The 144,179-nt window shown below is 42.9% G+C and overlaps 2 protein-coding genes and 2 long non-coding RNA genes across 5 annotated transcripts; 3 read left to right on the forward strand and 1 right to left on the reverse strand.

Moving 5' to 3' along the window:
• The first annotated feature begins 10,449 nt into the window (after positions 1-10,449).
• LOC100563017 (ammonium transporter Rh type A-like) lies at positions 10,450-20,928 on the forward strand. The gene is made up of 2 exons (XM_062979070.1): positions 10,450-11,703; positions 16,526-20,928. The coding sequence occupies exon 2, from the start codon at positions 16,552-16,554 to the stop codon at positions 18,013-18,015; it is 1,464 nt and encodes a 487-aa protein (XP_062835140.1). The 5' UTR covers positions 10,450-11,703; positions 16,526-16,551; the 3' UTR covers positions 18,016-20,928.
• Positions 20,929-37,481: 16,553 nt separating this feature from the next.
• prpf6 (pre-mRNA processing factor 6) lies at positions 37,482-79,602 on the reverse strand. 2 transcript variants are annotated; one of them, XM_008110219.3, is made up of 21 exons: positions 79,361-79,602; positions 74,649-74,817; positions 74,070-74,188; positions 67,445-67,523; positions 66,373-66,549; positions 60,751-60,903; positions 60,389-60,483; positions 59,893-60,049; positions 58,144-58,306; positions 52,450-52,568; positions 51,693-51,911; positions 50,279-50,401; positions 49,584-49,705; positions 48,370-48,508; positions 47,433-47,552; positions 46,434-46,610; positions 45,761-45,894; positions 45,070-45,161; positions 43,832-43,946; positions 42,061-42,187; positions 37,482-40,909 (listed from the first exon to the last, which is right to left on the reverse strand). In XM_008110219.3, the coding sequence occupies exons 1-21, from the start codon at positions 79,570-79,572 to the stop codon at positions 40,757-40,759; spliced, it is 2,964 nt and encodes a 987-aa protein (XP_008108426.1). In that variant the 5' UTR covers positions 79,573-79,602; the 3' UTR covers positions 37,482-40,756. The 2 variants fall into 2 exon arrangements, with proteins under 2 accessions (XP_008108426.1, XP_003220735.1); XM_003220687.4 differs by having other exon boundaries at positions 60,751-60,906.
• LOC107982822 (uncharacterized) lies at positions 79,602-88,174 on the forward strand. Its single transcript, XR_001730268.2, has 2 exons — positions 79,602-79,857; positions 86,591-88,174. It is a non-coding gene; the product is annotated as an uncharacterized LOC107982822 (long non-coding RNA).
• A 39,534-nt stretch (positions 88,175-127,708) lies between these two features.
• Positions 127,709-137,164, forward strand: LOC134298544 (uncharacterized). The gene is made up of 2 exons (XR_010005661.1): positions 127,709-128,821; positions 133,983-137,164. It is a non-coding gene; the product is annotated as an uncharacterized LOC134298544 (long non-coding RNA).
• Positions 137,165-144,179: the final 7,015 nt, after the last annotated feature.

The following is a 144,179-nucleotide window of genomic DNA, read 5'->3' on the forward strand; positions in this document are numbered from 1 at the left end:
AATGTTACAATTCGCTCCCATGCCGAACCTAACCTCACATGGAGGAGCTCCTTTTCATCTATTAGATGGGCTAGCATCTTGGCTGAAGGGTGCTTTATCCTTTGGGGCCTTTCATTCCTACTTTCAGCCTCAGAAGGAGGTATACCATCTGCATCATCTTGAAATTGCATAGACATTATGTATTCTTAATAGCAAGTAAATTTACAACAAAGGCAAATGCAATATACCTGCAAGTAAATTTACAATAAAGGCAAATTCAATATATAATACAATTCACAGCACTTAACCATAGCAATATATATCACTAAGTAACTATACTTTACAAAGATTGTGACCTTTGGCGCCAGACTTTGGTGGGCAAGCTGCAAAATGCCAACTGACAGCAACTTGCCACTTGATACCTCCCTTGCCCGAGTGACGTAAACTGCCAAAATGGCGACTTCGCCAAATTTTCAAGCACCTCGTGCTCTGCGGCTCGAGGCCTGCCGCCGAAGGAGCACCGAGGCTGGCTTTGGAAAGGAGGAGAGAAAAGACGCCTCCTCCCCGCTGTGAAGGGAGGTCACCACCGCAGGTCGATGAGGCAGGTCACCACCGCAGGACGATGAGGCAGGTCACCACCGCAGGACGATGATGCAGGTCACCACCGCAGGACGATTAGGCAGGTCACCACCGCAGGACAATGAGGCAGGTCACCACCGCCAGGCGACCGTCCCGGCCAAGCGCTTCTGGACTCACCACCTCCGTGTAAGCCCAGGACCTACTGCTGGAGCTCCGCGGCTCGATGCCTGCCACCGAAGGAGCTCGGGGTAGATTGCTGGGTTTTGCACAGCCGTGCAATTGCAGAAACAGCCGCAGGGCTACGCGCACACACGCAAGCTGAAGAGCAGGATACTGCAGAGGCTGAAGAAATGGAGCCCCACTCTCTCACTTGCCTTTCGGCCTGGCAGCAAGCTTTCACTGCAACAGACCACAAAATCAAAGTCTCTATGGCCGTGCAAGCTAGCTGAAGCGGAAAAACCGCTGATCGTCCTCAAAACTGTGCCGTCCGCCGGACAATAAAAAACTATAAAACTGAAACGTGCTGTCCTTTATCCGGGCGAACTGCAAATCCCTATAAGCTGTCCTATAGATATTGAACGACTGAGTCTGGATAACTTCAAAAAAGGATGTTTATTCATACAAGGTTGTAAACCTGGCACAGATCTTAAAGTTGCAGAAAATGAAACAAATTTCTATAGGTTTTAGGTACAGAATTATCCCTGGTTCCAGAAAGCAAAGGTGATTATAAAACCACTATACCCTAATCACGCTGCCTATATTAGAAGGAGAAACTCTTTCCTTCCCTATCTTTACAGCAAAGATTAGTTCTAGAAGCGACAGAATAACCCTGCTCCTCTAACTAGATTTCCTATTCCAGATCAATATAATTCAATACTTATCTAATTTGGATAGGCTTAGATTGGCCTGGTTTTGAGGATGATTTGTCCCAGTTAGCCTTGCACAGCTCCAGCACGTTGGAAGACTATAGCCAGAATGAAACTCTAAAATGGAGACTAGACCCTGGTAAAAAGGGCGGTCCTAAGATGTTGTACTCTTTGACCAATCATTGCAAAGAAAACTGCAGCCAGCTCTTGCAGACTCCAAGCCACATTTCCTAGGCTTTTGCAGCCAGAGGCTGAAACAAAATGCAAAGGAGGGAAAACAAACAAACGACCAATAGGTAAGGCAAACCATCGTCCTGGGGGACGGAACAATCCCAGGCTAAGATACGTTTGTCCACAGCACATTTATTCATCCCAGACCAGCAACTTGAATGGGGACCAGGCAGCATGAATGCTGTACAACTAGCTAAGCAGGTTCTTGCTTCCTGCTGTTCATCTGCTGTGGTATTCTGCATCAGCTACAGCTTCTGAACTATCTTCAAGGGTAGTCTTATGAATAGCTTATTGAGATAGTCAAGTTTTCAGGCGATAAGAGCATGGAAAGGTATGCTCTTCTTACTCTGCATTGAAAAGATGAAACACTTCTCCAACAAGATGGAGGTACAGCTATGCTGCAATTTGACAACCATTATATACAATAATAATAATAATAATAATAATAATAATAATAATAATAATAATAATTCAGAAAAATTCTTCAAAGCAAGCTCAATGGAGGTAAAACTATCAAGGCCATAAATACCTGGGCCATACCTGTCATAAGATATACTGCTGGCATTATAAATTAGACACAGGTGGAACTGGACAATTTGGACAGAAAAACAAGAAAACTCATGACCATTCATCATTCACTGCACCCTCGCAGTGATGTTGACCGGCTGTATCTGCCTAGAAGATCAGGTGGCAGAGGACTCTTGCAAGTAAAACAAGCAGTCAAAGAAGAAGAACATGCCCTGGCAGAATATGTAAAGCAAAGTGAAGAACCTGCTTTGATTGAAATCAAAAATCAGAAACTCCTCAAAGCACAGCAGACAAAAAACCAGTACAAGAAAACCGCACTACAAACTAGAGCTGACAGCTGGCACAACAAAACATTGCATGGAAAGTTCCTTGACAAAATTGAAGGAAAAGCTGACAAGGAGAAGACCTGGCTCTGGCTCACGAATGGGACCCTGAAGAAGGAGACAGAAGGCCTGATCCTTGCAGCCCAGGAGCAAGCCATCAGAACAAATGCAATTAAGGCCAAGATCGAAAAATCAGCTGATGACCCAAAATGCAGACTGTGCAAGGAAACCGACGAAACCATTGATCATATCCTCAGCTGCTGTAAGAAAATTGCACAGACAGACTACAAACAGAGGCACAACTATGTGGCCCAAATGATTCATTGGAACTTATGCCTCAAGTACCACCTCCCAGCAGCAAAGAACTGGTGGGATCACAAACCTGCAAAGGTCATGGAAAATGAACACGCAAAGATACTGTGGGACTTCCGAATCCAGACTGACAAAGTTCTGGAACACAACACACCAGACATCACAGTTGTGGAAAAGAACAAGGTTTGGATCATTGATGTTGCCATCCCAGGTGACAGTCGCATTGATGAAAAACAACAGGAAAAACTCAGCCGCTACCAGGACCTCAAGATTGAATTTCAAAGACTCTGGCAGAAACCAGTGCAGGTGGTCCCGGTGGTGATGGGCACACTGGATGCCGCGCCAAAAGATCTCAGCCGGCTTTTGGAAACAATAGACATTGACAAAATTACGATCTGCCAACTGCAAAAGGCCACCCTACTGGGATCTGCACGCATCATCCGAAAATACATCACACAGTCCTAGACACTTGGGAAGTGTTCGACTTGTGATTTTGTGAAACAAAATCCAGCATAACTATCTTGTTTGCTGTGTCATACAACGTCATTGTGTCAATAATAATAATAATAATAATAATAATAATAATAATAATAATAATAATGTGCAGACCTTGGCCTGCACTTAAAAACAATCAGTGTGGACAAAATTACCATCTGCCAGCTGCAGAAGACCACCTTACCGGGATCTGCACACATTATTCGCTGATACATCACAAAGTCCTAGACACTTGGGAAGTGTCCGACGTGTGATCCAGTACAACAGCCAGCAGAGTGTCTGCTGTGGACTCAACTTGTTGTGTTTCATATAATAACAATAACAACAACAACAATAATACTTTATTTATATTCCACCCTCTCTTCCCAAGAGGACTCAGAGCGGATTACAGTATATAAACAGACACAGGCAAATATTCAGTGCCTTGATTACAATGACATTCAGTGAGGCACAAATACACAGATAAAGGCAAAGGCTTCTCCTTTCATTTCTGGCTCTGGAGGCAATGCTCATCTCTGGCTCTAGGGGAGGTGCTCTTTCTCCATTTCCAAGCCAAGAAATCTGCATCCGTAGACACCTCCTGGTCGTGTGGCCAGCATGACTAATTGGAGTGTCTTTTGCCTTTTCCTGCCAAAGCAGTACCTATTGATCTACTCATATTTGCATATTTTCGAACTGCTAGGTTGACAGGGCCCCTAATGGCACAGTGTGTTAAAGCGCTGAGCTGCTGAACTTGCAGTTCAAATCCTGGGAGTGGAATGAGCGCCCGCTGTTAGCCCCAGCTCCTGCCAACCTAGCACTTCGAAAACATGCGAATGTGAGTAGATCAATAGGTGCTGCTCCGGCGGGAAGGTAACAGCGCTCCATGGAGTCATGCCGGCCACATTACCTTGGAAGTGTCTATGGACAACGCCGGCTTTTCGGCTTAGAAATGGAGATGAGCACCAACCCCCAGAGTCGGTCACAACTGGACTTAACGTCAGGGGAAAACCTTTACCTTTACCTTAGGTTGACAGGAGCTAGGGCTAACAGTGAGAATTCACCCCATTCCCTGGATTCCAACTGCCAACCTTCAGGTCAGCAGTTCAACAGCACAAGGGTTTAATCGGTTGTGCCACTGCAGCCCCAACAATGGCATAACAAAGGGGTGTCCTTTATATAAAACAGCAACACCAAGGTTTGCTTTTGGATATACTGTATATATATGTATATATATTCAAGACATGGATGTAGAATCTGTGAGCACAGGATACTTGTTAAGCTCTCTCATGTGGGTCAATGATAATGTACCTTCCCAATGTGGCGGTGCCCTATTTGCACCTATTGAATGTAATTGTTTCTTTCGTGGAAATCATCTCCAAAGTGATAGAAGCCACTTTGGTTAGTGTTGACCTAGAGAAGGCATGGGCAAACTTTGGCCCTCCAGGTGTTTTGGACTTCAGCTCCCACAATTCCTAATAGCCGGTAGGCTGTTAGGAATTGTGGGAGTTGAAGTCCAAGACACCTGGAGGGCTGAAGTTTGCCCATGCCTGACCTAGAGAGAAGCATTTTGTGATGTCTCTATCTCCCTTTCCATAAGGCTTGTTTGACTCCTGCTACTTAGTCTGTTTATTATTAAGGAAATCTTAAATGTTTCTTTGCTAGCCTGTCTCTTTTCTCTCTCTTTCCTTCAGGAAGGGGAAGGATTCTGTTCAACTGAGGATGGAAAACATGGAAATTCATGCTCATGCTTCCGAAAGAGAGCAGAACAAGGCTGGGGACCATAGCAGGTGTTCCTCAGGAGGCACCATTTCGTTAATTTTATTTTTATGTTTATGTTTTGCACATCAAGGAGAAAAAAGCGGCAGAGGGGAGAATCAAAATATAAATCATTCCTGTATTATTGTGCCAGCGTTATTGTCCGATACCTCAGGAGATGGCTGGGTTTCACATCCTGTTGTTTTTCCCACCATCGGCACCAGGAAAAAGCTGGATTTTTGTAAATACAAAACAACAAAAAAATCACCAAAGTCAACCCCCTTCCCCCGCCGCCTTCTCTTTTCAATTTAATGCTCTTTCCTGACCTCCCCTTCCATCCATCCGTCTAAACCACCTGCTCTAAAGGAAGCAATTTTTCACAGAAAAAGGAAACGGGGGTGTCGATTTCCATCCCAGGTCCAGACTATAAAGGGAAGAAAAAGAAACTTCCCCCTTTTTCCCACCCCCTCCTCCCAAAAAGGAAAAAAAGTTGTATACTTCCAGGGGGGTTTCTTAGAGATCGGTTGCATCTGGGATGCAAGAACTGCTTGTCTGTCCTTGCGTGTTTTGTGTACGTGTTTGTGTTTATATTTGGTACATCCTGCAGTGAAGATAAGAACAGGTGGCATCCAGAGAAGACAAGGCCAAGGAGAGGAAGCCATAGTGTCGATTGTGTTGTTGTTTGCTTTTGTCTCCTGAGACAAAAACATAGCACGAGGGATCCCGTGATGTCCAACTCTCATGATGCTTCATCTCCTCTTGGGTTATGTGTTCTTCCTCATCCATAACATCTGCCATCTTGATCACACTTTAATAATGGCTCCGATGTTCAAGTCTCCAGGACCAGATGAACGACATCCAAGAGTATTAAAACAACTGGCAGAAGTAATTTCACAACTACTGGAAATCATCTTTGAGAATTCCTGGAGAATAGAAGATGTTCCAGCAGACTGAAAGAAAGCAATTGTTGTCCCTATCTTCAAAAATGGGGAGGGACCCAAACAATTAGCATCCAGTCAGCCTGACATTGAGCCCCCCAGTGGCACAATGGGTTAAACCGTTGTGCCGGCAAGACTGTTGACCTGAAGGTTGGGTTATTCGAATCTGGGGAGAGCACTGATGAGCTCCCTCTGTGAGCTCCAGTTCCCCATGCAAGGACATGAGAGAAGCCTCTCACGAGAATGGTAAAACATCAAAACATCCGGACGTCCCCTGGGTAATGTCCTTGCAGACAGCCAATTCTCTTACACCAGAAGTTATTTGCAGTTTCTCAAGTCGCTCCTAACACACACACACACACACACACACACACACACACACACACAGCCTGAGATGAATACCGGGATAGATTCTGGTGCAGATAATTAAGGAGGTAGTCTGCAATGACTTAGAAAAGAATGCTGTGATCATTAAAGGTCAACAGGGATTCTCAAAAATGAGTCATGCCAAACTAATCTTAGCTCTCTTTTTGATAGAGTTGCAAGCTTGGAAGATGCAGGGAATGCTATAGATGTAGCATATCTTAATTTCAGTAAGGACTTTGACAAAGTCCCCCATGACCTTCTTGCAAACAAACTAGTCCAATGTGGGCTAGACAATGCTACTATTAAGTGGCTCTGTAATTAGTTAAGTGACCGAACCCAAAGGATGCTCAACAATGGTTCCTCTTCATTCTCGAAAGGAGCCATGGTGGCGCAATGGGTTAAACCCTTGCGCTGGCTGAACTGCTGACCTGAAGGTTGGGTTGCTGACCTGAAGGTTGTTGGTTTGAACCTGCAAGATGGTTTGAGCTCCCGTCTGACATCTCTAGCTTGCAGGGACATGAGAGAAGCCTCCCAGCTAACGCATCCAGGCATCCCCTGGGCAACGTCTCTGTAGATGGCCAATTCTCACACCAGAAGCAACTTGCAGTATGCTTTCAAGTTGCTTCTGACATGGAAAAAAGAATCCTGGAAAAAAGTGACTAGTGGAGTGCCCTAAAGAGGGTCCAGTCCTGGGCCCAGTTCTGTTTAACATCTTTATTAATGACTTGGATAAAGGTTTATAGACTGTGCTTATCAAGTTTGCAGGTGATACCAAATGAGAAGACAGGATCAGAATTCAAAATGACCTTAACACACTAGAGAGCTGGGGAAAAACTAACAAAATGAACTGCAACATGGAAAAAAATGCACGTTTTGGCAATAAAAATGAAATTTGCAAATATAGAATGGTTGACACCTGGCTTGGAAGGGATTTAGGAGTGTGATGCGGCAGTTTAAAAAGCCAATGCAATTCTAGGCTGCATCAATAGTGTCGAGATCAAGGAAAGTCATAGTCCACTCTCTTCTGCTTTGGTCAGACCTCATCTGGAATAATGCTGTGTCCAGTTCTGGCCTCCACAATTCAGGAAGGATATGGACAAGCTAGAAAGTGTCCAAAGAAGGGCAACCGAAATGATCAAAGTTTTGGAAACCATGCCCTATGAGGAATGACTTAAAGAACTGGGTATATTGAAGAAGAGAGCCATGTTTAAAGATTTGAAAGAATATCACATTGAGGAGGGGAGAGCTTCTTTTCTGCTGCTCTGGAGATTAGGAAGCAATGGAGCAACAGGTTCAAATTGCAGGAAAAAAAGATTCCAACTAAACATTAAGAGGAACTTTCTGACAGAAAGAGCTGTTCAGCAGTGGAACTTGCTGCTTGAGAATGTGGTGGAGTCTCCTAGTCTGGAAGTTTTTAAGCAGAGGCTGGATGGCCATCTCTTAGGAATGCTTTGATTCTATGTTCTTGCATGGCACAATGGGGTTAGACTGGATGGCCCTTGTGGTCTTTTCCAACTCTATGATTCTACAGTTGTCACCTGCAAAATATTGAAAATATAGAATTAGGAATACAGTCTGTTGCTAATCTAAATCATGGCCTTGAAAACGATGCACCGAGAGAAGCAAAGCAGGGAAAACCCATCAAGGGACAAATTAATGAACTCAGCGCTGCAAAGGCGAGCAGGCCTGGGGAACACACAAATCGCAAGTCAGATCCATCTCCGGGATTATGTTTTCATTAATCCAATTTTTTCCAGATGTCCCCTTCTTTCTCCCCTGAGCTTCAAAGGCCCCGTGGCTCCGGGTTCTGATGAAGCCGTGTCGTCATGTGACGAAAGCAGGAAGGTTTCAAGCGTTTGAAATGGCTTTTTCTTCCTCTCCAATCACTCCCTGGCCCTGACCCCTTCGACGCATGGGATCCCCCCCTCTCTGCACACATGTGCCTCCTTGTAAGCGATGTTCATCCAAATGTGCTAACAACATGGAACGCAGGGGCTTGAAAAATCAAACGTTTTATTAAGAAGTTGTGGAGTGGGTGCGTGGCTTTTTGTGTTGAGAGAGGAACATGGTTTGGGATGGTTTTGCAAGGTTTTGGCTACCTGCCTGTTGTTTCTGACGCCAGCTGGTGACTCTTGTTCTCACATCTCAGCAAAGCCATTTGGATTCAAGATGCCCGATTGTCTCAAATGGGATGGATGGTTTCCAAGGAGGCTTGGTCGGTCACGGAATCATAGAATCATAAAATTCTAGAGCTGGAAGAGACCACCAGGGCCATCTAGGCCAAGCCACTGCCATGAAAAACTCGGGGCTATGTCTGTTTTTATTGTTGTTTATATTGTTGTTTTTATTGTTGTTTTTATTGTTTTTATTGTTATTTTAAAGCTAAGTGTATTGTTTAAATCTATTTCTGTAAACCGCTCCAAGCCAACCTGAGAGTAGCGGTATACAAGTCTAATAAATAAAAAATAAAAAATAAATGTAGGAACACACAATCAAAGCAGTCCTGACAGACGACCATCCAGCCTCTGTTCAAAAACCTCAAGAGAAGGAGACCCCACCATACTCCAAGGCAGTATATTCAATTGCCAAACAGCTCTTACCCTTTCCCCCAAAAAATAAGACATCCTCTGAAAATAAAACCTAGTAGAGGTTTTGCTGAATTGCTAAATATAAGGCCTCCCCCAAAAGTAAGACTAGTAAAGTTTTTATATGGAAGCATGCTCACCAAACTGAACACCAGAGCATGCTGGATTGGTAAATATACATACCATAGATTGTTGTACATGGAAATAATGGTAATAACAAGAAATTCTTGATAGGATTCACAGTTTGTCTGGTTATGCTGGTTTGTGATGACAACTACTGTATAGTATATAATACATGTTGTTTTTTGTTCAACAATAAATGTGAATTCTTCTTCATGAAAAAATAAGATATCCCCTGAAAATAAGACCTAGCGCATCTTTGGGAGCAAAAATTAATACAAGACACTTTCTTATTTTCGGTGAAACACGGTACTACCAAGAAGTTCTTCATAAGATGTATGCCTTCGGGAATTAGAGGAGGGCAACTAAAATGACCAAAGGTCTGGAGAACAAACCCTATGAGGAGAGGCTTAAAGAGCTGGGCATGTTTAGCCTGCAGAAGAGAAGGCTGAGAGGAGACATGATAGCCATGTACAAATATGTGAGGGGAAGTCATAGGGAGGAGGGAGCAAGCTTGTTTTCTGCTGCCCTGCAGACTAGGACACGGAACAATGGCTTCAAACTACAGGAAAGGAGATTCCACCTGAAATCAGGAAGAACTTCCTGACTGTGAGGGCTGTTCGGCAGTGGAACTCTCTCCCCCAGGCCGTGGTGGAGGCTCCTTCTTTGGAGGCTTTTAAGCAGAGGCTGGATGGCCATCTGTCAGGGGTGCTTTGAATGCAATTTCCTGCTTCTTGCAGGGGGTTGGACTGGATGGCCCATGAGGTCTCTTCCAACTCTATTCTTCTATGATTCTATGATTCTATGAACTGGACAATTCCATAATGTCCATATCCAGTAAGAGGCTGCTGGTACATTACTATGTAAAGGTGCAGAAAATAACCAATGTGCATTGGGACACCAACTAAGGAATGCATCGATAAAGCCCAATGTACATGGGGACACTTTTGCTGGTATTCTGTTATAAAGCTTTGTCATTTACTAGCAGGGTTTCTTAGTGCTTCTGCTATGTAATTAAACTTTTTGTGTGTGTCAGGAGCGACTTGAGAAGCTGCAACTCGCTTCTAGTGTGAGAAAATTGGCCGTCTGCATGGATGTTGCCCAGGGGATGTTTTGATGTTTTTTACCATCCTTGTGGGAGGCTTTTCTCATGTCTCCGCATGGAGCTGGAGCTGATAGAGGGAGCTCATCCACGCTCTCCCCGGGTTGGATTCAAACCCGGCAGCCTTCAGGTCAGCAACCCAACCTTCAAGTCACAAAGCTTTAACCCACTACGCCACCGGGGGTCCTTTGTAGTTAAACGTAGAAAGAAGCTTTGGGTGCTTCTACACTGTAGAATGAATGCAGCTTGATGCCATGTATCAGGCTGTGGTGCAGCTGGTTAGTAGCCATCTGCAAGAAATCACTACTGATCAAGAAGTCATGAGTTCAAAGCCAGCCTGGGTCAGAGTACGCTCCCAACCACTAATAATCTAGCTTGCTGTTGACCTATGCAGCCCAAAAGACAGTTGCAGCTTTTGAGTAGGAAGTTTATTATTTATTTATTTACAGTATTTATATTCCGCCCTTCTCACCCCGAAGGGGACTCAGGGCGGATCACATTACACATATAAGGCAAACATTCAATGCCTTAACATAGAACAAAGACAAGACAAACACGGGGCTCCGAGCTGGCCTCGAACTCATGACCTCCTGGTCAGAGTGATTCATTGCAGCTGGCTGCAGCTGGTTGCTCAACAGCCTGCACCACAGCCCGGCCCACATCAGTTTAGGTACTGCTTTATGCGGAAAGGCGAATTTGACTAACATCATAAAAAAACTTCCAGCAGAGTGCGGAAGAATGAGAAAGTACTCCATCAAGGACTAGGTGTCATAAATGGACGGTGAAGTGGCAGCTCCCCCTGTGGCTGGAACTGAGCATATACTCATGAAATCAGAAGTTGGAATGTTAAAATTGTCTAAATATGTCGTATGTCTAATAGCACTGAATGTTTGCCATGTATATGTACATTGTGATCCGCCCTGAGTCCCCTTTGGGGTGAGAAAGGCGGAATATAAATACTGTAAATAAAAAAGTAAATAAATTTTAACTGCTGTGGCTTAATGTCCTGAAATTATGGGAGCTCTAAATTGTTGAGGCACCAACACTTTTGGCAGAGAAGGCTAAAAAGCTTGTAAAATGAATCTCCTGTAATTCGATTGCATTAAGCCATGACAGTTAAAGTGGTGTCAAAACTGCATTAATTTACAGTGTAGATGTACTCTCAAGGACTGATCTTGTGTTTGTTTTCCTGATTATTAGTGGGAGAGGCAGTATGTTGACTGGCTTCTTGACATACTGGAGATTTAGCCTAGGGAATTATATCTCTTTATGCTGGAGAGCCCTCCATCTCAATTAGGGCCTGAAATGACATTCATTCCTTCAAAATACTGATGTTTAAGTGGAACCGATGTTCTTGAAGTGCATTCCGGAGACAATCTGGCTCTGGAGGATTCTCCAAGGATGGGCACTGGGCCAGCCAAAACCTGTTATACCTGATGGGAAGTTTATAAAAGGCCCTAAAGTGAGCAACAGGCATTCAACCGAAGTCTGAATCTGTTGACGTTCCAAGTTCAATCCATGCTTCCCCTTTGCTGGAAAAAGGTAAGGGCGTTGTAAGGACAACCGTTGGTGGGAGATTTGTGGATCTATTTTAGGACAAGCATACCTTCCAACTCATTTGGGAGAAACAGTCCTCTTTGTCTGTAATCCTACTTTTAAAATGTTCCAGTTTCTCTCACACACTTCTCCTTTGTGCTCAGCTTACCTCCATTGCTGCAAACTGAGCTCAAAGTGCAAAAACAGGCATTGTGGAATTAATGCAGGTAAACAATTTAACTTCCATGGCTCAATACTATGAAATTCTAGGAGTTGTTATTTGATAAAGCACCAGCAGTTTTTGACAGAGAAAGAGAAAGACCTTGCAAAACTACAAGTCCCTTGATTCCAATAGCATATCTAGATTTCAGTAAGGCCTTCGACAAAGTCCCCCACGACCTTCTGGCAAACAAACTAATAAAATGTGGGCTAGACAAAACTACGGTTAGGTGGATCTGTAATTGGCTAAGCGAACGAACCCAAAGGGTGCTCACCAATGCGTCGTCTTCATCATGGAAAGAAGTGACAAGTGGAGTGCCGCAGGGCTCCGTCCTGGGCCCGGTTCTGTTCAACATCTTTATTAACGACTTAGACGAAGGGTTAGAAGGCACGATCATCAAGTTTGCAGATGACACCAAACTCGGAGGGATAGCTAACACTCCAGAAGACAGGAGCAGAATTCAAAACGATCTTGACAGACTAGAGAGATGGGCCGAAACTAACAAAATGAAGTTCAACAGGGACAAATGCAAAATACTTCACTTCGGCAGAAAAAATGGAAATCAAAGATACAGAATGGGGGACGCCTGGCTTGACAGCAGTGTGTGCGAAAAAGATCTTGGTGTCCTCGTGGACAACAAGTTAAACATGAGCCTACAATGTGATGCGGCAGCTAAAAAAGCCAATGGGATTTTGGCCTGCATCAATAGGGGAATAACGTCTAGATCCAGGGAAGTCATGCTCCCCCTCTATTCTGCCTTGGTCAGACCACACCTGGAATACTGTGTCCAGTTTTGGGCACCGCAGATGAAGGGAGATGCTGACAAGCTGGAAAGCGTCCAGAGGAGGGCAACTAAAATGATTAAGGGTCTGGAGAACAAGCCCTATGAGGAGAGGCTTAAAGAGCTGGGCATGTTTAGCCTGCAGAAGAGAAGGCTGAGAGGAGACATGATAGCCATGTACAAATATGTGAGGGGAAGTCATAGGGAGGAGGGAGCAAGCTTATTTTCTGCTGCCCTGCAGACTAGGACACGGAACAATGGCTTCAAACTACAGGAAAGGAGATTCCACCTGAACATCAGGAAGAACTTCCTCACTGTGAGGGCTGTTCGGCAGTGGAACTCTCTCCCCCGGAATGTGGTGGAGGCACCTTCTTTGGAAGCTTTTAAGCAGAGGCTGGATGGCCATCTGTCGGGGGTGCTTTGAATGCGATTTCCTGCTTCTTAGCGGGGGGTTGGACTAGATGGCCCTTGAGGTCTCTTCCAACTCTACTATTCTATGATTCTATGATTCTAATAGCTCCGAACTGCATTAAATTCCACAGTGGTGGTCATGCAACAAAGTAAACAACTACTGGAAACAGATTCATGTACATCTAGAAAAGATATTAAATACAATTTTTAAAATGACACCATAAATGTACCTTTTGAACATACCTGAAGAAGAATTGGAAAGGAAATACGGAAGAATTTTGTTTTACGTAACACTGGCAGCTCGGATAGTATATGCTAGATCAGTGATGACCAACCTATGACACGCGTGTCAGCACTGACACGCCTAGCCATTTTTGCTGACACGCTACCGCATGCAGATTGATTGGATGACTATGTCTTTTGTGGCCAAATTTGGTGTGATTTGGTCCAGTGGTTTTGTTGTTTACTCCATGGGAATTATGCACATTACACACACACACACACAAATATATAAAATCATTCTATTATTATTCTATTATTATTGTAGTATATTATTATATTATTACTATTTTATTATTATTATATTATTCATTATTCTTGACTACATTAAAACTACAATAGAGAGAAATCAGCATGGAAATGGCAAGAGGTACCCTAGATTGTTGTACATGGAAATAATGGTAGTAAATAGTTTTTGATTTATTAAATACAGTTATATATTACAATTATATATTTTTGTTATTTAAACTATATATATTGTGAAATTATGGGTTTTTTTCTCGAAGTGACACACCATCCAAGTCATGCTAGGTTTTTTGGTGAATTTTGACACACCAAGTGCAAAAGGTTGCCCATCATTGTGCTAGATATTGGAAAACCTCAGAGGTACCTCCCTTAGCAGAACTGAAACAATATATTACAGAGTTGCTGCTAATGGACAAAATAACAGTACACTTAAGAGGAGAACCTTTAGAGAACTTTGTTAATGAATGGCAACCAATGATCCAATATCTCAATGTAAAATTAATTTTAAAATGTACATAGAGGAAGCTAATAGATTGAAGGCAAGGAGGAAATGGATATTAATTGGGAACTTATAATATCTTTATATGTACTATTCAAATAGAAGACTGTGACCCCTTATTGAAAATATATTGTCTGAGAAATGGTTATGAAAGATTAATAGATGAAAGTATTGCACTGTATGCAAACAAACACTTGCAATGTATGTATATTTGAATGAATTAAAATAAATAAATATCAAGCAAAAAAAAAAAACCTTTAAAAATTCCACAGTGGTGATGCAACCTAAGAGAGACTGAAAAAACTGTGAATACGAGCTAAGTCTAGTACAGTGATGGTCAACCTATGACATGCGTGTCAGCACTGACATGCCAAGCCATTTTTGCTGACACGCTGCCGCATGCAGATTGATTGGATGACTATGTCTTTTGTGGCCAAATTTGGTATGATTTGGTCCAATGGTTTTGTTGTTTACTCCATGGGAATTATGCACATTACATTTATATATATATATATATATATATATATATATATATATATAGAGAGAGAGAGAGAGAGAGAGAGAGAGAGAGAGAGAGAGATTATTATATCATTCTGTTATTATTCTATTATTGTAGTATATTATTATATTATTACTATTATATTATTATATTATTATTATTCATTATTCATGACTACATTGAAACTAGAATAGAGAGAAATCAGCGTGGAAACTGCAAGAGGTACCATCGATTGTTGTACATGGAAATAATGGTATTAAATAGTTTTTGATTTATTAAATACAGTTATATATTACAATTATACATTTTTGTTATTTAAACTATACATATTGCGAAATTATGGTTTTTTTTCTCAAAGTGACACACCACCCAAGTCATGCTAGGTTTTTTGGTGAATTTTGACACACCAAGCACAAAAGCTTGCCCATCATTGGTCTAGTAAGTCCCAGTGTTTGTATTTTTCCCCCTGCAATTGTTTTAACCTCAAGTCCCATTCCTCCTGAATAGGAAGAATTTTGCAAATGTTGTATATTCCTACCAAAGAGGAATTACAAGTAAATGCTCGGCCTTTCCCTTGGCAAACCTTTGGAAAAGCTTGGGACTCCACCCAGTTCTTGAGCAAGAAACGCTTCAGCAGCCCATTGCCAACTTCTATTCAACAACTCCCTTCCAAGAGAGCGGAGAATGGCACACTCCCTGCCCTCTCTCTGTAAAGACTTTTTTGTTTCGACAGCCCTTCGAGGATTCATTGTTTTGACAGGATGGACCTTGTCTATTGTGCTGGATTTTCTCTGCATTATTTGTTGTGCTACTGTTTTGTGTGTGTGAATGAATGTGTTTGTGTTTGTGTTTGAATGCTTTCAACTTTTTAACTTCTGCATTTTGGATTTATGACTACTTCCAGCCCTTCACATTTGGGATCTGGTTTTTGTAGATGTGAATATTCAGATTGGTTTAAAACGTTCTCTCTAGGAATCCCTGGATGAGTTTATGTTAATTTCCACCAGATGTCAATCATAACAGTCATGCCAGGGGACTTGGGTCCCATCTACACTGCCATATAATGCAGTTTCTGAATGCGGTTAAACTATATTGAAGTGTATTGCATTGCATTGTAGAAAGAACTCTAGAGCAGGCATGAGCAAACTTGGGCCCTCCAGGTGTTTTGGACTTCAACTCCCACAATTCCTAACAGCCGGTAGGCTGTTAGGAATTGTGGGAGTTGGAGTCCAAAACACCTGGAGGGCCCAAGTTTGCCCATGCCTGCTCTGGAGTGATTCTGTGGTCAGCTTCAAATGGGAGTCAACCATAAATGTGCTAGAGAACATCGATATTTCTAAAGAGATTATTTATTTATTTATTATTTACAGTATTTATATTCTGCCCTTCGCACCCCGAAGGAGACTCAGGGAAGATCACATTGCACACATATAAGGCAAATATTCAATGCCTTAACATAGACCAAAGACAGAAACAAACGCAGGCTCCGAGCTGGCCTCGAACTCATGACCTCTTGGTCAGAGTGATTTGTTGCAGCTGGCTGCAGCTGGCTGCTCACCAGCCTGCGCCACAGCCCGGGCCCATGTTTTCTCAGATTAAAACCAATAGCATTTTTAATTAATGGTTTTTTCCATTTTCAGAGGTCCTATGCCCATAACCCTAACGCATGGGGAGGCTGACAATACTTTTTAAAAATCTGTTGTATGCCTCCTTGAGTCCTGAATGAAGAAAACAGCAGAGTATTGTCATGCTAACGACAACAACAAGAGCAGGAAAGACACTAAGCCCAATAGATGTCAGAAGGAAGTGTTCGACTTGTCCCTAGGTTGAGTTTTATTAGCCTACTAATTTGCTTTGTTGATTTCCTTCTCCTTGGTTGTCTTCTTGATGCAGATCCTCTTTGTGGACCTTGGTGGAAAATGTCCAGGGTGTTCTCCACCAGTCTTCGCTGCCGGTTGCCCTTCTTGCTCTTCCTCTTCCAGACTTCTCTGCTCTTGGTCTTCCTCCTGTTTGTGACCTATGATGAGCACACCGATGCTGCTGCCCAGCCTTCCCATGTTGACCATGCTGCCAACCAGCTCTACGCCATCTTCTCGCTCTTCCAGGACATCCAGTTGATGCTGCTGGTTGGTCTGGGCTTGCTGCTGGCTTTCATGAAGGGCTACGGATTCAGTGCTGTGGCCAACAACTTCCTCTTGGCCAACTTCTCCACCCAGTGGGCCCTGGTCATACAAGGATTTGTACATCACTCCCAGAATGGGAAGATTCGCCTCGGCCTTTACAATATCCTCACGGCTGAATTTGCAGCTGTGACTGTCCTCATCTCTGCCGGAGCCATTTTGGGCCGAACGAGCTCCATCCAGCTTCTTCTCATGAGCCTTTGTGAAATCCCGCTTTACGTAGCCTGTGAATGGGTGACAGTGAGCTACTTGCAAGCTGTGGATGTAGGAGGAACCATCACACTTCATGTCTTTGCTTGCTATTTTGGGTTGGGTGCCTCCATTGCTCTCTACCGCCCAGGGCTGAGATTGGGGCACCCAAAAGAGACCCCTTCTTACATCTCAGATCTTCTGTCCTTGGTAGGAACTGTGTTTCTTTGGGTGTTCTGGCCCAGTTTTGTTGCTGTCCTTGTCCAACCAGGCGATGCCCAGCATAGGGCTGTGCTGCATACATGGATTACTCTCAGCGCCAGTGCTGTGATTTCTTTTGCAACGTCCAGTCTGCTGGAAAAGGAAGGCAAGCTGAATGTGGCTCATTTGCAGAATGCCACCTTGGCCGGAGGAGTGGCCATAGGGGCAGTGGCCAATATGGCTATTACTCCAGCTGGAGCATTCATCCTAGGTATCATTTCCTCCTTGGTCTGCATCCTTGGTTTCAAATACATGACACCGTTCTTGGCCACCAAAGTTCGGATACAGGACCAGTGTGGCATTCACAACCTCCATGGCTTACCGGGGCTCATTGGTGCCGTGGGTGGAATCATAGCCATCTTGTTAGTGCCGGATGAAGCCTACGGGCATCAGCTTTACCAAGTCTTCCCTCCACGTGCCCCACCATTAAGGAACATCACCATGGAGGCAACCTCGGTTGGAGAGAACCTGGCCAGGAGTGCCTCTCAGCAAGCACTCTTCCAGGCCGCAGGCCTCGGGGTCTCCTTCCTCATGTCACTTTTGGGAGGCTTTCTTACCGGGCTGCTTCTGAAATTGCCATTTCTCGCCCAGCCGCCTGACCATCTCTGCTTTGACGATTCCCTTTATTTTCAGATCCAAGAGCCAATGAAGGCCTTGAGTCTTGATCAGGAGAGTGGGGACTTCCGCTTACCATTGAAACTTCACATTTCTTCTCCTTGTGATGGCAAAGCAGAAATGAAACAAGAAAATTGAACATTTGGTTCTAGCAATTCAAAGTGTAAGGACTGCAACATTTCAAGCAGGTCTATGCCTAGAGTTTGCAAAACACTGCCTTTTCTTTTTCAGTAAGCAATAAATGATGAAAGTGGTGTTGAACTGCATTAAATCTACAATGTAGATTTAATGACTACTCTCAATTCAGTACACTGAGCCCTTGGGATCCACTGGGGTTTGATTCCAGGATATCAAAATTCATAATTCTCAAGTCTAAATACAGTAGAGTTTCACTTATCCAAGCTAAACGGGCCAGCAGAACCTTGGATAAGCAAATATAATAATAATAATAATAATAATAATAATAATAATAATAATAATAATAACAACAACAACAACAACAACAACAACAACAACAACTTTATTTTTATACCCCACCTCTATCTCCCCAAAGGGGACTCAGGGCGGCTTATATGGGGCCAAGCCCGAATAAAAACAATAGCAATATAAAACACAACAAAAGACAAAAGACAAAAGAATATCTTGGATAATAAGGAGGGATCAAGGAAAAGCCTATTAAACATCAAATTATGTTATGATTTCGACAAATTAAGCACCAAAACATCACGTTAGACAACAAATTTGACAGAAGAAGTAATTCAATACGCAGTAATGTTATGTTGTAATTACTGTATTTATGAATTTAGCACCAAAATATCATGATATATTGAAAACATTGACTACAAAAATGCCTTAGATAATCCAGAACCTTGGATAAGTGAGTCTAGGATAAGTGAGACTCTACTGTATATACAATAGTGTAGTCAAATGGTGTCCCTTATATAATCAAGGTTTGCTTTTGAATTTTATTTATTTTTTTTGAGGTGGGAGGTATTTTCAAGTCATGAATGGTGGAACCCATGGATTTTGCATATGTGGATTTTTTTACCATATCAGAAGCGACTTGAGAACATGCGGCAAGTCACTTCTGTTGTGAGAGAATTGGCCAATTACAGAGACATTGCCCAGGGGATGCTGGGATGTGTTAGCTGGGAGACTTCTCTCATGTCCCCGCAAACTAGAGCTGAAAGATGGGAGCTCACCCCATCTCGTGGATTCGAACCAGCAACCTTCAGGTCAGTATCCCAATCTTAAGGTCAGCAGTTCAGCCGACACAAGGTTTTAACCCATTGTGCCACTGCGGCGTAATATATGTGGATAAAAAGGGTTAATTGTATTACTTATGTAGCTGATGTAGAGTAGTGGCTAATATTTCTACCAGGAAATTTCTAAAGGTATTGAATAGGAAAATCGGGCTGGAGAAGAGGGGGAAATGACCCTTGGCTCCTAGGGAAGACAGATAGTAGCCTTATGCTTGTCCCTACCAACACATTGGTAATCATATTCTTCCCTGCCATAGACCACCAACAGGAATATTTTATTAGACCCCAACAAGTCTGAAGGTCTTCCTTTCCTTAAGAAAGCCCTAAAAAATTAATGTGGTCTCTGTAAGTCAGCAAGAGACTTGAAGGCAGAGACACACAATAATATTTTATATTCCAATTTTTTCTTAGGTGATTTTTAGTCCCATAAAGTCCTCTTTTTCAAGACTTTGGCTAGTTCTGAAGATTTCCTGCAGTTTGTTTGATTTATGGCAAAATTACTATTTAATAATTCAATAAATCCACCCTACACTTTTTGGCATTTTTACAAATTGTTCCTGGAAGTTCCCAGAGGCAGAACAGTGGTCTGCAATGGACTCAATGCTATTGCCTACCCTGCTTTAAATCATCCGCACTGGCTAGCTACCATTACAACCTTGGCCTCTTCATTTGGTCTGCTAAAGTTAGGATGGTACATGGCATCATATTTCTAATTTCTATATCTGGTTGTGAACGCTGGACAGTGAAGAAAACAGATAGGAAGAAAATCAATTCATTTGAGATGTGATACTGGAGAAAAATTGTACAGATAACATGAACTGCTAGAACTACCCAACATGATGTAGTGTTTCGATGGCTAGACTACAACTCTGGAGACCAGGGTCTGAATCCCTTCTCAACCTGAAACCAACTCACACTCTTCCTAGCCTCACAGGAAGGCAATGAAAACACTCTTCTGTGAACAAATATTGCCAAGACAATTCTGTGATAAGCTTGCTGAAAGGTCACTATAGTTTGGAAATGACTTAAAGGTACACAAAAAGAACAAGAGCAAATCAAAGATGAACTCTCCCTAGAAGCCAAGATGACTCAACTGAGGCTGACATACTTTGGACATATCATGAGAAGACAGGACTTACTAGAAAATACATTAATGCTTGATAAAGTAGAATAGAAATTCCTGATGGATAGACTCAAGAAAGCTATGGATCTGCTTCTTGGCAGAGAGTTGGACTGGATGGCCCATGAGGTCTCTTCCAACTCTATGATTCTATGATCTGAGTTTTCACAACCTGAACAAGGTTGTTGAAGATAGAGTGGTTTTAAGGTCTCTCATTAATAGAGATGCCATAAGTCAAAGGCATTTAACAACAACTGTTGTGTGATTTCAGCTCTGCTAAAATCGCAGGTTCGGGACCCGGAATGCCTAGCTCCCAAAGACACAGGCGGATTGAAGGCAAAATCAGAGGTTTTTGTTCTCCTCGGCCAAAGAGAATGTCAGCAGAGTCTGTGCTCCCAAACACTGACATAATTCAATGCAAATAAACAGAAATATTTATAGTACTTTGATGGCTATGCAAGACTACCGTGCTGGCTTCTGATAGGTCCAAAACTGCCCTGAGTCCCTTCGGGGAGAGAGGACAGTATATAAATAAAGTTTTACTTACTTACTTACTTACTTACGTACTAGTTAGGATCTGCTCTCTGGTTGGTCTGGGGCTCCATCCATCATCATTGCTTGTTGACTCCAGTCATGGTGAAAAATTTAATAAACTATTATTGGAATATTTTGAAGACTTATATCAATTTATTGTTCTGCCAAGGAGAGGGGCACGAGCAGGAGGAAAAATGCAGTAGAGCAAGAGATAATGGGCTGAAATGGGTTTCGATAGCTCTAGTTAATACAATGGGTGTCCATCCAGTAAACACAAGGTGCTCAGGGTGTTGGCATATGCAATGGAGCCCACATGGGAGGGGGTCTGGTACAACACTATAAAGGAGGAAACATTCCCAGGACAAAATCAGATATTGTGATAACCTTTGTAGCTCTTCCAAGAGACCCATTATGACTTGTGACTTTTCCAGAGTATTGTCAAGAGATTATGCTAAACGTATGGCTATTCCCTAACGAACAACATTGCAAGGAGAAGTTCATTGAAGGTTAGTTTAAAATTAAGGGGAAAGTCAGTGAGTGCTCACTGCATGTCCCAACTGAGCCATGGGGTACATATTTTTGGGGTACAATTTTCGATAACACAACTATGACTACTTCTACAGGAAACAAAACTAGAAACATAGTATCTCAGCTAAAGCTTTTTTGCGGGTGGAAAGCATATAGTTTTGTGGGCAGTTCTCTAGGGCCGTCCTACCCCCTGAGGGAAGTGAAGACAGATGTTGTGGCTCCTGAAGATTTGAGGCAGAGGCTCTTTGGTCAACCTTCTTTCAACTTTGTGACCGTTCCTTTACAGCGGAGATGACACCGACGCTGCGGGTGGGATGGAAGCTTTCCACACAAGGGAGGTTCTCCAGGGCCGGATTCCTGACACATTGGCGCCCTGGATGGCCAGCGGGAGATTCTCTAAAGTTCTCCTTCTTGGCTCCCTGCATGGAGCCAGAAGCTACCACTGAAAGGAGCCTCTGGAAGGCATTTTGAGCCACCGTGTCCCTTCCACTCGGCAGGAGGGAAGTTAGCCAAGAGCCAATACGCAGAGCAAAGGAGTGAGAAATGTCAAAGCACATAATCACAAACAGACTAAAGCAGGGCTTGTGTTTATTTTGTTAATTGTCAGAATAAAATAACACTTGGGTCTGGAAAAGGAAGGCCAGTGCTAGTTCTTAAAAGAAAATAGGACAATGAGGCGGGCTCTGCTTAAAAAACAAATCTGTTGAGTTCAGGGGTGTAGCTACTGTTTTGGAGGCATCAAAACAAGAATACTGCATACTGTCCAACTGTGTTGATTTGGCGTGAACAGTTGCAATGAATCCTATTTCAGTTGCTTTTAAAATGTCCCAGTTTTTCCATCCCCTTCTAATCCTTCCTTTGTTCTCAGCACACTTCTCTTCCTGCAAACTGACAAAACTGCAAAGCTATTTGATTGCAACAAACTCAGCACAAAGGGCTTTATCTTTTCCTGACTTGTTATCATCTTTCTCGCTAATAACCTTTGCCATCTTAACCACACATTTCAGGTTTTCATCTGTTGGAAAATATGAAATGAGAAGTACTGCATAACTTCCAACCATCCCAATTGGGCAAGGAGGGTCATGATTAATCCTCTGCTTTCCATTTTTTCAGCTGCTTTTAAAACATCCTAGTTTTTCTCTCCTGCTCTCACTTCCTCTTCTGTCCTCAGCCTACTTCAGTTGGAGCAAACAAAGTACAAAAGTAGTTTGGACCCAATTAATCTACCCCCTGCAATGTACACTGCCATATAATGTGGTTTCACAATGCGATTTAACATGCATTGTATGAGCCTACACTGCCATATAATCCAGTTTAATGTAGTTAAACTGCATTATGGAACTGCATTATATACACCCTTGTGCCAGTAGGACTGCTGACAGACAGGTCAGCGGTTCAAATCTAGAGAGAGCAGGGTGAGCTCCCTCTGTCAGCTCCAGCTTCCCATGCGGGGACATGAGAGAAGCCTCCCACAAAGATGGTAAAACATCAAAACATCCAGGCAAAGTCCCCTGGGCAACGTCCTTGCAGACAGCCAATTCTCTCACACCAGAAGCGACTTGCAGTTTCTCAAGTCTCTCCTGACACACAAAAAATATATGCCAGTGCAAACGGGGCCTTAGAAAGGGAAAGACAGGAGAACAGAAGCAAAAAAACTTGTCATTTCTAATAAACAGGCAAAAGCAAAATGCTGGAGCCTCTTCTCACTTGTGTATTCTTCCATTAGCCACATATGTTCCCATTTTCACCCATGAAATCTTGGAGAATATGGTGTTATTTATTATCCTTGAATGTATATCCCTTCCCCTGTATGGCTCTGGAGAAAGCACAATCCCTGGCAAAATGCACAACCAGGCGCCATCCCAAAAGTGTGACCGGAGGATTTCCTTCTGTGTCTCACAGACATTTTGATAGAAAAAAACATATACATATTTCAATTAATAAAATGATCATGGCTGAAATCCCATTGCAAATCTTGATCAATGTAGACCCATTTAATTGCTGGGATTTACATAAGTGTTGGATCATTAGTCAAGACTTGATTGCAATGATTAGCTTGACTCTTTACATTTATCAACAGGATTCACTATACTATGTCCCAAGCTTGCTGTGTAATGTCTTTTTGTCAAATTGTTATCCAAAGCAAATTTCAAAACAAAGACCATAACATAAACACATACACGAAGCCTATTGCGTTTCTTTTTATCATGTTACCTCTTTCACTCCTGATGTTGTTTTTCCGTAAGGAGAGAGAAGTAATAAAAATATTATTATTATAATCATCATCTGCATCAAGCAAAGGCCTTTTTCACTCTGTCTCCACTTGGGGGCATAAACATATCAGATTATCTATATAAACAAGATACATCCAGCCCTCCATATCCACGGATTCAGCCATCCATGGCTTTAAAATATATCCCACTCAAAAGAAAAATCCAGAAAAGCAAATGTTGATTTTGACATTTTACCAAGTAATTGTATATAATGGAATCTGAACCCCCATGGATTTTGGTGTCCATCCACAGATCCAAGTAAGGTAAAAGGTAAAGGGTTGTTGTATGTCTTTCGGGCTGTGTGGCCATGTTCCAGAAGCATTCTCTCCTGACGTTTCGCCCACATCTATGGCAGGCATCCTCAGAGGTTGTGAGGTATGGAGAAAACTAAGCAAAGAGGTTAATATATATCTGTGGAAAGTCTAGGGTGAGAGAGGTCAGTGTGAATGTGTGTAGTTAATCACTTTAATTAGCATTGAAAAGCTTATCTGCTGTCTTCTTCCTGCCTCTGGGGCATCCTTTGTTTAGAGTCGTTAACTGCCCTTGGTTGATTCATGTCTGGAAATCCTCTGTTTTCAGAGTATTGCTTTTTTATTTACTGTTCTGATTTTTGAGGTTTTTAATACTGGTAGCCAGATTTTGTTCATTTTCATGGTTTCTTCCTTTCTGTTGAAGTTGTCCACATGCTTGTGGATTTCAATGGCTTCTCTGTGTAGTCTGACATGATAGTTGTTAGAATGGTCCAGCATTTTTGTGGTTTTCCCCTGATGTTAAGTCCAGTCGTGACCGACTCTGGGGGTTGGTGCTCATCTCCATTTCTAAGCCGAAGAGCCGGCGTTGTCCATAGACACCTCCAAGGTCATGTGGCCGGCATGACTGCATGGCGTGCCGTATCCGAGTATTCGTATTTAGCACAATCCTGTATAATCATTACGGACTTTGTTGTTAACGACTATTTAAGTTGTCTTTGGCTTAAGGTGAATCTATCTACAAATGCAAGACCTCCAAGTGACCTTGTCCTCAACAGCCCTGGTCAGGTCTTGCAGACTCAAGGCATTTCTGCCTTGCTTGACTGAGTTTGTCCATCTCAAGATGTGAGAAAGATCTTAGGGTCTTTGTGGACAACAAGTTGAACATGAGACAACAGTGTGATGCAGCAGCTTAAAAGCCAATGGGATTTTGGGCTGCATCAAAAGGAGTCTAGTGTATAAATCAAGGAAAGTCATGGTGCCTCTATATTCTGCTTTGGAAGCACCTGGAATACTGTGTCCCGTTCTGGGCACCACAATTCAAAAGAGATCCTGACAAACTGGAAGGTGTTCAGAGGAAGAGGGCGACTAAAATGATCAAAGATCTGAAGACCATGAATCCCTATGAGGAGCATCCTAAAGAGCTGGGCATGTTTAGCCTGTAGAAGAGAAGGTTGAGAGGAGACATGACAGTCATTTATAAATATGTGAAAGGGTGTCATAAGGAAGAGGGAACCGGCTTGTTCTCTGCTGCCCTGGAAACTAGAACTTGGAGCAATGGGTTCAAATGACAGGAAAGGAGATTCCATCTGAACATTAGGAAGAACTTCCTGATTCTATGAGTTGTTCAACAGTGGAACTCTCTGCCTTGGAAACTTTTAAACAGAGGTTGGATGGCCATCTATCAGGGATACTTTGGTTGTGCTTTTCCTGCATGACAGGGAGTTGTGCTGGGGGTTGTAGATATAAATAAATAGAAGCTTTACCACAGTTTCTGAATCAACATAAACCCTGCAGTATAATAAAGTGTCATTCAGGCTTGTATAACAAGTAACAGTATCTTTACTTTAGTTTAGACATAGTATAACACAAGAAATGAGATCTATATGCTGGATTTCGAATCACAAAATCACAAGTCGAATGCTTCCCAAGCGTTTAGGACTCTGTGATTTATTATTATTATTATTATTATTATTATTATTATTATTATTATTATCATCAACACATTGAGGCTAAGTGGCCATCTGTCAGGGGTGCTTTGTTTGTGCTTTTGGTGCACAAAGGCAGAAGGGGTTGAACTAAATGGCCCAAGGGGTCTCTTCCAACCCCCTTTATTATTTTGATGATGATGATGATGATGATGATGATGATGATTAACATTGAGGCTGTGTTTGTTCCCATTTTGTTTTTTTACTTCAAAATAAGATATGTGCAGTGTGCATATGAATTTGTTCATAGTTTTTTAAAAAACTATAGTCCGGCCCTCCAACAGTTTGAGAGACCATGAACTGGCCCCCTGTTTAAAAAGTTTGGGGACCCCTGCTTTAAACAGTCTTTAAATATGCCTCATTTGGCTTATAAATAATAATGCTTTGGAGAATATGGCAGCCATTTCCTTCCTGACCATTTTCAGTCAGCGCTTTCTTCACTCTCCGAGGTGAAAGTGGCAGTTAAAACCATTTGTCTCAGCATCAGAGACAGCAGCCAATCGGAATTCTGGCTCCTGGCTGACTCAGCCAATCAGCTGTCGACACATGCCCTTTCCAGTGAACTCACCACATCATGGTGCCTCTTTTACAAACCTTCACAAGGTGGACTAAATGGCCCTTATGGTCTCTTCCAACTCTATTATTCTATGATTCTATGAATAGGGTTTTGCTCTTTTCCTACTGCCTAGAGGCAATGTAGGGATTTTGAATAAGCAGTTACAAATGTATGCATATTAAATCTTCGTAACTACCACAAAGGATTTTACCCATTATAAAAACATAGTATAAATACAGTATGATATAGTGGCTTGAGCATAGGATTCTGGTTCTGAAAACCAGAGTTCCAATCCCTGTTCAGCCATGGAAACCCACTGGGTGGCCTTGGGCACATAACGTTCTGTTTCAGACAAAGGGAAGCAAATCTCTTCTGAACAGATCTGGCCAAGAAAGCACTGTGATAGGTTCACCTCTGAGGCTGAGAGTGTGTGATTTCTTGAAAGTCACTCATTGAATGGATGTCTCTGTTGATATCACAATGAGGCATCCATGATGGTAAGGAGCACTTATGGATGGCTACCTGAGAGTGGCAACAGCAGCACAGAAGGTGAGGAGGTGGTCCAATAGGACCAGTATGGCCTTGGCCAAGCTGGATCATGTGGATGCCAATGTGGCACCGCAGTAGGTTTGACAAGGTGCATATGCGTCCAGTACAGATCATGTCTGCTCTGGACCAGTGTTACTTACTTTACTTACTTAGGCGATCCCTCGTAGCTTGAGGACGATTGTCTTCCATCCTTGGTGTGTTGGGGGTGGGTTCTTAGGTAGCTGAAGAGACCTATTCTTGACCCGCATATTCTCCCGCAGTGAGGACATCGGTTTCCAGGTGGAAGGTGGTCCCGGTCGGGGTTAGCTTGACACTCCTTCCTCTTGGCACGTTTCTCCCTTAAGCCCTCCGTTCATGCCTCTTCGAACTCCGCAGCACTGCTGGTCACAGCTGACCTCCAAATAGGGTGCTCAAGGACCAGGGCTTCCCAGTTCTCAGTGTCTATGCCACAGTTTTTAAGGTTGGCTTTGAGCCCATCGTTGAATCTCTTTGGACCAATGTAGACTCACGTAGCACAGAATTGCCAATGGCATTCCATTGAATGTATGTAGGCAATTATCTGTTGGGAGTGCTTTGAATGGGGTTGGACTGGATGACCCTTGGGGTCCCTGTCGGAGCACGCGGTTTGGATAAAACACACATGCAGCGGAAGATCAACGAAGAATCACTGGCACCAATAAAGAGGCTGAAGCCTGTTTGGCTATCTACAAAAGATTTACTAACAAACGGATAACTCTCAAGACGATATATACAGACAGAGTGCAGAGAGGCAGAGAGCAGAGGGCAGAGGGAAGAAAACAGATAACACAGGGAGCTATTTATAACCACCTCTGCTGTCTGATGCAATACACAGTTAACTCTTTACACACTCGCATAGTGGACAGCAGACAGCATGATGCAATCTCCAGCTCACATTGCATCACTATAAATCAATTACATTTAAACAACTCTATATACAATCATTCCCACTTCAACAGTCCCTTCCAACTATGATTCTATTATCCCTAACGTAAAGTGTGTCTTTCCCACTTTTTCCCAGTCATTACTCATGGGATTCTCTCTCTCTCTCTGCCTTTCCTCCCTTCTGTTGTCCGCACACCTGCCTCCCTGGCCTCTCTCGGCCCCTTTTGTGTCCTGGCCCATCCTGAACGGAATTCCTTTTGTCTGTCTGGAGCCAGGAGAGGGGCGCCAGATGGGCCCTTTTTTGTTGCCACCCGCACCAAAAACAGCAGTTTCCTCCTCTGGGCTCAGCCATGGAGACAAAACTTCCACCACTTTGGCATGTATTTGTAAACTTACGATAACCATGTTTCAATATTTTAAAGGGTGTCACATTGAGGATGGTGTAAGCTTGTTTTCTGATGCTCTAGAGACACAACAGAGCAGTGGATTCAAACTCCATGGAAAGATATTCCACTTTAACTTTAGGATGAACTTCCTGATGGTAAGAGCTGTTCGGCAATGGAATATGCACTTCTGAAAGTGATGTTTCCACAGGAGGTTTTTAAGCAGAGACCAAATGGCCATCTGTCAGGAGTGCTTTGATGGTGAATTCCTGGACTGGGTGGACTTTGGGATTCCCTTCAATCTCTGTGATTCTATGAAGTTACTAAAGAGTCAAGTGGGGGTAAAATCAGTCGCTCAATGTAACATTTTATTTATTTTTATTATTTATTTATTTATTTACAGCATTTATATTCCACCCTTCTCACCCCGAAGGGGATTCAGGGCGAATCACATTACACATATAGGCAAACATTCAATGCCTTTTAACATAGAACAAAGACAAACAAACATAGGCTCCGAGCGGCCTCGAACTCATGACCTCCTGGTCAGAGTGATTCATTGCAGTGATTCATTGCAGCTGCTCTCCAGCCTGCGTCACAGCCTGAGCCCTTTTATTACATCATTTCTACCCCGCCCTTCTCACCCCTCAGGGGACTCAGGGCAGCTTACAACATAAACATATACATCAAAACAATTTATATCACGTTTTAAAATTAAAAACTTACATTAAAATTGAGAGCTTACATTAAAAAACCTACATAGTTATACATACAGTAGAGTCTCACTTATCCAAGCCTCGCTTATCCAAACCTCTGGATAATCCAAGCCATTTTTGTAGTCAATGTTTTTAATATATCATGATATTTTGGTGCTAAATTCGTAATTACTACATAACATTACTGTGTATTGAACTACTTTTTCTGTCAAATTTGTTATATAACATGAAGTTTTAGTGCTTAATTTGTAAAATCATAACCTAATTTGATGTTTAATAGGCTTTTCCTTAATCCCTCCTTATTATCCAAGATATTCGTTTATCCAAGCTTCTGCCGGCCCGTTTAGCTTGGATAAGTGAAACTCTATTGTATAAATATTTTACTTCAAGGGTGCCTTTATAGTTAATAGAAATATACATCTTGTACTGTAGGTGCTGGGATTTTATTTTTTCCCAATTAACAACTCCTGGAGTGGCCAACAACTTGCCTTTAAAACTTACCTCTGAACTGTTTCTGGACGATGGGATATGAATCCTTCTAATAAAAAGAAAGAGTGGAATTACAAACAACAGCAGAACAATAAACTAACATGAAAGCCATTGCAGCAGAATCAAATCAGTTCAGCCAGAGTTTTAAGAGGTTTGAGAAATTGGGAAGGGCTTTATTTTTATTTGTGTTTGGTGCCACAATTATTATGCACAACTTTGGTTGTGCGAGCATTTTTCGAAGGCATTTTATGCCATTGGCTTTCGTAGGTTGATCTTTGTGCGCATGTGGTCTTTTGGAGGAGATAAAATAAAATGAAAGGGAAACTGAGATGAGGATAGTAACTTGTAAAGAGCACCACTTGCAGAAGAAAACTGAATGAGAATTTTGCAGAGATGGAGGGTTCCGTCTCCTTAGGAAATGTAAATATGAGTGGGATACACATGTGCAAGGAATACATGGAGTAGAAGTTTGAGTGTTGGACGTGGATCCTGGAAGACTCAGGGTGACATCTCCACTCAGCCATGTAAATATATTGTGAGACTTTGGGCAAGTGGCACTCTCTCAGCCTCAGAGGAAAGCTAGAGAGATCATTTGTCCCTAGACCTAGGTAAGTGAATCCTGGACATTTCCACCTACCACTACAACTCATGTATCTTTTTCCTTCTTTCAAATTAGGAAGCCTTAAAATGCTTCAGTCCTTCCTTTGAGCCCCAATCTCACCCCTCTTAGCTATGAAACATGCTGCCCTTAGATCCCAGTTGGCACCAACTCCGATTTCATTCTGATCCCAAGGAAAAATACGACTTTTCATTAAAGCTTTTGGAGCCTACTTGATTCTACCCAAATGTGCACATGTGTTATGGTTTTACATAGTTGTAAAAGGCTTTAGCTAATGCTAACTGTCTTGCGTTGACTTGCCAAACTGTCTGAAATGGTTTCTAGCCAGTGTCAATTATTTTTTATTGTCTTCCATCAATCAAATTAGCCAAAACTGATTTTATGATATGTTGCTCTGAGATACTATCTTATTGCCAGGTCAGGAACCTCACAGGCCTGTATTGGTCTGTGTATGCAGTAAGCAGCACACAGTTAGATGTATGTATGCATATATATATAGATACATACATACAGTAGAGTCTCACTTATCCAACATAAACGGGCGGGCAGAATGTTGGATAAGTGAATATGTTGGATAATAAGGAGATATTAAGAAAAAGCCTATTAAACATCAAAATAGGTTATGATTTTACAAATTAAGCACCAAAACATCATGTTATACAACAAATTTGACAGAAAAAGTAGTTCATTACACATTAATGCTATGTAGTAATGACTGTATTTACGAATTTAGCACCAAAATATCATGATATATTGAAAACATTGACTACAAAAATGCGTTGGATAATCCAGAACGTTGGATAAGTGAGTGTTGGATAAGTGAGACTCTACTGTACAATGAAATGTGCATGTATGTGCCTTCAAGTTGCTCCTAGATTTATAGGAATCCCATGAATTGCAAAGGTTTTTCTTAGGCAAAGAGTGCGCAGAGTTGCATTTGCCAGTTCCTGCTTCTGAAATAAAGTATGCAGCACCTGGGATTTGCTGGCAGTCTCCCATCCAAATACTTACCAGGGCTGAGCCTGCTTAGCTTCAAAATGTGACAGGATTTCAGGCTTTAAGATATTTCAAGACTTTTCAAGACTGTACTCACGGTCTCAGATTTTCCCCCTATGTTCTTGCCCAAATCTAAGATCTGGAATACCTAGAAATGTGTGTTTTTTAAAAAAAAATAAAGAATAATTTTGTTTGCTCTCTTCTCCATTTCCCCCAGTAATACACCTTTATTTTTGAGACAGGGCTATGCAGAGAAATTTGATCAACAGGTTCTGGGGAAAGTACAGCTCTCTGGCTTTTTGGTGGACTGCAAATCCCAGCAGTCTACATGAAAAGGAAAATCTGGACTCACCTCAAATCAAGTGCTGGCAGTCTACATGACGCAAGGTGACTCCCAGTAAGTATTCTGAATTTTTCACCCTTAGCTTTGCTCCACTTAAAGCAAATTTGGAAGATATGGCAGTCTGCAAAGAACCCTGGGGTATCCTGAGACTTTGCAGCCACGTGGACAGCTGGATCACGTCCATTTTCTCTTGGCCCACTATCCGCTCTATGTCATTATGATTTGAGCAGATTCAACAGGTAATGGCCAGGCCTTGCAGCAAACTATAAAGAAGCAGAAGCAATAACATGCAGACAAGTTGATGGAGCAACAAGGAGACAAGCTGGGCCACTTAGAAACTTGACCCCGGATTCAGCAGGAACCCCTGCGTAGCCTGCCCTATATAGATGTGGCATTTTTATCTGCATCTGAGGAACCTGATACAGATGTGTTGGGCTGCAAAAAGTTTCTGGCTCCAGATGGTTTTCTCTTTGAATCTAAGGAGCTGCATAGTGGAGCTTTCTGGCATCAGGAGAAGTGGGATCATGGCTGTCTGGAAAGTGTAGGGAAAGAGATGGGTCACTGCCATGTCACTGCCACTGCTCCTTAGCGGTCATGGAGCTCCATGCAAGTGCTTCACCGTTGCCTATTGTGTCTGCTGAGCCTAGAATGAAGTGCAAGAAAAAGGGTGTTCCTGGGACTTGACACATGGACAAGGCAACAGGCTGGACATCTAGACACATGGCCCTAGGGTTCAGGAAGTACACACTGTATCCTACACAGTTACAGCATGGAATAATAACCCTGGATTAACCTGCCCCACATCTGGAGGGCCACATTTTCATACCCTCCAGCATTTTACAGGTGAAAGCCAGATCATGTGGTCAAGTGTGTGATGGAAATGGCAAAAGTTATTAGAAACTAAGGTTAGAACTAAATATTAGGAAAAACATCCAGATCAGTGGTTCTCGACCTGTGGGTCCCCAGGTGATTTGGCCTATAGCTCCCAGAAATCCCAGCCTGTTTACCAGCTGTTAGGATGTCTGGGAGTTGTAGGCCAAAACATCTGGGAACCCACAGGCTGAGAACCACTGATCCAGATAGTAAGAGCTGTGAACAGTGGAATATTCTACCTTGGAGTATGGCAGAGTCTTCTTGTCTAGAAGAGGTTTTTACGCAGAGGCTGGGTGGCCATCTGTCAGGAGGGCTTGGGTTGTGCATGGCAGAATGGAGTTAAACTGGATGGCACCTGGGTCATAGAATCATAGAGTTGGAAGAGACCTCATGGGCCATCCAGTCCAACCCCCTGCCAAGAAGCAGGAAATCGCATTCAAAGCACCCCTGACAGATGGCCATCCAGCTTCTGCTTAAAAGCCTCCACCACACTCCAGGGCAGAGAGTTCCACTGCTGAACAGCTCGCACAGTTAGGAAGTTCTTCCTAATGTTCAGGTGGAATCTCCTTTCCTGTAGTTTGAAGCCATTGTTTCATTGCATCCTAGTCTCCAGGGCAGCAGAAAACAAGCTTGCTCCCTCCTCCCTATGACTTCCCCTTACATCTTGATCCATGGCCCTCATCATGTCTCCTCTCAGCCTTCTCTTCTGCAGGCTAAACATGCCCAGCTCTTTCAGCCGCTCCTCGTAGGGCTTGTTCTTGTAGGATCCTCTTCCAAGTCTATTATTCTATGTTAACGAGAAAGAATAGACAAGTGAGGAGAGGCTGAAGCAGTTTGCTCTTGCCTTAATTTACAGCAAAAGGCAATGTTCATACCCCACTCCTTTCCTGCTGTTCTGTGTTGGCAGAGTACAAACCACTTTTGCATTTTGAACTCAGTTTGCAGCAATTGAAGTATGCTGAGGATCAAAGGAGAATGTGGGAACTGGCAAAAGAAACTGAAATATTTTCGAAACACATAGCTTTTTTTTCATGTCAGGAGCGACTTGAGAAACTGCATGTCACTTCTGGTGAAAAAGGAGGAGGATGAGAGTATTAATTGGAACTGGTTCTGCTAAACTGGGACTGTCTGAAAGCTATAATGTATTAGATTACAGAAACATTTCCAGCACTGGATCAAATGGCCTTAGAGACTTTCCTGAGCCTTTCTCATGAAACCCACTCTGCCGGCACCTCAAACTCCCAAATGGCTGCTCAGGGAGGAAATGTCTTCTTTGCTGCAGCCACTATTTTTGTGTGACTCTCCCATCCAATTTCCTTCTTCCGGTTGTTTTGCTCCCATTTCCTCTTCCTCCCTTTTTCCTCCACTCTTTCTTTCCTTCTGCTCCAGCTTTCCATGCCATCACGTTTCCACAGGCAGCTGGTGACATGGATTCTCCCACGATGGGGCCAACCTTCTTGTGGCCAAAAACCATTTAGTATTTTATTAATCCTTTTATTAAAACATTGAGACGTATATCCAACCTTACAACAGCGTATCTCAGGGCGGAATAGAAGAAAACCAATGTGAGTGTAGTGAGTTCAATGCTGGGTTATGACTCTGGAGAGCTCGGCCATGGAAATCCACTGGGAAATCCTGGGAAAGTCACACCCCTCAGCTCCCCACCCCCCCAAAGTTTGTGATGAGTTCACTGTAAGGTTAGAATAAGTTGGAAACATGAACAATAGATTGGAAGACTGTATGGAATAGTGTTTTGAGCATTGGACTATGACTCTGAGGAGCTGAGTTTGAATTCATTCTCAGCCTTGAACACCCACTGGATCAGCTAGAACAAGTTACTCTCTCTCAGCCTCACATGAAACAAAGGCAAACCATATTTGGACAAATATTTCCAAGAAATCCCTGTGATGGGTTCACCTTAGGATTGCCAAAAGTCAGAAATGACTGGAAGGTACACAACCATCCTGGATTAAGACATTAATCAGTGAAAACCTGACTCGTTGATAACTTTAAAACAAGGGGAGAAACCATTTGAAATAATACCAACCAATAGAACATGTACAAAATGATTATAATCAATTAGACCTCAAAGGCTTTACTGAAAAGCCATGTTTTGACTTGGTGCCAATTGGGACACTAAGGCAAGGGTATTCCTTAAACAAGGGTCCAGAGCAGAGGTCTTCTTCCATGATTTCACACAGTATGTTGACCACAGAATATTTTAATTATTGGGTAGGATTTTATAAGAATCACACCTCAGGTACTGACTGCAGGTAGAGAATTGCATGATATGCAAAAAAAGGGGGACTCTTCCACCCATTTCCTCCGACCAATCCCATTTCTCAGGGAAAGTTCTGATCAATTTAAGCATCCCACTTTTGCAGTTGCTTTTTAAATGTTCCAGTTTCTTTCCTTCTTTCAGTTCACCCTTTTCCTCAGCTTACTTCAGCTGATACAAACTGCAATTGAAGTGCAATTGTGGAGACAGCAGAAGGAAAGGAGAAGTCTTGCCCTTCCCAAGAGGCTCAGGTAAAGGCAAGCTGCTATTGCAGCTTCTCCTTGTTTCCATGTTCTTCCTCATTAGTTATATGTTGCCATTTTGACCATACTCTGAAATTGCTTGGCCACAACTGTCTGTTTTATTTACGAAACATTGGAGGATATAGACTGGACTCAAACAGTCCTTTCCATATTCATTGGAAGGAAGGCATTCTAAAAATTGTTTGTAAACATCATTGCACAAAACCCTGGCATGGAGATTCAGCAATTGAGAATATTGTCAGCTTACTTACTTAGCTAGAACTTGCAAGGTGTTAAAGGCACCTGATGGGGAGGGAAGGTGACAGCTCCAACCAGCTCATTGGAAAAAAATGAAAGGTAGGGTCTCTCATCACTGTTACTTTAACAAAATCAAACCAGAACAAGTCTAAGAGCGAGCCAACAGATTTTACCAGAGGAAGTTTTTTCTGGCATGGAGAGACGCTTTGGCCCAAGTTTCCCCTGCTAATTTTTAAAAGCTGGCTGGAACGCTGCTACATTTTTGTCTGTTCAGCAGCTGTTGAAAAGACAGTTGGCAAACAAAAATCAATATACTTGGGAGAACTAGCAGGGGGTGGGGAAGATATTGTGAACTAGAACTCCTAGAATGGATATGTTGCAGAGGATACTGGAACATGTAGTGCAAAAGGTATCTGTGCCACACCCTTTGTAGGTCTAAAAGATCTTTAAATGTATATGGAAAAATGCTTCTATTTCCCCATTAATCCGCCATTTCCTTGACTGCATGATACGAAGCATCAGATTTTTGAAAGAAGCCATAGCAAAAAAAGGGACCTGCAGGTCTTGCCTTGAGCAGAGGCATGCTTGCCATAGATGTGGGCAAAACGTCAGGAGAGAATACTTCTGGAACATGGCCATACAGCCCGGAAACACACAAAACAACCCTGTGATCCTGGCCATGAAAGCCTTTGACAACACAAACTGGAGCTTGTTTTGCATCTGGGAAAGTCTGGGAGGATTCATGGCAGCCGGTTTAGAAGAAAATCTACACTGGCATTTTGAATAGAGTGGATCTAACTGATCTGGTTCTAAATGCTGCTATTTTCCCCTCCAACCTCTCTCAAAATGACAGTAACTGGCAGGGTGTCACTTTCTGTAGCTGTGTTGAAAAATACTGTGGAGACGGTTGATATAGGTTGGTAAGGGTTCTAGGGTACATATAGGGCTGAAATGTTGGGAAAAAATGGAGTAGGAGTTGTAGGATTGCTTGATATTTGCCAGGAGTAGCACTTCAGTTCGGAAGCGAAGATACATGGCAAGTGATGAGGTTAATTCTCAACTTTGCCAAGATGGATGGCTCTCCTGTTGAACTGCAGCTTCTTGCCATGAGTTGGTTGAGGCTGCTGGGGTTTGCAGTTCAACAACATCTGGAAGACTGCATTATTCCCATCTCTCCTCCATGACTAAGCGATCAGAGAAGTCCAGTCCTGAGGACCAAAGAACATCATAGGAAGAAGACAAATGAACCAATGCCTGGTCTCTGTAGCTCTATCCAGTGCTCCAGGTGACCGCTTCATGACATCAAGACTGTGGTTACAGTGTTGACAAGCTGGAACATGTCTAAAGGAGGGCGACCAAAGGGTAAAATGTCTGGAACCCAAGTCCTATGAAGAGTGGCTTAGGGAGCTGGCCATGTTTAACCTGGGAGAAGAGAAGGCATTGAAACCATTTATGTGTACATAGAAACGGCTGAAAATGATACATTGGGGAAAGTGGGAGGAGAAACTAGGACATTTAAAAAGAAGCTAAAAATTGGGAATCATAAGTCTCTGCCAAATCAGGGCAGATGAGGGGATGCAGGTAATTATTCCTTATAACCAATGTTTCTGATTGATAAGGTGGATTTAACAGGGAGTCTTTTTGGCGAGATTTGTGTAGACAGAATTTTGCCTTTGTCCTCCTGGTCTGTAGACATGCCCAAGATGGCCCAGTAGATTTCATGGCTGTGCAGTCTCTGATCCCAAGTCATATCCAACATTCAAATCATTACACAATTTTGGCTATCTATAATAATAATAATAATAATAATAATAATAATAATAATAATAATAATAATAATACATATCTGTTTTCTGAACATGACAGATTATTTCTGAATCTGTGCATTCAAATTACAGAAAAAGAATGTCCGCCTGAACACAAGGAGAGAGGGAGGGAGAGAGAGAGAGAGAGAGAGAGAGAGAGAGATATTACAATAAAAACTATAAAACAACGAAATACTGCCTTGCGGGTGGCAGGCTTTCCTTCTTTGCAGATTTTGAAACAGAAGCTGGGTGGCCATCTCTCAGGAGTGCTTTGATTGTGTCCTCCTGCATGGTGGAGGGCTGGCCTTTGGGTTCCTTCCAGTTTTAATGATTACACCACTAACTTCCTCCCACACTCATACATACCCACACTCCCTTTGTTGTAGCTAAGTCACCACATTTAAGATCACCAACTACTTCCAGAGAACAGCTCAGAATTCAATATATTTGCGTCAATGCAGCAAGGCACTGCTTTTGCTCTTGGTTTGATCTGGCTAAAAGGAATTCCAAAACCACTAAAAGCAGAGGTCACGAGAAGATGGTGGTCTGTTTTATAAGCTGCCATGAGGTTTTGTGGGTTTTTTCCATAGCACTTTTATATGCAAAATTCAAAATGGAGCACAGAAGTCTGCATGTACAGATTTTTGGGATAAAGGATGCCTTGAAAACGTGCTGGACGGCTCACTGCTTCCCCCTTGTGTTCAAGATGCAAGAAACAATGCATGACTTTGTGGAATATGCTGAATTAATAAAACTCTAGTCCTAGAGAAGTTGCAATGGATAATACAGAACAGAAGACCCATTAAGTGCTTGATAATGTGTATGAACTGGGAAAACCCTTTAAACAAAGACAGCTGTGAATTTATTGCAAGCGCCTGTCCTTCAGGCCATCAAAATGTGATAGCACCTCAGCTTTGGGGTTGTTTTGAATTAAACGTTTATTTATTTCAAAGACAGACTTCATCTCTCAGTCAAATTACTCCCAAGGTAGTTTACAAGCAACAGGTAGTAACACCACGTCCCTATTCCTCCCCTCCCAAAACAGGCTGTTATAATATAAGGACAGAGTAGATTTCTACTAAATTCTGGAATCTGCGGGGAGCAAGCAACCAGAGCCAAAAAAATTTCTGATGGGGAGGAAAAAGCAAATTCCCTGCAGCTCTTCTTCTCAGGGGATAGGATGGATGGGGTTAGAACAGACTTCCTGTTGCTGTTTTGTTCTTCCTGAGTAATATGGTAAAATCATCACTTATAAGATGCAATTTTAATTTGCATTTGCTGAGAGTAGCTGGCCAATCCAAGACTAGAGCACCTATTTGCATGAAGACAGGCCCCAGATGCAAAACCTGGCTAACTTATTTTCTTCACAACTCCCCAGAATCTCTCAGCCACTACAAGCTGGGCAATTGTGCATTGTAGACCAAAACACTCTGCTTAGGATACCTATCATTATATGGAGCCAGACACACACTCTTCTCAGGGCTGATCATTCCCCAAAGCGGTTCTGTTGCCAACCACCTCCACACAGGTTGCTCCAAACACCTCCTCAAAAGAGCAGCAGTAATACACCAAAGTAACTGAGGTCCAGAAGGCAAGTGTATCTCCTGCTTTCAACCAGCAAAGGCTGAAAGTAAATAAAAATCTCCAAAAATCAGAAAGGAAGGTTATATGCAAAAGAAAGCTATGCAAAAAGATGGGCGTGGTTTGATATGTGCAAATCAAAACTCAAAACTCGCCCCAACCTTTTTGAATGGGATTCAAAAAGGTAAATATCAGGTGGGTAAGAACTATAGGTAACACTCAAAATTTCATCTCCTTGCTCCTGTAAATCTGCAATCCTGAGAGTTTGACAAACATTCCCTGCACATTGGCACACATTTGTTTATAGCCATAACATTGAGAAGCATTTCTTCCTGATTTGGCATATACTTCTTGCCTGGATTATTTCAAAAACAATATTAATGACTATTTTTGACAGAAGTTGGGGTTCTACTTTGATTATGCTGTTAAAATTGAATAGTTTAAATTACAGTGCTTTCCTAAGAACACTAAGAATATTAAGGAAAGTGAAGGGATAAGAAGAGTGAAATAGTCTTGACCTATAAGGAGAAAATTCAAGAGAATCTTCTTGGTATTACTATCAGGGTGCTCAAACAAGAAGTGAGAAGGGATGGAGTCTGCTCTTGTAGTTAAACGTAATAATTCAAAATTCCATGTTTCTAACACTAGAATGCTTCAAATATTAAACTCATGTGCCCAAGAGCTTGAAGGAAAATTACGTGCTGAAGGGCAGGTATTATTCATGTCCCTGATCACCTTTTCCACTTTACTGCCCACAAGATGTTTTAAATTAAAACTTCCATTATGAGGATGATGGAACTATCACCAGCTTAGAAGGCAGCCCAATAACCTTGAATTTCGAGCAGGCATGGGCAAACTTCAGCCCTCTGGTGTTTTGGACTTCCACAAATTTGCCAATGACTGATTTAGAGAGCTGTAGTGGTTTGAGTACTGAACTAGGGCTCTAGGAGACCAAGGTTCGACCAAGCTAGGTCATGGAAACAATCTCTTAGCCTCAGAGGAAGGCAATGGCAAACCCTCCCTAAGGAAAAATGCCAAGAAAAACCTGTGATAGGTTCACCTGAGAGTCGCCATCAGTCTGTTACTTGAAGATACACAACATACAAGTATTAATCTCCCAATGATCCATCTGGACTTGACACGCTAACCCCCAAACCAAAAATACATGCAGAAGACAACATAGTAAAAAATAAAAGTATCACAAAGAACAAAAAAGGTTGTATTTTACAGCTTCGTATTATGTACAATGGTCACTGACTACTAAAAAACCATAAAATGCCATGCAGAAACACTGGACATATCCTAATACATGAAGGTATTTTCACTGCCACTAAGATGGAAATAGGTTGTTTTATCCAAAACTAGGAATGTTTTGGTGCATTGGGGTAGGAGAGCGTGAGCAATAGCCAAACTATGAATGCCTATTTGCTTGGTTTTGAGTCCAACTATAGTGAGAGAATTTACAGTAACCATTATCAAGGACACACAATGGATGGTGTGACAACCCATCAATTCCAGTACAACTTCAATAGAGCTGTTCCTCTTAGACTGTATTGAAACTGAGAGATCTTGTCTACATTATTCCAACCATAAGACTCCTCTGATGATGAGGGAACTGTCTGCTTGGTTGTTAGTGGAGGCTTACACCAAATACTCTTACAGCGATCTCTCTCCAAAGTGTGTTCTGGATTATATTAAGTGATGTGACATTCCTCCTCCCCTACAAGAACGACACATTCATTCTCAAAATCAACTGTCACAAAAGTATCTTATTTTCATTTCCACTGAAAACCAATGGAGCTATGCCTCATTAAGGCATTTTGCCCTGTCCTGACTCAATGAGAAGCAAGCTCCTAATTGAGTTACTTGTGAAGTCAACATTTGTAGCTCCTGCGATTTTCCTAGCAGCTGTTGGTTTACGAAATGTTGCAATTGTTCTGACGCCATACCATCAGGCTTATATGGCTAACACAAAACAGTTCAAATTCTTTACATGTTATCTTGTGACAAGACTGACCCCTAGTCACCCTCCCTACAAATAACACATACTCCTACAAAATTCCAAGTTCTCAGGGCTCTCTACTGAGCCCCACCAGAAAATTGTTTTCCATCTCTTTGTATTTTACTGTACAAAAATAGACTGCTCTGTCTCCTTTATTGGTCACTAGAAATGACTTGTGTTGACATCAACAAGACAAATTGAACTTTAGGAAGCAGAAAGGCCCAGAGGGACAGCTCATCTGCCAGGTGCTTTTCAGAGACTCCGAGACACAAAGAACACCAGGGCTGCTCTGGTATCTGAATAAAACTGTCTTCCCTATCAGCACTCGGAAGCTTCTCCTGTTATTTAACAACCCTGAGGCATGGGGTTACACAAAGCACTCTCCCACAAAAGTGCTGGTTTTCTCACAGCTGCTACCTGCTCACTACAAAAAAAAAGTGCCAGGATAAAAATTTGGCTTCCCTTTAAACCAGGAAACCTCATTCCATTTCCCCCTGTTGATTTCTCCTCCAAACACCTTCCACGTAGAGACAGAAGTCCCAACATGTGTGTGGAAGGAAGAAGCTGGGCCCCCTCACCCTGCTTGAGACACAAGTCCATACGGCCTCTGGCCTAAAAGGTATTCTTGATCTTTGCTGCCACCAGCACCAGGATTTCACCAATCTTGCTCTGCCAGTTGTTGATGTCCTTGGAGACCTCGCACCACAGCTCTCCGTGCCGGGGCTCTGCGTTTTCACAACGCTTCCTCACCTCTTCTTGCTGCTCCTAAGGAGAGAAGAGAATACAGGACAGGACTTGTTACTTTCATCCCTCTTTAGTCAGAAAAATACAATAAAAATGGCAAAAATTCTACTATTAATTTCAACTTAAATAGAGTCACTAAAGCAGGCATGGGCAAACTTTGGCCCTACCGGCTATTATGAATGGTGGGAGTTAAAGTCCAAAACACCTGGAGGGCCAAAGTTTACCCTTGCCTGGTCTACATGCATGAAAACAATGAAACTGATCTGTTTTGATTTGCCATTCAATGAGTATATTCTAATTGAAACTAACCAACAGAATCCAGGTGATGGATGTACATTTACTCAAAAATCAAACTACTCTGTTCTATGGAGCTGGCTCCCTAAGGGCAGCAACCTAAAATAAACATCAGTTTTTCACCAATCTCTTCCCTTTGCTTTTCCTCCACTTGTGGGTGCATATTTAATGGGCCAGGCGGCATGACATCCTCTGTCCTAATAACCTGACAACTCTCCATCCACTTGCTGCTACAATTTGCCATGCTGGGGTTGATGGAATAATGTATATTGTTCTTTAAAGAACATGCAGAAAACCCACAGTAACAGTCACAGGTGGCAAAACTGCTAATAGACTGAGTGGAATCTTATTTTGGTGTATTCCTGAGAAGAGAGAAAACTACCACCCCAAGAAGTTCATCAGCATGTATGCAGAGAAATGATTCTTTTTGTTGAAAATATCAAATGGGTTCTAGGGAGGAAAGGAAGACTGAAGCAGGAAAAGAATTTCCTGATGTTAAGAGCTGTTCAGCAGTAGAATATGCTGCCTGGGAGTCCAGTAGAGTCTCCTTCTTTGGAGGTTTTTAAACAGAGGCTGGGTGGCCATGTTGGGAGTGTTGTGATGGTGTGTTCCTGCAGAATGGGATTGGACTGGATGGCCCTTGGGGTCTCTTTCAACTCTATGATTCTATAATTTAAGTTGGCATAATACAATCCTAGTCAACTCTCCCAGGAAGCTCACTGGAGCTCCTGTCCAAAAAACATGGAATACATCTAAACTCCCAGTTTTTGTATACTTGGAAATGGAAAGAACCTGGCCAAGTTCCTTAAAGTTTCCCAAACCAGTAAGGAATCTTGATGGATCCAATTCAAGTCACAATCTCTCAGCCCCCACATTACCTCTGTGCCGTGCTGAAGTTCAAACTTGTAGAAGAAAGCCCAAGCATCCCCCAGGTCAGAGTCGATCTTCACAGTCCGATGGAACCATTCACGGGCCTTGGTTATTTTACGCTCGCTCCAGAACAATCTGAGTTTTTAAAAAGTGACAAAGAGGACAACTTGAAGGAGGCTCCTCGGCAGCTTATTTTGCCCTCAGTATAGAGATTAAGCGTAGAAGCCAAAAGGCGTTCCATCTGTTCAAAGATAAGATTCTCCAGGGAAAGAAGCAAATCTTTTTAAGCAAGACAGGCTCTTCTTGGTACATTTGTTCAATGTCTTACCTGACAGATTCAATCTTGGAACAGAAATTTCATGAACACATAACCAAATCTGCAGCCTAAGGCTAACAGCACAATGATTAGGAACTGGAGGGCGGCTTTGTTCATTTATTTAACCACCCATGGGCACAGATCCATAGGAACAGCTCCTGTACGAGCCCAAAATGAATGAGAACAGAAGAGGCACACTTGGCATGCAAGGAGTAACGCTGAACTTTGGCAACCACATGAGATCCCATCTTCCAGCGGAGCACAGCTGGCAAATATGGGGATCCATGTGAAAAGCAGCCAACCAAGGCTTCCTGCCCACAGCTGTGGTGGGAAATCACAGAGCTCAGTCAAAGCCTACAAGCCCAATTTTAAGCTTTCAAGCTTGTCTTGCTCTCCACAGACTCTAACATACTCATCTCTCAATGGTACAGCTGCATCACTGCCTTAGAGGAGCCAATTTCTGCCTAGCAATAGACCTGCTCAGTCACAACCCAATAATTTTCATTTGTTATTCAATGGAAAGGTTGTCTTGGCAAATGTAGTTGTGCTAGAGTAAGTTTTATGGACTGGTGAACGTATTCGCTTTCAAAGCTTTGAACTGTGGCTGTTAAAGAGAAAGATGGAACACTATCTGTACATTTTGCAGAGTACAACTTGATGCCAGTGAAAACCAATAAAAAGGTCTGTGGATCATAAAAGTGTACCAAGACCAGTGAGTTGAGCAGTGAGGCAGTTTCAATGATCACTAAAAAGAATGCAGTTCTCCATGCCAAGACATTCTTGTCAGTGCTTCCAAGCAAGCTAGTTACTTCTAAGTTAGATTACCACAATGCACTATACAAGGTGCTGCTCTTGAAGACTGTTTGGAAAATGCTGCTAGGGCAGAATACAGTAGCCACACAGATTATGCAAATCAAAATATCTATTCACATAACTCCTATTCTGCCCCAGATGCAGTGGCTGTCAAAATGTTGCCTAGAACCAATTCAAATGCCCAGTTTTAAGTGAACAGGTCTCATACAGCTTGGGACCTATTAAACAAACACTTTCCATTACAAAACTTCCCACACCCTGTGATCATCAAATGCATTTCTATGAATATTTCATCACATGCCAACAAGGGCCTTGCTTACTTTTGCTCATAACATTTTTAGTGTAGGTTAAGTTATTTCTCTTTCCACATACCCAAGAGGATGAGACTGACTAAATGTTTTGATGTTGGTCCTGATGTTGGTCCTGATTTCACTGTATTTGCTCCTTTTGAGTGGTGCTTCTTTACATTATATAAATTTTTAATTATTTTAGATGCTTGGGGTTTAAAAAAAGGAATTCAAGAAATAGCATAAGCAAATACAGTCAGTCTGCAATAACTTCTCTTTACAATCAAACCTTTACGTTGCTGTTGTCATTTAATTATCTTACTCAACCTCTAAAGGACAAAGCAAACAGACATCTTTACTCACTTGGCCACAGCCAGAAGGACATGTGGGTCATGCTCACATTTCTTCAATGCATCCACACTCTTGGTCTTCCTTTGGGGCCTGGCTTCTAAGAAGATGGCTTCTGACCACAGGATTCCTGAAAGCCAAAAGAAATAAGATAGCGCTGATCCCCAAATAGTTATCACTACTTATAACAAAATTATGAACAAAAACAAAGCTAATCCAGAAAGTTCCCACAAAAAGATGTCTGTTTATATTTCTTCTAGAAATCTTTCAGGCAATTTCTAAAAGGAATAAAAAGTATGTCATATGTGAAATTATCTACCAGACTGATAGGTGGTCTCTTAAACTGCGTTCATTCTAACATTATACAGCCAGCTCTCCATATCCAAATACTGAATCCATGAATTCAACCATCAATGGCTTGGAGTTATTATTTTTTCAATCTAAAAAGCAAACCTCATTTTTGTGATTTTATACAAGGGAATAATTTTACTACAAACTTTGCATATAATACCGTATGTTGCTGGGGAACACCCTCCCCAGCAACATACGGCAGATACCAACTCTCCTAGGCTTCAGGAAAGCCTTAAAGAAAAGGTTGTGCACGCAAGCTTTTAATGAATGAGAACATGGACTTTACATGACCTGTACGAAGACTTATTGAGGATTCTGAATGAATGGATTCTAATCTTGGACATTCTTAAAATTTTATATAATGTGATTTTATTTTGTAATGGTATCTGTTTTATATGAATTGTTGTTTTGTAGATTGTTTTATATGAATTGTTTTACATTGTTTTTAGGCATTGGATTTTTGCCTATTTATTGTAAGCCACTTTGAGTCCACTCGGGGAGAAAGGCAGGGCAAAAGGCCATACATCATGCTTTTGGTAAATGCTTATTATTTCTGCTTACATTGGCTCAACCTTTTAATGTTCAAGTACTTGGCGCCACTCTATGTTTTCTAGTAAAACAGAGATCCCCTGAAAGGATCATCTTTTTTTTCATATGATCCTGGTCATCTCCTTAGAAAGGAGATGTCTCAACACTCTTTGAAGCATGGGGCCATAGGAACTGAAAGAAATACTGTTGATGCACAAGTTTCAGGCAGATATAATGGTGAAATTTGACACAGCAGGACTAGGAAACAAAACTATCCTTCTTAATGGTTTGTCATCATGTTTTCTTCATAAATAAATTAAAACACAGACTAAACAGCAGGCAACATGCAAAAGAAAAATAAATTCCTCTATTACCAGAATTGGGACACTCTTGGAGAGCCTTTGCCATCAGTGTATTAGCAATGTTTTTCAGGCCAGCTCTGTATTCTAATCGCACAGATTCCAACCTATGAGAGAAAACAGATTACAGATGCAATTTGTCACTAATTTATTTCAAGAAGGAAGCAATAAGTAATTTTAGCAATTTTCTTCTCATTACTAGAAAGGTTTTTAAAACCACAAAGTTTTTGAGGCCTATTCACAATTTGGGATTTATCGTATGCAAAATTTGCACATGGTTGTTCTGTATAGGAAATAGCATTTTCTAAGCAAAACACAACATTTTCCACACATAAATATCTATGCAGAAATATTATTTCCTATACAGAAAAAAACAATTCGCAATACAATCATGAGTGAATTTTACATGGAATGCCCCCACAACTGCAGTATTTTCTGGGTAGGAAAAATAGAATTGTTTTCATACACAGGAAAACCTAATTCCTGGGAAAAATACAGTTTTATTGTGCAAAACAACCAAATAAGTCCTGAACTAAAAGGACTCTTGAAGATTTTTCTTGTCAGGTGTTCCTGATATTCAGAGGAAATGGTTTAGCACATTTGATAAATATTGTCAAAACTTAAGTCTATCCCTAGTTGAGATGATGTGAATATTACCATAGAAAAAAGCCATTGAATGATTCAGGCTCCCCGTGTGATTTCTTACCACAGATCTTGGTTCTTTGGGTTCTTTAAGCGAGACTTTTCCAAGATGGCTCTGGCACGGGTGAGCTGGCCAACCTTCTCTTCCAACCTGGACAGCAAGAGCCAAAGGGGTATGGAGCCAGGACACTTCTTCAGCTGTTGGAAGCAAAAGGAGAAAATCTTAGTAGAAAGAAAGCAGATGCACATACAGGCAGAGACTCTTCCACTGGGATAACTTTCCGCTCACCATCCTGGCAGGAAAGGTCAAAGAGAAACATGTTTGTCTGTTGATAAATTTCCCCCACTCATCTACAAGTTGGGCACCTTTCCAGAAGCCCTAGTTTAATCAATCACATACTTAAAAATAGCTGTGCAAGTTAGTCACCTTCCCAGAACAAGCCATTAATCCTTGTAAGGGGAGAATAGCTAAAAGTTGGACCATCCCAGCAAGTGTGCATGAAAGATAGAAAAAAAACTGTTGACACATCTGGTAAATTCTTGGACCTTCTCCAAAAACTTGATGGGAATGGATGAGAATGGCCTGAGCCCAGATGCTGACCTTCATAGCTCTTGTTTTGCTCCATGCAGGGAAGCTGGACTGCAGAGACGCTTGCCAGCTCTTGCAGGAGTATTTAGACAGCCCATCTTCTCAAGATACTAGGTGAGGAGGAAAAAGAAACATTGCCCTTACATACCCCTTGGTTGTAGGCATCTCGGGCTTTTTCTATCAGTTCTTCCTGCTCTTCAATCTGCCCCTTCATCATCCACAGCTTGGGGAAATCCTCATAGTGCCTTAGGGCTTCCTCACAAAGCTCCTGAGCTGCAGCAATGTTCCCAAGCACCCATTCCAGTTTGACAGACTTCATGAAGACCTGAAAAGGCAAACAAAGAAAGCATGTTGAAATGTACCTTTTAATTCCCTATCTGGTTGCAAAGAGTAAGATATTGCTATAAAGCGTAGGACATGGATACAATTGATATTATACTAGGTTTTGACTGATTAAGTAATTTGCAAGGCATTTTCAACTAACAGCAAGGTAGGATTTTTATAAATAGGGGATCAGATACGAGTTCTCCTGCAAAAATTCCACCAAGAAAGAGGACTGCAGAAAGGGATGGAATAACCATCTAAAAGAAAAGATGCAAACAAGTCATGAATGCCTTGAAATTTAAATGCAAGGATAAAATTCAACAAATGTGCTGCGTTAAAGTCCATGACAGCTTCTGCCTTGCCTTCCTCACAACCTCTGAGGATGCCTGCCACAGATCTGGGTGAAACATCAAAAGAGAAAGCTTCTGGAACATGGCCATACAGCCCGAAAGACTCACAACAACCCAAGTTATCACGATCTGTTAATGGGGATTATGTGACACTTGGGCATCAGGCTCCTTTCGGAATCTGACTTCTCCCTTCCAACTAAAACACAAGGGGGATAGGTGAGGCTATTCATAAGCATAAGGGATGATAGTTTTCTTGAAATATTTTGAAACAGAAGCTGGATAGTCTCTTCCAACTCTATGACTCTGTGAGAAGACCCCCCAAGTTCAGTCTCTGCCATCTGCTGCATTATAGTGCAGTGGCTGAGGTCTTCATGGTTTACGGCTACCAAGCTAAACAGACACATGGTCCTGATCCAATCAAGGTTATCTTCAGATGTGGCATCATTTCTCATGAGAAAGCACCCACAGCTTACCCGGGCTGTTGGGGCACTGCTTCGAGCCTTTGCCAACAACCTCCTTGCTCTCTCATATTCATTGTTTTCAGATTCCAGCTTCACAGCGGCCAACCAAATCTCTTCACTGTTGGGGTTGGCCTGAAAGACAGATCAATATGGCATCAGAAGATTTAAGTCCTGGTTCCTTTTCAACTGCTTCATATACCTTCCAAATTGATACATCACACTGAGACATGGTCTTGCTCTTCTCTATGTTTCTTAAATAAGACCTTGAAGTATCCTATGACACAGTGCTATAGCTAATCTAGGAATTAGTGATTAATTTCTAATTTCTCTGATGCCAATATGGCATATCCCAACAGGAGGAATTGAAGGAACTGGACAACCTATGTGCTATTACCATTTGTCTTAGCTGACAGTGTAAGGCAGACACATAAACACTCCTTTCAAGTTCCTTGCTTGGGAATTTTAAAGCAATGTGCTGTTAAAACAGTCTTACTGGAGGTATGCACCTTTCCAAGGATGTGGACCATTTTTAAAAGGAGAATAACAAAGCTGAAATATTCATTCACCTATCAGTCCTGTCTTCTTAGAATTTACATCTTATCAGTCTAATTTTTTTAATATTAGATATATTTCCAAGTGTTCCTTCATCCACTGGCTGTTAGGAATTGTGGGAGTTGAAGTCCAAAACACCTGGAGAGAGGGCTGAAGTTTGCCCATGCCTGGTCTACACTAACCACATAATGCAGTTATACATATATACAGGGGTTGTATTGTATATAAATAGCACATTACAAATTATGATTAGGATGTTCGAGTGATGCCACACCATCAGCATTTTGCTACGATGGAAAAAATATAAAAACCTCCTAAAGCAGACAATTCTCTTTGTGGCTTGCTGTCTGTATGTTGGTGGGTTTGGTGAAAGATGTACAAAGAAAGAGAAACTCACCTGGAAAGCCAAAGCCAGAATACTCCGAGCAGCAGGGACGTCTCCAGCAAGCCATTTCGATTTGGCCCCCATCAGCCAGAGAACCTCCGCTTTGGGGCAGTGAGCTACCGCCCTCTGCAAGAGGGCCTCCAAAGATTCCCTACAAAAGTACCAAAAAAAGGCACCAATGACTTGGGACTTCTCAGTGTCTGGACATGTTGGGGCTACATCATCCTGTTACTGTGGTAGCTTTCAGAGACAAAACCTTTTGTCATTTATTTTATGAAGGATGTATACAATGACCATTGCCACAACCTATTCTCTCACCCATTTCTCAGACTCATTAGTTCATAAACTAAATAGGTTCATGTGACAAATGAGTTGTTGTATCCCATCCTGATACCTGTGGATACATAGCAGATTAGGAATGAGTTGTTTTTTTTTTTGTTTTTTTTTTCATGTCAGGAGCAACCGGAGTTGCTTCTGGAGTGAGAGAATTGGCCGTCTGTAAGGACGTTGCCCAGGGGACGCCCAGATGTTTTGATGTTTTACCATCCTTGTGGGAGGCTTCTTTCATGTCCCCACATGGAGCTGGAGCTGATAGAGGGAGCTCATCCACGCTCTCCCCGGGTGGGATTCGAACCTGGCAGCCTTCAGGTCAGCAACCCAACCTTCAAGTCACGAGGCTTTTATCCCCTAGGCCACCGGTGAATGGTGTAGAAGCAAAAAAGGAAAATATATCCAGATGTTCATATCTACTGCTGCTAGCATAATTATTTTTGATATATCAATTAGCAGCTTGCACATTTCTACTCTAAACTCTTAAATCTCTAACTTTTAGTTTCTTGACAATGACCACAGAATAAATGAATTTACAAATCCTACAAAACCAATGACAGGGATTCTTCTTTTTAAAAAAAAATCAATTCAATGCAGCCATGCTTCTTAAAACGGGATTATGAGGCATTCTTAAATACCTGAAATGTAATGGAAGCAGCCCCACAGTGCAAATCAGGCTGCAGCCACCATGTCAGATTGCATGTCATTGGGGATAAAATGGAAGGCAAGCCTTTCCAGAAAACCAAAATCGAACCCAAGAAAATGAATTCCCATCTGCTGGAGTGTGTTCCCCCAAAATACAACAAGTGAAATCATATACTCAAACCAAACATGGTTACTATCATCATGAGTCAACACAACCAGAATTTTTGGAAATAATACACAATATGTTGTACCTGGTTCCATGATTCTTTTCAAAATAGGCTGCTCGCAACCAGACACTTTTCTTGCTGGGAAAAACTTGTAAGGCATAAGCATAGATTGCACGGGCACACTCCAGAGCATTGTGAGCAACACACTATAGGAAAGTTGAAAATAATACAAAAACACATTATTGGGGCTTTGAACAAAAGAGGTCAGTGCTTGCAATTTTAGCATGTCGTGACAACTCACACTCTCAGCTTTGGAGAAAGGAAAGGATAAACCTCTGAACAAATCTGGGCAAGAAACCCATGACAGTCTTATGTTTATGCTCTTTCAAGCTGCCCATTGACTGGGGTGACCTCATACATTCCAAAAATCTTTCTTAGGTAAATAGATGGTTTTGCCATTCCTTCCTCTAGAAGGATATGGCTAGTCTAGAAGTGATATGAAGCTGCATCCAGAAATATATTTTTAAAGGGTTATCTGGGAGTTAAGCATTGAAGTATATTTGCCACGAGACATTTTTGCAGGCAGATGAATACATGAGTTCCTCAAAACTTCTCCACTGAAACAGTCTTAAAGCAGGCTTATAAACATACTGGCAGGTGTATCTAAACATGGTGTTCATTATTGATCCCAGAGACATCACACCATCTACTTGAAACTTGCCCAACTCATTAGGCATTCTGATGTCCTTCTTTGTTTCACACTCAGGATCTGAACTTACACTATCTGCATCTTCCATCCAGGTGTGCTTCCGATCCTCTTCCTCAATCCCGATTCCAATCACAGCTCTCATAATCGCTTGACATGTTGCCACACTTCCAGCTTTATCACATTCTTCAGCATCCTAGAAGAGAAGTCACAACAATTACGACAGGGTGGTTTTTCAAGGGGAAAGGCTATATGAAGGCCAGGAGTACATCTGGGGAGAATCTGGTTTAAATCCCCACTTGGGCATAAGGCTCATTAGGTGATGTCTGACCAGTTATATTCAATGGAAGTTATATTCAGTTATATTCAACTGGAAGTCCCCAGTTTTAAGACCTTGCATCTAACTGCAACTAGACGCAGAGCCTTTTCAGTAGTGACGCCATCTCTGTGGAACACCTTGCCACCTGAAGTTCGTGCCTTGCGGGACTTGTTGGCCTTCCGCAGGGCATGTAAGACACACCTGTTTCGGCAGGCTTTTGAGTTCTGTTGCTGATGTTTTAAAAGGTGCTTTTAGGATGTTTTAAAGATTTTTTTTTTATGATGTTTTTAAAATGTTTTTTAAATTGTTGATTTTAGCCGGTTCTTGTAAGCCGCTCCGAGCCCTAGGGGAGTGGCGGCATATAAGTTTGAAAAATAAATAAATAAATAAATAAAATGCTCAAACAACTGTACAAAGTTGTTGTAAGGATAACATGGAGAGGGAGGAGGAAAAAGAATAATGTACATGAGGAAGATCGATTGAAAACTGACATGTGACAATGCAGAAAGGTTATCAATCTAAAATAATTATCCAGGGTAATCTTAATACTTACTACCACACTCAGAGAAAAGCCTTCACATTTTGCTTGCCTCCCGGCAATCAGAGTTTAGCAACATTTTGGTTAAGATTTTGTCTAATCCCATTTTATTAGCCTTCTAAACCATCACCGTATCTGGTATCAGCAAAATTCTACAGTCATTAAAATATGGGTATAAGATATGGCTTTCCATTAAAATATGGAAATAAGATAAGTAGTGTTATCCTATGCATGATTATGCAGATAAGTGTCACATTGAGACTTAATATAGGATAGTAAAGAAGAAATCCTTGAAAAGTGTTGTGAATCACTATAATTTATCTCTCCCTCTTGTATTGTTCTCCCTGAATCCCATCGCCCTTACCCACTGTAAATTTCTGGGATGTCACTCGGCTTTCCTACTCTAGCCATCCATAATGGATTTCAGAAGAGTAGCTGTTTTAATGTGCAGAAAAAACTAACACATTTATTATAATTTGAGGTTTTATAGGCAATGGTCCATCATAGCTTCCTGTATCCATTCATACTACTGCGAACCACGGTGTCCCATTCACCTTAAGTACATATTGTGGGGTCAAAAACAAGGCAATATTCAAGTAGGGTTTCCAAATAGAAAATCCAAACCATCACCTGGATCCACTGCTCCCGGTTTATTTCCACTCCGTTTGCCCTTAACGAAGTGATGGCTCGATCAATAATCTTTTCCACCATCTGTGTGTTCCCATTGGCCTCCTCGAGTTTGGCAGCTGTGATCCAGATGTGTCTGTCAGTCGGGATATTTTCACGGGCCTTATTTAAAACTTTACGGGCATTTTCATAGGTCTCCAACCTTGCCAAGGCCAGCCACAGCTGCAAGAGCAAAACGGTTTGTCATTCAGGTGACACACCTTAAAACCACAGACTCCCTCAGTAGATTCTCTTTTTAAAATAACATTTTTCATGGGTGACAAATACAGTTTTAAATTGCTTGTAAACATACACCCTTATACTCATATATAAGTCTAGAAATTGTAGTAAAAAAACTTAACCCCAAAAAACTATGTGAAAACCAACCACAAAAAAACATGTAATCCATGGCTGAGTAGCAAAATAGGGATATGGAGACCTTCAGCAGTAGCATATTGGGGGGGGGGGGGGGGGTCTTGAAACGAACATATGAAAGAGTACCGCCATGTGAGAGATTCTGAGAGGAACTCGGGGAAGAAAACTGGGATTTCCTGCGATATTAGAAGCAGGAAATAAACACTTTTGCTGTGTATGTATGTGTGCACAATTTTGGTTCCCCAGTTCAAGATCAAATTTCTAATAACACTTTCATCTCAGCCCCAAATCCCTTTTGGGGCAATCCATGTTCATCCTGTAACAGAAAATGGTTTTTCCAACTTACTTCTACACTTGTGGGGCAGCACTCCACGGCTCGGCTGAGCATTATCCTAGCATCCTCAGGCTCTTCCAACTCCACAGCTGCTTTCCACAAGCGGACAGAGTTTGGAACATGCTCTAGCGCTAGAAAAGACAAAAAAGAAAATAAGTTAGCAGTGATAGACAGCACTGCACACAGAACATAATTCATTATCTGGCTTTGGTCACTCAATGTGGCAAATATTCTGGAAAGGAAAGAAACTTTCATGCCTACAGGTAACCTACTAATGATTAGGACAGAAACTGGGGGAAGAGTACTGTCAAGTGCCCGCCACCTTTCTACAATCTAAAGAATAGCAATGTGTTGTCGAAAGAAGAATAGCATTTGGGGAGAAAGGAAGCTACAACCACTATGCAACATTATCTGTGGTTTCTTTCATTCAGGTTATACATTTTCCCTTTTTCTTACTCTACTACTACTTCCTCACAAGATGATTCATTGTTGCAAGGGTTATATTGAATACTAGCTGATCCGTGTATTTTCAAAAGTATAATGCCATTGTTCATCTATACTCTGGGCAATCTGAGGTGGTTATTTTTATTTATTTATTTTGCAAATGTCTGCTGGTGCTCTAATAAAGTATTTCCCTAAATTCGTCCAACTCAGTTCAGATTTACTAATGCAAACAAAAAAGGGAGAGAAAAAGGAAGAAAGCATAAGAGCACCTTGGGCTAACTTCTGCTTTTGTCTCTGACTGCAGGGCAGAACAATTCAGAAGCAGCAGATTACAGATTAATGGGTTGCTGTGAGTTTTCCAGGCTGTATGGCCATGTTCCAGAAGAATTTTATCCTGACACTTCACCCACATCTATGGCAGGCATCCTCAGAGGTTGTGAATTCAGTTGGAAAACTATGCAAGTGGAGTTTATATATCTGTGGAAGGAGAAAGAACACTTTTTCCTCTGGGTGGATCTTTTCAGTTTGCTTTAGAGGAGGTGGGGTCGCAGATTCTTTTTGTACGGTCTGCCAGAGCTTTAATTGTGCATCTTTCGTAAGAAAATGAAGGAAAACTGCCACTTCTAGATGTCCTGGTTATCCACAAACCCAATTGGGCCACACAATTTACAGAAAATCTACATACACAGATAAATTCATAAAAACTCCAACAATCACCCAAGTTAAAAAAGAAGCACAACTAAAGCCCTGGCAGATGGTGCAAAAAGAATCTGCAAACCCCACCTCCTCCAAGGTGAACTAAATCACCTAAACTGGGCTCTACAGGCCAATGGAGACTCCACCACAGACATCAGAAGAGCTGCAAGGCCAAAAACAAGCCACAAGAATCAAGACAAAGATCCGCCCAGAGGAAAAGTGTTCTTGCCATACATCAAGGAAATCACTGACCATACAGGTAAGCTGATGAAGAAACACAACCTACAATCTACAGACCCACTAAGAAAATTCAACAAATGCTACATTCAGCAAAGGACAAGAGGGATGCTCTCACCTCTGCATGAGTCTACCGTATACCATGCAGCTGTGGACAAGTCTACATAGGGACCACCAAATGCAGCATTGCCCAAACACGAATCAAAGAACATGAAAGATTAATTCAACCAGAGAAGTCAGTCATAGCAGAGCACTTGATGAACCAACATGGACACAGCATATTATTTGAGAACAAAGAAATGCTGAACAACTCTAAAAACCACCATGTCAGACTACACTACACAGAGGAGTCAATGAAATCCACAAGCATGTGGACAATTTCAGAAGAAAGGAGGAAACAATGGAAATGAAAAAACCTGGCAACCAGTATTAAAAAAACTCTAAAATCAGGACAGTAAATAAAGAACACTGCGGAGAAAGCAGAGGAATTCCAAACATGAAACAATCAGGGCCAGCTAACACCTCCCAACAAAGAATTTCCCCAGGCAGGAAGAATTCAGCTACAAGGCCAATCAGTGCTGATCAAGGTAGCCAATTGCACCATTCATACTTGCCTCAAGCATGCAAGAATTCTTTCTCTCATCCTGGACCTTCCACAGATATATAAACCCCACTTGTCTAGTTTCAACAGACCTCAAAATCTCTGAGGATGCTTGCCATAGATGTGGGTGAAATGTCAGGAGAGAATGCTTCTGGAACATGGCCATACAGCCCGGAAAACTCACAGCAACCCAGTGATTCCAGCCATGAAAGCCTTCAACAACACATTGCAGATTAATCTTGCCTGCTGATCAGATCAGTTTGCATTTGAATAGGGGATTCTACCACTTATCTCTTATTGCAGACCAGAAAGCAAGACACAGGAAAGAGTGTTCTAAAATCCCCCTATGTTAGTCTCATTCAGCCAAGCAGAGCTTTGGCCTTGTCAAAAGTATCACATTAGCAAATATGTAATTTCCAAGCTAGCCAGACTATTATTTGCTGAATCTAAAGAAAGGTTCTATCAACCCTGTTCATCTTTATTTTTTAAAGGAAGAATTATCTGTGTACTCTTTATATCCACAAAAATGACAAGAAAGAATAAATATATCACAAAGGAAGTGAAGGAGGGAGAGAATAAAAGAGCTGCTAGAAACTGTTGCCTAAATACAAGCAGCCAAATATCTGCAATAGCTTTCAAGTCCATTCTTAAAATGTCAAGCTAGTGCTGTGTTTTTAATTATACCCGCAACAGCCCATGAAAAATAATGGTTCTATTATCTTCAGGCTTTGTGGCAGCAGAAGTTATTCTCTGAGAATTTACTAGGACAACATTCTTGCTAGTTGAATGTTAACAGTCTCTATTACGCTTGCAGTTGCAGCAGGGGGTTCTCCAAGTGCTTCCTAAATTCATAATGACAGGCCCATCGGATGGAAATGCTGCACAGCAGGAATCAGCACGTCCTCACGAGGGCTTTCCATTTCCAAATGCTACGATGGATGCCACACATGCTGGGATACTTTTTGGGACCATGTACTGAATTAAACCCAACCAAAACAAACCAAAAAGAAAATATATTAACAGCACTGTCTGGCATTTGTCTTTCTGTCAAAAATAGGTTCTAAATGACAAGCATGACAAAATCTAAAGGGCCTCAGCCAATCTATAAAAACTATAGTAAAGAAAGGTTAAAAGTATGATATGAGACCAAGTTATCTCCCCCCCCCTTAGATAAAAAAGGAGGTTAAGGACTGACAGTGAGTCTTAGGAGTGGACTTTGCACCTTAAAAGCTACACTGAAACCAGTGTTGTACACTGTTAAGGTGATTCAGGTTCCCCAATGAATCATGACTACCATTTAGGAAGCAAGCAATAAACTGGTGTTCAAGTAATCTAACTAGGCTCACTTACGTGACCTAAACATACAAACCTTAGACATAGAGCATTCCATCAGAATGAGAGATTGTGTTTTCATTAAACATTAAGCAGGCACTGCCTACATGGCTGGATCATTTCAATGCTCTTCCAAACAGCGAGAATAATATTCAGACGCCCTTAAGACCTGCAACAGCCTTGAATGATTGACTGATTCAATTTATATCTTGCCTATCTTCCAAAATGGGAATCAAGGTGGCTCAAGTCTACCTCTATATCTAAAGAACTAAAATGCCAGCAGTCAGGATTAAAGATTAATTTTTCATCACTCTTCCAACTTGGAAGGGGAAGAATGTTCTGCCTGTCCTCATAGTCAGAAAAAATAATGCATCCTTGACTGCATCATTCACAGGTAGAAAAGCAAGGATGGGGAAGCACAGTTTGCAGCTATGTTTAGCCCTCAAGGCCAATTTCTGTGGCTCCAGCATCCTCCATTTTTTCAGAGATTTGGGGGGGGGGGGGGAGAGTTTCCTCACACACATCCAAAGACATTTTGAAGTGAGAAAGGGAAAAAAACCAGGATGTAAACCAGAAAGAGTCCACCCTAAGAAGTGAATTTCTGAATCATGGAGACTGTAAGTCTTAATCTATCATGCTGCTTGCTTGGAAAGACTTGCTCAAATAGGATTTGCCATTGCTTTCCTCTGAGATCAAGACAATGTGCCTTGCACACTATCATCCAGAGGGTTTCCATGACCAAGTGATGATTCAAACCCAGGCCTCCAGTGCCACTGTGCAATGTTCAAGCCACTACACAACACTGATCTCCCTTATCATTCACCAAACAACTTGCTAAGGTTTTCAAATGTCTCAGAGGTTGCAAAGAAGAAGTGTAGCCCTCAAAAGTCCCATGGAGGGACAATATGTCTCCCAATCCCTAGCATTTTAAAGGAATCATGTATCAGACAAGAGTGTATAATCAAAAAAACTGAAGACTAGGGTCTCTGAATTATAACCATAGCCTTTTTAATCTCTTATATTTATTCATTAGTGATGGTATCAGCTTTATACAGATTTGAATAGCCCTTATTTTTATACATCAGTACCTTAAAACAAAGTTACTCTCACAGCTCTCACAGTTGGCTGCACTGTGTTGGCTCTAGCAAAGACATGGAGACCCTATGGTACATCCACTTTCATAAGGCACCTCAAAGCTACCCGAAGGTATGGTTTGCCTAATCAATTCCCATAAAAGAAATGCCCCACAAGAGAACAGAGAGGCTTGTAACATTATTCATCAAACTATCAGCTCCAAACTACTGACTTCAAAGCTATGCATTACAGTGTTCCCTCACTTATCGCTGGGGGTTAGGTTCCAGGACCACCTGCAATAAATGAAAATCCACGAAGTAGGGACACTATATTTATTTCAGTATTTATACATTATTTTAGTAGTTATACACTATTTTAAGTCCTTATCAACCAATCGTGTGTTGATAAATCGCCTTCTTCTCCTCCCGTTGCCACTTGGGCTCCTTTTCTCTCCCTTCGACTTCTCCTTCCTCCCTTCCTTAGGCTGTAAATTGTAATTTTTTATGATTTATAATAGTCTTATAGAGTTTATTGAAAAATTACGAAATAGCAAAAAGTGAACCGCGAAGTAGTGAGGGAACACTGTACTTAAAGAAGAGTACGACCCAATGACTATAGTTGCAAGCTTCAAATACATGGATTCACATAGGTTACGGTAACTAATGCAAACAAATAAACAAACGGGACATTTTTAAGTCCCCTTTTAATATACATAACAAATTTCAGTTACCTAAATATCAGACTGGAAGCTACACCTCCAAAACACCCACATTCCTTGATTGTTATATATCTTGCAAATCTTCAGCACTTTTAGGGTGGATTACAATTTATACACCTACTGAAGCAATTAAAAAAACAACTTCATAGTGAGTGTAAATTAAAACATTCCAATGGGTTAGAAGTCTAACTCCCTATGAGAATAAGGAGACAGTTCTGCTACCATTAGCGTTTAGCTGCCACCTTAACTCCTTGGAGGAGGATATTCTAAATGCAGGTGGTAACAACCAAGAAGACACTGCCTCTTGCCTTGACTTACTCACTATACATCAGCCCATAGGGGAAATCTGAAGAAACATGACCAATGTCTCTCTCTTCTTGTAAGGAATACACTCCAACAAACAGGTGGTCCAGGGTCATATAAAGGTTCAAAGGGCACTTCAACTCAAATACAGCACCAGGAACCAAAGTACCTGTTCAGATATAGCACAAGAACCCATCTGATTGGTTTCAGTTAACAGCCTGGCAGCTATATTCTGAATTACCGGTAACTGAAATTTCTACACTATTGTTAAAGACAGTTCCTGCCAGAGTAACTCTCTAACCTTTTCGAAGGACACGCTTCTTTGCTCGAATATCAGTCTCCAATTCTGCTGCCCTGATATAAATCCGCACTGACTGTGGAAGGTGGCGAACAGCCTGGGCCACCACAGCCTTGGCAGTATCCCCAGGTTGCAAACGGGCAGCTTCAAGCCACACATCTTCGCTCTGAGGAAACAAGAAGAAACACAAATCATTAGTTTACTCCCAATGCAGTGAGTGTTTTGGGAAGAACTCAAGAGTGACACCAGAAGTGTAGGTGTATGCTGTACAGAGTAGGTATAAAGAATAAAGATCATGCAGATGAATGCTGAGGAAAGTATAGTGGAAGAAGATATCAAATGCCACTGCAGGAAAAGAAAAAATGTCAAGTAGTAGAATACAGAAATGTTGCTTCAGGAGAAAACCCTATGGGAAAAAATGCATTATATGATAACATATTTCCATTTTTTGTAATGAATCTACATTAATTTGAGTGGGTTCCCTCAAGTTCCAGAATCATTTTTAAAAGGGACTACTGTCTACTTTCCCACATCTTGCAGCATTTCGCAACCTTCTATGTTCCACAACACCTTTTTTATCCCTGGCTGAAAAACAGCCCTTGCCCCCTTTAGTTTTCCTTTGTTTGAAAATCATCCTAGATAACTTACAGTACAGATGAAGCCAAAAGAAGGAGTTATGTTTGCACTGAGCAATAAATAAAATGAGGAAGAGATGACAAGAATGCCTTTAGAATAGGAGGAGGTTCTCAGTTCACAGCCTACTGTATTGATGTTCTGTCTAGAATTTCTGCAAAGAAGGGGAAAGAATGGCAGTAGCTAAGAGATGGCATCAAAGTAGTCATTTTCTGGTTGCTATTTTTACCCTTAAGAATCCAGGAGAAGACAAGGTCTTCCCAAACAAAGAGGGCTACGGATAGAAGAAAGTAGTGTAGGATGAGAGAAGGATTCCACTAAAGCTCTGAGAATTATATTTAAAGTGATAAGGGAGATAAAAAAATCTGAGATAATGAGCACACCAGAAATAGCTTTATTATCAGTACATGATAATATTAAAATATCACAAGAAATAAAGGAGTTAGTCTCCAATTTACTAACAGCAGTGAGGCTGATAATAGCTAAAACTGGAAAGAAAAGCATGATCTTCAGCTAGAAAATTGTTATAATAAAGTATGGACTACAACGATAAATGATAAACTGACATGCAATATTAAGACTGAAAAGTGAAAATGGAAACTAAATGATTTTTGGAAAATATGGGGAAATTTACAGAATATGTGTTTGCTGAAGGCCAGGGGAGCAAACCCGCAGTGGAAAAAAATGATGTTTTGGAAAAAATATATTAAGAGGTTTGGTGCAGGGGAGATAGAACCCATTTTTATCTTGCAGGGTGTATTCGGCGGCTAATATGTTAAAACTGGTAAAAATGTTGAATCTCACTCCAACAATATGAAAATATAATAGAAGTTCTGTTATTATCATTTAAAAAAATAAAAAAATGACTCTGTAAAAAAAAAAGAAAGAAGAGAGAAGAATCCCTCTAAAGTTCCAAAGAATTCGTCAGAAAACAAGTGCAGATATTGAAAAGCAGAGCTGTGGACCTCTAGCCTTTCAGAAGTTGTTGAATGCCAGCTTCTATCATATCTAACCAGCAAGCCAATAGTGAAGCATGATGAGAGTAGTCATTCAGCATCCATCAGGGCAAAGGTCCCACATGCTTGCTTAAAATGGAAGCAAAATAAATACAAATCTTACCTTGGGGCACATTTCTGTCCCTTTCATGATGAGATTTCGAGCAACCTGCAGCTTACCAGTCACTTCTTCCAAGCGTGCAGAAGCAATCCAGGCTGGTGGGTGGTGAGGATTAGTCTCTCGCACCGACTTCAGAAGTAAACGTGCTTTTTTGATGTCACTAGCAGAGCACAAAATGTACAGGTGGTAACTTGTTATCTGTAATTACCATGTACATTTTAAGCTATTTTACAAGAATATACATAATTTAGCTGATTATCAATTATGCCTTTTTTAATATATTGTCACATTTCAGCTTGTCCCAATAACAATTATTAAGATGCATAACTCACTGACAAAGTCAGGCCTTTTTGGTGCAATGGTTTCTATTTTTTTCTATTTCATAAGCAAAGAATGGGCCCTGCATCATGTCCTATTCTACAAAAGTACCAATGTATCACTTTACATGGACAAATTTCATTACCAAATCAGTGCCAATACCCTGCACCCACCACCTTACTTGATATCTCCACCATGTGTGGGAATCATCGAGTTCAAGTCAGTGAGGTAACCCTTGGGATCCACCACTGTTTGGCCGCTCACAGAGTCAGACACCTAGGGAGTTGATCCAACATTGTTGACATTTATTAAAGTGCCACACTGAAGCCACAAACATGCAATAAAATCAAACAGATTGAAAAAGCTCACGATTAACATTTTTCTACAAAAACCCTAAAGAAAAAAAATCTAGTTTATAACTGACTCCCTATCTCCTGAATGTCTAAGTTCTAAAAGAAAACTTCAATATCCAGTAATGCTTGCCAGACCCATTCAGCAGGAAAAGGAATAATCAGCTATTTTTGTTTTTCCTATGGTCCTTACCTGGCTAAGTCGCATGTCCATCAAGGTGTTCCTAGCTTGTCCAATCTTCCTCATGTCCAGTTCACCTGTTCCAGGGGTCATCAGTCCCGGTGTCATTCCACCCGGATAAGGAGTGTTTAAGCCTCCAGGATAGGGCGTATTCAGACCACCAAACTGCTGCAGGAGAAAGTGGGGGGAGGGCGGGGATAATTTATCATTCTGAGTGTGACATAGACCAGGTATCTAACTCTCATTTGAACAATCTGTTTTAAATAAGATGACAAATGCAAATAAAATATACCACCACAAGGCACAGAAAAAGTTGAACACTGCAGGATCTCCAATACAATAAGGCAATGAGGTGAAGGGAAAGTTTTACTCTTTCATTTCTTTATAGTAGTGGATAACACGGATAGAGTTAGGAACATGATTAAGTTTAGCAATAAATTTGCTCCACCCCTCCATTATTGTCTAACTTTACTGGTTTGTACTTAATAGTCCCATCTTGGATTCAAGCACTTGGTAATGCTAGCTAGAGAGTAACCGAATGCTGGAAAATGGCTTTTATAGAAATGAATTTGCTGCGCTGCAGGTGAGTAACATTGTGACAAAAAGAAACCAGTCTGATAAAGATAATTTGATTGATTATATAATAATCTTCCTGAGCTTATGAAATGCCCTATTAGACAGGGAAATCAGCATTATGATTAACACACATCTATATATATAAAAGAGTGATGGAATTCGGGCACCGAACAAAACAACAAAACTACAGGCCCCCCAACCTTGAAATTTGACAACACAACCCATCATCCATGCCTCCAGGTTGATACAACAAAAAGAAAAGAAAAATAAAGTCCTAATTAGAGAGAGAGAGCAATAATTGTTTTTACCCAATTGCTGCCAGTATAGAGGGCTAATCTCTGCCCACTTGGTCTCCTAGCAACCGACTCAGCCAAAGGACAGCCAGGGTTCAGTTAGGGGACAGGCAGATTTAGGCCTCACTTAGGCTTCTTCCACAGATTATCTAATTTGCACTGGATTATATGGCAGTGTAGACTCAAGGCCCTTCCACACAGCTATATAACCCATTTATAATCTTATATTATCTGCTTTCCACTGGATTATCTTGACTCCACACTACCATATAATCTACTTCAGTGTGCATTTTATACAGCTGTGAAGAAGGGGCCTCATATAATCCAGTTCTAAGCAGATAATATAAGATTATCAATATACAGTAGAGTCTCACTTATCCAACACTCGCTTATCCAACGTTCTGGATCAGGGGTCCCCAAACTTTTTAAACAGGGGGCCAGTTCACGGTCCCTCAGAGGGCCGGATTGGAGGGCCGGATTATAGGGGTTTTTTTAAAACTATGAACAAATTCCTATGCACACTGCATATATCTTATTTTCAAGTAAAAAACAAACAAAAACGAACAAATACAGCCTCAATGTTAATAATAATAATCATCATCATCATCATCATCATAAAAATAATAAGGAGGGTTGGAAGAGACCCCTTGGGCCATCTACTCCAACCCCCTTCTGTTTTTGTCCACACCATAATCAAAGCACCCCTGACAGATAGCCATCCTATAATAATAATAATAATAATAATAATAATAATAATAATAATGTAATAAACATGGTTGGAAGAGACTCCTTCAGCCATCTAGTCCAACCCCCCTTCTGCTTTTGTGCACCAAAACATAAAGAACCCCTGACCAACAACAACAACAACAATAATCACCGTTGGAAGAGATTGCTAGCCTTCAAGAAAAATGAATCCACAACAGGGCTGCAGAGTATTCTTTCAGTTATTCACATTGGAATGTCTGACGAGGGAGAGAGGCACATGCGGACTCCCTGCTTGTCTTGCCTTGTCTCCCTGCTTGTCTCCTCGGCAGCGGCGGGGGGGGAGGTGCATGCGAGGTGAGGAAAAGGCGTGCGCCTTTCTCTCCTCGCTCGCCCGGCACGCACCTTTCCCGCTGCATTCCTCAGTGGGAGGGGCGGGAAAGCTGGCCACAGGGCAAGGGAGGAAAGGCGAAGGCCTTTTACTCACCCTGTGTGTATCTTCCTCGGCGGCAGCAGCGGGAAAGCTGCCTGCGGGGCGAGGAAAAGGCTTGCACCTTTCTCTCCTCTCTCTCCCAGCATGCACCTTTCCCACTGCCTTCCTTAGTGGCAGCGGTGGGAAAGCTGCCCACGGGGCGAGGGAGGAAAGGTCCAAGCCTTTTACTCACCCCTGTGCATCTTCCTTGGCGGCAGCAGCAGGAAAGCTGCCCACGGGGCGAGGAAAAGGCGTGCGCCTTTCTCTCCTCTCTCGCCCAGCACGCACCTTTCCCGCTGCCCTCCTCGGTGGCGGCGGCGGGAAAGCTGCCCGTGGGGCGAGGGAGGAAAGGTGCAGGCCTTTTCCTCACCCTATGTGCGTCTTCCTCGGCAGTGGCAGCGGGAAAACTGCCCATGGGGCGAGGGAGGAAAGGCGCAGGCCTTTTTCTTGCCCTGTGTGCATCTTCCTTGGCAGCAGCAAGCTGCCCACGGGGCTAGGAAAAGGCGTGTGCCTTTCTCTCTCTCGACCAGCACACACCTTTCCCGCTGTCTTCCTCGGCAGCAGCGGCAGGAAAGCTGCCCACGGGGCGAGGGAGGAAAGGCGCTGGCCTTTTACTCGCCCCATGTGCACCTTCCTTGGCGGCGGCGGGAAAGGTGCGTGTGGGCCGGGGAGGAGAGAAATGTGCATGCGCGGGCCGGATAAATGGCTCTGGCGGGCCGCATCTGGCCCGCGGGCCGTAGTTTGGGGACCCCTGTTCTGGATTATCCAACGCATTTTTGTAGTCAATGTTTTCATTATATCGTTATATTTTGGTGCTAAATTCATAAACACAGTAATTACTACATAGCATTACTGCGTATTGAACTACTTTTTCTGCCAAATTTGTTGTCTAACATGATGTTTTGGTGCTTCATTTGTAAAATCATAACCTAATTTGATGTTTAATAGGCTTTTCCTTAATGCTTCCTTATTATCCAACATATTCGCTTATCCAACATTCTGCCGGCCCGTTTATGTTGGATAAGTGAGACTCTACTGTACAGTAGACTCTCACTTATCCAACATAAACAGGCCGGCAGGATAAGTGAATATGTTGGATAATAAGAAGGGATTCAGGAAAAGCCAATTAAATATCAAATTAGGTAATCGTTATACAAATTAAGCACCAAAACATCATATTATACAACAAATTTGACAGAAAATGTAGTTCCATGCACAGTAATGCTATGTAGTAATTACAGTAGAGTCTCACTTATCCAAGCCTCGCTTATCCAAGTTTCTGGATTATCCAACACATTTTTGTAGTCAATGATTTCAATATATCGTGATATTTTGGTGCTAAATTCATAAATACAGTAATTACTACATAGCATTACTGCGTATTGAACTACTTTTTCTGCCAAATTTGTTGTCTAACATGATGTTTTGGTGCTTCATTTGTAAAATCATAACCTAATTTGATGTTTAATAGGCTTTTCCTTAATACCTCCTTATTATCCAACATATTTGCTTATCCAACATTCTGCCAGCCCGTTTATGTTGGATAAGTGAGACTCTACTGTACTGTATTTACAAATTTACCACTAAAATATCACAATGAATTTTAAACACCGACTACAAAAACATTGATTATGAAAAGGCAGACTGCGTTGGATAATCCAGAACATTGTATAAGCGAACGTTGGATAAGTGAGATTATACTTTAATATGAAATAATTACTGGGATCGAATAATGCAGAACAATATGATCTCTAAAATAAGGACAGTAAATAAAGACCAACAGTCTGAAAGCAGGAAAATTGGAAATTCCACAAAGGAAACAATCAGGGCCAGCTAACACCTCCCAAGAAAGGATTCTTCCAGAAAGGAAGCTGAGAAGGCAGTGTGTATTACCAAGGTCATTATTATTACTTTCATTACTATTATTATTATTATTGTGTTGCGGTCAACCATGAAAATGAATACAATCTGGCTCCAAGTATTCAAAAACACTAAAATCAGAATATATAAAAATTAATGTGGTATAATAAAACAGAACAATACAATCTCTAAAATCAGAACACTTAATAAAAAACAGCACTCTGAAAACAGGGGAATTCCACATAGGAAACAATCAGGGCCAGCTAACACCTCCCAACAAAGTATTCCCATCATCAAAGTCTGGCAAATCCTCTGTTTTCTCAGGGCCACAGACAGTAGAAGCACATAAAATATCGCAAACACCACTCTGAAAACAAGGGAATTCCAGACAGGAAACCATCAGGGCCAGCTAACACCTCCCAACAAAAAATTCACTCAGAGGAAACAGCCAGGCTTTGAATCTGCAAGGCCATTACACCCTAATCATTTTTCCTAATTGCAGCATTCATACTTGCCTCCAACAGACAAAAAAAAAAATCAGAAATACTGTATATTCACAACCTTTAGGAAATAATATCCCCTGATGGCGCAGCGTGTTAAAGTGCTGACCTGCTGAACTTCTGGACCGAAAGGCCACAGGTTTGAATTGGAGGAGCGGAGAGAGCCCCCACTGTTAGGAGGAGCGGAGAGAGCCCCCAGCTTCTGCCAACCCAGAAGTTCAAAAACATGCAAATGTGAGTGCATCAATAGGTACTGCTCTGGCGGGAAGGTAACGCCGCTCCATGCAGTCATCCCACATGACCTTGGAGGAGTCTACGGACAACGCCGGCTCTTCGGCTTAGAAATGGAGATGAGCCCCAACCCCCAGAGTCAGGGGAAAATGTTTACCCTTTACCTTAACTACTACCAATTCCTCAATACTTTATTTCCCATACCACCATACTTCGCCACAGCAACGTGTGGCCGGGCACAGCTAGTAATCAATAAGATCAATACCAATGAACTGTTTCACAGATTGTTCGAAGTTCAACATCTCTTCCACATCTGTCTATGGAGGGAAATCTTTCAAACCACTTTAGTCTCTGGTCTATCTTCTTGGCCATGTTGAATGTGTGAAACAGAATCAGGGAAAAGACCTTCCATCCAACTCAAAACATATAAGCTAGATGAGAACCAACCTGAAGCCAACGCCAGTAGTTCTACATGACCTAGGTAATTCTTCTTAGTACAGCCAAAATCCACCTCATAAAGAGGTGCAAATAATACTTCTAGATAGTTTGTTGGTCCAATCTTTCCACAATCAATTTATTAGAAAAAAACCAACTAAAATAGTACAACCAAGTGTTCTTCCCTTTTCTGAGCCTAAAGTCTTTCTAAATTACAGACAGATCCTAATAAAATACGAAGAACGTTGGCATGCATCTTAGTTATGCCACAAGTGAGACATTTTTCATTTAGAAAATTCAGAAGTACAATCCCCCTTCCTGAAATCTGAAACTATAGTCCAAACAAAATCAACACATAACTCTTGTGATTACCTCCTACTGCCACGAACTGTGCCTAAATTATCATTTTGTTCTCCCACTCTATATGAAAGGAACAATAAGTCTGTGGCTTGTGGTAGCCACTTTCTTTCTGTACATTTTAACACCAGATGTTTGTTTGAGATAATACAAGTTACTCTCTGAGGAGTCTTTTACCAATCTACAGCTACACATATTCTTGTCTCACCGTCTGGCGAGGATCCACAGATGTGTGGTTCTCCCCTGACTGCAAGTGCTTCGCAAAGAAGCTGTCTGGAACAGGAGTCAATTTCTCATAACGTGGATTCCTTTGCCGTTTGTTCCTAGCATCACCAACTTCAGGAATACTCAGCCACTCCTCCTCGGTAACTTCAGCCAGTTTTCTCTGTGAAAGACAAACCATGTATGTATTTTTTTTAAAAAAAAAATACTGAATTTAGCTCATTCACACAACCTCTTTCATCACTTTAATTCTCTTTGCATATTGGTTCTCTGCACAAATTCAGTTTTGCCTACAGAATCCCCTTCAGCTCTCTGCTTCCTGTGAAGGACTTCCTGTATTTTTAATGCAGATGAGATTGTCTGTAATACCCCCTTCACGTCAGTTCCATGGCTTCTCCAGTCTTCTTTTCCTTTGACCACTGAATTCTCTTACCCCTGGTTTTCAAGTCATGTAATTCTGTGCACTGGCAGAAGAGATGAACTCTTCTCCATTTCAGTCATTTCTCTATCATACAACACCAGCTCAGCCAAGAGCAGGGCAACAATCAAGGTGACAGTAGCAAAATTATGGAAGTGGCAATGACGTAGCAATACTGAGTTCTTTATACATTTTATGCTAGTGCTATTAGCACAGATAGCTGTTGTGTAACAATGGCAAGTCGCTCTTTCAACTGCAGCTACTTTATTACAAATGCCCCATATTATTTTCTATACCTGTCTAGAGCACCCATCACTAAGGCAGAAATTGAACTAAGGTCAAGTTGAAGTGTCATATTATTTGCTGATCCACATAGATTCGATATATATAAAACGACATTGGTCTGGCATTGGGGCAGTGCAGTGGTGGTTGCGATGTGGAGGGATGGGTGTGTTGTTTTGTGGTACATGCTGGGGATAGCATTTCATTTTACTGTGAAATAATACAATGACAACGAAGTTATTCTATTCTATATACTCAATATCTATTAAGTGTTTCCCCCCAAAAAAACCACTGCCCCCCAACTCTTAATAATTTTATGGTTTCATTCCTAGAGAAAAAGAGATTGTTTACTCCTTACTTTCAGATCTGAGAATTGCTGCTGAATTTTTGGTCGCTCCATTCTGTACTTTTCAATCTCCTCCTTTTCACGTTGTTCTCTAGAAAACAGAAGGCACCGATATCAGTGATTATAGGATCCAAACCTATTTTTCTCAAACATGAACAGCCAGTGATTCGATTACTCTAAGCATCCAAGACCAAGCATCTAACCGGCAGATTAATTTTTAATATAAGGAAGCGGCAGATTAATTTTTAATACTTCCCTAAGAGGTATGCAAACACCAGAAGGGTGTGAAGTGCATTCTAAAATAAGCAAATAAATGAATAAATCATGCAAAGCCCTCAGATGTAACTAGCCACTATTATACTGTCTCTCAGCAATGAAAAAAAAACACTCTTACTGTGATGACCCATGGGCCTTGTAGTCCTGCTCATGACATTGTGATGCCTGAAGAAGAAGAAAACTTGGGTTTTTTACCTTCCCAGTCAGAACTGGATTCTTCCCAGACAGATTCTTCCCAGCCAGATCTGGGAACCTTGCACCTGCAAGAGGGTTATGTTCCAGAAGTATGTCAAACAAACACTGAGGCTACATCTCCTGTGTTTTCTCGCCATGAGTTTTGTAAACAACAGAGAGGTTTGGAAGCGGCCTCGCGCAGGAGTGCTAGAATAATTGCTAAGAATTTAGCCAATTAAGCCTGCTTTCCATGAGAATCTTTAAGGAGTCAAACATCTGGTCTCAGAGATTAGCTTTCGTTTCTGGTTCCCAGAGAACTGCTCTCGGCGGGAAAGTTAGACTCTATATAGGTGTTTTACCCGCGGAGTAACTTTGCGGAGTCAATTCGTCAGCCTCCGGAGCGAGTTGTGTCTGGACAGCGCGCTCCGATCCAAGCCTCGTTCCTGTTCAAGCCTTGTTCTTGTTTTCAAGCCTTCGCTCCTGTTTCCCAGCCTTGTTTACCTACGGACCTTGCCTCGCCTTTCAGGACTAAACCTTGCCTTGTTTCACGGATTTTACCAAGTAATTCCACGGATCTTGTTCTTGTTCCTTGTTACCTTGTGCCACGATTCAAGCCTTGTTTTCAAGTATCAAGTTAATTCCTAGCCTTGCTCAAGTTCATGGACTAAAGGACCTTGTCATCTCCCCTCACTTTGCCTGGCAAAGTGAGTGTTTCGGTTATTGGATTACAACTTTGGACCTTATATATTTCCTTAATAAAGATATTAGATAGAATCTGGCCTCTGCGTATGGTTATTGGTGCTCTGTAGCCTGGGTCGTGACAGTTTGACTCCGCCGCCCTAAGCACCAATTAACCTCGGCCAGAATGTCTACCGGAGCCGGACCTGGACCGGGCGGCCAGCCGATTACCTACACCATCGACAAGGATGAGGTGGACCGAATCCGTGATAAGCTCAATGCACAGGATGGGGAAATAAAGGGTTTGAAGGAACGCGGAATCCGTCTTCCGGCCATGGCGTTGCCAACCAAGTTTACTGGAGAAGCTTCTAAGGTTCATGTTTTCCGTCGCCAATGCCAAGCTTATCTAGAGGCCCGTGCTGCCGAGTTTCCCCAAGAAGACATCAAGGTGGCGTGGGTTTACAGTCTTCTAGACGGGCCAGCGGCCAACTGGGCGACGGCACTGTTCGACCAAGCCTCTCCACACCTAAGATCAGCGCAACGCTTCTTGGACCACCTTAAGGAGACTTGGGGAATCGAGGACAATTTGGAGGCAGCCGGTCACAAACTCCGCCGCCTCTTCCAAGGAGACAGACCCATGTCTCAGTACATAGCCGAGTTCCGAGTGCTGGCCCACAACACCGGCTGGAACGATGTTGCCCTCAGAGGACAATTTCGGGAGGGTCTCAACATTGAAATGCTGGAGGAAATCTCCAAGGTGGATCCTCCCCAAACGCTTGAAGCACTCATCGATCAATGTTTACGGGCTGAAGTCATGATTGCCAAGAGGAAACAGTGGGTACGAGGCCAGAGCGGTAGAGCTGGGGCAAAACCCCCCGCTCCCGCCAGCGTTCAGCCGCGTCCAGTGTGGAGACCCCCACCACCATCCCCATACCCCAGAGGGAGCGAGGAGGTGCCGATGCAGTTGGGCAATGTGCGTCCCAGATTAGATGCCGCCGAGAAGGCCCGCCGCCAACGCCTAAATCTCTGTTGGTATTGCGGAAATGGGGGCCACTTCGCCAGAGAGTGCCCAGCCAAAGGGAAGCCCGCCGCCCGTCTTGCGGCGGCGTCCTCCACGGAGACGAAGGCGTCTGAGGCGGCTGGCACACAGCCGGCGGGGGAAGCCAACGACCGGGCGTAGAGAGGCTCGCCAACCCGGTCAAGAAACCCATTCAAGAGCCGCCAACCGGGGTCCTGTTCCTTCTAGTGGTCACCTTATGGTCAGCAAAAAAGGGACCCGTCATGATCCACGCCATGATAGACTCAGGAGCTACCAACAATTTCATTGATAGAGAGTATGCCGACTCTCTGGGATTACAATATCATGACTTCAAGAATGCCCGTGTGGTGCAAGCCATCGATGGCCGCCCTCTCAAGACGGGCCCCGTAAGCCAGTGGTCGGAACCCACCAGGATGTGGATAAGGGAACATATGGAAGAGATTTCCTTCTTTGTTACTGAGGTTCCCCATTTCCCTGTGATTTTGGGGATTCCATGGCTGACACTTCACGACCCAAACATCTCCTGGTCCAACAGAGAACTGCAGTTTGCTTCAAAGTACTGCCAAAACCATTGCCTCGTAGCCAAGGTCTGCCATGCCACAGACACCGAGCCCATTATCACCTTGCCAAAGAAGTACTCCGAGTATTGGGATGTATTCAATGAAAAAGAAGCCGAAAAATTACCCCCACATAGACCTTATGACTGTGCCATTGACTTGGTGGAGGGGGCCCCGATCCCGCGAGGGCATCTCTACTCCCTGACTGAACCAGAGCAAGAAGCTCTCAGGGAATTTATAGAGACAAACCTTCGCAAGGGATTCATCAGACCCTCTCAATCCCCAGCCGCCTCCCCAGTGATGTTTGTGAAGAAGAAGTCAGGGGAATTACGCTTGGTGGTGGACTACAGAGCATTGAACAATATCACTAAGCGGAACAGCTATCCCCTGCCCTTAATCTCGGATCTACTAGACCGACTTCGAGGAGCCAAGGTCTACACCAAGCTGGACCTACGGGGGGCTTATAATCTAGTTCGCATCAGAGAAGGGGACGAGTGGAAGACCGCCTTCCAGACTAAATTCGGATTATTCGAGTCCCGAGTTATGAATTATGGTTTATGCGGAGCTCCCGCAACGTTCCAGCATTTTGTCAATGACATTTTTCAGAACTATCTAGATCGGTTCTTGATCATCTACCTGGACGATTTTTTGGTGTTTTCTAGATCACAATCAGAACATGAGAACCACGTTAAAATGGTGTTACAACGATTGCGGGATCATGGACTTTATGCCAAGCTGGAAAAATGCGCTTTTGACCTACAAGAGGTAGATTTCCTGGGGTACCGCATCTCGCCTCTAGGGCTCTCCATGGACCCGACAAAAGTTTCAGCAGTATTGGAATGGCGGGCGCCAACCAACAAGAAAGAGGTGCAGCGATTCTTGGGGTTCGCGAACTATTACCGCAAGTTCATTCCAGATTTTGCCCGCTGGTCTGACCCAATCACCAGCTGCATCCGTGGGAAACAGCCCTTCCGCTGGACTGATCAAGCAGAGAAAGGGTTCCAGCAACTAAAGAAATTATTCACATCCCAGCCAATCCTTCAGCATCCAGATCCTGAAACCCTTTTTGTGGTGCAAGCGGACGCCTCTGATGTGGCAATTGGGGCTGTGCTCCTACAACCGGTGGGAGATCACCTTCATCCTTGTGCCTATTATTCTCGTCAACTAACCGCACCAGAGAGGAACTATACCATTTGGGAAAAAGAACTATTAGCCATAAAGGCAGCTTTTGAAACTTGGAGACATTGGCTAGAAGGGGCCAAATTTCCCATTGAAGTCCACACTGATCATCGGAATCTAGAACATCTAAGAACTGCCCGCAAGCTAAATCAGAGGCAGCAACGTTGGGCTTTATTCTTTGAACGTTTCAACTTCCAGATTCATTATGTGACCCCAGCCCAAACCAAGCAAGCAGACGCCCTGTCACGTAAACCGGAATACGCTGCAGGACGCAAGGAGACCTTTGAATCCCAACTACTACAACCCGAGAACTTTGCCACGCTCACAGTGGGGAACACCAAATCCACTCCCATTGATTCAACTCCCTCTACTCCAGGACCCATCTGTGCTCAAGAAATCAGGGCTAGTCAGCAAGCAGATGCCTGGGCGCAGGACCAACTTCGTCAAGGTCTGCATTTTCCCTTTTCGCTTAAAGATGGACTGCTTTGCTATAGAAATCATGTTTATATCCCACCCAGACCGGGCAGGGAAAAAGCACTTCGTCTGTGTCATGACTGCAAACCAGCAGGGCATTTCGGACTATTTAAAACCATGCATCTGATCCTAAGAGATTTCTGGTGGCCCAAGATCCGCAAAGATGTGGAAAAATATGTCAACACCTGCCCAGTATGCCAGCGCTCCAAGATAAGAAGGGAGAAGCCCTCAGGGCTTCTACACCCCCTTCCTACCCCATCTCGCCCATGGGAAATAATTTCTGCGGATTTTATCACTGACTTACCACCTTCCTGTGGATTCACCACGATCCTAGTGGTGGTGGACCTTTTCACCAAGTTAGCCCATTTCATTCCCTGTGAAGGCCTTCCCACGGCCCAAGAGACTGCAGATTTATTCCTCCAACATGTTTTCAGACTACATGGATTGCCCAAGAGTTTGGTCACAGACCGTGGATCCCAATTCACCTCTCGTTTCTGGAAGGCACTACAAAAACTATTGGGCATAGACTCTCGTTTATCTTCAGCTCATCATCCTCAAACGGATGGGCAAACGGAGCGCACCAATGCCACTTTGGAACAGTACCTTCGCTGTTATGTAAACTACCAACAGGACAATTGGGCTTCTCTGTTACCACTGTCGGAGTTTGCCTACAACAATGGAGTCCAGGCTTCTACAAAAGAAACGCCGTTCTTTGCAAACTACGGCTTCCATCCACGTTTCTTTCCCCCTGTCATTGAAACTTCAGAAGTTCCCGCAGCAGAAGATTGGCTGCAGGAACTCACAGCGGTGCAACAACTTTTGCTCCAGCAACTGGAACAAGCCAAGGAGGACTATAAACGTCACGCGGACAAACATCGCCAGCCGGGCCCCGAAATCAAGGTAGGAGATCGGGTTTTTCTGTCCACTCGCTTTTTGCCCTCCCATCGCCCTTGCCGGAAGTTAGATGCCCGTTTCATTGGCCCCTATCCAGTGGTGGCGCAATTAAACCCCGTGACTTTCAAACTCCAACTTCCGCGTTCAATGCGCATTCACCCAGTGTTTCACCGCTCCCTGCTCCTTCCGGCGGATGGTGTGCGGCCAGATGTAGACCGGCCGGCCCCCGTCCCTATTTTGGTGGATGGGGAGGACGAGTTCGAGGTTCAGGACATTTTGGATTCTCGCTTTCACCGCCGCCGCCTGCAATATCTCATTGACTGGGTGGGTTTTGGCCCTGAGGAACGCTCTTGGGAAGACGCCTCCACAGTCCATGCTCCTGATCTAACCCGTCGCTTTCATCAGACCTATCCCGCCAAGCCACGACCTCGCGCCTCGGGGAGAGAGTCCCAGTTTGGGAGGGGGCTTGAGGAGGGGGATAGTGTGATGACCCATGGGCCTTGTAGTCCTGCTCATGACATTGTGATGCCTGATGAAGAAGAAAACTTGGGTTTTTTACCTTCCCAGTCAGAACTGGATTCTTCCCAGACAGATTCTTCCCAGCCAGATCTGGGAACCTTGCACCTGCAAGAGGGTTATGTTCCAGAAGTATGTCAAACAAACACTGAGGCTACATCTCCTGTGTTTTCTCGCCATGAGTTTTGTAAACAACAGAGAGGTTTGGAAGCGGCCTCGCGCAGGAGTGCTAGAATAATTGCTAAGAATTTAGCCAATTAAGCCTGCTTTCCATGAGAATCTTTAAGGAGTCAAACATCTGGTCTCAGAGATTAGCTTTCGTTTCTGGTTCCCAGAGAACTGCTCTCGGCGGGAAAGTTAGACTCTATATAGGTGTTTTACCCGCGGAGTAACTTTGCGGAGTCAATTCGTCAGCCTCCGGAGCGAGTTGTGTCTGGACAGCGCGCTCCGATCCAAGCCTCGTTCCTGTTCAAGCCTTGTTCTTGTTTTCAAGCCTTCGCTCCTGTTTCCCAGCCTTGTTTACCTACGGACCTTGCCTCGCCTTTCAGGACTAAACCTTGCCTTGTTTCACGGATTTTACCAAGTAATTCCACGGATCTTGTTCTTGTTCCTTGTTACCTTGTGCCACGATTCAAGCCTTGTTTTCAAGTATCAAGTTAATTCCTAGCCTTGCTCAAGTTCATGGACTAAAGGACCTTGTCATCTCCCCTCACTTTGCCTGGCAAAGTGAGTGTTTCGGTTATTGGATTACAACTTTGGACCTTATATATTTCCTTAATAAAGATATTAGATAGAATCTGGCCTCTGCGTATGGTTATTGGTGCTCTGTAGCCTGGGTCGTGACACTTACCGTCTCTCTTTTCGCCTTTCATCCATTCTTTTATCCAAAGCAGCATAAATCGCATCAGCTTCCTCATCATCTTTTTCATAAGGTCCACTTGAGAACAGACTCCCAGCATATCCATTAAACTGTGAATAAAACGGTAACATTAACTGAAAGAATCCATTATCCATATAGCACACATCACAAAAATCAAGGAAGAGCCAGGCCTTTGCTTTTACACTCCTTTCACTTCTATTGATAGCCTCATTTCATATACATGTCTGTGTGTTTTTAAAGATGTGAGCTTTGATTTGCATATCTTGTTATAAGTTGCCCTAAATTCCAGAACTGGAAAATAACCAATTATTATTTGATTAAAAATGGTTTTCCAAAGGGTCTCAGTGCACACCACATACTTTCTAATCAAAAATCCAGGATTCAATCCATTTCATCTCTGGTAAATTGAAGAAAGATCAGGAAGAGCTAGGAAATGCCTTTATCAGTAACCTTGAAAAAACATGGCTAATTAGAGTAGACCTATGCCCCCAATTTAAAGCAAGTTCACATAATGCAGTCCTTGACAAAATCTATGCTGTAAGGAATCACCTCATCGTAATTGGTATCATTGAGATCTTCATCATCATCATCTGCTGCCTGATTTTTCTTCATCTGATCCCCAACAGTTCTCTTCCCGGGTGGAGCATGACGATCATCCACAGGGTCATTTGCATCTCGAGCAGGACCAATATCTGAGCGGGTAGTAAAACCCGTAGCACTAGAGAGAGAGAGTGGGAAAGAGGACACAACTCAGTAAGAGAAAAAAATCTGATACATTGCTAACGCTTCAAAAAGTCCATCTCACTCCCAGACTTGTAAATAACAGTACACTTGCAAATTTAGAAGTGTGGAACTTCTCTTTCCCAAACAATATGTGACACAAATGCCTGGGCAAGCCAGTTAATATTTTTGTGTGCGGGATAGTGACCTTTGTGAACTTAATTCCATGACCATCTTATTCTTTGGCCATGTTAGGACTGAAATAGAAGACTAAGAGGTGCCATGATAGCCATATTTAAATAGCTGAGACATCTCGGGTAGAAGATGGGAGTAAGCTAGAACACAAGCAAATGGATTTAAATGAAGAAAAAGATTGAGGGAGAACTCTTTCACCAGAATACAAGTGGACTCTCTTTAAAGATCTTTAAATAGAGGTTGGATTGGCATTTTGCAAGAGTGCTTTAGTTGTGCATTCCTGATAACCCAATTGTTCTCAACCTGTGGGTCCCCAGATGTTTTGGCTTCATCTCACAGAAATCCTAACAGCTGATAAACTGGTTAGGATTTCTGGGAGTTGTAGGCCACAACATCTGGGGACCCACAGGTTGAGAACCACAGTGATAACCCTTGACAACCTTTCCACTTGTGTGATCCCATCACTAAAGTCTATGATTCTAAATACAGTGAGACCTCAATTTTTAGAGAGGTTAGGGATGCAGGGTCTTTGACAAAGTGGGAAAGGCACAAATTAAAAAAAACATTTTGCACATCTCTAAGAATCTCTAGGTCCTCTAACATGAACAGAGATTCTATGGATCTATACTATTAATTTGTTCAGCTTAAACATGTTGCAATGCTACTGAAGTTGCCAGAAAAATTTCTTTAAAAGGCTGATTATAAACTCCATTAATAAATTTAAAAAGCCATCCAGTCCATCCTTCTGCCATGCAAGATTATACAATCAAAGCACTCCTGAATGCAATACTGTTAATTTTCACACATTGGTTAGAATCTTCAATCCATCGCTATATAGCCTTCCATGCCTGAGTAGGGATTTAAACCCTAGTCTCCAGATCTGTAATGTAATGTTCAAACCATTACACCATACTGTTTCAACCATTACTTATGAGGCAAGAAAAGAGGGAAAAATCAGCCTGGCATCCATTCTTCTATTCCTGATGACAATTTGATGCTACAAAACTCTCCATAACCAGAACAATCAATCATTCAGCCTGAAATATATGTTTCAGTTTTAGAGCTGAAAAAACCTATATAATGAGTCCTCTAATGATTTTATACTAACTGAGCTACCTCATTACTGTTGTGAAAAGCAAATTAACAGTTAGTTTCCAAAGTGAAAGTTCTGTCCATTTATTGCAAGAAACAAAAAAGAGTCCTGTAATACTTTCAAAGATAAATTCACTGTATCTGTGAATTTCATCAATTATAGACCAATTAATCTAGCACAGAAGTATTACCTTGAACTTCAAATATCTGCCAAGAACACAAGGTAGCGACATTTATCACTTTGAACATTGCATTTATTGTTGTCATTTGTCATCAAGTTGACTTCAATCTATGGCACCCTAAAAATGACAGGCTCAGTGTTTGCATACTGCAAATCTTGGCATCTCTGACCAAATCGAACCATTTGTAATGTACTTTTATTCTTTTCCTAGCATACTGCATTTACAGATGAAATTATGGATAACAGTTAATAGATGTAGAAGTGCTAAAGTACTCCTCCCCCCACCCTAAACTTTAGACTTAGCAATCGTTTTCAACTTGTGGGTCCCCAGATGTTTTGACCTTCAACTCCCAGAAATCCTAACAGCTGCTAAACTGGGAGTTGTAGGCCAAAACACCTGGGGACCCACAGGTTGAGAACCAATGACTTAGGGTCTCCCTAAGCCTGAAACAACTTGAAGCCACATAACAACAATCCTATTAACATGACTATCTCATCAGCTAATAGCAGGCCCAAACTTCCCATTGAAATACTGGTAAGTTTGTTAGTTAAAATTAGTCTTCATTTTATATATTGTATTGTTATTTCGTGTATTTCATTTTTGCACTATAAATAAGATATACAGTGTGCATAGAAATTAGCTCGTGTTTTTTTAAAATGATTATTTTTCGTGTCAGGAGCAACTTGAGTTGCTTCTGGAGTGAGAGAATTGGCTGTCTGCAAGGGCATTGCCCAGGGGGACGCCCGGATGTTTTGATGTTTTTACCATCCTTGTGGGAGGCTTCTCTCATGTCCCCGCATTTTCAAATGATAGTATGGCCCATCAACAGTCTGAGGGACTGTGAACCAGCCCTTGACTTAAAGTTTGACCCCTGCGCTAAAGTATTACCCATAATTTCATCTATTGGCTTTGAAGATGCCACAGGACTCCCTGTTTCATACATATCAAAATGTAAGGATCCAGGATGGGAGCGGAAGAGACCACAAGAGCAAAAATAAAGCACAAAGCAGCTGCATGCAATAACAGCCTGTGGAACTTACTGGTAGCACATAGGATGAATACCCAAAATTAATAAGAACATCAGCCCTGGCCTTGTCTTATTCAACTGCAGAGTATGCCTGCCCTGTTTTGCACAAGTCTGCCCACGCAAAGCAGGTGAATACAAACAAACATGTAGAATAATCACAGGATGTCTCAAACCTACACCTGTTGATAGACTCTATATAAGCTAACAGGAATTCCCCTCCCCCAATGTGTGACGGGAAGTTGCTGTCAACTGCGAGAGAAATAAGGTTGAACACTGAGAAAACATCCACTGCGTGGCTATCAGCCTCCTCCCAGTAGATTCAAATAAAAGAAAAGTTCAATGAGAACTTCCACTCCCCTTAATGTCCCCCCAGCAACAACAAGAATATCCCTCTGGGAAGCTAAACCAGGAAATCCCAAATGGATGGCCCCCCACGAGGGCCTTCCTCAAGGGCAAACCAAGAATGGGCACCTTGGAAGTCCCTGAACAGACTCAGAAGTGGAGTTGGGAGATCAAAAGACAATCTGGCAAAATGGCACTACCTAGAACAGTGGTTCTCAACCTTTGGGCCTCCAGTTTGGACTTCAGCTCCCACAGTTCCTAACAGCTGGTAAACTGGCTGGGATTTCTAGAAGTTGAAGTTCCGAACATCTGGGGGCCCAAAAGTTGTAAACCACGGACCTAGAAGAATCATCTACCTTGTGCAAAACAAACAACTCAGACTCTGTATGCTTGCCCACAAAGCCTTGCCTCATGTATAGAGGAAGAACGGTTTAAAGCTACAGACAATGCAGTTGCTGTTGCCCATTTTTGGTCTTAAATTATGTAGCCGCGTGTTTTTCCTCTATTTTATCAGTTGTATACTTGTTTATTTATGCAATGATTTTGACACAAAATTAAAAAAAAACACTACAGAACAGAAATGGCATGTTATTTCAGATAAGTTAGCTTTTAAATTTTATACTGTCACTAGGTTTTAATCCTATATGTTGTCTTTCAATGGCAGATGTAGAATGTAATTTTTGCAATGTCATTATTTAATTTTTAGGGCAATACTTTTATTATTACGGCACTGAATGTTTGCCATTACTAGTTGGAAATGGCCCGAGTCCCCTTGGAGAGATAGGTGGATATTTTTCCTTGTTTTGCTGTGTTGTCGTCTCTTTCCTTTGAGGAAAGGAGAGGGGTGTCCTTCCCTTTTGGGACGAAGAAGGCAAAGCTGGAGTTTGGAGGAGACATTGGATCCCTCTGTAAGAAGAGAATCCGAGAGGGAAAAGCAAGGGGGGTTCAGCCCAAGGGATAGATAGATATCAACTGTTTCTGAGCTCCTGCCGAATTCAGGTTTGTCGGTTTGGTTGCGACCCTACAGGGTAAGTTTGATGGAAATCTACCTGTGTTTTGGCAGCCTGGTTGAAGGGGGCAGACATTGCCCAGTCTTGGATCCAGGCTTATTCCTCCCAGTTCCTTTCTGGGTCACATTGTAATTTTTAGCTTTGAATATGCTTTAATGGATTTTGATTGTGAATTTTTAATACTGTTATGTTTAACTCTGTTTTAATGTTTGCACATTTGTATATTTCAAACTTTGCAATCATACTTTTAATTGTAAGCTGCTTTGAGTCTCCTTCAGGAGAGATAAACCAGGGTATACATAAATATAATAATAATAATAATAATAATAATAATAATAATAGGGTGCGATATCAATGTCTATTGTAATTATTATTATTTCAGGAGGAAGGGGAGAAAAGCGCCATTTTCTACTGAAGCAGGATTTGCTTTGGTTGCGCCTATACTGCAGAATTAATGCAGTTCGACACCGCCTTAACTGCTATGGAATACTGGGAGTTGTAGTTCGAAACTCTTTGGCAGAGAAGGCTAAAAACCTTGTGAAACAACATTTGAGTCATAGCAATCGAGTCAAAGGGTGTCAAAAGTGCATTCATTCCATAGTTTAGATGCAAGTTCAAAGAAAGTGAGAGAGAACGGAAGGGAAACCGAGGCCTCACTCGCCGCCCAACTCCCAACTCGAGCCCCCGGCTCACCCGCGGCCTAGGCCCGGCACGTAGCCCAGCGGCGCAGGCATGCCCAGGAAGGGCTTCTTCTTCCTGTTCATGGTCCCCGTCAGCGAGGCCGTGAGGCCTGAGGAGGCAGACCCCCCGCTTCCCCCGGGCCCGGATGAGCTCGAGCCTCCCGGGCCGGAGGAGGAGGAAGAAGAGGCTCCAGAGGCCGACGAAGAAGCAGCCGCGGCGGCCATGTTGACGAGGGCTGAGGAGAAAAGCGGCACGCATGCGCGATAAGGAAGGAAACGGACTACGCATGCGCGGCTTGAGAAGCCTCAGACCCTCTATTCGATTATTGACTTCATTTCCAGAAGCCTCCGCAGCTTTGGTCAAAGACCGGGAATTCTGGGAGTTGAAGTCCAAAGAAAAAAACACCTGGAGGCCCAGAGTTTGGGAAGCCACTGTTAGAATGGTGTCAATGCGTTGAGATTCAACCTAACTGACAAGGTTCAATGCTATGGAATCATTGAAGTAGTGTGGTAAGTTTCCAGCACATTTTGACAAAGAAAGCGAAAGATGTATACAATATAATAATATATAAAAATAATAACATTGAAATGTAATAGTGCTGGTATATTGTATGTAATACTAATAATGTTGTAATGTAATATATTGCTTATACTACAACTTATGATATGGTACAGTGTATTATATAATGCTAATAGTATAATATACTGGAAGCATATTATATATATTGTGGTATAATAATATCGTACAATGTAATAATATATAATAATATGTCAATTGTATATTACATATAATATTACTAATAATATTGCAGTATAATGTGTTATTATTTTTGATGTAGATTGTTTTAGGGATTTAGGGGTGTTCGTTATTTTTGCCTTTGTTCAATTTCTCACAGCATTGAATGTTTGCCGATACCTGTTGTAAACCGCCCAGAGTCTTTACACCTACATGATTCACTTCAACAGGAACACTCTTCAGGGGACATACACACTGTCTTGCACAAAAGGGACCCTGTCAATCCTCAAAGGAAACAGGTCTTGGTAGTAGGTGACTCCCTCCTTAGAGGAACGGAAGCCATCATTTCCAGACCGGATGGGATGGCTCGAGAAACATGCTGCCTCCCGGGGGCAAAAATACACCATATCACTCAGAGGCTCAGCAGGCTCCTAAAGCCCCATCACCCTCCCCACCTTATGTTGATTCATGTAGGTACCAATGACACCGCTAGGCATACTTTTCAAAAGATCACAAATGATTTTCGAGCTCTGGGAACAAAGCTAAAACTGTATAATGTACATGTGATCTTTTCATCCCTCCTCCCCGTTGTAGGACACGGCTCTACAAGGGCCGGAAAAATAGTACAGGTCAATAACTGGCTCAGAAAATGGTGTCAAGAGGAGCATTTTGGCTTCCTTGACCATGGTCTACTCTTCCAAGAGGATGGACTACTGGCAAGCGATGGGGTGCATCTCACACAAGTAGGAAAACATCTTTTTGCACACAGACTCACAAACCTCATCAGGCGCACTTTAAACTAGATCCACTGGGGGAGGGGAACAACAGCCTGGCGAACATTATATTACCCACGACCACAGGGAACCGCCGAAAGGCTAAACGGAGGGCTGCACAAACACAGCAAGGACCAAGTACAGAGAGCACAATAATCCCAAATAAACAGTTCGAGGGGAGGTCACAGGGGCTTACATGTCTTTACACTAATGCTCAGAGCATGGGAAATAAGCAAGACGAACTCCAACTCCTAGCACAGCACCACACATACGATGTCATAGGCATCACTGAAACCTGGTGGGATGACTCCCATCACTGGAATTTAACCATTGAGGGCTATAACCTCTTTCACAGAAATAGAACAAAGGGGAGAGGAGGGGGAGTAGCTTTATATGTCAAAAACAGTTACGTTGCAGAAGAAATGCAAGACTGTAATCCGGGAAACCAGCTTGAAAGCATCTGGATAAGAATCAAGGGAACCGGGACTCAAAAAGATCTTGTCGTGGGTGTCTACTACAGACCTCCGAGTCAGGATGAAGGACTTGATGAAGCCTTCTGTCAACAGCTGACCAAACAGACACAAAGAAGAGATATAGTAGTCATGGGCGATTTCAATTATCCCGATATCTGCTGGAAAACAAACTCAGCCAAGAGTACAAAGTCCAACAAATTCCTCACTTGCCTTGCAGATAATTTTATGGTCCAGAAGGTAGAAGAGGCAACAAGGGGATCAGCAACTCTTGATCTAATCTTAACAAATGTGGAAGACCTGATCAATACAGTTGAAGTGGTTGGATCCTTAGGGGCAAGTGACCATGTGCTCCTGCAGTTTGCAATACAAAGGAATGCTGAAACTAAGACAAGTCAAACACGCATTCTGGACTTTAAGAGAGCTGACTTCCAAAAAATGAAGGAATTACTGAGCGGCATTCCATGGAAAAACAAGGGAGTTAAGGATGGATGGGAGTTTTTCAAAAGTGAAATACTCAAGGCGCAAATGCAAACAGTGCCAACAAAGAAGAAAAATAAGACAAGTGCAAAGAAGCCAGAATGGATGTCCAAAGAACTTCTAACTGAGCTAAAGCTCAAAAGTGACATGCACAAGAAGTGGAAAAGGAGAGAAATCACCAAAGAAGAATTCAAACGTATAGCCAACACCTGTAGGGAAAAGGTTCGCAAGGCTAAAGCGCAAAATGAGCTCAGGCTTGCCAGGGACATAAAAAACAACAAAAAAGGCTTTTTTGCTTACGTTGGTAGAAAAAGGAAGAAAAAAGAGGCGATAGGGCCATTGCAAGGAGAAGATGGGGTGATGGCGACAGGGGACAGGGAAAAGGCAGAACTACTTAATGTCTTCTTTGCCTCGGTCTTCTCACAAAAAGAAAGCCATCTTCAACCTCAGCAACATGGAATGGACGAAGGATTGGGGGAAATCCAACCCCAAATAGGGAAACAAGTTGTCCAGGAACGGCTGGCCACTCTAAACGAATTCAAGTCCCCAGGGCCAGATCAGCTACATCCAAGAGTACTGAAGGAACTAGCGGAAGTTATTTCAGAACCACTGGCAATTATCTTCGAGAGTTCTTGGAGAACGGGAGAAGTCCCAGCAGATTGGAGGAGGGCGAATGTGGTCCCTATCTTCAAGAAGGGAAAAAAGAACGACCCAAACAATTACCGTCCGGTCAGCCTCACATCAATACCAGGCAAAATTCTGGAAAAGATCATTAAGGAAGTGGTCTGCGAACACTTAGAAACAAATGCGGTCATTGCTAATAGTCAACACGGATTTACCAAAAACAAGTCATGCCAGACTAATCTGATCTCTTTTTTCGATAGAGTTACGAGTTGGGTCGATACAGGGAATGCTGTGGATGTAGCGTACCTGGATTTCAGTAAGGCCTTCGACAAAGTCCCCCACGACCTTCTGGCAAACAAACTAGTAAAATGTGGGCTAGACAAAACTACGGTTAGGTGGATCTGTAATTGGCTAAACGAACGAACCCAAAGGGTGCTCACCAATGCGTCGTCTTCATCTTGGAAAGAAGTCACGAGTGGAGTGCCACAGGGCTCCGTCCTGGGCCCGGTTCTGTTCAACATCTTTATTAACGACTTAGACGAAGGGTTAGAAGGCACGATTATCAAGTATGCAGACGACACAAAACTGGGAGGGATAGCTAACACTCCAGAAGACAGGAGCAGAATTCAAAACGATCTTGACAGACTAGAGAGATGGGCCAAAACTAACAAAATGAAGTTCAACAGGGACAAATGCAAGATACTTCACTTCGGCAGAAAAAATGGAAATCAAAGATACAGAATGGGGGACGCCTGGCTTGACAGCAGTGTGTGCGAAAAAGACCTTGGAGTCCTTGTGGACAACAAGTTAAACATGAGCCAGCAATGTGATGCGGCTGCTAAGAAAGCCAACGGGATTCTGGCCTGCATCAATAGGGGAATAGCGTCTAGATCCAGGGAAGTCATGCTCACCTCTGTTCTCCCTTGGTCAGACCACACCTGGAATACTGTGTACAATTTTGGGCACCACAGTTGAAGGGAGATGTTGACAAGCTGGAAAGCGTCCAGAGGAGGGCGACTAAAATGATTAAGGGTCTGGAGAACAAGCCCTATGAGGAGCAGCTTAAAGAACTGGGCATGTTTAGCCTGCAGAAGAGAAGGCTGAGAGGAGACATGATAGCCATGTACAAATACGTGAAGGGAAGTCATAGGGAGGAGGAAGCAAGCTTGTTTTCTGCTGCCCTGCAGACTAGGACGTGGAACAATGGCTTCAAACTACAGGAAAGGAGATTCCACCTGAACATCAGGAAGAACTTCCTCACTGTGAGAGCTGTTCGACAGTGGAACTCTCTCCCCGGGGCCGTGGTGGAGGCTCCTTCTTTGGAGGCTTTTAAGCAGAGGCTGGATGGCCATCTGTCGGGGGTGCTTTGAATGCGATTTCCTGCTTCTTAGCGGGGGGTTGGACTGGATGGCCCATGTGGTCTCTTCCAACTCTACTATTCTATGATTCTATGAGTCCCCTCGGAGATATAGGGTGGGATATAAATAAAGTTTTTTTATTGTTGTTATTATTCAAGACTTCGTCAAACTACAACTCCGAGAATTTCATAGCCATGAGCCACAGTAGTTAATGTGGTGTCAAACTGCATAAATCCTACCCAAGTTGGCCCATGTCTGGTGTAGAGGCATAATAATGGCCTAGCCTTTGGTTTCCAAACTCTGTTGCTAACCTCAATCCATTGGAAAATACAAGGAAGAAGTGATAATGATAATGATACCAAATATTTGAGGTTTTGTTCTGATTTTGGAATACTTGCACATACATAACGAAATATCACAGGAATGGGATACAAGTCTAAACATGGAATTAATTTATGTTTAAACATTTATAATATGTCTTTTGCACCAGCTCAAATTTGAGGAAAGGAAATACAGAACTGAAGACTACCTTCGACCTACAGAAAAGTAAAGAGGAATCTTTGGCAAGAAGTCTGGGATTTCTAGGAGTCTCTGTTCCGGTTTCCAGCAGATGGAGTACTGGTATACAACACAGATGTATAAATATTAGGGCTATGCAATTCTTTCCTTAGTCCTCGTAAGTTGGATCTAAGTTGTTAAATTTGTACTTACACGATATCCAACACGTGGGAGTGGCCTGCGCCAAAAAATTAGGAATCGAAAATACATTTTCATTTGCATTTTGTACATCTCGGAAGCCTCCCAAAATCAGTTTAATTTGGCAGAAGCAAGCAGAGCAAAGCCAAAAAGGCTGCCATTCCTCTTTAAATTAATGGCCTCTCACCATTAGGAGAAGGAAGCAGCAGGGAAAAGCAGAGTTCACTGGGAAAGAGACTGAGAAAGCACAGAATTCTGGGAAATGTAGTTTGGGAAGACGAGGAGTCCTATGCCAAAGAATGCAAAAGGACCTGCACTAAACTACATTGACCAGAATTCTGCTCAGCATCAGAAAGCCCCAGTCAGTAGAGGGAAGAGATTCGCAGCAGCCAGCCAGAGTTCCATTAAATTGTTGAATCTGCAAAGAGGAGGATTGGCTGATACTTCTAGTAAGTAAATCTCTGTGCTGGGAAGAAATCCCTCAGTGGAAGTTCTATTGATTAATATGAGAGACATTCAATGAGATAGCTGTTGTGGCTTAAAAAAAAACATTTTTGTCAAAGCTTTAAAAAAAAAAAAACCCCGTAAACTCAGTAGGTGTATGAATATTTCTGAAAGTTGAGGAGAATGATCCCCTGTTTTCTTGTGTTATTATATAGAAAATTCAAGGAGCTAGCTCTTGTAGTTTTTTTAAAAAAATGTTGTTTATAAAAACTTTGCAAGTTCCCCAAAAATCAGTGGATAAGAGAACCTTCTTTGAAACTACATGGGCTAACAGTGGTAAATGTGTTCTACCATTGCAGCGAGTGTCACCCCAATAGCTGTAAAATGAGGGAGACAGGAGCTCCTAAAGTTTCTCCACTTGCACAATTACTGTAACAAAAAGTAATGAAATTGTTGTCATTCTTGTTATAATGATGATGATGATGATGATTATATTTTTTATATCCCAGCCCCTCTCCCAAAGGGGACTCAAAGCGGCTTACAACAGTATAACGGTATAAACAAAGTAAATGATAATAAAAATATGAACAATTTTCAAATTAAGTGAACGAACAATAACAAAGCAAAATACAGAGAAAATTAAAACAAAACATATTAAGTACCGTATATATATATATATATATATATATATATATATATATAGTATATATCACAAGAGTTGTCATCCATAAGTAAAATAAAATATACAATACTTAACACAATATGAACATTAAGACATTCCAACCATTGTCCTTGTTACAATAACAAATTTTTCACTGACTACACTTTAGAAACAAAATGCCAGCTCCCCCTAATTTTGAAATGACTTTTGAAACATTTTTTTATTCATTGCACATTAGTATACTGTATTTATATTCCACTCTATCTTCCCGAGGGGACTCAGAGTGGATTACAAGTACATATATAGCAAACATTCAATGCAATTGACAAAGACAGCACAATGCATGAACAGAGGCAAGGCTTTCCTCTTTTTTCCATCTGGAGGCTGTGCTCGACTCGGCCACGGGGAGGTGCTGTTGTTCCATTCTTTCACGCCAAGGAGCCTTGTTCATAGGAGCCTTCCTGATCGATGCCTTCCTGGCATGTTTTTCGGGAGCGCTCCCTGCTAAAAGCAGTACCTATTTATCTACTCATATTGCTGTTTTTTGAACTGCTAGGTAGGCAGAAGCTTGGCTGATGGCAGGAGCTTCTGGTCAGCAAGATCTGTAGCTGATGGTTAACCCTTTTGTGAAATGAAGTGTTTCTATATTATTTGCAGTGTTCTGGATATCAAAATCACACAAGATAAGATAAAACCAGGCAAAGGCAATGAACCAAGACTGGCCAGTGAACCCTTGCAGCTCTTTTGAGGACACCTGTTTGGAACACACCTGGAAGCTCCTGTCCCAAAGAGAAGGAGCCACTCGCTTAATTAATTGAGAGAGCAGTTTGAAACTGGCACCAAGGGAGCTCTAAAGTGAATTGTCAGCACAGCTAAATAAATAGCAGCATGTCTTAAATAATGTCTTAATAAGCTGCAAACTACAACAGGAAAAAAAATGGCAGGAACACAAGCTTTGACGTGAAAAAGCATTTCAATACATATTTGTCTGTTTCCTTTAGCCACTGGCCAGCAATGGAAGTCTTTCGCCTCAGGACTTCATGGCTTTTTGTGCTTGGGTTGAGCGTGGTGCTGATATCCGGGCCGAGGTGTGAGCCAGCCTTCATCTACACAGTGACAGTTCATCTCATCTCTACATCAGTCCAGTAGATTCTGCGGCCTCATCCGGAGGGACCAAACTCAAGGGAGATGAGCACCTCTTGCAACCTGTGGGGGCTTCTTGTTTTAGAGTCTGAGTGAACTGGATGACTTGTCCATTTCCTCGGGTCTTGTAAACATTGCCCTTGATAAGTTTTGTGGCATTCTCCTGATCCAAAACCAGCCCCAGGTGGGTCAGCATATAGTTGTTACACTTGGCCAGGCCTTTTCGTTGGCCGCCACATGATGGCATGGGTCACGTGAGGCTTCATGGTGGAGTCCATCTGGATGTGGGAAGTGGGCTTGTGGTCCACCCACCTCTCCCCAACCAAGTGGGAGCACCAGTGACGCAGCTGAACTGGTGGGGTATTAGGAACTGGTGGGGGAGACATAGACCTTGACAGGGCCTTCTCACTGTCCCTCTCCCATTCGTCTGACACCTGGCGCTGGAGCTTCTGGCTCTTGTTTTCGAGCTCCAGCTGCAAGTTGCACTTCTCTTCCTTGTAGATTGTGGTGGTTTTCTCCAAGATGTGAATCTTGTATTCAAGCGTTTTGGATCTCTTTTCCAGGCGCTCAACTTCTGCCTTTTGCCTTGAGATAATCTTGTCCTTTTCAACAATTTGTAAGTGCGCATAGTTCTTTCTAGCGACAATTTGGCATCAAGTTCTTGTAACGTACCCTTTATAGAAAGAACATTTTTGCAGATTCTTCCTTGATTGCCTGCTGGGCATGATGGCACTTTTCCAGCACTTTAATCAGCCAAGGAACAGTCTGGTCATCATTGATGTCCAGAAGTTCTCAGGATGGCAGCAGGGGAGGCACCTCCATGGCAGACCTTTCTTCATCTCCGTTGACTGTTTTTCCTCGGAGCTCCAGCTGCCTAATACATACACAGCACACAGTAGGTTCTCAGTTAACCGGCATCCATGAGGATTTATAGATGCCAGATAAACATAGTTTCTGGTTGCATGAAAAGTACTATTAAAGATAGGCCTAATACTATACCCCATACTATGCCATAGCACAAACAGTAATTAAAAACAAATTAAGACGAATAAAGACACATTTTCAGTCCAAAACAGGTAATCTGGATTTTATATGGCAGTGTAGAAGATGCCTAAATATAACATAGTTTTATTGTATTATAAAAACAGTTTTGTTAATGCAGTATTACTGTATTCTTTCAATTTTTGTCAGGTTGCTTGAGAGTTACAGTTACTTGAGTTCCAATTAAATGAGAATTTGATATATACTGTGTATTCACATATATGTGTGTGAATGTGTCTTTTAGTATAAGTTTCTGCAGATGATATGAAGGCTTCCTACTAATCTATTTCTTTCCTTTCTTTTCCCACTCTCCTTCCTTTAAAAACCTCTGGCCAAAATTAATTCAACCCTCAAAGGTGTAAATTCTTCACAGCTTGAATAAAATCCTATATGCTTTTCAACCAAGCGTTTGTAGTCTAGCTTTGTACAGCAAGTGCATTGGCTTCTCCTCTCTTTACAGGGGGGGGGGAAATCAATATCATATTTTAGTTCTACGGCATGAAGTTTAAATTTAATCTATGTAGATGGTGTGTCCCCTCCCCACTCTTGATTATTTAAGAAGTAATATCCATAGTGGAGGCATATGCAGAGCAATAAACCAATCTTGTTCTTTATTAAACGCTAGAGCAAAAGTGTTTAATTTGACAGCAAACTCCATTTATATATCACAGGTTTGCTCTGGTGGCGTGAAAATTGATGCTATTGTCAAGCGCTAGAGCAATTTCACAGATATATTCCTATTTCAAGAATGGCATCTACAGGGCTGGTTGGGATTGTTTTTTTCCTTTCAACTGTATGTTTTGTCCAGTTCATATTCTATTATTTCATGTTTCCAGGCACACATTTTTTAAAAAGACTGCTGCTGATGTGAATCACGGCTGATCAGGACTGTTAGTGGATCACCATCTACTAACTAGGGGCAAGTCTACATTGTAGAATTAATGCAGTTTTAACTTAAGGCTATGGAATCATGGGATTTGTAGTTTTATAAAGTCTTTAACCTCTGCCAAAGAATGCTAGTGCTTTCCCAAACTACAGCTTCCATGACTCCGTAACATTGAGCCATGGTAATTAAAGTGGGGTCAAATTGCATTAATTCTACAGTGTAGTTGCAGCCCAGTTTACAACATCTGCTAAATATGCCTTCAACTTCAAAGGGGTATGTTGATTGTGCTTTTCCTGCATGGCAGGGGGTAGGACTAGATGGCCCATGTGGTCTCTTCCAACTCTGTTATTATGTGATTCTTTGCTCATTAATGATATATGAACTATTTCTAGTTTTCACTCTGGCAACCCTAGAAGAACAGTTGATTACCTCTCATATCAAAATATGAGAGATTATCTTGGTCTCTTTCACAGTACTCAGGTATAGCTGCTCTGGTTGCCTTCCATGAAATCATGGGGTTTCTTGTTTGCTGAGGCCGCAGAGCTCTTTAAATTAGCCCCAAAACTACAAATCCCATGCTGTGTGCTTGTGTTAGGGATTTCTCTTCTTCAGAAGAGAAAGGGGAGCAGGAAAGTGTTCATGAATTAGAGGGGCAGTTGGAATCTGAGGAGGAGATTTTGCAAGTACCCACATTTCAGGAGAGGCAAAAGGAAACAGAGCAGAGACATCGTTCAGCTAGAATAGCTGCCAGAAATGCAGCTGAGTAATTGGGAACTGCCCTAGCAGCTGTGAGGGGACTCAGGACTATAAAGCAGAAGCAGAAGCAGGTGCAGCCAGCTCTTGCTGGTAACAAACTGACTCTTCACTCCCCTTGTGCCTGCTTCAGTGGTGGAGGGAAGGAAAAACATTCATTTCATTCCGGTTCCCCTTGGAGAACCAGGGTGAGAGGTGCTGTGTTTGACAACACCATGCTATGCATTTGAGTGTCCCACAGGCTTCCTTTTTTTAACCTCTGTTGGAAACTGACCCATTTTACATGGAATTGGGTCTGGAACGCATTTTAAGAATGTTTTGGTATTACCACTGAACATGTTGTCTCATTTAAATCACAAACAAAAACCATCAACATCAAGCCAGGAAGCAACATTTGTTTAGGTTTTAATTTATATAGTGGAATCCTTAATATCTGCTGGACTTGGTTCCCTGAGCATTCAAAAATTCATGAATTCTTTATAATGCTCAAGTCACATTTTATATAATGGTGTAAAATAATGTCCCTTATATAAAACAGCAAAATCAAGGTTGGCTTATTGGAATGTATTTTAAAAAAATAAGGATAATTGTTCAATCCATGGATGATTGAATATGTAGTTGCAGAATCAGTGGATACCATATTTACTTTGTTGTTCTATGTCTTCAAGTCCTTTCTGACTTATGACAACCTTATCATTTGGGAGCCTCTGATGGCTGAGCTGCTGAACTTGTTGACTGAAAGGTCGGCAGTTCGAATTCGGGGAGTAAGGTGAGCTCCTGCTGTTAGCCCCAGCTTCTGCCAACCTAGCAGTTCGAAAACATGCAAATGTGAGTAGATCAATAGGTACAGCTCTGGCGGGAAGCTAACGGTGCTCCATACAGTCCATGCATATGACCTTGGAGGTGTCTACAGAAATGGAGATGAGCACCAACCTCCAGAGTCGGACACAACTAGACTTAATGTCAAGGGAAAACGTTTATCTTTACCTAATCATTGGGTTTCTTTGGCAAGATTTGCTCCAAGATGCTGAGTGTGTGTTACTTGCCTTCTATAACTAGGCAGAGATTTGAATCCTGGTCTCCAAAAGTGCCAGTGCAATGCTACACCTTCCAGCAACAGGGAGAGTTCTGCAGCAGGATCAGAATTTAAATTATGCTTGTAGCCTTTAAAGGCTGCCTTGAATTTCCTGAGAAAGAAGCAGACCAAAAATGGCACTTTCATGGGAACTACAGGGAGCTCGTGAGAAGCTTTTCTATTCTATCCCCTCCATTTAAGGTTGAGAGAGCAAGAGGAACATTAATAACTTTGAAAGAAGTCTCCATGCCACCGAAAGGCATCTTAGTGGCACAGATATTATAATACTGCCAAGGGTCTTAATTAGACTCCTTTGTGAGCCATCGCTTCACTGGTAACCTGTGGTGAGTGGAAATGACCTCTAGGCAATCAGATGTTGGAAGATATTCTTTCTTACCTGAAGAAAAGAGCAGCTAGAATTTTGGTGCATCTACACTGTAGAATTAATACAGTTTGGCACCACTTTGACAGCCATGGCTCAGTGCTATGGAAACCTGGGATTTGTAGTTTGGTGAGGAACCAGCTCCCTTTGGCAGAGAAACCCAAAGACCATGTAAAACTACGGCTCCTGGAAGTTCATACTAGCATTGAGCCAAGGTAGTTAAAGTGGTGTCAGACTGCATTCATTCTACAGTGTACACACACCCAATGATAACAAATGAATGGGGTGAGAGCAGAGGAATTCTTGCTACTCAATTCCATTCCCTGGCTCTAAGCTGGTCCCTTGAAAAATCCCATTGGCACCCGAATTTTGCAAGAAGCAAAAGAGAAAAATAGACCCTTTTGAGCTGCCAGAACCAAAGGGATGGGTGGAACGAAAATGATTTGGGATGCTATGCAGATATCAAAGGAGGTTTCAATGTCGCCGGTAATGAGTTGGTGCTCTCTCCTCGGGATTCTTGAGCAGTTCTGAGAATTCGTTTGTTCTCGGCTGAAATCAGTGACATTTTTATTCATGATTATTTGCTTGGCGCTGGCATTGTGCCCAGGACTTTCCAGCCAACAGTGTTAGGACCTGGAACATCAATAAACAAGTGACATTATTGTGCCCCCCCCCCCCCGGCATTGGCAGAGAAAGAGAAATGGGACGCAGAGAGAGATCGAGAGAGAGAGAGACTGGAGTGTGGTTTACGGTTCATCTGTTTCTCCTAGGAAAATAAGGTTCTAGGGCTGGTATGGGAACTACGAGTTCCAGAAAAATACAGACGCTGTCCTGGATGCATCTGCATTGTGGAATTAATGCAGTTTTGCACTGTTTTAAATGGCATGGCTCAACACTAGAATCCTTAGAGCTGTAGTTTAGCCCTCTTGAGAGAGGGCTAAAGACCTTTTAAAATTCTCATGATTCCATAGCATTGTGTCATGCCAATTAAACGGGTGACAAACTGAACTAATTCTACAGTGTAGATGCTCTCATGCTCACAGATCCTCTGAATATGTTAACAACCTCATGACAGGTGGAAGCAATGAGTTACATTAACTTTATAGCATCTTCTAGTTACTTGTGGGCCCCTTCCACACAGCTATATAAAATTCCACATTATCTGCTTTAAACTGGGTTATATGGCAGTGTGGACTCAGGGACCTTCCAAGCAGCCCTATATCCCAGGATCTGATTCCAGGTTTTTTGCATTCAACTAGATTATATGAGTCCCCACTACCAGATAATCTGGGATAAATAGAAAACCTGGTATCAGATCCTGGGATATAGGGCTTTTCTGGAAGGGCCCTCAGATAACCCAGTTCAAAGCAGATATTGTGGATTATCTCCTTTGATATTTTATATGGTTACTAGCTGTGCCTGGCCATGCGCTGCTGTGGCTTTTTTTAGGTGGTTCCGTGTCTTAGAGGGGGGAATCCTTTGTTGGGAGGTGTTAGGTGGGCCTGATTGTTTCCTGGATGGAATTCCTTTGTTTTCAGAGTGTTGCTCTTTATTTTGTGTTTTAAGATGAAAGAGTGATGAGTACCGAATGGGTTTGGACCTTCAAAGAGTGGGTGTTTCCCTGTTTGGGGGGGGGGATCCTTTGTTGAGCGTAAGAACGTAGAGACGTGGATGAGGGGTTGTGTTGTCAATTTTCTAGGTTGGGGGGCCTTTAGTTTTGTTGTTTTGCCCAGTGGAGCGACACCATTATCCTTTTTTATATATAGAAGATATGTGGAAGGGCCCTTGGAGAGCAATGAAGATGTAATGAAATCACCTTTCAAAAGCCACAGAATTTAGTGACATCTCTTTATGGGAGTGACAGTTAACACTTTCCAATTACTTCCAAACATTGCTCTCTTTTTTGCAAAAATAAAATAAATATATTTTAATTGCATAAAATTACAGTGTGGATATACAATAAGAAAAGTAACAAGAACATATCAAATGTCACAATCTACAAAACATTGTATTAGATATGCATACTTTACAATGAAGGGTGCATCTATCCTGTAGAATTAATGCAATTTGCCATGGCTCAATGCTGTGAAATCATGAAACCTGTAGTTTGACAAGGCCCCAGCACTCTTTAGTATAGAGGGCTAAAGGCCTTGTGAAACTGCAATTCCCAGGATTCCATAGCATTGTGTCAAAGGCGTTATTCAAACTTTGGTCTCCCAGAGACTTAGTGCAGTACTCAGACCACTTGCTGTACATATACAGTCTACAATTGTAATAGTTTTTGTAATGTTTATGATTGACATTGAGGAAAGCAATACAGGCAATTGCTTTGTTAAAACAAGCACACAGTTCTTCACTTTTCCCCCAAACTTTCCAATATCTCTCGACCTCGGATGCAGGAAATTTCAGCTCTTGTGCACACTCTATTTCAACTGAAACTTCAGCCATCTCCTTCACTTCTTAATTGCCAATGCAAATGAGAAAAAAAGTTTGCAATTAATCAGTGGGGGGAAAGTAGCTGAAGTTATTTAAATGCATGCGCACACACCTTTTGTTCCGTCTAAGATGAAGCTATTAGGATTCTCCCCCTTCCCTCCATCAAGGAGAAAATTGCTGTTTTTCATGGGCCAGAACTCATCTAATGGTAAATGGCATCACTTAAGTTGATTTAAAGGGAGCTGGCCTGTTTACAGAGAGTGGGTACGCGACCCTTTGCATCTATTTTCCAGTATCGTGGCTTTGTATGACGCGAGCTGCATTAAGAGTAAATGTTTCTTAATTAGATCTCTCCTTGCCATAAAATCTATTCTTGAGGTTAAATTGGGAAATATTTGACATCTTTTACAGAGACAGCACAGTATAGTGATTTGAACTTTGGACTTGGACGCTGGGGATCCGGATTCAAATCCCTGCTTGGCTATGAGAACCCATTGAGTGATCACAGGCAAGTCACACTCTCTCAGCCTCAGAGGAAGGCAATGGCAAACCTCTTCTGAACAAATCTTGCCAAAAAAAAACCCTGTGATAGTTTTGCCTGAGTGCCACCATCAGTTAGAAAAAAATTGAAGACATACAGCAACAGCAAAAAAATCATGTTACTACCTACTTTGATAAATGGATCAGACTAGACAGTGGCATCTCTGGGACAATCTGAAGTATTGATTAATGCCAGACAGGGAGGATGTGTTTTGATCTGAAATGTTCTGAATGGTTATGTCGGAAAAAACAATCTGTATTTTGTTGATAAATTGGAGCATTGAAGGCATTCTTGTCTCAAAGTGTGTACCTACCTATTTATGCCGCAGAAGTGGCATTTTTTATTCACCTTACTCTCATGCCTTGCTAATTTGGATCTTTCTGTTTGATAAGAACCTCGTGCTCATGACACTGAGAATGAAGCCACTATTCCATGGAAGTTGAACTATCATTGATAACATATATCCTGGGATGAGCATCTTTGATATTATGCCTCTCTTAATTTGCGCAATTGTGTTGATTTGACAGTCTGTGGCTGAACCTACCCAGCTTCCTAAGCCATTCCTCAGAGGGATTCATGGTTTCCAGACCTTTGACTATTTTCCGGCTTGTTAATATCCTTCTTGAATTGTGTCAGAAATATTAAAAATTACCATAACAAGGTATTTTTAATTACAAAAATGTGAGTCAAACACTGAAAGAGTTAAATGGGTACAATGACTCAGCAAAAGCTGTAATTCCATATAAGCAGGTGTGTCTGTAGTTTAGCAGGTCCTCAGTGTTAGTCAGCCTCAGTGAGAGAAAGCCTCTGTGTGAGAGAGGCCTCGCTGTGAGAGAAACCTCTGTATGAGGTAGGCCTCAGTATGAGTAGACCCAGTGTGAGATGGCCTGGTGTGAGAAGCTTCAGTGAGACAAACCCCAAGTTGAAGGCCTCATGTGTAGAGTTCCAGTGTGAAGGCTGCTGTGTGTAAAGCTACTGTGTGAAGCTCCTGTGTAAGTTCAGTTTGAGAGGAGGCTCTGTGAGAGCGAAGCAGGAAGCTGTTTATCTGCATGAGAAAGAAGCCCAGCGTGGAAGCAAAGATAGAAATACAGTAGAGTCTCACTTATCCAACGTTCTGGACTATCCAATGCATTTTTGTAGTCAATGTTTTCAATGCATTGCGATATTTTGGTGCTAAATTTGTAATTGCAGTAATTACTATATAGCATTAATGTGTAATGAACTACTTTTTCTGTCAAATTTGTTGTATAACATGATGTTTTGGTGCTTAATTTGCAAAATCATAACCTATTTTGATGTTTAATAGGCTTTTTCTTAATTTCTCCTTATCCAACATATTTGCTTATCCAACGTTCTGCTGGCCCGTTTATGTTGGATAAGTGAGACTCTACTGTATAAAGAACTTTATTTGTGTTATGGAAACCTTGTTTTTGTAAATAGCGCAACCATATTATTTTGCTATAAAGAAAAGCCTCCTAAGGAAGACATAACATTGGTCTGTGTGTTTTTGTTCTTTTTATAACTTTTGGCTACTGGTACTAGGTCACACTGCCGCTAATAAGTTAGCTATACATTTATGGAGAGCGTGTTTTGTTAATAAGCTCACTCATCCAACATTGTGATGTCCAGAACTGGATACTGTATTATTCCAAGTGAGGCCTGACCAAAGCAGAAGATACTGGGAGTATTAGTTTATTTTATTTAGACAATATATTGCTATTGATGCAGCCTAAAATCCCTTTGCCTTTCATATTCAGCTTTGGGTTTACAGTACTATGGCCTTATCTACACTGCCATATAATCTACTTCAAAGCAGATAATCTGGATTCAGACACTGGGTTATATGGCAGTGTAGATCCAGCCAGAGTCTCCGAGATCCCTTTCACATGGACTGTTTTCAAGCCAGGTGTCACTCATCCTATATCTGTGCATTTCATTTTTTTTCCTGCCAAAGTGGAGCTACCATACATTTCTCCATATTGAAATTCATTGTGTTAGTTTTGGCCCAGCTTTCTAATCTGCTAAGGTAATTTTGGATTCTGAGTCTGTCGTCTGGGGTTATAGCTGTCTTTCCCAATTTGGTGTCATTTGCAAATTTGATGAGCATGTCTTCTATTCCATAATCCAAGTCATAATGTTTAGAGCAATTTTGCAATGTCATCTATTTAAAAAGGCAAACATAACTATAAAATAGAAAATAAACAGAAATCGGACAGTTTGGGAATACTGAAGTGAAGATGGGCAAAGAGGAAATTTTTTCACCTCACAATATTAATACAGAAACAGAACAGATCCATTGCAAAAGGTAGGTAAAGTCATAGAATTGGAAGAGACCCCAAGGGCCATCCAGTCTAACCCCATTTTAGCATGCAGGAAGACACAATTCAAGCACTCCTGACAGATGGCCATCCAGACTCTGCTTAAAAACCTCCAGAAAAGGAGAACATTCCAAAACTGTGAGCTATTGATGGGTTAGTCATGGGAAGGAGGCAAACCGGCAGCAGATGAATATGGCATTATGCAATAGAGACTTTCATCAAAGGTGATGGCCCTGCTTCAATGCTGGTCTACCTGCCTTCTGTGATAAAGTCCTGATTTTATTTCATTTGTCCCATTTGTACTGAAGTCCTGCCTCTCCTTTGTACCTGTCCATGAGCGACAGATGATGATTTCTTTTTTCTCTCTATCTTTGTAGAGGATGGTAAACAAACCCAGCTGGAGGCCTTACATGAATTTTCAAAAGCAAAATGTATGTCTTGATCCAGGCAGATTAATGCTAATCCTTACAGTTCTTTACATCAAACGAGAGTTTGCTAAATGTATAAAATGAAGCTGCTGAAACGCACTCGTTTTCAACACATTATATCTGCCATCTGTCCTTCAGAGAGCGTCGGAATCTAATGCAGAATTATTGGGTCTGTCATGGTCTTTTTGGTGCAGAGACATTGCCCGGAGATGCAGCCGGCAAATTGGAATTCTAGTTCTTCTATTTGTTTGTGTGTGTGTATATATATAGATTTTGCATCTCTTGGAAGGCTTTAGAAAAATATTTCCTCTTGGGAGCTGCTTTAGCAATCATCCCAAGGGCTTAATCTCTCCTCCTTGCTTTCCTTTTTTAAAAAACCCACACATTTGAACAGAGAAGCACTTTTGAGCCGAAAACACTTTCTGGAGAATACTCCGCCTAATTAAGCCTCACAGCCATTCCGTTTCTTGCTGCTGCGGGTTGTCCTGAGATGCAAAGAGCTTTAATGTTTGTCTTTTGTTTAGTCAGAACTGGGGGAACATCTCAAGGATGGATGCACCCTTGTGATAAAACAGCTCCTCTGCAAATATCTCTATTACCGGCTTCTTCGGGGGCTTTATTTTGTCTTCCAGAAACCAGCTTCTGGTTTCAGATGCCTTCTACTTCATTACTGTAGAAATGTCACGGCACTTTATTATTTCTCTCTCTCTTTTTTCCCTTCTCATCCTCACCCTGTGGCAAAACTGTAATCGGGTTTTGCTCTCCCCGAACAAATTGCCGCATTCCTTCTCTCATTTCCGAGAAGGAGAGCTGCTTCTTCTTTGGCTGGGCCCAAGCGCTGTGTAATTTCCATCGGTGGCGGATGAACGGCCACGCCGGGGCTTTGATTATCATTTTCATTTCAAAGTCTTGCAGAAATTAATACAAGGGCCCCAAATTAATTCCATGCCCCCTCCTTCCGCTGATGAAATGTTTCGGGCGGCTGAAAGCATGAACGAAAGACTCAACAGGAACGCTTTGCATTTGGAGAGAGCTTCCAAGTGTACAAACCATATTACATGCATTATTGTATTATTTAGCTCTTTTTTTGTTTTAGTTACCACTTGGGAAAGTAACTTTCTTTGGTTCTCTTAATACTGGCATCATTCTATGAGTTGTTGTCCAATTTTTCCTCAAATTTCCAGCTTGAATTGATAAAACAAAGCAAGAGCAGAGAGTCAAAGCAATATAGCAGATGGAGTGCTAGATTAGGGGTGCATCGACACTGTAGAATTAATTCAGTTTGACACCACTTTAATAATAATAATAATAATCATCATCTTTATTTATATTCTGCCCTATCTCCCCAGGGGGTCTCAGGGCAGATTTCAAACATAAAAGGCAAATATTCAATGCCCAAATACAACAACAATACACCCATAATAACAAAAATTGACAACCCAACATCTAAAAGCAAATTATGACTTAACAACTAAAATTAAATTAAAAACGCAACCTGTTATATTGGACAAAAAGCAAAACATCAAACAGAAGCCTTCCCAGTTCCTTGGGGGCAAATAGATTGATCATTGCTCAAGATGTCTGTTGAGCTGTTGAGGCGAACAGGGCATGGATACGGATGGTAGCTATTAATCCGAGGAATAAAACAAGTGCCTCACTTTGGAGCTCTTGCCATTTGGGAAAGTTGGAGCATATAATAGTTTATTATGTGGCGGCTGTCACCTAGGTTATTCTAGGAGAGATTTGATCTGTCCTTCCTCACTGCCTCTCCTTGACTTTGAGACCTCCTGTGCATGCGCGGAAGGCTCCCATCGGCCATTTTGGGCAATGGGACCCTTCCGCACATGCGCACGAATTCTGTTGCGGAAAAATTAAGTAGAGGTGGCGGTGGGCGACGGCGGGGCGACGGCAGGGCCATGGCGGCACCACGTTTTAACGGGTGTGCGCCAACGGTGGCCGCCTACTTTGCCTTGCCGTTGGACCGCCTCTGATGCTATGGAATCATGGAAGTTGTAGTCTGCTGGACACTGTCTGTAGAGAAGGCTAAAGGCCTTGTAAAACTATGCCATCCATGACTCCATAGCATGTTGTTAAAAAGCATTAATCCTAGGGTTTAGATATATCCTGGGTCGCCTTAGCACTTTATCATACTATAAATCCCAGGATTCCAGAAATGGAGCCATAGCAGTTGAAGAGATATTAATGTGTAGTAATTGTGTAATATGGATTCATCGGGGGGGGGGGGGGAGATTCTAATAGAGCTTTAGAGTTCCTTGGGGCTGACGAAGTGGTTTCCATGTCATAGTCTTATTTGGGATACTGGATCTGCTGCTTGCCTCAATTGCTATTTACCTTGTCTATTTGTAAATAATATGCGTGATGTAATTGGTTTGAGAGTCGGGCCACCACTCTGAGATACCAGGGTCCAAATCCTCGCCCAGCCATGGAAATCCACTGGGTGACCTTGGGCAAGTTGCACCCTCTCAGCCTCAGAGGAAGGCAATGGCAAACTCGTTGAACACATTATGCCAAGAAACCACCTATGATAGAGTCACCATGTGTCAGAAATGACTCATAGGCACACACATAACCCATACATAAACTAAATTCCTGCAAAACTCAAATACTACTACAAAAAGCTATTATGCCTCCAGTCATTTCTACTTCTGCAGGAAAATAGTTTAAAACAAGTGCCTCACTTTGGACCTCTTGCCATTTGGGAAAGTTGGAGCATATAATAGTTTATTATGTGGATGTCACCTAGGTTATTCTAGGAGAGATTTGATCTGTCCTTCCTCACTGCCTCTCCTTGACTTTGAGTCTCGCTCTGATGAGACCTTCTTCATTGAAGCTGTTTAATATTTTCTGGTTGATGTCAACGTTCTCCGAAATGGACCTTCTGGGAAATGAGGCAAACCGACTGAGCAAACCAAATTTCCTTGAGATGTAAATCTTCCCGAGAGGTCTTGACACTCTCCTTGAGGCTGCTAAAAGCTTTTAAACAAGGCATTAAAAAGCACCCTGATGGGAGAAGAAAAAGAAAGACCTCCTGTCCCTTTTCCTTCTGATATATGGCTTTCATCCCCTCCACCACCATTCATCCCTTAATTTATTTTTCTTTAGAAAAGCCTGTTGACTTGGTAGTTGAAAATGGACAACAATCAGGAGACACCTTGATCTTTTTGCTTTGTTTTCTCTCCTGCCCCCCTCCAAAGTATCACTGTTGTTGCAATGTGACCTCATTATTTATGGGGCATATATTCCAAGACATGCTTTACATTGAGGATTTTCATGGTTGCCCTCCATCATGTCTTAATCAAAGTTACTATATAAATAAATAATAGTTACTGTAAGCAAATCTTCCAGAGCATTTCAAAGTGTGAGTTAGTGTATGTGTTTACATATGGGAGGAATAAAATTCAGTGCTGAACAGATTGCCAGCATTTAGGCCTAATTGTTCACCAAGTGGCATACTGGGGAATGTGCCTTCCAGTTGCCTATAGTCTTTTGGTGACCCCTTGAATTTCATAGAGTTTTCTTAAGCAAGGAATATTCAGAGGGGTTTTTTGCCTGTTTCTTCCTCTGAAATATAACCTACACACAAGGTATTTCTTGTCAATCTCCCATCCAAGTTTGATCATATGACCTTACTTAAGCTTCAAGTTCAGAGGAGACCTGGTGAATTCTTAAACAACAAGCAATTCTTAGCAAACTATTAAAATCGAGAACTCGTTAGATTCCAGGCCCAGTTTCCATGGCTGAATGAGGATTTGAACCCTGGTCTCCAGAGTCATAGTCTCTACACTGCACTGGTTTTTTGGTGTGGTCATGGCAGTGTGAAAAGGTATAGAAAGAACATAAAGGTTGGATCTTCATTGTAGAATTAATGCCGTTTGAAACTACTTCATTACCATGGGAATTGTAGTTTTACAAGGTCTTCTCAGCCAAAGAGTGCTGGTATCATCAGACTACAAATCCAAGGATCCCATCGTGTTGAGCCATGGCTAATCAAATGATTTCACACTGATTCTACAGTGTAGATGTACCCAAGGTAAAATTGGAAGAAAAGGGCCAATAGATGTGAGCAGTCTCCTTCTTCAGGGTGCCTCTTCCTCTCAAAAGACCAGCTTGGAAAATTACCTGTTCTTTGCCACAAGTGATTTTCTTAGCCAGCCTTCCCAGAACAACCCAAAAGGTCTTGAGAATCCAAAGCTGAGTTGCAATAGGTTACTCAGAGCCAATAACCCCTTTCTGCATCCCTGCTGGCATTTCCTTTCTTTCTTCATGGCTGTTGCGTGACCCTGGAAAAAGTGCAACCATTAACATCATGTAATACATCAGCAGGATTCTGACCCTGGCTTTGCATTGCTTTTCAGTAGTGTTCACCTCATTCTGTCTTAAGGCTGCTCAGCAGACATAGAGATGTCCTTTCTCGACTCTGTTAAAGCTGCATTCATTGCAAACTTCATGTTTTTATGAGTTACACCTAGAGATCTCTGTGCTTCTGTTGGACATACAAGAAGCATGCCACTGGATTACAATGTGGGCAATCCCCATTAAGCGCCTGGAGGCCTGGAAGTCTTTCATTTGATTGAAAAGTTATTTTCCCTGATTCAGGTTTCTAACTGGGGATGAACCAGAAGTGTTGGAGGACATGCAACCATCACCTACATGATCTCTTGTATGAGTATTATTTTCTTCCATGATTTAAAATTTACAAAACATTAATAACAACATGCACTTCTCTGTCCACTTTGATAGCCCAGAAAACAACCTCACACAATGCTTCTTTATTTATTGCAACAAAGAGCATCCTCCTCCTAGAAGCCTCTATGGGTCATAAAACAAGATGTTGGGCCCGGGCTGTGGTGCAGGCGGGAGAGCAAGCCAGCTGCAATTAACTGCAATGAATCACTCTGACCAGGAGGTCATGAGTTTGAGGCCGCTCGGAGCCTATGTTTGTTTGTCTTTGTTCTATGTTAAAAGGCATTGAATGTTTGCCTATATGTGTAATGTGATCCGCCCTGAGTTCCCTTCGGGGTGAGAAGGGCAGAATATAAATGCTGCAAATAAATAAATAAATAAATATATCCCCTGCAACTGTATTCCAGTTGCAGAGATTTGTGGTCCTTTTCATCTTCAAATTCATGAGAAATCTAGGACAGTTATCAATTGTTCTAATAACGGATTTACATTTGGATGTGCAATCTAATGGCATCACTAGAATTGGTGTCACTGATAGTGTCACCACCATGGATATTCTCATCTACCAGACCAGGCCACAATATTATAGCAGAAACACCAGAAAATTTGACAGAATCACTGAGTATAAAAAACTACCAGTAATGAAGTTAACAACACATGCAGATGAAACCATGAGTTTCGAAGCATCATTGTCATTGGATAATAACTACAGCTCTGATCACTGTACAAGCGCATTAGAAGGTTCAAAAAGCACATCAGCATCAAGTTTTAGCTTTCTAGGTATATTGAAAAAGTACATCTCAGCTGGGGTTATGAAAAATGTTTTTCAGGTTATGTCGTACTACAGGGATATCTTTGTTTTGGCTGAAACACTAGTTAAAAAATGTTACAGATAGTCAAGTTGGTGTCATTCCCTTTGATGGTGTCACCCAGTGCTGATGCCCCATTAAATATGTAGGGCAGCCCTACATCTGGGGCAATTTAGGCTCAAGAGAGGCCTTTTTAACAACCAGAAGTGAGTGAAAGTTCCCAAAAAGTCCCTTCTCAATATCAAATTTTTTAAAAGCACCTTTTAGGCCTAAAGTGGCTCTTGGAGTCAAAGTATGTGTAGACACAGTACTCTGGGTGCATGATAGCACAATTGAAATTGCTCCACAAGCAGAACTCTGCCACTATCTGTGGGATACATCCATGTCCACAAGCATTCTTTTGTGAGCATAATATATGACACCAACACAATTTTAGTGATTTGACTGTTTGACGAGGTGTTCAAACTAGGTTTCAAATCCCTGCTCAGCCATGGAAGCCTACTGGGTGATCTTGGAGATGTCACACTCTTCTCTCGGCCTCAGTGGGAATCCTTCTCTGAACAAATCTTGCCAAGAAAACCCTATGTTATAGTTGCCACAACTTGGGAATGACCTGAAGGCACACAACAACAGCAGCAGCAATAACAACAATTTTGGTCTCCAAAATCCTGGGAGACCTGATACTGAGAATATCAGAAGGATCTTGGATTGCTACCACTCAAGATGTTAATACACTTTTAAAGCAGAAGTTGTATGGTCAGCGTCAAGGATATTATGACTAGTTTCTGGTGCCTCCCATGTCAGCTGAGTGGCTAGTCAAATCCAGGTTTTATTGTGAAATCCAAGGACTCATCTGTTGCACTATGGCCCTGAAGTCTCTTTTCACCACAAACCACATACTTGTAGTGTCTCAGAGACCCCCGAGTCATGACCCCATCGCTATTACGGAGCAGATCGAAGAAGAGATGGGGTTTCCGCCATTTCCGCTTGATTCCGTCCCTTTCCAGATGTCCCCTGTTGACAATTCTAGCCCACAGTTCACAAGAAAGGGCCTTGGCTCTCAGCCCGGTTCTCCAGAGAATGTTAGTTTTGACCGCCGATTATCTTGGGAGGCTTCGCACGCGGAAAAACAGATTTTGAGAAGGAGCCCTCGTTTAGCAGAAAAAGCCAGCGTTAATTAGGCTGGTTCCCTTGAGAGTTTTCAGGGAGGACTGCATCTGGCAAAGTTGTTGTCTTTGGTCATTTTTCCCTTGGGAAAGAGCTCGGACACCTGGCTGAGGAGGAGAGCAAAGTCCCATAAAAGTTCTGGGCACCAAATAGATCTTGCGGTGTTCAACGTGTCAGTTGAGGGATTTACATCGACTCTAGTTCTGCAGCGCGCTACTCTCGAGTAGACTGGCGTTGCATCTCGTCTCCCCGTCAAGCCTGGACAGCAATTCAGCTTTACCACGACTAACTTTGCCTTGCCTTGCATCCTAGCCTCGGATTGAGCCCTGGAGCTCTTGACAGATCTTGCCTTAATCCCCACTCAACCAGCCTGAAGGGTTGAGTGTGTTTTGGTTATTGGATTTAAAACTTTGAACTCTAATACTGGACATCTCCTTTCATATTACTGGACTATATTTGGCCTTTTCTGGAAGGTCTACTGCTGGACTACATACTCTGCTTATTTTTAGTTGTCTCCTTTATTTCCTTAATAAAGATATTAGACTGTTTATTGGCCTTCGTGTCTGATTCCCAGTGCTCATGCTGCCTGAGGTGTCACAATACTATCCAGTATTCTCTCCTGACGTTTCACCCACATTTATGGCAGGCAACCTAAGCTTGGAACATCAGGAGAGAATACTTCTGGAACATGGCCATACAGCCCGGAAAATATACAACAACCCTGAGATGCCAGCCATGAAAGCCTTTGACAACACATTGAACATCTCTATGGGGAGAAATTATTCCAAGCTGAGGATGCCTGCCATAGATGTGGGCGAAACGTCAGGAGAGAATACTTCTGGAACATGGCCATACAAACTGGAAAACATACAACAACCCAGCTTGAAAACTTGATTACATGAATAACAAGGCCCATGACACAGAGAGATATTCACCTAAATGCAGCATTGGTCTCACAAAGAGTATATCAGCATGTACCACTTTTAAAAAGCCAAAATCCCTCCCATGAGATCATTTCTTCTGCACTTGCTTTCTCGCTCCAGCTCCTTATCTCTAATGTGCTTGGAGAAGTGAGTCCTTAATTGCAGATCCTGTTGTCTCTCTGACCTCGACAAACATTTGTCTCCCACATTTCCCTCAGTCTGTACTGTCAGCGTGTGGTCTCAGGGTGCGCACCGGGTGGGTTTCTTCAAACTCCATCAATCATCTGCTCCAGCACCCTGATGAATTGGTTGCAATCGTCTGCCACACCAATTCCTCTGTTCAAATGTCAGACTCAAACACATCCATAGTCTGAAGTCCAAACATTTATTTCAATATCTATAATACATATTTACAAAGCACAGCAAAAGCCATCACTCTGAGCTGGCATTCTCTTTACAGCCTCTTCGCCCGGCAAGCACAGCTCAACTCACACAGAGATAAGAAACACATTCCTCAGTCCGAAGGAAGCTCCCGACCTCCAAGGCCGGAAATCATGCCCCATAGGTCACAGCAGGCTGTCTGTCAAACTAGCCTGCTGTTAACTGTTTCATTGCTGAAACACACACTCTAGCAAAAACAGCAGAAACGCTTGATTTACATTTCATATACATACAACCATAATCCAACATGTACTTCTGGCAGTTTCCCATTAGAATGGATCTGGCCTTCAACGTTCTCTGGAGAACGTGAACTGCCAGGAGATTCCAAAACATCTCTCTCAGCATCCCCTTCCTCATCTTCTGAGCACTCAGAATCTGACCAGGCTCCAACATCATCCAAGGCTTTGAATCTATTTCAAGGGGAAAGTTCAGCACCTTGGATAGCATATTCAAAATCCAATGAAAACCTGAAGTAGATTACATGATTTCTGAGATCCTGTTGAATTTTATAGTTCCACGGACATTTGGCTGACTAGTGGATGTTCTGCTACAAAGACATTTCATCTGATCCACCATGGCTCTTTTTTCTTTTCATGCGTCTAACCATCACAAATGGCACAGCATGAAATATACCATCACAATAGTCTAGTCTTTCTCAGGAGAGTTTTCTTTTAAAAAAAAACACAGCCACACACATACCAATTTTCTTGGGCTCCTGAAAGTGATTGATTTGATGTAACCTTGAGGATTAATATGTCAATGGGAGTGATCTACCTGTTACAGGAAGATAAAAAAGGACAGCAGGGTATCAAAAGCTATTTATCTTCCTCTTTTTGGGATGGGAAAAAAGTGTCTATTTTGATTGTATTTCTGCCTCGGGTTCTTCTCGTAGCTTGCTGTTTTGATGAAAAGATAGTTACTAATGGCAGAGCATAAAACAAGTTCTCCTAAGCACCCTCCTGCCTTTCTCTCCCTTTCTCCTTCCTACTTTCTTCCTTTCCTTCCTTATCCTTTCCTTTAGTTTCTTGAAATATCATGTTTTGATTTTTTTTCTACATACTAAAAGCATTACAAAACTATAAACAAAGGAAAGAATAAAAAACAAGAAAAAAAGTAAATATATGTCTTGTCGAAGGCTTCCATGGCCAGGATCACAGTTGTGGGATGGCGGATTGGTGTGATAAAGTCTTGAGTCCCATTGAACAGAATAGTTGTTGTGTTGTTGAAGGCTTTCATAGCTGAAGGCTTTCATTGCCTGGATTCTATGAATTAGTCTCCAGTGTTAATATTGTATGTATTATGTTGATTTTAACGATTGTTTTTACTGTAATTGATGTTTTTATTGGATAACTGTTTTATTGCTGTATTTTGATATTTGATTGTTTTATCGGGCAAGGCCCCATGTAAGCCACCCCCAGTCCCTTCGGGGAGATGGGGCGGGGTATAAAAATAAAGTTATTATATTATTATTATTATGATATCACTAGGTTGCTGTGAGCTTTCCAAGCTGTATGGCCGTGTTCCAGAAGCATTCTCTCCTGACATTTCGCTCACATCTATGTCAGACATCCTCAGAGGTTGTGAGATCTGTTGGAAACTAGGCAAGTGGGGTTTGTATATCTGTGGAATGTCCAGAGTGGGAGAAGGAACTCTTGTCTGTTTGAGGCAGGTGTGAATGTTGCAATTGGCCACCTTGATTAGCATTAAATGGCCTTGCAGCTAAATGTAGCATTTGTTGGGTTTTCTTAGTGGGTCTGTAGATAGTTTGTAGGTTGTGTTTCTTCATCAGCTTCCCTATGAGGTCACCTCTGCAGGAGTCTACCATATACCATGCAACTGTAGACAAGTCTACACAGGGACCACCAAACGCAGCAATGCCCAAACACAAGTCAAGGAACATGAAAGGCACTGCAGACTAATTCAACCAGAGGTCTGCCATAGCACAGCACTTGATGAACCAACCTGGACACAGCATATTATTTGAGAACACAGAAATGCTGGACCATTCTGACCACCACCATGTCAGGCTACACAGAGAAGCCATTGAAATCCACAAGCGTGTGGACAATTTCAGCAGAAAGGAGGAAACCATGAAAATGAACAAATACTGGCTACCAGTATTAAAAAAACTCCAAAATCAGGACAGTAAATAAAGAACAACACCCAGAAAGCAGGGAAATTCCAGACAAGAAACAATCAGGGCCAGTTAACACCTCTCAACAAAGGATTCCGCCAGGCAGGAAGCAGCCAGACTTTGAAGCTGTAAGGCCATTCAATGCTAATCAAGGTAGCCAACAGCAACATTCACACCTGCCTCAAACAGACAAGAGTTCATTCTCCCACCCTGGACATTATTCCACAGATATATAAACCCCACTTGCCTAGTTTCCAACAAACCTCACAACCTCTGAGGATGCCTGCCGTAGATGTGGGTGAAACGGCAGGAGAGAATGCTTCTGGAACATGGCCATACAGCCAGGAAAACTCACAGAAACCCAAAGTAGACATAATACAATTAAAAAGTTATAACTGAATAAACATTCAGTTGGCCCTCCATATCTGCAGGTCTAGCTTTTGCAGATTTGATTACTTTCAGGTTTGATTATTATGGTCCATAATAATCCCTCTTATATAGCAATATGGTCAACTTTCACCAGACCATAGAATTATGCTGGAAGACCTAGAGATTCCAAAAAGAAATTATTATAATCAAATCTGTAAAAGTCAAAACTTTGCCAATGGGAGACTGATTGAATTTGTTTGCTTTTCAACTATAGGATCAATTAAGATATTTTTACGGAGAGGGTTGGTAGACTATAACTTCCATCATGTCAGTTGCGATAGCTGCAGTGATGGGAATATTAGCCTAAATGTTATTTTAAAAAATAAACAACAGAATCAGAAACCCGCAGCTTCTACTAGTTCATAGCCGTCTGGATTGATAGAGGAGGTGTCAAACAGGGGTCTTGCCTGACATGCGTATTCCTCTGCATTTCTAAATATATCCCACTTCCCCACTGTGTTTAATGAGGCTTTTTCAGAGATAAGCGTACATAAGAGGTCTTGGCCTTCAGCAAAGCACTCTGGGAGAGGAAAAGGAACACTCTTTTTGAAAATATAAATACCAGCAATTTTCCAAGCTTGCCTCTTGCATTATTTAGAAGTCACAGGTTCCTTGGAAGGAATACATCAGGCCATACAAAGTGACAGAACTAATTGGAGGATGCTGGGAATTACAGTCCAAAAAGCAACTTTCCCCAGGCTTTGAGGAGATGAGTAAATAGCAGCATGAGCAGGAAAAGGGCATGAATCAGCGAAGAGACCCCCATGTCTCTTTCACATGACAGTTAAAGCGCTCTGGCATCATAAAGTCCTGGGATATGTAGTTCTATGTGAAATTTACAATTATTAGGCAGCAAGTTTGAGTGCTTTAACAGGGCTACCCTGTCCACTTTTCACAAAGACCTAAAGACATAGATGTTTTTAAGTAAACAATCCTGCCAGATACCCAGCTTGTTTACAATGTCTTATTGCACTTTATCACTACTCCTCATTTTATGGTCCGTCAGTGTTTTAATTAGACATCCCTTCGCCCTTTCCTGATCGCCTTTATACTATTTATGAGCCCTATCCAGAGTTCTGCACAAGTTTCTTTCTCTGCATGTATTTTATGTCTAGTTTTTTAAAGCATTTGATGTATTTTATGTCATTTTATATTTATTTTGTCATATTGTTTTAATTCATGGATTGTGTTTTAACCTATGTTTAGTAGATGGGCTCATCCCCAAGTAAGCCGCCGCGAGTCCCTTCAGTAAGATGGAGGCGGGATATAAAAATAAAGTTGTTGCTATTATTATTATTATTATTATTATTATTATTATTATTATTATTATTTGAAGCACAACAAGATGAGTCCACAGCAGACACTCTGCTGGCTGTTGAATTGGATCACACATCGGACACTTCCCAAGTGTCTAGGACTGTGTGATGTATCAGCAAATAATGCATACAGATCCCAGTAGGGTGGCCTTTTGCAGTTGGCAGATCGTAATTTTGTCAATGTCTATTGTTTCCAAATGCTGGCTGAGATCTCTTGACACAGCACCCAATGTGCCGATCACCACCGGGACCACCTGTACAGGTTTCTGCAAGAGTCTTTGAAGTTCAATCTTGAGGTCCTGACAGGGGCTGAGTTTTTCCTGTTGTTTTTTGTCAGTGCAACTGTCCCCTGGGATGGCGACATCAATGATCCAAACCTTTTTATTTTCCACAACTGTGATGTCTGGTGTGTTGTGTTCCAGAACTTTGTCAGTCTGGATTCGAAAGTCCCACAGTATCTTTGCGTGCTCATTCTCCAATCCTTTTTCAGGTTTGTGATCCCACCAGTTCTTTACTGCTGGGAGGTGGTACTTGAGGCATAAGTTTCAATGAATCATTTGGGCCACATAGTTGTGCCTCTGTTTGTAGTCAGTCTGTGCAATTTTCTTACAGCAGCTGAGGATATGATTAATGGTTTCGTCAGCTTCCTTGCACAGTCTGTATTATTATTATTATTATTATTATTATTATTATTATTATTATTATTATCAGCAGCAGACTAAAAACCTCAGGGTTCTGTAGAAAGCAGCTGTTTGCATAAAATGGTGTCAAAGAGCTAGACTGGAAGAAATCCCAGTATGGTACTGGTTGCCACGGTCTTCTCCAACCCGGTGAACTCCATTTTATGGGCTCCCTTGAATTCTATTGTAAAGTATTTCCTTTCTAAAGAGAAGAAAAGCTGCATTAGATTTCACTACTGGCTACTCTAGGGAACATAAAACAGCATTGACTGTATATATAGGAAGGATTTTCTGAAGCAAGACACAAGGCTCGCCTCTTCAAAGTGTCAGTGCTGAGCCGCCAAGTGTGACCTTTGAGTCCTTTGCCCAACCAGTCTTTCTCCCACGAAGCCCATGATGCCATCCTGCTCTTTAAACCCAACTGTCTTTTCTTGCCATTTCGAAAGGGCTCCTTCTGTCTTTTGAAGTCATTTCCAGAGCAATGAGTCCTGAACTTTAAAGTGTAAGCTGGTGGTAGCAAAGAGGAGTCGTCCGATTTATTGGGATTATTAAATGAAACCCTTCCCGTTGTATCTCTTGGTCTAAACTCCAGAACAATTGGATTTAAGTGTGCAGGAGAACCAAGGATGGAGCAGGGCTTGAGAAAGATGGAGGGACCAGTTGGACTGCCTAGATGGGAAGACTGGAGTTGGAATCCCTTCTAAGCCAAGGAAACCCACTGGGCAACTTACCTTAATATAATAGCAGGGGCAACAAGTCTTCTGCAAATGCTTTTAATTTGGAACTGTATCCATTTATTTTTACTCCTTTGATGTCCTTTTTAGCTCTGCTTGCTGTGTTAGTACCTCTGTCCCAACAACAGTGAGAGAGAGCATCTCTGTCCAATTACTTTCTCAGTCAGATAGGACTAGTCCTTCGACTAGATAGGACTAGTTGAAGGCCATGGCAAAAAGGTACAATTGCAGGGTGCACAAAGCAGTACCCTCAAAGTAAACAGGAAGCAAAAGATAACCAACATAGGAGAGTTTCATACTTACACAAAGAGCAAAATATAATGTGAATTATTGATAGTTACTGGGAGTGGGCCAAATTAGCCCTTTGAGTCTCTGTAGCAGTTGATGGCTATTTTATATAGCACTCTCTTTCTTTCTGATCTTTTTTGCAGACAAAGCAAAGAGGGCCCCTTTATATGCTACATAATAATTTGAGTCACTTAGGAAAAGCTGAACCGCTTCTACAACTGAGTTACTTTCTATATTTTTCGTAATTTTGTCACCTCCTTGTTGGCAAAGATTTGAGCACTTTGATTATGGTTTAATCCTTTCTTGAAAGTTTGCTCCAAAATATTCACAAACTTCCTGTAAATAAACTGTACCAAGAAAAATCCATGATACTTTCTCATTAAGGTAGCCATAAATCCAATATGAGGCCCGGCGTATAGTTACCACTTAGATTATCTAGGAGGGGAAACCAACACAAAATGCACCATAAATGACATCCCAGAGGAAGAAAAGGATTTGCATTGGCTTTCCCCCAATCTGGCGTTTTCCAGTCTGTTTTCCGGTAATTCCACAGATCTGGAGGGCAGCAAGCTGTGGAGGCTGATTTGAAACAAAAGTGTTGATTTTCAAGACAGTGAGTCATTGGTTTGCTTTGCGGTACCATGGAGAGTTCCCAAAGATTTCCTCTATGGCTCCCATGATATACAAGGAAGACACCCTTTCTCAAGACAGTGTCCTTTAGATTAAGTGGTCTGGAACTTCCATTATCTCAACAAAATGATTGGGTATCTGGGGATGCTGGGAGTTGTTGCCGAGCTGCTGTATATGGGGGAGAAGGCTGACTTAAGAAGTTCCCAGTGGGCTTTAATGATTCATCCTAGTGAAGCCCAAGTGTGGAGGGAAAGATTTTAAGTCTTTTCTCTGTGCCATTTCCCTACACCACACTTCCCTTTCCCAAGCCTGGTATTTGTTTGCAAGTAGCATATGGAGGAGGCCCCAGTGGCACAATGAGTTAAACCCTTGTGTGGGTAGGACTGCTGACATGAAGGTTGGGTTGCTGACCTGAAGGTTGCTAATTTAACTAATCTACAACATCATAAAACTGCCAGCAAAACATGAGGAAAGGAATGAGGAAGTACAGCCACCAGTGGACAGTGAAGCAACAGCTCCCCTTGTGGCCGGAATCGTGAAGCTGGAAAAAATGTTAAATGCCTCTGTGTCTGTCTATATATGTTGTTTGTCTGTTGGCATTGAATGTTTGCCATATATGTGTTCATTGTAATCCGCCCTGAGTCACCTTCGGGGTGAGAAGGGCGGAATATAAATACTGTAAATAAATAAATAAATAAATTTGAATCCGGGGAGAGCGCAGATAAGCTCCCTTTGTCAGCTCCAGCTCTGTAAGGTATTCAACTGCCTTTTGGCTTGATGAGCTAAAAGTCATTAAGGAAGTCTTGGAGCCCAGGGTTGTTGTATATCTTTCGGGCTCTGTGGCCATGTTCCAGAAGTATTCTCTCCTGACGTTTCACCCACATCTATGGCAGGCATCCTCAGAGGTTGTGAGGTATGGAATAACTAAGCAAGGAATGTTTATATATATATCTGTGGGAAGTCCAGGGTGAGGGAAGAACTCTTGTCAGTTGGAGGCCAGCGTAAATGTTCCAGTTAATCACCCTAATTTGCATTTAATGGCTTCATCTACTGGCTACTTTCTGCCTGGGGGCATTCTTTGTTAACTGCTCCTAGTTCCCATGTCTCAGAGTGTTGCTTCTTATTTACTAGGCTTGATCGATCCACAAAAAATTTGATTCTAAACTCGTTTCAAAACTAGAGGGGGGCAGCTTTTCGTTTCTGATGGTATTTCCGAATTTGGCCCCCCAAAAATTTCGAAATTAACGAAAATTCGTTATCTTCAAAATTAATTCGTTAATGGCGGACGCGCATGCGCAGTCGCCCAAAAACAGCCCCAGAGGGGGGGGAGTTCGGGGGCTCTCCTGCTCTCATTTTTTCAGCTATACTGATCAAATTTGGTACAGTGGGAGAACACAATCCACCCTGTTTGTTTGCTAAATTGCAGAGCGTTTGCCCTTTCCTAAGATTTATTGCGCTATTTTATAGTTCATATAAAAAAACTTTACCAATTGCAAAAAATCTGTTCCTGCTTTTGAATTGTTATTTCCAGTTCATTCAATCGGGGTTCCATCACTGTGAAAGTCCTTCTTCTACTTGTGTAACATTGTTTCAGTGCCCGTAAATCTGTCAAAATTTTAGGGCATTGGGGGCCATTGGCCAAGAGACACATTTTGCTGCCTGCCACTATGCGCAATGACTTTCCCCAGGCATCCATATTGGAGGCCATTATACCCCAGTGGTCAAGCCCCTCCCCTCCCAAGAAATTTAAGATTTCTGCGACGTTGGTTTGATTTATTGTCTGATGGCAAAATGGGGGCTTGGATCCCACTCCCCTGGGGAGCCGTCCACCGTGGCCCGTCTCCCACCCCTGCCCCTTTCCCCAAAGCAGCAGGGCGTGGGCTTAAACTGTGGAAATAGACATGGGGGCATGGATCCCACACCCCTGCCCCTTTCCCTAAAGCAGTAGGGCGGGGGCTCAGCTGCTGAGATACACATGAGGGTTAGTATCCATTAAAAGCACTGGCAGGGGTAGTGGGAAAAATTGGAGCAAAAAGAAAGAAAAAATCAACGTTGTGATCCGAACCGCAATGGCCAAGATGGAGAAAAAAGAAGAAAGAAAAAATCCCCGTGGGGACCCGAACGCCAATGTCTATCTCAGCATCAAAGACCCCATCCTGCGCCGGCGACAGTTGGCCGCCATGCATCCCGTACAGAGAGAGAGAAAAAAAACCAGAGGACCCCGTCCCAAAGGACGGATCTGTGCAAAATTGCCCAAAGGGGTGCGGAACGACAGCCGCGAGAGAAGAGAGATGCGGTGCAACGTGGGAAACACGACCACGTAGGCTGACAGGCAGCAAAAACAAAAGAAAAGAAAAGAAAGAAAAAGCCACAGCCGGCAAGGCCCACACATTGAAATACTAGGCCGGCCACCGTTGGCCGGCACGCATCCCAAAAAGGAAAAAAGAGTGGCCGCCCCAAAGGAGGCTTCTGGGCAAAATCGCAGAAAGGGGTAAAGAACGACAGCCGAGAGAGAAGAGAGATGTGGTGCAACGTGGGAAACACGACCACGTAGGCCGACAGGCAGCAAAAACAAAAGAAAACAAAGAAAAAGCCACAGCCGGCGAGGCCCACACTTTAAAATAGGCCGGCCACAGTTGGCCGGCACTCTTCCCCGACAGGAAGAAAGAGTGGCCGCCCCAAAGGAGGCTTCTGTGCTAAATCGCAGAAAGGGGTAAAGAACGACAGCCGAGAGAGAAGAGAGATGCGGTGCAACGTGGGAAACACGACCACGAAGGCCGACAGGCAGCAAAAACAAAAGAAAACAAAGAAAAAGCCACAGGCGGCAAGGCCCACACTTTAAAATACTAGGCCGGCCACCGTTGGCCGGCACGCTTCCCAAAAAGGAAAAAAGAGTGGCCGCCCCAAAGGAGGCTTCTGTGCTAAATCGCAGGAAGGCGTAAAGAATGACAGCCGAGAGAGAAGAGGGATGCGGTGCAACGTGGGAAACAAGACCACAAAAGGCCGACAGGCAGCAAAAACAAAAGAAAACAAAGAAAAAGCCACAGGCGGCGAGGCCCACACGTTAAAATACTAGGCCGGCCACTGTTGGCCGGCACGCTTCCCAAAAAGGAAGAAAGAGTGGCCGCCCCAAAGGAGGCTTCTGTGCTAAATCGCAGAAAGGCGTAAAGAACGACAGCCGAGAGAGAAGAGAGATGCGGTGCAACGTGGGAAACACGACCACGAAGGCCGACAGGCAGCAAAAACAAAAGAAAACAAAGAAAAAGCCACAGGCGGCGAGGCCCACACATTGAAATACTAGGCCGGCCACCGTTGGCCGGCACGCATCCCAAAAAGGAAAAAAGAGTGGCCGCCCCAAAGGAGGCTTCTGTGCAAAATCGCAGAAAGGGGTAAAGAACGACAGCCGAGAGAGAAGAGGGATGCGGTGCAACGTGGGAAACACGACCACGAAGGCCGACAGGCAGCAAAAACAAAAGAAAGAAAAAGCCACAGGCGGCGAGGCCCACACGTTAAAATACTAGGCCGTCCACCGTTGGCCGGCACGCTTCCCAAAAAGGAAGAAAGAGTGGCCGCCCCAAAGGAGGCTTCTGTGCTAAATCGCAGAAAGGCGTAAAGAACGACAGCCGAGAGAGAAGAGAGATGCGGTGCAACGTGGGAAACACGACCACGAAGGCCAACAGGCAGCAAAAACAAAAGAAAACAAAGAAAAAGCCACAGGCGGCGAGGCCCACACATTGAAATACTAGGCCGGCGACCGTTGGCCGGCACGCTTCCCAAAAAGGAAGAAAGAGTGGCCGCCCCAAAGGAGGCTTCTGTGCAAAATCGCAGAAAGGGGTAAAGAACGACAGCCGCGAGAGAAGAGAGATGCGGTGCAACGTGGGAAACACGACCACGTAGGCCGACAGGCAGCAAAAACAAAAGAAAACAAAGAAAAAGCCACAGCCGGCGAGGCCCACACTTTAAAATAGGCCGGCCACAGTTGGCCGGCACGCTTCCCCGACAGGAAGAAAGAGTGGCCGCCCCAAAGGAGGCTTCTGTGCAAAAACGCAGAAAGGGGTGCGGAAAAACAGCCGCGAGAGAAGAGGGATGCGGTGCATCATGGGAAACACGACCACTAAGGCCGTGAGGCAACAAAAACAAAACAAAAGAAAAGAAAGATAAACCCACAGGCAGCAAGGCCCACATATTGAAATACTAGGCCGGCCACCGTTGGCCGGCACGCTTCCTAGACAGGAAGAAAGAGTGGCCGCCCCCAAGGAGGCTTCTGTGCCAAATCGCACAAAGGGGTGCGGAAAAACAGCCGCGAGAGAAGAGGGATGCGGTGCATCGTGGGAAACACGACCACTAAGGCCGTGAGGCAGCAAAAACAAAACAAAAGAAAAGAAAGATAAACCCACAGGCAGCAAGGCCCACATATTGAAATACTAGGCCGGCCACCGTTGGCCGGCACGCTTCCTAGACAGGAAGAAAGAGTGGCCGCCCCCAAGGAGGCTTCTGTGCAAAAACGCAGAAAGGGGTGCGGAAAGACAGCCGCGAGAGAAAAGGGATGCGGTGCATCGTGGGAAACACGACCACTAAGGCCGTGAGGCAGCAAAAACAAAACAAAAGAAAAAAAAGATAAACCCACAGGCAGCAAGGCCCACATATTGAAATACTAGGCCGGCCACCGTTGGCCGGCACGCTTCCTAGACAGGAAGAAAGAGTGGCCGCCCCCAAGGAGGCTTCTGTGCAAAAACGCAGAAAGGGGTGCGGAAAGACAGCCGCGAGAGAAAAGGGATGCGGTGCATCGTGGGAAACACGACCACTAAGGCCGTGAGGCAGCAAAAACAAAACAAAAGAAAAGAAAGATAAACCCACAGGCAGCAAGGCACACACATTGAAATACTAGGCCGGCCACAGTTGGCCGGCACGCATCCAAGAGAAAGAGAGAGAAGAAAAAAAACCAGGAAATGTGGGCCCAAGCCCCTCAGACCCGGGGGGCCGGCCACCGTTGGCCGGCCCCACGCCCACACCCCACAAGCCACGGGGAAGGGCATGTTTTCTTCCCGTCTGCTTTCGAAATGTGGGCCCAAGCCCCTCTGACCCGGGGGGCCGGCCACCGTTGGCCGGCCCCACACCCACACCCCACAAGCCACGGGGAAGGGCATGTTTTCTTTCCGTCTGCTTTAGAAATGTGGGCCCAAGCCCCTCTGACCCGGGGGGCCGGCCACCGTTGGCCGGCCCCACGCCCACACCCCACAAGCCACGGGGAAGGGCATGTTTTCTTTCCGTCTGCTTTAGAAATGTGGGCCCAAGCCCATCAGACCCGGGGGGCCGGCCACCGTTGGCCGGCCCCACGCCCACACCCCACAAGCCACGGGGAAGGGCATGTTTTCTTTCCGTCTGCTTTCGAAAAGTGGGCCCAAGCCCATCAGACCAGGGGTGCCGGCCACCGTTGGCCGGCCCCACACACACACCAAAGAACCCACATGGGGAAGGGCCTGCTTTCGTTACGTATGCTTTTGAAATGTGGGCCCAATCCCCTTAGACCAGGGGGGCCAGCCACCGTTGGCGGGCCCCACGCCTACTCCCCACAACCCATGACACAAAGACACACTCCATGACAGCAAACCGTCTAGCCTCTGGAAAACAGTAGCCATTTATGTAGTCAACAATTTCATTATATTGTGATATTTTGCAGCCAAATTAATAAATTAAGCAATAACAACATAACATTACTGCATATTGAACAACTTCTTCTGTCACATTGGTTGTATAACATGAATTTTTGTTGCTTTATTAGGAAATTCATAACCTCATTTGATGTGTGTAATACGCTTCTCTTCTACCAGTCCAATCCAAGATATTTCCTTATTTAAGCTTAGGTAGATCCGTTCAGCTTTGATCAGTGAGACTCTTCTGTATTCAAGGAAATGTTGGGTCAATGATACATAAAATATAACTAAAGTCACAGTCAGCATACAGCATTAACAGCTTAAAAAACATTGGTGTAAAAACACGGTACGGGTCCGAGGGCTGAATAGAGAGGAGGTAGTTTGACAGTTAAAAAACAATGCAGTGCAAAATACTATTGGCCTGGCAAGCAATTCTAGGCAACGAACGACCACACAGACCTCTAAGGCTTTTTGGAAGAGGAAGGTTTTAAGGCTCTGATGTTGGGTTCATGTTTCCATGGAGTTGCACTTCAGGGAAGAATTGTGTGTATTTCTGGTGTTATTAAAGTTCTCCAGCAGATGAGTTGGATAGAGGGAAATGACTTCTGTTGGTATACAGTTAAAGTAAAGTTGAGGAAGTACAATTATGAAAGATATTGTGTGTAATGGAGTAGTAATGAATCCAAAGTAGAAACAAAGCACAAATGTTGATTCAAAAGGGAACATGAAGACATAAGTAATTGTTTCTAATTGCAAAACAGAGTTTCTGAGTGGATTGATTCTCTACTTATGAGTCTGCGGAAGATTATCATCACATACTGTCGACTACACCCACTCAAGGCAATGGTACAGTGAAAGAAGACAATTTTAGGCCACGGTGTCCACTTTTTTAAGTGATTCCACCATCTTCTATCATTATACCCACAGGCCAGCAAAAAAGAGTTCCCACGAGACGGAACCTGCGCCCACACCTCGAAAGCAGCCGCAAAGGCACACGCCCTGACAGGCAAACGCCACCGTCCGCGTGCGCGGCCAGAGGGAAAGGGGACCCTAAGGCGGCCGTTCTGCGGCCACAACGTTGAGTACACTGCCTTTATAGGTACCTGGGACACTGTCTCACTGTCTTTGATCATTCCACCCTCTGAGTTATACCAACAAGCCAGCAAGAAGCGGTTCGCACTCGACGTAACCTGCGCCCACTCCTCTAAAGCAGCCGCAAAGGCACACGCCCTGACGGGCAAACGCCATCGTCCGCGTGCGCGGCCAGAGGGCAAGAACAACCAAAGGCGGCCGTTCCGCAGCAACAGCGTCAATCACAGCCTTTCAGGGTGATGGGACACAAGGTTTACATTTGGAGAAATTTGGGCAAAATCGTCGGTGTCCCACTGTCTTTGATAATTCCACCCTCTGAGTTATACCAACAAGCCAGCAAGAAGCGGTTCGCACTCGACGTAACCTGCGCCCACTCCTCTAAAGCAGCCGCAAAGGCACACGCCCTGACGGGCAAACGCCATCGTCCGCATGCGCGGCCAGAGGGAAAGGGGACCCTAAGGCGGCCGTTCTGCGGCCACAACGTTGAGTACACTGCCTTTATAGGTGCCTGGGACACTGTCCCACTGTCTTTGATCATTCCACCCTCTGAGTTATACCAACAAGCCAGCAAGAAGCGGTTCGCACTCGACGTAACCTGCGCCCACTCCTCTAAAGCAGCCGCAAAGGCACACGCCCTGATGGGCAAACGCCACCGTCCGCGTGCGCGGCCAGAGGGCTAGGGGACCCAAAGGCGGCCGTCCCGCGGCCACTGCGTCGACCACACCCGCTCAAGCCGTTGGGACAGTGAAAGATGAAAATTAAGAGAAGTGCTTGCCAAAGTCGAGGTGTAGTATTAATCCCTGCGGCAAAACACATCCTCAAATGTTCAGATGGACAGATATCTCTGAAAAGTGTGAGTCTGGCGTAATCCTTCACCAAAAATGATTATCCGAAGTATCCACAACAAATATAACAGTGCTCTTTCTGTACAGGAACTCCGAGGATCTGGAGAAGACCAAACAGTCCTGGCTCATGAGGGAAATAATTTTTGACCAACCAAAAAAAAAAAAAAGGAGAATTGAATGAAATACGTACTGAACCCAAAGAGGAAGCATTTCCTACCTTGGCTTTTATGGAGTAATTTCCCTCAGAAAATCCTTCTACCTCTACAGCGTCAGTATTACAGGAGAGAAAAAGTTTTGTAACTTCAGACTACAGAGATGGGCCAAAAGTAACTTTATTAAGTTCAACAGGGACAACTGAAAGCTACTTCACTTAGGTATAAATAATGGAAATCCAAGCGACTGTTTTTTGGACGCCTAGCTTGACAGCAGTGTGTGAGAAAAACATCTGAGAGTCCTCCTGGACAACAAGATAACAATGAGCCTACTATGGGTTGCGGCAGATCAACTATCCAATGGGCTTTAGGCCTGAATCAACAGGGGAATAGCGTCTAGATCCAAGGCAGTCATGCTCCCCCTCTACTCTGCCTTGGTCAGACCACACCTGGAATAATTGGTCACTGCAGATAAATGGAGATGCGGGCAAGCTTGAAAGTGTCAAGAGGAGTGCGACTAAAATGAATAAGGGTCTGGAGAACAAGCAGTATGAGGAGAGGCTTTAATAGCTGGCCATTTTTAGCATGCAGAAGAGAAGGCTGAGAGGAGACATGATAGCAATGTACAAATATGTGAGGGGAAGTCATTGGGAGGAGGGAGCAAGCTTATTTTCTGCTGCCCTGAAGACAACGGGACGGAGCAGTGGCTTCAAACAACAGGAATGGAGATTCCACCTGAACATCAGGAAGAACTTCCTCACTGTGATGGCTGTTCGGCAGTGGAACTGTCTCCCCCGGAGTGTGTTGGAGGCTCCTTCTTTTGTAGCTTTTAAGCATACGCTCGATGGCCATCTGTCGGGGATGCTTTGAATGAAACTTCCTGCGTCTTAGTTGTGGGAGATCTCGATGGCCCATGAGTTCTATTCCAACTCTACTTTTCTATGATTCCATGATTCAATGATTCGGGAAACAGCCCCTTGTGATTGATGAACCCAAAAACAACAGTGGGCAACGGTGAGTGATGATAAAGACGAGAAAGGAAGGGAAAAGAGAGAGGAAAGCATTGTAGGTTAGAGGAGATAGTAGTTGGACAGAGTCCAAAGGGGCAACCCCACCCCTGGCCACCCACAAAATTTGCCAAAGTTACTCTGAAGCATAGTTGATTAAAGGAGAAATATCGCTCTATGAGCCGTCGGTGTCAAAATCCAATTCCGGGAAATTCAACACGGGAAGGTTGGCCTTCAGGAAAACCAGTTTCTCAACTGTTTGCGGGTCCAGCAAGCTGCGGTGGGGCGTGACTACATCTCCCGCTAGGCTGAAGACCCTTTCGCTCTGCACGCTCGTGGGAGGACAGCTAAGGAACTGGCGGGCTACGTGTGACAGATCCGGCCACATGTGTTCGCGTGAAGCCCAATAGGCCAATGGATCACAAGATATTATCTCAGGAGGCTCCTCAAAGTACCTGTTGACCGAGCATTCGGCCGAGTCTACCTTTTGAGCAGAAGCCAGCAAAGAGGATTCTTCAGAGCAGGCAAGTATGGCCACCGTCTCTGCAAAAAAAAGTTTCCTGGTCGCTGCTGGAGATCCGTATCCCTACGGCAACCCCCTACCGGCTCCCCGGGACTTTAAGTCTCGCCACTAGCGCTAGTACTGGGGGTGACAGGCATTTCCGGAAGAGGGGCCGCTGTGCCCGTTTCCTCAACCCTGGCAGCAAAGACCTCCCTTACAAGGTTAACTAGTTGGGCCTTCCACACGGTAAAGTCTTTTGGGCAGACGTTGTACTTTAGCCGGGGATCACACAAGGCCGCCAGCATATGGACCTTGCTGGAAAGAAGTGGCTCAAGGCGTTTCCGTACAGCAAAGGACAACCTCTTCACCACCTCCTGGGCCGGCGGTGTCAGCGGTCCAGCCAGGGAGTCCAGTGTTCGACCGGCACCAAGCCTTTCTAGGTGTCTCCTTAGCCTCAAGACCATGGGCACTGCCTGGCTAAGAAGGGCTTTTGATTCCGAAAGGGTCTCAGTGGCATGTTTGAATGGCTTTAGTATGTCTACTAGCTGGGAGATGGTGTCCCACTCTTGCTTATTTGGAACAAGTTTGCTAACTGGCGCAACCAATGTGAGGGAGATGCCGTGTACCGCCTTCTGCTGCTCGACCATGCGTTCAAGCATTTTAAAGGTTGAATTCCACCGAGTTGAGACGTCCTGGAGCAGCTTGTGCTGCGGGAGGCCTTCAAGGCTCTGCCTCTCTCTCAGCTGCCGGGCTGCCTTGATGCTCCTGTGGAAGTAGCCCGCGATCTTTCTACAGCGCTCGATCAGCAGGGCGATGTTTGCGTTGCTGGCTGGCTGCTCTTCTGGGCTCTTTAAACCTTCCTTGACGGTATTGTGAAGCAAGTGGGCCATGCAGGACACATTCTGAAACCCGGCACTTTCAACCGCTTTGATCATATTTTTACCAGCGTCAGTCACCATAAAGCCCCTCTTCATTTCTTCCGGCCTACACTGCATCCACTCCCCCATAATGTTTTCCAGATAGCTGCAGATGGTCTCTGCCTTGTGATCACGATCAACTACCTCCAACGCGAGGAGTGCCCAATGATGGGATGTATCCATACTGCCTTCCTTCTCCCACCAATGTGCCGTGAGAGAGAGGTAGGAATGGCCTCCTCCCAAGCTTGACCAAATGTCAGAGGTAAAATGGATGTGTCCTCCCATGGCGCTACGCAACATCTGGGTAATGCGTTCCTTACAGCCCTCGTACAAGCCGGGAATAACTTTTCTGGAAAAGGTGTGACGGGAGGGGATTTTGTATCGGGAGCACAGTCGTTTCATAAGGCGTACGAAGCCTTCTTGTTCAACCAGGCGGAAGGGATGGTGATCAAGGGCAATCATCTCTCCCACACTTTGGGTTATCTGCTGGGGTGTGAGTAATGTTTCCCCCGTTTTCTTTCTGGGTAATGGAATGGCCCAATCCTCCAAGGTGGACTGTGTCTGCCTTCGACCATCTTCACCAGGAGAACTTTGTGTGCTAAGGCTGCCACTGGAAGGGCTTGCAGTTCCCCCTCCTACCGATATGGAGGGATGGTGTCGCTTCAAGTGAGAACTCAACCCCGAGGTCGCAAGATGTCTCAGGTCTCTGCCTCTGCTGATATTTGCCCCACAGTGCCTACAAACTGCCAAAGTGGCACACTGAGAGTGGACATGGAAATGGTCCCAAATATAAGACCATGGCCTCCCCACAGCCACTGTGGCGACACCCACTGAGATAGGAGTCGTGGGCACCCTTTCGTCAGCCAGAGGAAGTTTTTGTTTGGATGGTACAACCTCCTCTACCTCCTCCTCACTGTCAGTAGCGGGTGGAGGGGTGGGGTTATCTATTTCCTCACTATCCACCACCTGTAGTTCCAGGACGGCTACACCTGTATGTTCCAATGATCGTCCTGTGGTCTCAGCTCCATAAGACAACTGGCTCGGTGTGGAGGGCTGTGAACTTTCTGCATGCGGACAGCCGGCTTCTTCATCAAGTCCACCCACTCCCATAGTTCGGCGTTCCAGACGGATGGGACCCACCCTAACTTTTTTGGCCCCCCACAGTGTCCTGGCTGTGGCTTTACCACTAGCAGGACTTGCTCCCCCAGACCCGCGTACAGCTGTACGCTTCATGATAACAGGAGTGTTTTCAGGAGACAGATGGGGGGATGGAAAGGTGTTGTGTAAGTGGTGGAAAATATTTCTTGTTTCTTGATTGGCAACGTGTTAAGTGCTGGAAAATATTTCTTGTTTCTTGATTGGCAACGTGTTCTGTTTAGGGTATATTAACTGCCGCAAAACCGTCTATTTCTGTTTTAGTTATTTTTATTCTTTTACAAGGGGATACCTGTACTTTCCAGTTCTACAAAGGAGTATGGGAGGTGCAATCCTTTGGCCAAAGTTGGCTTTTGATTCACAGACAGCGACCCTGGCACGGACAAACTGCCCTGCTTCAGCAGGCAAGGGGCAAACCTGGCTCCCTTGCTTCCCAAAATGGAGGTTTAGTTCTACAAAGGACAATGGGAGGTGCAATCCTTTGGCCAAAGTTGGCTTTTGATTCCCAGAAAGCGACCCTGGCACGGACAAACAGCCCTGCTTCAGCAGGCAGGGGGCAAAACTGGCTCCCTTGTTTCCCAAAATGGAGGTTTAGTTCTACAAAGGACAATGGGAGGTGCAATCCTTTGGCCAAAGTTGGCTTTTGATTCACAGACAGCGACCCTGGCACGGACAAACTGCCCTGCTTCAGCAGGCAAGGGGCAAAACTGGCTCCCTTGTTTCCCAAAATGGAGGTTTAGTTCTACAAAGGACAATGGGAGGTGCAATCCTTTGGCCAAAGTTGGCTTTTGATTCCCAGAAAGCGACCCTGGCACGGACAAACTGCCCTGCTTCAGCAGGCAAGGGGCAAACCTGGCTCCCTTGCTTCCCAAAATGGAGGTTTAGTTCTACAAAGGACAATGGGAGGTGCAATCCTTTGGCCAAACTTGGCTTTTGATTCACAGACAGCGACCCTGGCATGGACAAACTGCCCTTCTTCATCAGGCAAGGGGCAAAACTGGCTCCCTTGTTTCCCAAAATGGAGGTTTAGTTCTACAAAGGACAATGGGAGGTGCAATCCTTTGGCCAAAGTTGGCTTTTGATTCCCAGAAAGCGACCCTGGCACGGACAAACAGCCCTGCTTCAGCAGGCAGGGGGCAAAACTGGCTCCCTTGTTTCCCAAAATGGAGGTTTAGTTCTACAAAGGACAATGGGAGGTGCAATCCTTTGGCCAAACTTGGCTTTTGATTCACAGACAGCGACCCTGGCACGGACAAACTGCCCTGCTTCAGCAGGCAAGGGGCAAAACTGGCTCCCTTGTTTCCCAAAATGGAGGTTTAGTTCTACAAAGGACAATGGGAGGTGCAATCCTTTGGCCAAAGTTGGCTTTTGATTCCCAGAAAGCGACCCTGGCACGGACAAACTGCCCTGCTTCAGCAGGCAAGGGGCACACCTGGTTCCCTTGTTTCCCAAAATGGAGGTTTAGTTCTACAAAGGACAATGGGAGGTGCAATCCTTTGGCCAAAGTTGGCTTTTGATTCACAGACAGCGACCCTGGCACAGACAAACTGCCCTGCTTCAGCAGGCAAGGGGCAAACCTGGCTCCCTTGTTTCCCAAAATGGAGGTTTAGTTCTACAAAGGACAATGGGAGGTGCAATCCTTTGGCCAAAGTTGGCTTTTGATTCACAGACAGCGACCCTGGCACGGACAAACTGCCCTGCTTCAGCAGGCAAGGGGCAAACCTGGCTCCCTTGCTTCCCAAAATGGAGGTTTAGTTCTACAAAGGACAATGGGAGGTGCAATCCTTTGGCCAAAGTTGGCTTTTGATTCCCAGAAAGCGACCCTGGCACAGACAAACTGCCCTGCTTCAGCAGGCAAGGGGCAAACCTGGCTCCCTTGTTTCCCAAAATGGAGGTTTAGTTCTACAAAGGACAATGGGAGGTGCAATCCTTTGGCCAAACTTGGCTTTTGATTCACAGACAGCGACCCTGGCATGGACAAACTGCCCTTCTTCATCAGGCAAGGGGCAAAACTGGCTCCCTTGTTTCCCAAAATGGAGGTTTAGTTCTACAAAGGACAATGGGAGGTGCAATCCTTTGGCCAAACTTGGCTTTTGATTCCCAGAAAGCGACCCTGGCACGGACAAACTGCCCTGCTTCAGCAGGCAAGGGGCAAAACTGGCTCCCTTGTTTCCCAAAATGGAGGTTTAGTTCTACAAAGGACAATGGGAGGTGCAATCCTTTGGCCAAACTTGGCTTTTGATTCCCAGAAAGCGACCCTGGCACGGACAAACTGCCCTGCTTCAGCAGGCAAGGGGCAAAACTGGCTCCCTTGTTTCCCAAAATGGAGGTTTAGTTCTACAAAGGACAATGGGAGGTGCAATCCTTTGGCCAAACTTGGCTTTTGATTCCCAGAAAGCGACCCTGGCACGGACAAACTGCCCTGCTTCAGCAGGCAAGGGGCAAACCTGGCTCCCTTGTTTCCCAAAATGGAGGTTTAGTTCTACAAAGGACAATGGGAGGTGCAATCCTTTGGCCAAACCTGGCTTTTTATTCACAGAAAGCGTCCCTGGCACGGACAAACAGCCCTGCTTCAGCAGGCAAGGGGCAAAACTGGCTCCCTTGTTTCCAAAAACCCTTTTGCGTTTAAAAAAGAAAGAAGAAAGCCCACCGCAACAGAAAAAATGGCGCAGCAGAAAAATTGCTGGCCGGGTGGGAAAATGGAAAACGCAAATCTCGTGAGGAAAAAAACACCCACAGGCCCTTTGCAAAAAATTATAAAAGCAACACCCAACAGTTTCCAAACCCACACCTCCAAAACTCACCCACCCAAACTTTTCTCCAGGTCTTCTGTAGCCTTAGCTCTAGCTCACAGCCAAGGAGGCTGTGACGCAGCAATCTTGCCTGCCTGCCTGCCTGCCCAGAAACTCCCTTCCACCCTCACCAGATTCCCGGTGCAAATGAGCCACGAGGCTCCCTGTGCTCGCTCTTTTCATTCAGGACGTCCTACCAGCCCCTCCCCCTGGTTAAACGTGCTCTCTGATTGGCCACAAGGTGCAAACAACACGCTAGGTTGCCCCAGTGCACTTAAACAAGTTTGGGTGATTTGCAAAAGCTTTTTTTAAAAACGAAAAAAAACCGACGACATAACTAAAAATGGCCATTCGCGGTTCGAAACCGCGATATCCAGACGTGTGGACAACCAATGCCGTATATTGCTTCAAAACAAACGAAAATAACGAATTAATAACGGTTAACGGGGAAAACGAATTATTTGAGCAAGCCTATTATTTACTGTTCTGATTTTTTGAGTTTTTTTAATACTGGTAGCCAGATTTTGTTCATTTTCATGGTTTCCTCCTTTCTGTTGAAGTTGTCCACATGTTTGTGGATTTCAATGGCTTCTCTGTGTAGTCTGACATGATAGTTGTTGGAGTGGCCAAGCATTTCTGTGTTCTCAAATAATATACTGTGTCCATGTTGGTTCATCAAGTGCTCTGCTATGGCTGATTTCTCTGGTTGAATTAGTCTGCAGTGCCTTTCATGTTCTTTGACTCATGTTTGTGTGCTGCGTTTGGTGGTCCCTATGTAGGCTTGTCCACAGCTGCATGGGATCCGGTAGTCTTGGAGCCACTGACACATCTCCTGAGAGTAGTTTTTGTTACTAGTAGACTGGCAGGATTGCTAATCAACAGGTCAGTGGTTCAAATCCAGGGAGAGCATGTGAGCTCCCTCTGTCAGCTCCAGCTTCCCATGCGGGACATGAGAGAAGCCTCCCACAGGATGGTAAAACATGAAATATCTGGGTTTCCCCTGGGCAATGTCCTTGCAGACAGCCAATTCTCTCACACCAGAAACGACTTGCAATTTTTCAAGTCACTCCTGACATGGAAAAAAAATCTAGAGGGGCAAATAGCAGCGGAAGAAAGAAGTGGGAAGTGGGTGGGTTTCAATAGGAAATTGGTCTATGAAAAGGCTAACTACCCTCATTCTATTTCCCTGTTTCCCTGTTCTATAATCTGAATTATTTATTTATTTACAGTATTTATATGCCACCCTTCTCACCCCGAAGGGGACTCAGGGCAGATCACATTATACATACATAGGGCAAACATTCAATGCCCATAAACACATCCGAGACAGACAGACGCAGAGGCAATTTAACCTTCTCCTGAGGGGATGTTCGATTCTGGCCACAGGGGGGAGCAGCTGCTTCATCATCCACTCTGACGGCAATTCCTCATTCCAAGTCGTAAATTAGTTAAACTTGCCTCCCCACTTTTATAAGTGGTACCTTATTTCCTACTTGATAGATGGAACTATCTTTCGGGTTGCTAGGTCAGCAACGAGAAGGGGCTATTTTTATTTTTAATTGACGGGTGCTCACCCTGCCACGGGCTGGCCTCGAACTCATGACCTCATGGTCAGAGTGATTTATTGCAGCAGCTGTTTACCAGCCTGCACCACAGCCCGGCCCATGTAGTATGATTCCTGTGTCTATGGGGGATATGTTTCTGGGCTTACCATGGAAATGCAAAATGGTAGATAATGGCAAACAATAAACCACTTCCAGCAGAAGATCTAGAAAATGCCTAGTAAGAATATCTTCTAGGTCCTCCAGTGAAAGAAGCACACCATAGAATTGCACAGGATGTTCTAAAAATGTCTAGAGAGAGTATCTCTCTAGCATTTCCACATATTCCAACATAAATCACATGGCAAACACTTTACACATGGCTCAAAGGCTGTTGAGATAAATGACAACTTTCTGCAGCCAAATTCTTACATGCCTTGATTAGTTCTGTTCTTTTACTTTCACAAATGACCAGCCCATTGAATCATTTTAGCTTTGTGGTTGTTTGCTTTCTATTCAGAGCCATTATGTAATAGATCTGTCCAAAGTCTTGTTACCCAAGGTAGTGATCCAAGTTTCCAACAACAAAAAAGAATGGTGAGCCAGTGAGTCCAAATATAATACGGATTCCTGGTATATGAGTAAAACAATTGCCCAATCTGGCAACTGAAGAAAAGGAAAGAATATAAAAGACTCGTAAGCTTTCTTGGGAATTGAAAGTGAACTAATTTTTTGTGTGTCGATCTCAATCAAGATGTGCATCCACACTGCATAGTTATTGCACTATTGAATATGGCCATACAGCCTGAAAGACTCACAGCAACCCAGTGATTCCCGACAATATATTGTGCTTTTATTCCACTTTAACTGCAATGACTCCAGTATATGGAATCTTGAGTTATGTGGATTGATCAACAATTTTTAGTGCACTCCCTAAAACTATAGCATTTGAGTTCTCTGGCAAGAAATTCTAAGTATCTCACAAAACTACAAATCCTTGGACTCCACTGGATGAAGTCAGACAATTAAAAATGCAAGGAAACTGATATAATTTTGTAGTGCAGAGATACTCCAAGGAGGACTCAAAAAAGATGCCTTCTGTTTGCCACGTAGGAAGGGGATGGAGAAAGATTGTCTCAAGGCACCTGGCTCTTTCTTCTGCCTTCTGCTCTTATTTTTCTCCTTCTCTGCTTCTTTCCAGAAAAGCCAGCAACTTTTCCAGGTCAGCAGGAAGCCTTTTTAACAGGCAGAGCATGCAGAAGGAAGAAGAGCTATCGCCAGGCGGTGCAGGTTCACGAAGTCCATCAAATGCGAAATCATTAGAGGACTCCTCCGATTCAGAGAGAGAGAGAGAGAGCAGGTCCAGCCTTCTGCAGGAATAGCAGGGGTGACCTTACCTCTCTGCAGCACCTGGAAGGCGGCAAGCAAATTAAATCTACACATCAGGATGTGTGTGTGTGTGCAGGTGCGTGTCGAAGCAGTCAGCAAAGACAGCAGTGTGTATATCTGCTACTGAGTGTTTGGAAGCCACAGACTGAGGATCCTACAACCATGTTCTAATTTGGATTGTTAACATGATTTAAGGGAGGTTACTCGTTCCTTCCCACCAGCTGTTCACATCTTCCTCCTTCGGTCTGGCTAAAAGCTCACAACAGCAACAATACACAGGGGGCTATTTAGAATACTTGTGATAAACACATACGCTGTGTAGGTAGACTGATGGACCTGGTAACCGCTGGTTGTTTCAATGCCAGTTTTAAAACAATGCCAGTTGAGTGCCCCTGGGGAGATAGGGCGGAATACAAATAAATTATTATTATTATTATTATTATTATTATTATTATTATTATTATTATTATTATTATGACACAGCAAAAAAGATAGATATGCTGGATTTCATATCACAAAATCACAAGTCAAACACTTCCCAAGTGTCTAGGACTGTGTGGCATATTTTCGGATGATGCGTGCAGATCCCAGTAGGGTGGCCTTTTGCAGTTGGCAGATCATAATTTTGTCAATGTCTATTGTTTCCAAATGCCGGCTGAGATCTTTTGGCACGGCACCCAATGTGCCGATCACCACCGGGACCACCTGCACTGGTTTCTGCCAGAGTCTTTGAGGTCCTGATAGCGGCTGAGTTTTTCCTGTTGTTTTTCGTCAATGCGACTGTCACCTGGGATGGCAACATCGATAATCCAAGCCTTTTTTTCCCCCACAACTGTGATGTCTGGTGTGTTGTGTTCCAGAACTTTACCAGTTTGGATTCAGAAGTCCCGCAATATCTTTGCGTGCTCATTTTCCAATACTTTTGCAGGTTTGTGATTATTATTATTATTATTATTATTATTATTATTATTATTATTATATAACAGCTAGCTATCAAAGGTGGCAAGTTGTTTTTTGTCGAGTTGTTTCTGGCTTCTGGTGACATGGAAGTGAACCAAGACTTGCCCAAGGTCACCCAGTGGATGTTTTCTTCCTTAATCAGGAACTCCTTTCTTGCCATTTGAACCCACTGAAATGAGTGCTTTCTGGAGCAGTATAAAATGAGCTATCTCCATTTTCTAATGGACATCCTTTTAAGTATTTCAAAATTTATTTATCATGTCAGAAGCGAGTTGATAATATAGTTATAATGTATTTTAAAACACAAAGTTTTAAAACTTGGCATTATGCTAGATTTCCTTGGACCAGAAACTGGCCACTTGGAGTGCCTCTGGTGTCGCTGTGAGAAGATCCTCCATTGTGCATTTGGCAGGGCTCAGGCTGCATTGTAGTTAGTGTAGTTAGTGGTCTGTGGTTTGTTCTTCTCCACACTCGCATGTCGTGGACTCCACTTTGTAGCTCCATTTCTTAAGGTTGGCTCTGCATCTCTTGGAGCCAAAATGCAGTCTGTTCAGTGCTTTCCAAGTTGCCCAGTGTATGCCCAGGAGGGTGTCTCTCATCCAGTATCAGCCACTGATTGAGATTAAGGAGTTTTAGCCTGCCACTTTTGGACTCTCGCTTGCTGAGGTGTTCCTGCAAGTATCTCTGTAGATATTAGGAAGCTATTTCTTGATTTAAGGCATTGGCATGCTGGCTGATATTCAAAAAGAGGATGAGTCGGATATGTCAATACCTTGGTTCTTTCATTGCTGGCTGCTACTTCCCAATGGATGTCCGGTTGTGCAATATTGGCTAAACAGTATTATTTCTCCAGTGGTGTTGGGCATAGGCATCCTGTGATAATGCAGCATGTTTCATTAAGAGCCACATCCACTGTTTTTACATTTTAATTCCAAGATCATCATCATCATCATCATCATCATTTAATTACTTATTAATCGCCCTCCATCCAAGATGCTCTAGGCGATTTACAAGATAAAATTGTAAAGGATAAAAATACATACATATAAATATCGATAAAATTAACATAGATTAAAAGCTCTAGTAAAGAGCCAGGTCTTGAGTGCTAGGGTAAAAGGCCCTAACTCACACATGGCTCTCATATAGGGCGGCAAGGCATTCCATAAGGCAGGGGCAGAAATAGAAAAAGCTCTGCGCCTGGTCCTTTCCAAGTGCACTTCTCTAGGACCCGGTATGTAAAGTAAGTCGCGTTGAGATGGTCGTTGCGACCTCCGATGATGGGAGAAGGAGAGACGGTCCCTAAGGTACAATGGGCCCTGGCCGTAAAGAATTTTAAAGGTCAGAACTAGCATCTTATATAGACCACGGTAATCGGTTGGAAGCCAATGCAGATGCTGCAGCACTGGTGTTATGTGGCATTTCATGGGTGTTCTTGTGAGTAGCCTGGCTGCCGCATTCTGAACAATACGGAGCTTTCGGGTCGTAGACATCGGAAGGCCAACATACAGGGCGTTGCAATAGTCCAGCCTAGATGTGACCGTGGCATGGATGACTGTTGCCAGAGCCTCATCAGATAGATAAGGTGCCAATTGCCTCGCTTGTCGTAGGTGGAAGAAGGCCTGTTTGCTAGCAGCAGCGACCTGAGCGTCCATTGTCAGCTGTGAATCCAAAACGACACCCAGGCACCAGATGCTACCATTTCTTCTCTTCCCCATATTCAACTGCCTCAATCTTTCCTCATAAGACCTCCATTTCAGTCTTTTACCATCTTGCTTGCTTTCCTCTCAACTTGTTTCATTTTGTCAATTTCCTTTTGAAAATGTTGTACCCGAACTGAACATAGTATTCCAGGTGAGATGGGACCAAAGGAGGACAGAGTGGTATCCTAATATAACTTGACTTGGACAACTTGATGCAAAGAGTTTTTTAAACTTCTCTTTAAAAGCCAGAGTGACTGGGTAGAGACACACCTTGCAGTTGTTGTACAACATGGCAGCCTATTTTAAAGCATTACGGTATCTTACGAATATCGTGAGGGTCATATTCCTCTCCCTTTTCCTCCTTGAGGACTGATGCTCCCTTTATCCAAGAGTGCATCTAATCTCATTCTCGCTCCTCTCTCCTTTTGTATCAATCAATACCTCATTTGACTTTCTTTTGATAGCACGGGTAGCCATTGGTACAAAATGATTATAGCTTTGGGCACAGGGACTTTAGATATGAGGGAGATTATGTGCACCATACTCTTAAGGGGCTAGGATTAATAGTATTTCCATCATTTTTCAAAAGTAATTGCAGTTGGTCTTCTATATCTATGGATTCTGTATCCAAAAATACAGACATCCAAGACTTGAAAATGTATTTTTTTTATTCTGAAAAGCAAATTTTGATTTTGACATATAAGGGACCACATTGCATTATGCTATTGTATATAAGGAGATTTGAGGATCCCTGAACTTTGAAATATATGTAAACCTTAAGCCAAATCCCAACAAATACCAAGGGCTTGTTGCACAGCAAGGACAGCCAGCATAGTATAGTGGTTCGAACATTGGATTATCCAGGGTTTGAATCCTCGCTCAGCCATGGAAATGCAATGTGTGGGACACACTCTCAGCCTCAACTGAATGCGAAGGCAAACCTCCATGAAGAAATCTTGTCAGGAAAACCCCATGATAGGGCTGCTGTAGATTCACCATAAGCCAGACATTATTTCAAGGAACACAACTGCTGGATGGAAATCTGTCAGAGATGTTTTGTGCTTTTCCCACATGGCTGGGGGTTGGACTACCATAGATGTGATCTCTTCCAACTCTATGAGTCTATGATTATGTACTACTAGTAGTAGTACAATTTATTTATTTATTTATTTACAGTATTTATATTCCGCCTTTGTCACCCCGAGGGGGGCTTGGCGGATTACAATGCACATATATATGGCAAACATTAATGCCATCAGACAAACAACATACAGTATAAACACACACAGAGGCAATTTTAACATTTCCAGCTTCATGAGGGTATGCTCGATTCCAGCCACAGGGAGAGCTGTTGCTTCACCATCCACTAGTGACACCGAGTACTGTACTTCCTCATTCCTTTCCCCGTGCTGCTGGCAGTTTTATAGTGTTGTAAATTAGTTAAATTAGCCTCCCGCATAAAGTTTACCTAAATTTCCTAGTTGACAGATGCAACTGTCTTTCGGGCTGCTTAGGTAAACAGCAAGCCAGGCTATTTAATGGTCCGGGGCTTAACCCGACCCGGGGTTCGAACTCATGACCTCTCAGTCAGTAGTGAATTATTGCAGCTGGTTACTAGCCAGGTGTGCCACAGCCCGGCTGGGGTCTTAAACCTTTGCCAAATAATATAACATAGGGAGCTATAGCCTCCAATATATCACAAATGAAAACAATAACATGTGGTCAGCAACATTGGAATTTGGTAAAATGCCAAATGTTACTAATGAGAAAGAACGAGGAGGCCCTGCCACAGTTTGTTTTTGTCTAAACCAGTGCTTCTCAACCTGAGGTCCCCAGATGTTTTTGGCCTTCAACTCCCAGAAATCCTAACAGTTGGTAAACTGGATGGGATTTCTGGAAGTTGTAGGCCAAAAACATCTGGGGACTCCAGATTGAGAACCACTGGTCTAAGCCTTCTGTAAAGGACAAAATTCCACCTCTCTAGACCTGTGCCTTTTGTCGAGTCAATTGAATACCAATATTTATTTATTTATTTACAGTATTTATATTCCGCCCTTCTCACCATGAAGGGGACTCAGGGCGGATCACAATGCACATATGCATGGCAAATGTTCAATGCCATTAGACATATAGACAGAGACAGAGATTAAGACACAGAGGCAATTTAACATTTCCCAGCTTCCAGGCTTCATGAGGGTATGCTCGATTCCGGCCACAGGGGGGGCGGCTGCTTCATCATGCACTGTGACAACGAGTCCTTGATGGATTGCTTCCTCATTCCTTTCTGCACACTGCTGGATGATTTTTATGGTGTTGTAAATTAGTTAAATTAACCTCCCCACATAAACGGTACCTAAATTTTCCTACTTGATAGATGCAACTATCTTTTGGCTTGCTTAGGTCAGCAACAAGCTGGGCTGTTTTTAATAGTTGGGTGTTCAATCCAATGCGGGCTGGTTTTAAACTCATGACCTCTTGGTCAGTAGTGATTTATTGCAGCTGGCTACTAACCAGCTGTGCCACAGCCCAATGTACATTTCTACATTAGACTCTATTTGCAACAATTCAAGTAAACCAAGGACAAAGGGAAAAAGTGGAAGAAGGAGAGAAAAACTGGGACATTTGAATAGCAGCTGAAAAAGTGGGATGACAGAGGATTAATTGCAAGTATCACTGCCAAGTGAGGGCAGTTGTGGACTACATGAAGTGGGAATGATTGTATATAGAGTTGTTTAAATGTAATTGAGTTATAGTGTTGCAATGTGAGCTGGAGATTGCATCATGCACTGTCTGCTGTCCACTATGCGAGTGTGTAAAGAGTTAACTGTGTATTGCCTCAGACAGCAGAGGTGGTTATAAATAGCTCTCTGTGTTATCTGTTCTGCTCTCTGCTCTCTACCTCTTTGCACTCTGTCTGTATATATCGTCTTGAGAGTTTTCCGTTTGTTAGTAAATCTTTTGTAGATATCCAAACAGGCTTCAGCCTTTTTATTGGTGCCAGTGATTCTTCGTTGATCTTCCGCTGCATGTGTGTTTATCCAAACCGCACGCTCTGACATATCCATCCTGACTTTGCCATCACATTAAAATGTTTACACCATTTTAGCACTATGAGTCTACTTTAACTGTCATAGTTCAATTCTATAGAGTCTTGGGAGTGGAGTTATGGGAGTTCCATTTAGAATTATCAGCCATAAAGTACGATTATATTTGTACTACGCTTTTCTCTCTTGATGAAGACCCAAAGCAGCTCACAACCATAAAAAGCACTCCACCAAACTGCATGTCCCAGAATTCCACTGGACCTTACCATAGCAGTGAAAATGGGGTCATAAAGATATAAATGTATAGTATGAAAAGGTCCCAAATTTTCACATGCACTCACCCCTGGAGGATTGCTATCGGCCCACTCTTGTTTTGTTTCCACAGAGACTGCTGTGTGTTATGCATTTCTCCTTGCTGGAAAGGAATATGGGTATGGAGAAAGAAAACAACATTTCTAGCCAAGCCGTGAAATTGGATCCATGTTCTGGGGAAGGAAATAACCATCTTATATGGTGTTTGAGGACTTTGCTGAAATCCCAGGAGAGGCAAAGTAGAGAGGAAGAGAAGGAAAGAAACCCTCTTGGTGCTTCCTCCAAGACTTTCATTAGACTTCACTTGTAGGCTCGACTTTCTTCCTTTGCCAAGTGACAACTGATCATTTCCTGCAGCCTGCCTTTGGATCAACAGAAGATAAAATATTTATGACCCGGTGGGCAGTCTTGACTGCCAAACACTGTGAGATCTGGCCTTTCTCCCTGCTTGTGAAAGGCCCCATATTTATGGAAGGGACCGTCTTTTCCGCTCCAGGGAATGTGACAGGTACAGTGTCCAGCCATGCTTTGAAATGCAATGACGGCTCCAATTAAGAGGGAGGCCGTGAGTCCAAGGATGTTATGAGAACTGATACCAGTGAATCTTCTGGAGGAAGTGGAATGTATGCATGCTCAGGGGCATACTTCCTAGTCAGGTTTCTTGAAAAAAGGAGTTTGTGTTGGAAATAGCAACCTCCCAAGCCTTTCACTATTTACTTGTTAATGTATATATTTTCTAACCTGTATTCTATGTGCATGTGGATTTGCCAATTTAACTGTACCTCTTTGGTGTGGGAGGGGTTATAGACATGTGATTGTACTGAACATATTTAGAATCAAGACTCCATTCTATAATCAGTCTGTTCTACACCTCTGTTTGTATCAAACCTCAGTTGTTAGGGATTCCTCTTCTTCAGAAGCGGAAGGGGAGCAGGAAAGTGTTCATGAATCTGAGGGTGAGTTGGATTCTGAGGAGGAGATTTTGCAAGTATCCACTTTTCAAGAGAGGCGAAAGGAAACAGAGCAGAGACGTCGTTCAGCTAGAATAGCTGCCAGAAATGCAGCTGAGTAATTAGGAACTGCCCTAGCAGCTGGGAGGGGACTCAGGGCTATAAAGCAGAAGCAGGTGCAGCCAGCTCTTGCTGGTAACAAACTGATTCTAATGCCTTCGCTCTCCTTGTGCCTGTTTCGAGTCTGCATCTGGGAAACTGCTCCTAAGGATCTACTGCTGTTTCTTTGTCTGAAGTAAGACTGCTATTTGATTTGGGAATTTGTCAGAGACTAAGAACTGTGTTTGCCGTAAGACTTCCTTGCTTCCTTTTGCATTATTCCACTGAGTGTGCTGTACTTTATGTTTTGCTGAAGTAAAGCAGTTTTCATTTACTTACCACAGTGTTTGAAGGCTGTTCTTGAAAGACAAAACAGGACATCAGTAGAGGTGGATGCATGTTGCTGTTTGGACTTCTCTACTTCTCTAATTTTAGAGAAGTTCGATTTATGGACTTCAGTGGGTACAATTATACCTAAAGACTATTGATTAAGAATGATACCCTGTGCCCAGAGACTGGGTGCAGTTATTTCCAATAGTTTGTGATTTCGGTGGCCTTATATGCTAGACTTTTCCTTTCGCTAAACAGAATTCCTTCAGTGGAGAGAGACTGGTCTGGCTTTTCTTTGAAATAATCTGACAGATGATCAAAAAAAATCGGTGTCTCATTAGCACTCAGAAATCACTTGAAGCTGCAGTCATGTTGAAACAAATATCCAAGTGTGAAACTCATGGATGTGAGAGAAGCATTCTGCACAGGGATAAACAGTGGCAGCCAGTGACTGTCGTCTCAGTTCTATGTGAACCTGATTAGAGTTTAGTCCAAACTTTAAAGGACAGATCTGATTCAAAACCTTGAATTGCACTTCTGAAGTTCAGACTAAAGTGTAGGGTGGATTCACAAATGCTTTCCTCTGGTTGCTATATATCCGGCCCTGCCTTGGAGTCTTCAGTTTTCGTAGGCCACCTCCAATAAGGAGATGAAGATGCAAATTTTCCAATTTGTGGGTATTCCGCTCCAGACAGGTGGATAGGATTGTGTACAAATCTCCCAACACAGCTAGCGGAGTTTGCTACAATTTGCAAGGATTAATGTATTTGGTGCTGAAATTTGCAAAGATTCTCAAGGGAGAAGCTGTGCATTAATTTAATTAGTTTCCATTTTCCTTCCCAGACATTGTTTCTCCCAGTTCACTATCCATTCTGCTTCGCTATGCTCTGCATCCATCTTCAAGCTAGAATAGGCTAGATGAAATGTTCCATATCCCATGACTTTGGGCAAGTCACACTTTCTCATCTTAAGGGGAAGGCAATGGTAAACGTCTTTTGAGCAAATCTTGCCAAGAAACTGGATTGCTGTGAGTCTAAATCCAGTGATAGGGTTGTCATGGGTCAGAAATGACTTGAAGCGGCACAACAACCCTATCTCCTTAAGTAAGTGAGAAGACATTATCTTCTAAGCTCCGAATTGTTATACCCCAGCCACCTTTGGGTTCTGAACCTGGTTCAGAAATGAACTTTGACCAGGATGAAGCTTATTCTGACTTTTTACCCAGTTCTCCGAGCTCCTTCCAATTACAGACCCCAGCTGTGGATAGGGAGTTTTTGCATTGCCAGAGATCACAGAAACAGGAGCTTCGAAGAAGTCAACGTTTGGCATCTAGAGGGGATACTGGATAGGAGATTTCCTTGGGAACCTTTGGGGAGTTGGTTTCCCTTTGCTGTGATTAGATCTAAGTTCCATAAAAGTGTATTGCACTGTGAACAATTCGTAGTGTCAACATAGCGACTTCTGAGAACACTTCACCGTTTCCAGTTCCCTAATTTCATCAAGCCAAGTCTCCTGTTCCTGGCGGCCAAGCCGAGCCGCGACTCCCGATTTAATCCAGAGTAAATTCATGTCCTTGCCTTGTTCCTGAATCCAGATTGCTTTTAGCTTCGTCCTCTGCCTGCCTTGATATCCAAGACTTCCTAGTGACTTTGGACCTTGTTATTCACTCCTGCTTTCTTCTTGTTTCCCTGCTCAAGAACTTCCCAATAGTTTTGAGCGTGTTTCGGTGTCTGGACTTTGGACAATAATATTGGACATATCTCTTCAACTCTTTGGACTAATTCATACCATTTCTTAAAGGACTATTGTTCACTCATCCTTTCCACTTATTCTTTCCTGAATTTATTATTGTTTTAATAAAGATATTATATGATTATTGGTCTCTGTTTGGTTTCCAGTGCTCACGCTGCCTTGGGGTGCAACACGAATTTAGTTAAGACTTTGGTCTTAATTTCCAAACAGAAAGACCTATTCTTTCTCTATGTGTTTCAATGACAAGCTGTGATTGGTAATTCATGCTTAATTGAACAGAGAAAGGTGGTGGGGCTGACAAGTCTACTAACACACATAAAAATATGGAAACATATTAAGACACACCCAAAGTGCCTACAGGCCATATATCAGTATGTTACAACAATAAAACCCAAATCTTAGCCGTTCTAAGAACATCTAAGTGAAGCAACTATTTCTCATGGGAAACAGCAATTCCACAAGGTAAATCCAATGTCGAGTTTTTAAAGGGCCATATTTTTTTTCTAAAAATCAATAAATACTTCAGAGTTAGTTAAGTCCAAGAAGAATTCCTTGCAGTGCTGATGTTTTAGTGCCTCCTTTCCATAAAATTATATTAACTCTGCAGTATTTGTTGATAGTTGATGAGTTTTATACCTATCCTTGCAATGCAATGCTTCACAATATTGCCAGGGTCAACCCTAAATCCCAGACTTTAGTCCCAAAACATCAAGGTCAAGGACAATCATGAACTGGCAATCCTCTCTGAATCCCTTTCTTGTCATGTTTGTATGAACAAACATACACAGTCTCATCCCAGGACCATGCCTAGGAACATCTCAATGGTGTGAACCACCAAGTCAAGGCATCTTAGATTATACTTAGTGTCTCATCACACCAGAGCATGACTCCTCCTGCAGAATTCTGGGGTTTGTAGTTTGGTGAGGCCCAGGACCTGTCTGGCTGAGCTGTTTAAAGTGGATTTAAAGTGGATCCAAGGTCTACTGAAGTCCTTGGACAAATGGCCACACTTGCAAGTTTAGCTATTGCGGATTTGATTATTAGTGGATTGAATATTCTTTCTAGGAATCTCTAGAGATTCATCTACACTGTAGAATTAATGTAGTTTGGCACCACTTTGAACTGCCATGGCTCAATGCTATGGAATAACATGATATGTAGTTTTACAAGTGACTTAGCCTTCTCTGTCAAAGAGCTTTTAAACAGAGACTAGATAGTCACCACTTAGGGATAGTTGAGCCTTTTTGAGGGTTAGCCTAGATCACTGCTTCAACTGTGGGTCTGGACCACAAATGCGGTCCCCTTAGCTCAATGTTGGGGTCGTGAAAAATTTGGCCACGGTAAAGGGTTTCTGAACACCATCTATCTCCACAAATCTATTATCAACAGTCTGCAGTACAGTAGAGTCTCACTTACCCAAGCTTTGCTTCACCAAGCCTCTGGATTATCCAAGCCATTTCTGTAGTCAATGTTTTCGATATATCGTGATATTTTGGTGCTAAATTTGTAAATACAGTAATTACAACATAACATTACTGCGTATTGAACTACTTTTTTGTCAAATTTGTTGTATAATATGATGTTTTGGTGCTTAATTTGTAAAATTATAACCTAATTTGATGTTTAATAGGCTTTTCCTTAATCCCTCCTTATTATCCAACATATTCGCTTATCCAAGCTTCTGCTGGCCCATTTAGCTTGGATAAATGAGACTCTACTGTACTTATAGTATGGCTCAGTACGATGAAATCACACATCTTAAGGACACTTGAGCCTTATTGAGGGTTAGCCTAAATCACTGCTTCATCTGTGGGTCCTGACCACAATTGGAGCCCCAGAACTCAAAGTTGGGGTTATGAAAAAATTGGCCACAGTAAAGGGTTTCTGAACACCACCCATCTCCACAAATCTGTTATCAACAGCCTGCAGTGTTAACAATGGACACTGCAGAAAATGCTTCAGTTGTACTCAACAGAAAGGAAATTCAGCCTGTTAAGGAAGTCTTTCAAATCTTGATTTATTATCTGTAAATGACTGATTTTTATACTTATTTTATATACTTACGTACTTGGGGTCACATAAAAAATTGGGCAAAAATGGGGAAAAAAGTTTAAGAAGCCCTGGTCTAGACCAGGCAAGGGCAAACTTTGTCCCTCCAGGTGTTTTGGACTTCAACTCCCACAATTCCTAACAGCCGGTAGGCTGTTAGGAATTGTGTGAGTTGAAGTCCAAAACACCTGGAGGGACAAAGTTTGCCTATGCCTGGTCTTAGAAGAACCTTTGGGATTCTCTCCAGTGCTATGATTCTATGGCTCTGATGCCATCGCTTATAACTGGGCATTTTTCCCAGCGTCAAAGCCGAAAACACTAGGGGAAATTGTCACAGCAAAAGGAATGGCTGTTCTGAACAAGATAGCTTTTGTACAGGCAAGCGGCTGTCTGACCCTTCCCGCCCGGGCCATTCCTGGAACCTGCCCTCTCCCTGCCACCCTCTTTCTTGCCAAACACGCGCCCAGCTTCCTGCATTTGTCTGCCTGTTGTCCAGGGAGAGCCAAGAAGAGAGAGAGGCACACAACTGGGGTTTCTTGTGGTTCTTGCTCAGTTCCAAAACCTGCAAAGAATTCATTTGCGGGCAGATCTCCAGGCTGCAAAGAATCACTGATTCTTTGCTTTCAAGAGCGGAAAGCTGTGCCCCAACAGCGAGACAGAAAGGCTTGTGTGATAAGGGGGCTGCTGGCTGTGCCGACCCCCTTCGTCTGACCCCAGGCTGTTGGGTCAGCCAAAGTGTGACTCACCATCGCTAGGGAAAGGCAGGATTTGGAGAGAAAATTCCCTTAACATGAAGAATGTGTTGGAACAAGGAGGGGAGAACATTCTTGGTACAAATTGAAGGGGAAACATGTTTCTCTGGCGATAAGGAGCAGGTAATTTGCCAATGCGCAAGATAATAGTACTTGTGCTTGGCTTATTTACTTCCAGCTGCTTCCTTGAACTTGATCACCCCTGGATGCACCAGACAGCAACACCCATCATCCCCAGGCACTGTGGCAACATTGTGCAAGGCACCAGCTTGCTGAACACTGACTTACAAGATTCAAGTGCCAATATCAAAGTCAATTTGCAATGTGTCTTTAGTTAACCAACTGAAAAATAATGAAAGGTCAAGAGAATGTTTTTTTTTAATCCAAGATCCTGAATTTTTTTTCCATTTTTGCACTACAAATCCCAAATGTTTTGGGACTCCAAAAAATTAACAATTCCAAGTCTCCAAAATAGTGGAAAATAGTAGTGGGTTTAAGAATAAAGAGAACTGGTGTTGTGTAGAAGTTTGAGTGTTGGACTATGACTTTGGAGATCACAATTTAAATCTCCACTTGACCAATTAAAGAGCCGGCGTTGCCCATAGACACCTCCAAGGTCATGTGGCCGGCATGACTGAATGGAGCGCCGTTACCTTCCCGCCAGAGTGGTACCTATTGATCTACTCACATTTGCATGTTTTCGAACTGCTAGATTGGCAGAAGCTGGATCAACAGTAGGCGCTCACTCCGCTCCCTGGATTCGAACCTATAATAAAACAATATTTTTGATTATAACATGCATTGGTTGCAGAGGGACTGGATCGTTGAAGATGCTAGAGGTAAGATACCAAAGGGAATTCAAGCCTCCAAAGGCCTTGCAGAGCCCAAATACAAACTGAAATTCAATATGCAGAATGTTATAACTTGATTTTTAAATTAGTCCCAGAAAACATATATCAACACCAAATAGCATAAATCACATTTATTTTATTTTATGCATGCATGTATGTATTCTGCCTTTCTTATCAAGGGATGCGGTAAGAAAACAGATTCTTGGATCATTGAAAACTCTTATGTTTCCTCCTTTTAATTTCTTGCTAAGGATGATAGGATTTCTTAACAATTCATTGCCATAGGATTTCCAATTTGTGAATGCCAGACAGTAAAGAAAACTGATAGGAAGGAAATCAGCTCATTTGAGATGTGGTGCAGGAGGAGAGTTCTGCAGATACAGACAAATAGACACATAAATGGGTTCTAGAGTAAATGAAGACTGTGTTCTCCCTAGAAGTCAAAATGACTAAACTGAGGTTACCATGTTTCAGCCATGCCATGAGAAGAGATGTTCATTAGAAAATATTATAATGCTTGGTAAGGGAAGATGGCACAATGGGTTAAACCCTTGTGCCAGCTGGACTGCTGACTTGAAGGTAGGTTCTCTGACCTGAAGGTTGCCAGGTTGAATCCACAAGATGGGGTGAGCTCCTGTCTGTCAGCTCTAGCTTGCGGGGACATGAGAGAAGCCTCCCAGCAAGATAGTAACACATCTGTCCATCCCCTGGGCAACGTCTCTGTAGATGGCCAATTCTCTCACACCAGAAGCAATTTGTAGTATGTTCTCAAGTCTCTTCTGACACGATTTCAACAAAGGGAAGGTACAAGACAACTGGAAAAGATCAAATGCAAGTGGAATAACTCGGTCAAGGGAGTGACAGCCGCTCTAAGTTTGCAAGACCTAAACTGGGGTTCCTGGAGGTCTTTCACTCATAGAGTCACTATATGTCAACACTGTCTTGATGGCAATTGACAGTATAGCAGCAACACGTACAATACGAGGATCAGATGAGCTAAAATGCAATGCTTGCCCAGATGATTCTGATGTTATGGACTGGGAAATCATTTCAGATAATGCAAGAAAATTCATGATTTGGTACAGTGCAAATAGCCTGAATCCAGAGTATGGAAAAGTTAGGCAATAATACCCAGAATTATAGATTCAGAGTTGGAAGACACTTAAGTACCTTCCAGTCCACTCCCATTTTGCCATGTGGGAAGACACAATCCAAGCACTCCTGACAGATGGCCATCCAGCCTCTGCTTAAATGCCTCCATGGAAAGCTTCCAAGGAGTACATTCCACTGTTAGACAGCTCTTACTGTCAGGATGTTCTTTCTAATGTTTAGGTGGAATCTCTTTTCCTGCAATTGAATCCATTGCTCCATATCCTAGTCTTTGGAACAGCAGAACACAAGCCTGTTCCATCATCGGTATGACATTATTTCAAATATTTAAACATAGTTATCATGTCCCTTTAATTTGCTTAGCTGGCAGCAGTCATGCTGGCTCTGAGAGGCATTGTTCAAAAACCCTCCACCAGTTTTATTTTATCATTGAATTTATATGCCACCTTTCACCCATTAAGGCCATTTGCAGCACATCTTAAAGCAAAGCACAACTAAAAACCTAATGATAAAACAGTCAGAAACTAATTAAGGAAGGCATACTGATAAATTACCACTAATTTAAAACGGTATAAAACCATTCAAAAAACATAGAACCGGGCTCATGTTATATACACACACATCTGATTGAAAGATGTTTCTGCACAAACAGTTAATGCCCAAATCCCTATTAAAATAAAAATGATTTTGTCTGCCAAGAATGCAACAACGAGGTGAGAGTTATTCCACCGTGGGATATTCTGCATGTGAATGTGCTGGAATCTCTGTCATTGAAGGCTTTTAAACAAACGCTGGATGGCCATCTGTCAGGACGGCTTTTACTGTGTCTCCCTGCATGGCAGAATGGGATGGTTCTTGCGGTCTCTCCTAGGATTCTATGATTGACTGTGTTATGTGATCCTTGTGTTGAATGTCTATGTTGTATAGCCAGCAACTTATTATTGGTTATTTACTGTTATTTGCGAACCTATTTATGCCCTGCATTATACCTGATCATCTCAAGCCTACATACAATAAAGGCTTCTTAGAACAATTTAGAAAAACAAGATTAATGCACAACCACATGCACTGACTGTAATTTAAATCCATTGGTTCATGTTCTGTTCTCTGGAGGAACAGAACACAAAGTTGCTCCATCTTGCATATGACATCCCTTCGGATATTCAAAGATGCCTATCTTGTCAACTTCCAGTCTTCTTTTCTCTAGTCTAAACATACCTGGCTCCCCCAGCAATGGGAATGCAGGAAAAATTATTGCAGATGGTGGCAGAATTTCTGTTTGGGGAGATAATGGCCTCATTTGGTCATATATCCCCATAGCGACATCCCTGGTGATAATCCTTGAAATTTTCTGAAAGGCTCAGGAAATACATGCATGATTGAAAAACCCACCTTTTCAAAGACTGCCAACCTAAAGCCTGCCAGGTTGTTCCATGACATTTTTTTTCTCCTCTATTTTACATGTTCTCCTTTATATTTTGAGTGCGCAAGACCTGTTCCAGCCCTTTGAATGTAAATCTGGGGGGAAATTTCCTTCCAGGAAGGCAGATTCTTATGCACCCAGAGGGAAATCTGATGAAGAAAATCAATGCACATCGCTGAAGGCCTACAAAGTAACAAGCAGTATTCTTTTTGTTCAATTATACTGACTAGAACCCAGGGAGACAAGAGACAGAAAACCGTTGGCATGGAATCTACACAGCCGATAATATAATCATTTTGAGGTTGGAACTAAGGCCAAGAGACTGATTTTTTTCACCTGATGTCCATTTTTTTGCATTTTTCCTGGTTCAATTTAGTAGCATCGAAGAGTGTGGTGCAATGTTGCCAGCAATTGATGCAAGAGTGTTTTTGCTTTTAAAAAGAAAACCGAATTTACCAAATCAAAACAATGACACAGGCCCATCTACACTGCCGTATAATACAATTTCAGAATGTAGTTTAACTATATTATATGGACTGCCATATAATTCAGTTCAATGCAATTAAACTACATCCTGTAAACTACATTATATGGGAATATAGATGGGGCTGCAGATTTGCTCTTGCAAATCCAAATTGTCTCCAAAAAAGTTAAAATAGTGTTTTATGAAAATACATCCTTGCAAAAAGAAAAAGTGGGCTAGACAAAGTGTGAGTGTATGTTTGAACTAAGGGTGCACCCATACATTAGAAATAATGCAGTTTGATACTACTTTAACTGCCATGGCTCAATGCTGTGGAATCGTGGGAGTTACAGTTTAGTAAGGCACCAGCCCTCTCTGGCAGAAAAACTAAATACTTCACAAAATTACAGTTCCCATGATTCCATAACATTGAGACATGGCAGTTAAGGTAGTTTCTAGCTACATTGAATGTACAGTCTCTAGATGCACCC

This window comes from Anolis carolinensis, chromosome 4 (assembly GCF_035594765.1).
Source record: "Anolis carolinensis isolate JA03-04 chromosome 4, rAnoCar3.1.pri, whole genome shotgun sequence".
NCBI lineage: Eukaryota > Metazoa > Chordata > Lepidosauria > Squamata > Dactyloidae > Anolis > Anolis carolinensis.

Coding starts and splice junctions, on each gene's coding strand:
- LOC100563017 (XM_062979070.1), top strand. CDS start 16,552: ATGTCCAGGGTGTTCTCCACCAGTCTTCGCTGCCGGTTGCCCTTCTTG.
- prpf6 (XM_003220687.4), bottom strand. CDS start 79,572: ATGGCCGCCGCGGCTGCTTCTTCGTCGGCCTCTGGAGCCTCTTCTTCC. Junction 60,907..66,372: donor CTGTGGATCCTCGCCAGACG/GTGAGACAAGAA, acceptor TTTCTCCTGCAG/CAGTTTGGTGGTCTGAATAC. Junction 47,553..48,369: donor TTCTGGCTTTGGCTTTCCAG/GTGAGTTTCTCT, acceptor TCTGTCTTTCAG/GCCAACCCCAACAGTGAAGA.